The sequence below is a fragment of the Xyrauchen texanus genome, chromosome 4, assembly GCF_025860055.1.
Source record: "Xyrauchen texanus isolate HMW12.3.18 chromosome 4, RBS_HiC_50CHRs, whole genome shotgun sequence".
Lineage (NCBI taxonomy): Eukaryota > Metazoa > Chordata > Actinopteri > Cypriniformes > Catostomidae > Xyrauchen > Xyrauchen texanus.
The window spans coordinates 15,498,871-15,614,437 of NC_068279.1; the positions used below are offsets into that span (position 1 = coordinate 15,498,871).

The 115,567-nt window shown below is 38.2% G+C and overlaps 8 protein-coding genes across 13 annotated transcripts; 2 read left to right on the plus strand and 6 right to left on the minus strand.

Moving 5' to 3' along the window:
* The first annotated feature begins 3,327 nt into the window (after window positions 1-3,327).
* LOC127636823 (serine/arginine repetitive matrix protein 1-like) lies at window positions 3,328-13,890 on the plus strand. 4 transcript variants are annotated; one of them, XM_052117588.1, is made up of 10 exons: window positions 3,328-4,249; window positions 4,669-4,730; window positions 5,244-5,909; window positions 6,284-6,922; window positions 9,029-9,159; window positions 9,291-9,384; window positions 9,462-9,510; window positions 11,176-11,247; window positions 11,608-11,760; window positions 13,375-13,890. In XM_052117588.1, the coding sequence occupies exons 1-9, from the start codon at window positions 4,217-4,219 to the stop codon at window positions 11,749-11,751; spliced, it is 1,890 nt and encodes a 629-aa protein (XP_051973548.1). In that variant the 5' UTR covers window positions 3,328-4,216; the 3' UTR covers window positions 11,752-11,760; window positions 13,375-13,890. The 4 variants fall into 4 exon arrangements, with proteins under 4 accessions (XP_051973548.1, XP_051973557.1, XP_051973567.1 ...); XM_052117597.1 differs by having other exon boundaries at window positions 3,328-3,690; XM_052117607.1 differs by having other exon boundaries at window positions 3,328-3,690; window positions 4,673-4,730.
* A 125-nt stretch (window positions 13,891-14,015) lies between these two features.
* LOC127636845 (28S ribosomal protein S31, mitochondrial-like) lies at window positions 14,016-20,063 on the minus strand. Its single transcript, XM_052117619.1, has 7 exons — window positions 19,872-20,063; window positions 18,967-19,377; window positions 16,933-17,085; window positions 15,519-15,665; window positions 15,346-15,419; window positions 15,087-15,224; window positions 14,016-15,009 (listed from the first exon to the last, which is right to left on the minus strand). Exons 1-7 carry the CDS (start codon window positions 19,988-19,990, stop codon window positions 14,783-14,785), a joined length of 1,269 nt encoding a protein of 422 aa, XP_051973579.1. The 5' UTR covers window positions 19,991-20,063; the 3' UTR covers window positions 14,016-14,782.
* Window positions 20,064-20,161: 98 nt separating this feature from the next.
* On the plus strand, window positions 20,162-32,998 carry LOC127636854 (mitochondrial ornithine transporter 1-like). The gene is made up of 7 exons (XM_052117630.1): window positions 20,162-20,427; window positions 20,821-20,938; window positions 22,527-22,785; window positions 24,199-24,336; window positions 29,762-29,937; window positions 30,470-30,628; window positions 30,801-32,998. Exons 2-7 carry the CDS (start codon window positions 20,884-20,886, stop codon window positions 30,914-30,916), a joined length of 903 nt encoding a protein of 300 aa, XP_051973590.1. The 5' UTR covers window positions 20,162-20,427; window positions 20,821-20,883; the 3' UTR covers window positions 30,917-32,998.
* Window positions 32,999-33,151: 153 nt separating this feature from the next.
* LOC127636863 (transmembrane 4 L6 family member 4-like) lies at window positions 33,152-40,912 on the minus strand. The gene is made up of 5 exons (XM_052117643.1): window positions 40,616-40,912; window positions 40,132-40,197; window positions 39,142-39,278; window positions 38,861-39,047; window positions 33,152-33,842 (listed from the first exon to the last, which is right to left on the minus strand). Exons 1-5 carry the CDS (start codon window positions 40,790-40,792, stop codon window positions 33,834-33,836), a joined length of 576 nt encoding a protein of 191 aa, XP_051973603.1. The 5' UTR covers window positions 40,793-40,912; the 3' UTR covers window positions 33,152-33,833.
* A 15,132-nt stretch (window positions 40,913-56,044) lies between these two features.
* Window positions 56,045-58,379, minus strand: LOC127640227 (transcription factor Sox-19a). The gene is made up of 2 exons (XM_052122682.1): window positions 57,447-58,379; window positions 56,045-57,304 (listed from the first exon to the last, which is right to left on the minus strand). Exons 1-2 carry the CDS (start codon window positions 58,100-58,102, stop codon window positions 57,058-57,060), a joined length of 903 nt encoding a protein of 300 aa, XP_051978642.1. The 5' UTR covers window positions 58,103-58,379; the 3' UTR covers window positions 56,045-57,057.
* Window positions 58,380-64,993: 6,614 nt separating this feature from the next.
* LOC127643144 (eukaryotic initiation factor 4A-I-like) lies at window positions 64,994-79,472 on the minus strand. Of its 2 annotated transcripts, XR_007970460.1 has the most exons (13): window positions 79,380-79,472; window positions 78,547-78,595; window positions 78,126-78,258; window positions 75,874-76,013; window positions 72,971-73,139; window positions 72,184-72,293; window positions 71,721-71,864; window positions 70,657-70,794; window positions 68,793-68,882; window positions 66,786-66,841; window positions 66,372-66,478; window positions 66,184-66,263; window positions 65,852-65,908 (listed from the first exon to the last, which is right to left on the minus strand). XR_007970460.1 is itself a non-coding variant. In XM_052125734.1 (11 exons), exons 1-11 carry the CDS (start codon window positions 79,421-79,423, stop codon window positions 65,764-65,766), a joined length of 1,242 nt encoding a protein of 413 aa, XP_051981694.1. In that variant the 5' UTR covers window positions 79,424-79,472; the 3' UTR covers window positions 64,994-65,763. The 2 variants fall into 2 exon arrangements, 1 of the variants encoding a protein (XP_051981694.1); XM_052125734.1 differs by lacking the exons at window positions 66,372-66,478; window positions 66,786-66,841 and having other exon boundaries at window positions 64,994-65,908.
* A 448-nt stretch (window positions 79,473-79,920) lies between these two features.
* LOC127642887 (sentrin-specific protease 3-like) lies at window positions 79,921-87,608 on the minus strand. Of its 2 annotated transcripts, none has more exons than XM_052125321.1 (11): window positions 87,455-87,608; window positions 84,405-85,115; window positions 83,620-83,757; window positions 83,389-83,500; window positions 83,120-83,267; window positions 82,835-82,882; window positions 82,530-82,607; window positions 81,472-81,609; window positions 81,267-81,350; window positions 81,086-81,136; window positions 79,921-80,569 (listed from the first exon to the last, which is right to left on the minus strand). In XM_052125321.1, the coding sequence occupies exons 2-11, from the start codon at window positions 85,075-85,077 to the stop codon at window positions 80,459-80,461; spliced, it is 1,581 nt and encodes a 526-aa protein (XP_051981281.1). In that variant the 5' UTR covers window positions 85,078-85,115; window positions 87,455-87,608; the 3' UTR covers window positions 79,921-80,458. The 2 variants fall into 2 exon arrangements, with proteins under 2 accessions (XP_051981281.1, XP_051981280.1); XM_052125320.1 differs by having other exon boundaries at window positions 84,405-85,119.
* A 5,237-nt stretch (window positions 87,609-92,845) lies between these two features.
* Window positions 92,846-99,972, minus strand: LOC127642313 (PHD finger protein 23A-like). The gene is made up of 5 exons (XM_052124920.1): window positions 99,365-99,972; window positions 98,736-98,767; window positions 95,592-95,684; window positions 94,841-95,402; window positions 92,846-94,328 (listed from the first exon to the last, which is right to left on the minus strand). The coding sequence occupies exons 1-5, from the start codon at window positions 99,390-99,392 to the stop codon at window positions 94,147-94,149; spliced, it is 897 nt and encodes a 298-aa protein (XP_051980880.1). The 5' UTR covers window positions 99,393-99,972; the 3' UTR covers window positions 92,846-94,146.
* Between the last annotated feature and the right edge of the window lie 15,595 nt (window positions 99,973-115,567).

Here is a 115,567-nt window from a genome sequence, read left to right on the forward strand (position 1 = left end):
CAATGAACCAGGAAGTTTCAGAATGGTTATTTGATAAATGTTTTTATTTGTTGTAGAGTTTTTTCAGCAGTTTTGCAACGAATGAGCAACACACACACTCAAATACTGTTACAAAGTTTGCTATGCGCTATAACGAAACACACACAAACATGTCCGTCGGCAGTGTCGTCAACAGTGTAGTGATGTGTCGTTCATGAACGATTCGTTCATTTTGAACGAATCTTTAATATGACTCGGGACTACCGAGTTGTCTCAGAGAGTGATTCGTTCATTTTGTGTTGACCGCGCATGCGCGCAACATCGCATAAGGTACATGAAGTCATAAATGATTAGTTCATCTTTCGCGAGTCTTCGGGTTCGGCCGGGTCCGAGTCTTTCGTTCTTCCTGTCAGTCCCATAGAGACTATGCTGTCAGTACCGGAAAGAGAAATGATTAGTTCGTCTGGTTCGGTTTCGGCCGGGTGCGAGTCTTTCGTTCTTCCTGTCAGTCCCATAGAGACTATGCTGTCAGTACCGGAAGAGAAATGATTAGTTCGTCTCTTCGGTTTCGAGTCGTTCGTTCTTCAAGTCAGACTCACAAACCCATAGCACTATGCATTTTGCATATTGTGATTTAAGTTATATGGTTATGCTCTGTGGCTTTATAGTGTCCTTTTCATTCTTATTTATTTTTTTATTTATTTTTATTTAATTCCTTTTTGGATAGTTATCCAATTTTTTTTAAAGCATTGTTGGCAAAAAATAAACAAACAATAAACATTCAGTCAATATAGTGTGTACAGTGTTGTAATAAGCTATGTTACAAAGGTGTAGGTTTCATAGGTTTATTAAATAACTGCATATTTAAGTTATATACTGTGACTTTTCACAAAACAACTCGTAGACTTTTTAGGTGATTTTTTGTGGACTAAAAAACATAGTGAATGGAAAAATGCATGAATACTACATTCTACATTACTACATTCAATGTTATAGAAAAGAATCTTCATGACAGAAATTCACAAATACATATGAAAAAAGATACAATTTGAGACCAGAAACGTAACATGTAACTGTAAAAGTAAAAATCAAATAAAAAACTAACTACAACATGTTTGTAAGAATGATGTGAATTATGAACTAGGTTAAGTATTTAATAGGGCTGTCACGTGACAAAAGAACGAAGGACTCAGACTCGAAAGATGAACTAATCATTTCTGTCTCTGCATAGTGCTGTGCTATGGGTTTGTGAGTCTGACTTGAAGAACGAACGACTCGAACCGAAGAGACGAACTAATCATTTCTCTTTCCGGTACTGACAGCATAGTCTCTATGGGACTGACAGGAAGAACGAAAGACTCGGACCCGGCCGAACCCAAACCCGAAGACTCGAGAGTCGAGACTTGAACTAATCATTTATCTTTCCGGATCCGGACCGGTATGCTGCATGTGCATGCAGTCAGTGAGTGCATTGGCTGCTGTGTCACACCACACGGCCCACACACAGACACTGACGAGTCGACATCGACAACTAAGTATTTTTAACGTTTTGAAGTTCGAACCCGATGACACAAGAGGCGGAGAAAAAGGAGGTGAGGTGAACTAACTGCAATAGCTTAAACTTAAGACCCAATTAATAAATTAACATTTCGGTTTCTTATAAATTGGCTTTGGCTGCATTACCCTATAGTTTATTTTTATTTATTTATTTCAAATTGAATCAACATTTTCGTAAGTAGACTACTTGATGTTTTGGGCTATTTAACATGACATTTAATTATATTCTGCTGAAATGAACGAAATGACTCGAAAAAAGATTCGTTCATTTTGCTGAACGAGACTCAAAGATCCGAGTCAGTAAAATGATCCGAACTTCCCATCTCTACAGTCGTGGACAGGGCCTGTACAAAGTGATGTCACTTTGCACAGAATCTGCGAACGCTTGTTCTGAGACAGTGCTTATTATTAATGGGGATTAAAAAAAGGACTAGGTGGATTTTTATCATTATAGGGTGGTTGTGTATACACACTGCCAACACACATTTATGTTCAAACACCATGTAAAAAGTGATTTTTGAATAATAGCTTTTAAGCTTTAAGAGTAGCCTATATAAAGAGTAAATATATAGGAATTGAAGGAGGGTTAAAGGGAGTGTTTTATTTATTTAAAAATTTATTTTCTTCATTTTTTCCCCTCCTTCTCTGGACTGGGCAGTGCCGGGAGCGGAGATCAGAGAGGCTGAACACGCAGCGACTATGGCGAGCCGATTTAACTTTTATTCATTTCCAGGATATGAATTCTTGATATCAACAATTCAATTTTCACTAGTTAAAATGATAGTTATTGATATCAGGAATGCGATATCTACTAGTAACAATGGAAATTTTTGATATCAGAAATTAAATTTCCACTAGTAACAATGCTTATTCTAGATATCAAGAATTGATTTCTTACTAGTTATAATTCCGAATACACATATCAGCTTTGTATTTATATCGTTTTTGATATCAATAATTACATTGCTACTAGTAAAAATGTGAATTCTTGATATCAAGAATTACGTGGTTACTAGTAAAAATGTATATTCTAGATATCAACAATTGAATTGCTACTAGTAAAAATGTTAATTTTTGATATCTGAAAATGTATTTCTGATATCAATATAATTTCATATATCTAAAATGGCTTTCTTACTAGTAACAATCACATTCATGATATCAGAAATGAACATTGTTACTAGTGAAAATGGAATTATTGAGATCAAAAATGAACATTGTTACTAGTGAAAATGGAATTATTGAGATCAAAAATGAACATTGTTACTAGTAGCAATTCAATTGTTGATATCAAGAATAGACATTTCAACTAGTGACAATTTAATTCTTGATATCAAAAATAAAGGTTTTTACTAGTACGAATTGTATTTCTGATATGTGAAATTGGAATTTCAACAAGAAATCAATTCTTGATATCAACAATTGATTTTGAATGGCAGCCTATGGTGACATTTCACTAGTGAAAATCCAGTTACAGATATCAAGAATTATAGTTTTTACTAGTTGAAATACAATTCTTGATATCTAGAATGAGCATTTAACTAGTAAAAATGTAATAGTTGATATCAAGAATTAGCATTGTTACTAGTGGAAATTTAATTTCTGATGTCAAAAACTGCCATTGTTACTAGTAGATATCGAATTCCTGATATCAATAATTATCATTTTAACTAGTGAAAATTGAATTGTTGATATCAAGAATTCATATCCTGGAAATGAATAAAAGTTAAAACGGCTTGCCATACAGCGACTGATCTTTCGGGTCTGATATGGTCGGGGGAGGGGTGGAGTTGAGGACTTTCGAGTTTCGGATCCAAGCTATCAGCAGATGGCGGTAACGCACTATTTAAATGCAATTCGCCAATAAAACAGAAGAAGAAGACGCCGATAACGTGGTCGAGTTGAAGTGCTTGCACACTTGACGTCACGGCTGCTGTGAATGTGATTTCACAGAGGGCGACTCTGTATTTTCGACGAAGCGACTTCAATACGACGACGGAAGCACGGAGTTTCTGCTAGTTAAAAGTTACATTCTGTTATTTTTCGGTCAGATGCGGGACGACGCCCACCCGAAGCCGTTTGTTAGCTTTCAGAGCTAAGCCTTCGCCGATTAACTAGACTTGGTTTGCTGTTTTACTTGCCTTAAAACACTGGGTATGTCAAAACAACTCAGTTTTTCTGTATTAAACGATTAGATGATACTGTTACATGCCATTTAATTAAACTGAAATAGAACCAGTGTCGTTTTGTCGTAGGTTGGCATTATCAGAAAAACGAAAGACGCTGTTTGGCCTACGTTTGAAATGATTTGCTCTTCAATTTAACCTTGATAGTTGATTTAAGATGTGTTTTTTTTTGTGTTATTTATGAAAGGTGTAATAAGTAATTTTGTTTTGTTATCCTTCTGAATGTGAATCCCGTGCCCTTGTTTGTCCTGGGACACGCCATCACGATAGGCCAGGAATGCGGCGAGTCCATTTTACTCTTTAGTTTGAATTCGCCTAATATTTTATTTGTCCTCACTTAATTGACAGGATAGTCTTTTATTTATTATTTTTTTTTATTTTCCCGTCGATGTGCTTCATTTAACCATTTACATTTACGGCTGCATTTTGTGGCGTTAATTTATTTGACTTGTCGTGGATGTAATTCGTTCGGTCTTTGGCTACGGCCCTGCAACATGACCGACAGAACAAGCACTCAAGGCACACTGGTATTCAAAAACATTCAGTGCTTTTTATTTTTTGAAAAAGTAGTTTTAAGTGTATGTGTCAGGAAATTTAAATCGACAACAATAGCAAACAAACGATTTTTATGTGGACGTTTGTTTTTGTTGTGCATATGTTACTGGTTTAGGTGTGTTGTCTGCAACCTTTAATATTTAATTTACAATGATTGAACGGCATATTTCAAACATGATGATTTTAAGTGCTCATCCTTTTCACATCTGGAGGCCCTTGGAAATTATTATTATTATTTTTTTTATAATAAGGTTGGAACCTTTAGGCATTGCACTGCCACCGAGTGTTAGATTTACATTTTAGTTTATTGAACCTTTAGTTACAAAGCTGAAAAGGCAACTATATGTTTTTTAATTTGCAGTGTTTATTTGTAATTTCTTTCCCACGGAAGACAGGTGGGAGAAAGCTCAAAATGGTGAGACCAAATTCAGGATCTCCTCATTCCAAACACAGGTAAAATATTGCTGTACCTGTTAGCTATGTTTTTGTGATGTTTATTGTTCGTATAATGCATTATAATTGGGCTGAAAAAAATGGAATTGCAATTTATTTTGAAAAATATTGTGATTTTCAATTTGAACTCCTATGGTTATTATCTTCAAAACAAATTGGCAACAATTTTTTACTTTTGGCCAAAATGTTGTCATTGGCAAGCTTTCTCTACTGCCAATAGAAATATTGTTCAAGAAAGGGTGTTCACGCTTGAGCCCTCTTAAAAAGGACTAGACGAAATAAATAAAAAAAATACAGGGAAACATAGAGAGGGAAAAAGGTTTGCATCATCTGTACACCGTATTTAATTGAGTCACAGCCTTTGTGGTTTGATAATTGCACTATATTAAATTGCCATTTCGATTTTGTTTTGATTAATCGTTCATCCCTATATTAGAAAGTATCTACATTATGTACACCATAATCAATGTGATGTTGTGGTGACTTAGTTTTTCTCACTTGTTTCTCATACAGATCTTTCTCAGACAGCTACAGCAGCATGAATCATGAAGGGCGATTTGGCCCCCCTTCAAGAAGCCAGAGAGGTTTTAGAGGACCTCATGGAAAAGCCCCACCAAGTTGGAGAGACAACAGTGGTGGACCCCAGCCATACCCCAAGAGGCCCCCACTCATGGGTGAACGTAGAGAGCGCCAACATGGACAATGGATGCCACAGAGCCAGGATAATTTCCGTTCGTATCAAGGCTCGCAGGATTCACAGCGGGGCCGCAGGAGGCCTTCTCCACCCCGTTCAAGCCGCCCTCACCCAGTCCAGCACAGGCAGTCCCCACGTGGTCCAATACATGGACAACCTAGCCACAGAGCACCATTCTTTCATGGAAATCACAGTAGCCATGCATCTCCATCACGACATTTTCGTGGACCTCCATCAGAAAGGAGGGTTCCATCTCCCCACGGTTCCTTTAGGGGTCCCCAGCGACATCCAAGCCCTTCTCAGGAGCATGGTAGAAGCTGGTGCCCTGCACCTCGGGAAAGGCCCTTTGGGCGACCAGCACTTGGGAGGCAGCACTGGAATGGCCCTGGAGGTTACCCTCACCCCCCCAGTGGGGAGTCTAGGTTCACTGGCCCGCCCCAGAGAAAACCCAGAGAGTTTCAAGGACGGAGTTCATATCCAGAGAGGTACAAGAAAGAAGTTGTGCAGGCTGGGTAAAGTTACACAGAATTGAGGCTTATAACGAAATATACAGTTAAGTGTTAGATTGCAAAATCCAGTACACTACAGTGTGATGAGAGTAAGTCCCAGCTACCTTCAGCTTTCTGTGTAAAGTACCACAGGATCTAATGATAAAGCCTATAAAGTGAAAGTGTCTGAAGAAAATGTAAAACCATTTGAGCCCCTTTCCCCTAAAGTTATTCTGGCACAGAAGTGATGTGGCATTCAACAGCCTGGGGCTGGATCTAAATTAATAGAAGTTAAGAGCATCCTCTCAGCTCAACCAGCAGAAACTGGCATTATAACCCACATGTTTGTATTGTTTGTAATGGATATGTAGGTGGTCTGCAGAGAGAGATCCACGCACACAGCATGGAGAAGTTAGAAGGGAGTTTCGACGCCCCAGCCTGGATTGGGCACATGGAGGAATGAGCAGTCCACATTCTCGACCCCCTTACAGATCACCTGCACGGAAACCAGGCCTGCCCTCATCAGTCAGAGGGTATCCACCTCTGCGACCCCAGGAAAGGCTCACTGGACCCCCAATGAAGAGGAAACGTCAAGAGTTCAGACGGCCTCTGTTATCTGGTGGTTTTGAGCATGGACCACCAAAGAGCTTCCGCAGGGAGTTGTCAGTGAGACCTATGCCTCTAAGGGGCTTCAGAGGTCGTGGTTTGTCCCTCGGTGATAAGAGTCGACTGCTAAAGGCACGGAAGTTCAGGGCAGAGTCAGTGGCCAGGTTCAAACTGCCCCCACCAAGGCCAAGAATCTCAGACAGAGTTCAGAAGCCTAATCCTCTGATGGCACCAAAGAATAGCAAAGATTCTACAGGAGTTCAGCCACGCAAGGTACCCCTAAAAAAAGGTGCGACGATGCCATCACCCAGAAAGTCGTCCCCCAACATGACCTCCAAGACCGCTGAACCTGAGAGGGACAACCAAACAAAGGTGGAATCTCGACGCTCTGTGAGCGCACACAGGTATGGTATCCCCCCTCACACTGTGGCAATGGCAACGTGATGTTTAGAAGGTCAAGCTTCCTGTTTTTCAATGGCACAACTTTCAACAAATGGGTTTCACCTTGTCAGATGAGATGGATGAGGAGAGAAAAAGAAAACGTGCCCGTTTTCCTCATTGTCACCAATAAGATGTTAAACCATCTCTTATTGTCCAGAATATCTCTGTCCTTGTCAAGAGAATGTGATAAGAGAAATGTCTTGAGCAAGTGTTTTATTTCCAAAAGTTTCAGAATCACAGTTCTGCCTCTGTATCAAACAATCTGCAAAAGTGAAAGGACATTTGTCTTGCAATGATGTGCCCAGATCAGATCTGCTTTGATCCAGGAGAGGTCAAATATCTTTATTTATTTTTATTTTTTATTTTTTTTAATACCATCAATGGCTGTACTTTGAGGTTCATGTAAGAAATGCCATGCCTCAATGTGGAACTTAAAGCAAGCATAATTATATTATGGACACATCTCTCCGACTATGTACAGGATGTCTTTGAGAAAGGAAACTTGAAGGATATAAGAAAATGTTGCTAAGGTCATTAAAGAGATTTGAGAAGAACCAAGTATTTTGGATTATCATTCATGGCCAAGACACTGTCTACATCTTCTAAAGATCATTTCAATGATTGGCTGGATGAAGAAACGTGTGGCTATGGGGCTGTATTATGGCACACTTTATCAGTTTTGAAAAACAAATAAACACAGATTGTTTATCATTGATCCAATTCTAAGGACCTTCTATGAATCTTGCAAGAAGGAAAGGAACTCTGTGAAATGAGCCCCCCACATACCATATCTAATATTTGCCACAGGTTTTTACTGGAAACCAGATCTATCGTTGGGGACCTTGTATGTTGGGAAAAGAGAAGGAACACCCTGAAATGAGCCACCACACACCATACCTAATAATTTAATGTTTGATTCAAAGTCAATATTAGTTGGCCATGATCAAGAAACTAAACTCTTATCCTCAGGAATTAAGAAAATGGATGCCTTTAATCTACAATCAACAAGAGGTCGTATGATGTGAAAACTACAATGATTAATGAAGACTCCAATGGAAACAAAATGGACCTCTCCTCAACAGACCTGTGGAATCTCAGTGGTGTACTTTAATAAAGCTTTATGCTCAAGCTGGGAATGTTTTACGCTACAACTAACACATTGACTGAAAGGGCAATATATTGAAGTTCTGCTAAAGCTAAGGCCTGCTCCCATTCTGCAGAATGCGACATGCATGGCAAAATGTCAACTGTTCATTTGTAGTCATCAATAGAAGTTCTACAACTGAAGGACTGTCCAAGCAATTTTAGTTGCAAATATCTTCTGCTGGTTCAAGATGGACTAATTAACATCAATTTGTGTATCCACAAATAATTTCATCTGAAGTTCAGTGATGGAGGATTTTTCGACAAAGCTGCAGATTTTATCCAGTATCCAACTCCTTTACCTCTGCCATTGCAGAAAGCACAGCTGCAAACCAGTTTTTATTCTACAAGATGAATGTCCTGCAGGAAAATGTCTGCACTGTGAACTCCCCAAAGTACACCAATATTAACACGTCACAAGGAATGTGTCTGTCTCGGCAAGTCTAAATGGAGGTGCTGATCTGTTAACCTTTTGGAGCATGCAATGGTTCCTACATGGCATTCGTCAGCTCACTCATTCAGTCTGCCAATATCGGTTATTCACATTAGCGAAAAAGGCCAAGGTGAATCAGTGAAAATTAATCTACCAATTCAAACTGAAGCATGGAGATGATGGGCTTACTTTGCTGTAAGTACCCATGTAGTAGTCCATCATTGGTCCTTTCCTGCATTTCCAACAATACTGTAGGGTTCTTTTGAATGTTGTTTGAATGGACTGTGGATATTTTGAGTAATGTTTTCTCTCCTCAATTCACAAGCCACAAGTATAATCCACTTTGAAAACAAAATTGCATGCATGCCTTTTTTTTTTTTTTTCTCTGTATTTTGAAATACTGTTATTTATACTGTTAAATAAGATTTGTATCCATGCTTTTTTAAGTGTCCATACACAACTTGTTCATATTCTTCATTGGCTTTCTTTCCAGCTCTTCAGCAATAGATAGGCGACTTTCACGTGATCTTGTTGTGGTTTCCCGTTGGGAGTCAGGTCACAAACTCAGTACTATCCCCAAGAAAAGCACAACCTGGAGGAACAGGGCACCCAAGAACAAGACTGGTAAAAGTCTGGCACTTGTGTCAAAGTATTGAGTTATTAGCTGTAGCTAGAATCCCTTATGAGCATTTAAGGTTGTCACTTTTTTTTTTGTTTTTTTTTTTGTTCTTGTGTAAATATCCTCCCTCTCACAGAAAGCTCTGAATCTCATGGAAATTTAACACTAAATGAGCGCTTCACCAAGCTACAAAGTCCTACTTGCTCTACACCGGAGCAGAAAGAAAGACGGTAAATGAGGCACCTTATTCTTGTTCCATTGGTGTTTTTATTTTATCAAATTCTGAGTTCTTGCACTTTTTTTGTAGGCCTTCTGGAAGTCCAGAAAAAAACTTGAACAAACCTGGACCATTTCAGGTAATTGAATTACTGAAATATATCTTGTCTAGTTTATATACTCGTCAAAGGGTTTTTTAAAAGGCAAACTATGTTTAATTTTTACTCCTATTTACAGTGCATCCGGAAAATATTCACAGCATTTCACTTTTTCCACATTTTGTTGTTACAGCCTCATTCCAAAATTGATTAAATTCATTATTTTCCTCAATTCTACAAACAATACCCCATAATGACAAAGTGAAAGACCTTTGTTTGAAATCTTTGAACATTTATAAAAAAAAGTTTTCACAGCCTTTGCTCAAACTGTTGTTGAAGCACCTTTGGCACCAATTACAGCCTCAAGTCTGTGTGTATGATGTTACAAGCTTGGCACACCTATTTTTGGGCAGTTTCTCCAATTCTTCTTTACAGGACCTCTCAAGCTCCATTAGGTTGGATGGGGAGCATTGAAAATTGCTGTGCACCAGATCTCTTGAGATCTTCAAGTCTGAGCTCTGGCTGGAGTTGTCCTGTAACCACTCCTTTTGTTATCTTGTCTGTGTGCTTGGGGTCGTTGTCCTGTCTGAGGTCCAGAGCACTCTGGAGCAGGTTTTTGACAGATGTCTCTGTACATTGCTGCATTTATCTTTCCCTTGATCCTGACTAGTCTCCCAGTTCCTGCTGCTGAAAAACATCCCCACAGCATGATGCTTCCACCACCATGCTTCGCCGTAGGAATGTAGTGGCCAGGTGATGAGCGGTGCCTGGTTTGCTGCAGACAATATGCTTGCCATTCAGGCCAAAGAGTTCAATCTTTGTTTCATCAGACCAGGGGATTTCGTTTCTCATGGTCCGAGTCATTTAGGTGCCTTTTTGGCAAACTCCAGGCGGGCTGTCATGTGCCTTTTTACTGAGTGGCTTCTGTCTGGCCACTCTACCATACAGGCCTGATTGGTGGAGTGCTGCAGAGATGGTTGTTCTTCTAGAAGGTTCTCCTCTCTCCACAGAGAAAGCTGGAGCTCTGTCAGTGACCACCGGGATCTTGGTCACCTCCTCGACTAAGGCCCTTCTCCCCCGATTGCTCAGTTTGTCCGGGCGGCCAGCTCTAGGAAGAGTCCTGGTGGTTCCAAACTTTCCATTTACGGATGATGGAGGCCACTGTGCTCATTGGGACCTTCAATGCTGCAGAAGTTTTTCTGTACCCTTCCCCAGATCTGTACATCGATACAATCTTGTCTCGGAGGTCTATAGACAATTCCTTGGACTTCATGGCTTGGTTTGTGCTCTGACATGCACCGTTAACTGTGTGTGTGTGTGTGTGTGTGTGTGTGTGTGTGTGTCTTTTTCCAAATCATGTCCAATCAACTGAATTTACCACAGGTGGTCTCCAATCAAGGATCAGCGGAAACCGGATGCACCTAAGCTCAATTTTGAGTGTCATGGCAAAGGCTGTGAATACTTATGTAAATGTTTTTTTTTTTATATATAAATTTGCAACGATTTCATACATATTCTTCAATGTTGTCATTATAGGGTATTGTTTGTAGAATTGAGAGAAATGAATTTAATCCATTTTGGAATAAGGCTGTAAATGTGGAAAAAGTGCAGCACTGTGAATACTTTCCGGATGCACTGTATATCAAACATTTCCATGTGTTAGCATTGAGCGATTTATTGTGAAAATTCCTATTTTTCTGTACATAGATGCCTAATTTCTGCCCTACTGTTGGATTGAAGAGATCTGCCCCCGATGGAATTTCGAGGAAACCCTTGATGGTAAGTGATACTTGTGGAATTATTGCCAATAATTGGGATGTGATAAATTGCAAATGATGTTGGCTTAAATGGAACATTGAGAGTGATAAATTGGTGTGTTATTTGCACATTAAGTACTTCTGACAAAGACTGGCCTACAATTGGTGTGTGTTGGAAAAAAAAAAATCATTCTAAAAGGTTGTCAATGAAATTTCTAAGGATTAGGATTGAAATGAGATATATTGTTAATGTAGTTATTCTCAAGTCCAGTATTTGAAACAAATGTTATGTAGGCTTTATTGTAGGTGTGACATGGTTGATTTAGGTGTTGTTTTCTTGCACTGTTCAAATAAATCTAAATATGTCTAATTAAATCTTAAGGCCTCTATAATGCCAAGACCACCATTCAATCAGAAGCCTGTCTTCAAAAAGAGTCAAAGTATCATGTCCAAGTACAAGAACTTGCAGACGCTGCGGCATAAAGCACCCCATCAACGCCAAGCAACTAGCTATCGCCGATGGTGAACCAAAATAGTAAGTACCAAATATCACACATTTAAAGGTATAGTTCACCCAAAAATTTAAATTCAGTAATTGTTTACTCCTGTGTTATAACCCCATATGACTTTCTTCCTCTTTACACAAAGATAGAAAAGATTTTGTGCTCTGAGATCATACAATAGCAGTTTATGGTGACCACTGCTTCAAAAGGACACAAGTATAATTCAGAAGTCATTAGACTCATGATTGTTATTAAAGCATACAGTAAGGTTTGATGAGAAACAAACCGAAATCCTATGTATTTAGTGAAACTGTTGACCGACCTTTGATCTCCTGTGTGAGTTCATGAATCCGTTCACACAGCCTCCTTGTGACATGGGGCATTCAAGCGAAATTTTGTATTTTTTTTTTTTATTATCTAAAAACCAGTCTGACACAACATAGCTGCACACAAAAAAGGGAACACAAGAGTTGGTTGTTGAAGAATGTTTTAAACGTGTACTCTGAAATCAAACCGAGATTACTGCAAGGCTGCAGTTCTATGATTAAGAAGTTAATATCAGTTTATGATGGCTAAGAGATCTGTTTAGTTCAGAACTAAATTCTGTAAAATGTTGTACACTTATTTTATTTTTTTTAAACTGAGAATGAAACGCACACAGAGGCTTCAGGTAGCCAGTCACACCATGTCCTAACCTGATGGCAAACAACGTGTGTGTGGGGGAGGTATCTTTTCTGTGTTAATCAAAGTTTTTGTTTTATGTAGCCATGACAAGCGATAGGACATGCTGTCGATCACTTGTTTTCTATTTTCTGCATCATGCTGGGAAACACTCTGCTGTGAACTGGCACCGGTCCAAATACATTCTCGTAACAGTATTTTAAAGTCAGCAATGCATTAGCCGGTTAAAAACTTCTTGGAATTTGTCTGAGCTTAGCTGAGGTCTGAATGCTTAGCTGAGGTCTTCCTACTTCAGGTGAATTTTTGTCATGCACAGTTTCAGAATGGAGAAGAGGTGAGAGACATTCCTACCTCTATCACTGAGTATTCCAGTCAAACAAATAAAGCTGGGCATAGAAATACATGTATTCTTCAACAAATCTTCAGACATTTTTTTTCTGGTTTGTGTGCAGCTGTGTTGGACCTGTTTTAAATGAACAAAAATAATTTTTGATTGAACGGCCCATGTTGCAAGGGGGCTGCATTAACGGTTGATCTTGTGCGGTCTCATGAACGCACACAGGAGATCCACGGTTGGTAAACAGTTTCACTAAATAATATATTCGATTTAATCTTGTTTCTCACCAAACCTCCATCGTATGCTTTCATAATCACAAGTCTCATGGAATAATTTGTAAGCCTTTTTTTGTCATTTTGTTTTAAACTTGAGGTAGTCCCCATAAACTGCCATTGTATGACATCACTGAGCACAATGTTTTCACAATTTCTCCCTTTGTGTTAAAAGTCGTATGGGGTGAGTAAATGGTTTTTTTGGGGTGAACCAACTCTTTAATAATAATTCATATTTATCTCTCTAGAATGAATCGGAATGTTTGTATTCTGTTATGATCTTGCTCTCATTCACCTTCTGTTATCGGTTCTAAAGAGAATTCCATAAGCTAACAAATTTTAAATTTTTTTGGTAGGTCACCTGTGCTGTGGCAAGTTGTCCAATGTATGGCTCTGTAAGGAGCTTCACACCCCATTCCATTCTGCTGTAAGATGGTTGTGAACTAATCTCTGTAAAAACTGCAAAGACCCAAGTCTTTTTTTTTTTTTTTTTTTTTTTGTGAGCCCTAGAGAGAAATTCTTTGGAGTAAAATAAAAAGGGTTAGGATTACTTTTTTTTTTTTTTTTTAAATACCATGTATTAAGCTCTTGCATTGTTATGATATTTAGCTCTGGTTAAACTTCCACATCTCTTTGTTATACATTTAGTGTCTGTTTTCTAAGAGTGACTTAAAAAAAAAAAAAAAAATCATGTTAAATGATGCCATTATAATGCTTTGTATGATTAGTTAATTTGAATAGTGTTGATTAGCTCAGTTTCATGTGTTTAAATATTGAAAGGTTACCTGAAATATTTGTTTGTTGCGCTCCTAAAACAATGTACATTCTTTAAAGTTAGACACCTTGAATAAAACGAAGTATCAGATGTGAAATCATAGTATTTCTTAAATTAAGAATTTCTTTTACGGTTCACTAAATTAATATTCTAATAATATTCAATGAGAACTCCCAAGATCTTTTTATAATGAGGTGTTGCCAATTGCTGTGTGCTTTCACATGTGACTGCAAATCTGTATACCATTGCTTTGAAAGTTAATGATTAGATGAGCAAAAGATTCTTGACTTTCAAATCTTAAAAGCTGTGTATTTTCCTGGTAAGTGCTTGTTGAATATACTCCTCCCAACTGTTCATTTTGAAAAAGCACTTTTGCAACAAATATACATTTTAGAATTGAGATATCACTTGAGTAAGAGTTGTGCCAAATATCGACAAACTGGCTGTACACACAAGGCTGCAGTTCTATGATTAAGTTTATCAATTTACTTACATGTATAAGAGGGATCAGAACTAAATGCTGTACACTTATGCTTCACTCGCCAGTGATGCTGTGGTAAACATTTTTCTATTTAATTTTACAGTAGAATCACATTCTCACAACTCTTCTAGAAGTATCCATTTCTCTAACTTGACTAACCACCTTGGCTGAATCAAGGTGGGTTTGTAAGTTACTATTCTTTCTAAAGCTGCCTTGGAACAAAGTGGTATACAAATATATTACAACACTGTGCATACACCATAACCAAGCAAGTTGTTGGAAAACGGGTTTAATATATATTTTTAAATGACAATAATTAGACAATTTGCAATTGGTTGTAAACTACAACACAAACCCATTAAGAAGCAATCACAATCCAATCTTATAAACTGGATGTATTATTACTGCCAGTTATTTATTTTTCTTGACACTGTTTCATGATCCCAATTATGGTTTTTAACTAGACAATTCAATAAAGCATCACTTTCATGCATTTTACAATCCAAAGTTATGCCTCTGCCTCTTTGAGAACATTGTCTTTCTGCTGGAAGTAGTCTCTGAACCAGGCAATGTGTTCCCGTTTCTGTTGAACTGTGAGTTGATGATTCTTTGCAAGGCCAGTAATTACAAGCTCCATAAAGTGTCTGACTGGGCCGTGCCTGGAGAATGACTCATCAAGGTACTTCTCCAGAAAGACATGTTCATGGAAGGGCACACTTGCCTCTTCCTCCAGGCCTAAAAATAGAATGAAACGTGTATTGATGCAGGTAAAGATTAACAAAAAAGTTTTGTGACTCAAAAGTGGAACTCACCAGCCTCGTTGTTGATTGGATATTGCCAAAGCTTGCCCTCTTTGGTCCACTGGATCATCTCCTCAAAGCCATTCCGAGGCATTTGATTTGTCGACTGAACAATCTGACTGGTTAGATCAATGTCCCAAAGTGTAGGGCCTGATGTTCAAAGCAAAAGCAGCACAGTAACATGTAGGTAAATTATGACGTCATTTCAACTGGTGACACTTCTCAAATATTATTCAGGTGTGTCACCACCATAAAACATACACCTCCATACCTAGATCGGATACTGCATCTTGCTCAGCACCTGCAGTGAAGATGTTCAGCCTCTTACCAGTGAAAGGACTCTTCCTTTTAGACAAGATAGGGCGCTCGATTAGATGGAAAAGATCACATGTATTTAAGAAAATCAGGGAGTACTTTTTTTTTTTTTTTTTTTTTATTCTTTACCTTCTGCGGACTGCATCAAGTTCACTGGTAATTCCTCTGTCTTGAGTATATCCCCTACCATCATCGTCAAATCGAATTTGACTGTTAGGCCTGGCAACAGTTCTGTCATTCTGCCTTTTTCCAACTTTCATATCAGCAATTATGTTTCTGAAACAGAAAACAATCTTGCCTCAAAATGTATGTTTTATTAGTACTAAAACAGTTATATAATCAAAAATAGGGATGCACCAATGTATCGGCAGCCTATATTTATTGACCAATTATTGGCTAAATTAAAACCATCAGCATATCGTTTATAAGTGTAATGGGAGTCAGCTGGTTCAAGAGGCCCAACAATGACTGACATTAGAGGCTGTAGCCTTTAGCCTCCTTGTTAGTGCGGCCGCCTCCCATGCTGGCTCACACCGGTTCGAATCCCACTTTGAGCTGGTCGACCATGCCCAAATGGGCATGAGGCTTAGGGGGGTGAGTGTAACATGTGCCAGCTGGTATCTGATGGCTGTGCTGTATGAGTAAACCTCACTACCCTGGCCACAAGAGGTAGACTTTGACTTCTGAGACATCAGTATATGCATTATTACTGCATGATTGATTTAATTAAGATTCAAATTTCAATATGGCCTTGCATGATTACTGAATCTTAAAAGGGTGTGTTTTAAAAGATAGTCTGCATTCAGCTATTCAGTCAGCGCTGTGTGAGCAAGCAGCACCATCTAGTGCCCTCTAAAAGGAGTTTGGAATTGCCAAACATATGCATGGTGTGAATTTTTATTGTTCTAACTTAAACAGCACATAGATCCAAAATGTGAATTGTTGTGTTGAATTTACTTTTATGCATTTGGCAGACACTTTTATCCAAAGCGACTTACAGTGCATTATTACAGGGACAATCCCCCCGGAACAACCTGGAGTTAAGTGCCTTGCTCAAGGGCACAATGATGGTGGCCGTGGGGTTCGAATCAGTGACTTTCTAAACAACAGCTCTGTGCTTTAGCCTCTACGCCACCACCACTCCATGCCATGAATTGCAAAAACAGAAGAGCAAAACTGTTTTAGAACAACAAAATAACCTTTTTTCATATCAATCCTCATGTAATATTTATTTTTCAATTTTTTTAAATGTTTATCTCCTACTTAATTTTCATTGTTAGCTCTCTTTAAAATGTTTTCATGTGTTTAACAGATCTAACCCATAAATAATTTGTTATCTGAGACTGCACATATTTAAAGCAAAATTCCTAAATAAAACATTGATCTGAAATATCGGTATAGGCCTATAGTTTTTCTGTTAAAATCAGTATCAATTAATTTTTCTTTTCAGTGCATCCCTAATCACAAATCATTGCTTTCACAAGATCGTGTTTGTCTTACTGAATTTTTCCCCACAATTTTAAAACATGCAAATGAGTCCTACCCTATGTTCTGTCCCTCTGTTCTCCTCTGGGTGTCAGGTATGGCTTCGTGTTTTCTCAACTGCTGAAGGAGCTCTGACTCAGCCTGATGACTGTTGGGCAATGTGGATGCAGCTGCAGAAGCTGCAGCAACCAGTGCCGGACTCAACGACTCTCTAAAACTCATGCAAAGAGATAAATGTTCAAAAGTTATTTCTTCAGTCATGCACTAATCATAACATATAAATCGTAACCACATGATTTGGTGCTTAGAACTGCAGTGTTGATCCTTAAATACAGTTGAAGCCTGAAGTTTACATATACCTTAGCCAAATACATTTAAACTCAGTTTTTCACAATTCCTGACATTTAATTGTAGAAAACACTGTCACAGGTCAGTTTGGATCACTATTTTAAGAATGTGAAATGTCATAATAGTAGAGAGAATTATTTATTTCAGCTTTTAATTCTTTCATCACATTCCCAGTGGGTCAGAAGTTTACATATACTTTGTTAGTATTTGGTAGCATTGACTTTAAACTGTTTAACTTGGGTCAAATGTTTTGGGTAGCCTTACACAAGCTTCTCATGGGTAGCCTTACACAAGCTTCTCACAATAAGTTGCTGGAATTTTGGCTCATTCCTCCAGACAGATCAGGTGTAACTGAGTCAGGTTTGTGGGACTCCTTGCTCGCACACGCTTTTTCAGTTCTGCCCACAGATCAGATTGAGGTCAGGGCTTTGTGATGGCCATTCCAATACCTTGACTTTGTTGTCCTTAAACCATTTTTCCACAAATTTGGAGATATACTTGAGGTCATTGTCCATTTGGAAGACCCATTTGTGACTGAGCTTTAACTTCATGGCTGAGGTCTTGCTTCAAATTACACATAATTTTCCTTCCTTATGATGCCATCTATTTTGTGAAGTGCACCAGTCCATCCTGCAGCAAAGCAACCCACAACATGATGCTGCCACTCCCATGCTTCACGATTGGGATGGTGTTCTTCAGCTTGCAAGCCTCACCCTTTCTCCAAACATAATGATGGTCATTATGGCCAAAAAGTTACATTTTTGTTTAATCAGACCAGAGTTAATTTCTCCAGAAAGTAAGGTCTTTGTTCCCATGTTCACATGCAAACTGTAGTCTTGCTTTTTTATGGCGGTTTTGGAGTATTGGCACCTTCCTTGTTGAGCAGATTTTCAGGTAATGTCGATATAGGACTAATTTTACTGTGGAAATAGATACTTGTCTACCCGTTTCCCCCAGCATCTTCACAAGATCCTTTGCTGTTGTTCTAGGAATGATTTGCACTTTTCGCACCAAACTACGCTCATCTTTATGAGACAGAATGCGTCTCCTTCCTGAGCAGTATGACGGCTGCATGGTCCCATGGTGTTTATACTTGCGAACTATTGTTTGTACAGATGAATGTGGTACGTTCAGCCATTTGGAAATTGTCCTAACAATGAACCAGACTTGTGGAGGTCCACAATTTTATTTCTGAGGTCTTGGCTGATTTCTTTTGATTTTCCCATGATGTCAAGCACAGAGGCACAGAGTTTGAAGGTAGGCCTTAAAATACATGAACAGGTACACCAATTCTGTACACCTCCTATCAGAAGATAAATGTCTATATGTATAAAGGCTTGACATCATTTTCTGGAATTTTCCAAGCTGCTTAAAGGCACAGTTAACTTAATGTATGTAAAAATGTGACCCACTGGAATCGTGATGTAGTCAATTAAATGTTAAACAATCTGTCAGTAAACAATTGTTGTAAAAATTACTTGTTGTGTCATGCACAAAGTTGATGTCCTAAATGACTTGCCAAAACTATTGTTTGCAAATATTAAATCTGTGTAGTGGTTAAAAAATTTGTTTGAATTACTTTAACCTGAGTGTATGTAAACATCAAACTTCAACTGTACGTACATGGGACATGTTGATTGTTCATTGGGGACATATGTATTGTGCCACAATTCCCCACCTAATTGTGGGTAATATGCTAAAGTAAACAATAACCAGAGATGGCAGTTATGTATTTATAACTCACCGCTGGTGTGAACCCTCATTTGTGGCATGCTGAAACATGCGGTGCACACTTTCCATGGACCTCGGCTCTGGCCTCTCTGTATTTCTGGGAATCTTTGGGGAACTTAATTTACGTTTGGTTGTGACCTCCACCTTCATGGCGCCTAGCAGGTCCAGAAGACTCTCCTTTCCTGTTTTTGTCTTCTCAGACACTTTACTGTCCTCGGGTTTAGCCACTGATTCAGTCTCTGACTGAGATGTCAATGCCACTTTTGAAATGTCTGTGTCCCCGTCATTGTTAACCTCTGCTTTAGCCTCATTCTCCTCTAGTCTCTTACCTTTCTCTTCAGACAGAGACGTGAAACCCTCTTTATTTTCATTAAAAGAGATGCTACTGGTAGATAATGGCCTCTGGCTTGCTTTACCTGTGACCCTAAAATTAAGGATTCAGGTCAAATGGGTGTTCATACCAAAGCCAACTAATTTCAACATCTAAATATAGATAAATGTCATATTTAAACCAATCAAATGTGATGTCATCATTAATATTTGAGCATAGTCATATAATATAGGCTACGCTACAAGCATATAATACAACATACATGTCAAGTAAATTTTATTTGTATAGCGCCTTTCACAACGCACATCGTTTCAAAGCAGCTTTACAGAATATCAGCATTAACAGACGATAAAACTGTAATGTCTATAAAGTCGATTAATCATCATTGTGTAATTTAGATAAAATACGATTTTTAATAGTTAAATGATAATTGTATTAATAAACCCAGTGAGCAAGCTGTAGTCGCCTACAGCTTGCTCACATTTGTTTAATTAATGTTAATCAAGTATTATATTGTTTTGGTATACGAGACATTTAAACTACTATTAACTAACATACATTAGAGTTAATCTCATCTGAATACTCACCAGAAAAAAGGAGCAAAAATCTCTCTCACTATATATTTCGTGGAAGGTAACCGTGGATACGTTGTATGAATTAATCCATTTCGGACTTGATGAATATTTAATAATAATCGTCTATACATAATTACTCCTCTCAGAAGACCTCAATGTCGTCCGTGCAAGCTTCCTCGTGCAGCGCAATAAACAGTCCGTCGCCGTCAGACGACTGAGATGTATAATAAACGTTCCGGCCCCCTTTACACATTTTTACCCAACACTAGCGGATTTACTGCTCCTTTACCACTTTTTCCAGGCTTATGGACAAGTCCGTGATTTTATGTGTTTAAATCCGTCTATATCAGGACATGGACACGCCACAGCTCATTACTATCTCAGCGGTGAGGAGGCTCCCGCTGTTCCTGTACCGCCACTATCAACCAACCTACCTCCATCCTTCCTTGCATTCTGATCATTGACGAGAGAGGTATATGCATCTGTTCGCAAATGTACCGTTTCAATATAGAGGCAGCATGACCATCTCGCTACTCATTCTCAAGACAATCGCGTGTGTGAATTAAAGGTAAGCGTGTGTGTTTCTTTAGCTTGTTATGTGATAAACCAGACAGACAGACACATAATTTGAAAAACAATTACATCAAACATTAGACCAGTATGGTTTGGTGAGAGTATCTCATCGCCACATGGTTGGCCATTGTAGTTCTTGACTTTCGTCATTCGCTGCTGTGAACTTTGAACTCTTCCGTGAAACTCGAGATGCAGATCAGTGCTGCCTGCTGATGTAACTCTACTGTGTTGTGCAATGCACTAGTTATATACTTCACATAATTATATAAGTAAGATATGTATGAGTTTACAAACTCCTACTACAAATGTAGCTAGGTGAACTGAAAATGATGATCCAACATTTTAAAACATGATCACTTTCTTTTCTTTTCTCTTACTTATTGCACAGGTGTTGTGTCTTTAAATCAAGTCCAGATCAAGATCTTTGAAATCAAGATTTGGTTCATTCACCATGGCACCACATCCAGTAGTTCAGGCAATAATAGACCTCTCTGCTGGCGCTATAGGTAACTTCACTTCACATTAGGCCTGTTGGGTACTTGCACTATAATAATTTTTGCATATGAGGTTCTTCTGTCAGATAAGCAGTTTGATAAAGTATAAGCACAACCCATTTTGGATTGTTTTTGGCCCTTTGCCAAATGAGCTTGATTTTACATTCGGAATCAGTATTTTGTAAAACATACTCAATAGAGTTTTAATGTAGTGCAGGGTGCCACGAGTATCCTTATTCAGCACAATTTGGATTGTAAAAAAATCTTTTGTCAGTCCTTATCTGACCTTTGAGCTGTGTGTTTTTGCTTACCCTTGTGGTTTCACAGGCTGGACCATTGTCTGTAGTAGTTCCTACACACACAGGGCTGGAATAGGACAAAATAACCAGTCATGGAAATATTCAACCCGCATTCCCCCATGATTGTTTCACTGTACCAAAGGGGGATTATTGAATTGCAAATGCCGTTAACTATACTAACAACAATAAAATAAACACCTAATTTACTGTATGCAGGGCTTTGTTCAAACATTCTGACAGTGGGACTTGATATATAGTGGGAACTGCTATATGTTTTTCAACAGGCTGTAAGTTACTGAATTAAATGTTTCCATTAAACTTCATTAGAACAGAACCTATTTACACAGGTGAAAAACTCAACTTCGTCTTTAATTCATGTGGGTCTTGTTAAATTCTCCTTTGTTGCCCTTATGAAAATGTACCACATTTCTTGCATAGCATCCAGAGTTTAACTGAGATTTTAATAAGATATTGGTAATCACATGTAAAACCATGCTTCTCTTTACCAGATGTAATTATTCACAATTATACATATACAATAATTATGCATATTCCATAAACTATGGAATTTGTAATGACAAACAATATCCATGTTGAAACTATAAAAACAACTGCAATAAAAGTGACTTGTATTTCCCTAATATACAATATTCCATAGAATTATTATAACTGTAGTAACATTTAAAAAGAATATTCTTGGCAAAACACCATAGTTTCTACAGTTAGTTTTACTAACTGCAATGTAATGGTGATTTGTGGATTGAAAAGCCTGCAAGTGCAGTCGTGAATGACACAGTGCCTCTTGCTGTTTAGAAAGTCGGGTAGTTTAATGCAGCGCTTAATAAATAAAAGTGGGCCGATTTTGTAGTTGCACAGGTTGGAAAAATATGGGAGCAAAATGCGACCATTTAGTCACATCAGCCAGCTCGACTGGCCAACCGAGAAAAGTCCCCATGCTCCCAAAGGCCAGTCCATCACTGCACACCCACACATATTTCTCAATGACATTTGAAACCTATTGTCTCCAGCTTGGATCTGATATTAATAAGTGGAGTAGTAGGTTTGTAGTGCATGAAACTGTCTGTAGTTTGAGGATCACACTGCTTTGTAACTACATTACCAATTGCAACCAATTTAAGTTTGTAACTACAAGAACAATACACAAACAAAACAATCAATGTTAGGATTATTGAAGGTAATGAAATAATTCCTGCAATCCTTTATGTGTGTTTCATAAACAAGAGAAAAAAATAATTGTGATAACTTTCTGTTCTCCCACTCCCTTCTTCTTTTGCCTTTAGGGGGCACTGCTTGTGTGTTCAGTGGTCAACCCTTGGATACGGCAAAAGTGAAAATGCAGACCTTCCCCACTTTGTACAGAGGCTTTGTGCACTGCTTTGTCTCGACATACAAACAGGTGGGACTTCGGGGGCTGTATCAAGGTACCACACCTGCCCTCATGGCTAACATCGCTGAGAACTCTGTGCTCTTCATGTGCTACGGTTTTTGCCAGGATGTGGTACGCGTCGTCTCTGGACAGGAGAAAGGGACTGTGCTTAGGTGAGGGGGGTTGTGAAATGGTGGAGGTCAAATCAGCTGAAATTAAAGGATGTATTCAGATTTCTAAAAACCAGGGCTGTCATTATGTTACTATATTAATTAAAGGGATAGTTCACCCAAAAATTTAAATGTGTATGACTTTCTTTTTTGAGCAGAACACAAACAAAAATTTTAGAAGAAAATCTCAGCTCTGTAGGTCCTCACAATGCAAGTGAATGGTGATCAGACATTTGTAGCTCCAAAAATCACATAAAGGAAACAGAGAAATAATCCATACTACTCCAGTAGTTAAATCCATATCTTCGGAAGCAATATGATAGGTGTGGTTGAGAAACAGATCCTTTTTTTACTCTAAATCTCCTCTTTTACATTCACATCAGGAAAAATGCCTTAAATATTGTTTCTTAAATAATATTGAACATAAAACCTATTGGCCTACTTCTATTCTGATATTTTCTTAATGGTTGGCCTATGTACTCATGTGTCAGACAAACGTTTTTTGAGCGTCTCACTTTGGTTGCATTGTATTTCACTGGTTTTCAGCATCTCTAGTCATAACCACTGTGTTATTAGGATGCTGTGTCAAGATAAATGTTGTTTGAAGGGGGGGGCCTGGGTAGCTCACGTGGTAAGTTGTGTGCGGATCGCGGAGAGTAGTATGAGCCGCCACATGTGGAATCTCTGCGTTGTCATGCACAACAAGCCACATGATAAGATGTGTGGATTGACTGTCAAAAGCGGAGGCAACTGAGACTCGTCCACCCGGATTGAGGTGAGGACCCACTAGGTAGTGGGAATTGGGCATTCCAAACTGGGATAAAAACAAAAATTAATTTGAAGGATTGAAAAATTGTATTGTGTTTTGCTTGGTCAAAGTCCCTTTCAAGGTAAGTCAGGTCACTCAGCGGCCATCTTTGGAACACTCCAGGGCAGGCTGGGCAGCTATTTTCTATGTAAACAAGCAGTATAAAAGTACAGCTCCTATCTACTTGAAGGGGGAAAGACTGAAATCTCCAAAATAGTTGGTCAACATTATGATCAAAGAACATATTTTAAATCGGCAGTAAAATCTAACAACATTGGTATCGCTAATTGTGCTTCTTTAGCTCAGATCATGCCAAAAATTATGGCCATGTTCTTGAGTTGACAGGTGATGTCTGTATCTAAATATGATTGGCTCTTTTACCTGTAAGGGTGGAGTGGGACTTCCTTTTCTTCATCTGTTAACAATTGGGCATTACAAATCTCCCATTCATTTTAATACCAGTGGTCTGTTTAGGGCTAAATAGTCTCTGGATCGGTCCAGCTGTCTTGAGTGCAAAAGCACGTCTGTGGAATGCTGTGCTGCCTGTTGCTCTCGTTTGTTTGTTATTAATGGTTTTTTTTTTCATACATTTGTTTCTTTTTGTACAGTGACATGCAGAAAGCATGTGCAGGCTCCGTGGCTTCTATTTTCTCCTCTCTGGTGCTTTGTCCCACTGAACTGGTGAAGTGCCGACTGCAGGCTATGCATGAGATGACCATCTCGGGCAAGATCGCCAAAAGTCAAAAGTAAGGAGCACATCAGTGATGCTTTCCACTTATCCAGTGAGCATATCTTTTTAAAAATGTATATTTTATAGGCTTTTGCCTTTAATTGGATAAGACCATTTAGAAGTGGCTGGAAACAATAGGGAGTAGAGTGGTTTGTGGGATTGCGAAATGGCGCGCCAGGCCATGCAACTTTTACCACTCTGAGATATGTAGGCTGCCTCTACCTAAATTGATTTTAAAATGGGTTAGGTGTCATAAATAAAATTTTCTTTTTCGCCATTATCCAACAGTTAAATGCACACAATTTTTCCATCGTTAAATATGTTTTACACAAGAAAATGAACAGCTTTTTTGAAAAATATGTTTGAAGTTATGTACAGTGCATCCGGAAAGTATCCACAGCGCTTCACTTTTTCCACATTTTGTTATGTTACACCCTTATTTCAAAATGGTTTAAATTCATTATTTTCCTAAAAATTCTACAAACAATACCCCATAATTGCAACGTGAAAGATGTTTGTTTGAAATCTTTGCAAATTTATTAAAATAAAAAACAGGGGGGAAAAAAATCACATTTACATAATATTCTGATATTTTGCTCAATACTTTGTTAAAGCACCTTTGGCACCAATTATAGCCTCAGGTTTTTTTTTAGTATGATGCTACATGCTTGGCACACCTATTTTTGGGCAGTTTATCCCATTCTTCATTGCAGGACCTCTCAAGCTCCATCAGGTTGGATGGCGAGCGTCGGTGCACAGCCATTTTCAGATCTCTCCAGAGGTGTTCAATCGGGTTCAAGTCTGGGCTCTGGCTGGGCCACTCAAGGACATTCACAGAGTTGTCCAGTAGCCACTCCTTTGTTATCTTTGCTGTGTGCTTAGGGTTGTTGTCCTGTTGGAAGATGAACTTTTGCCCCAGTCTGAGGTCCAGAGCGCTCTGGAGCAGGTTTTCATCAAGGATATCTCTGTACATTGCTGCATTCATCATTCCCTCGTGGCCAGGCTTCTGTCTGGTCACTCTACCATACAGGCCTGATTGGTGGAGTGCTGCAGAGATGGTTGTTCTTCTGGAAGGTTCTCCTCTCTCCACAGAAAAATGCTGGAGCTCTGTTAGAGTGATCATTGGGTTCTTGGTCACCTCCCTGACTAAGGCCCTTCTCCCCGATCTCTCAGTTTGGCCAGGCGACCAGCTCTAGGAAGAGTCCTGGTGGTTCCAAACTTCCTCCATTTACGGATGATGGAGGCCACTGTGCTCATTGGGAACTTCAATGCTGCAGAAATTTTCCTCAAGTCAAGTTGTTTTTATTGTCATTCAACCATATACAGTTAGTAGAGTAGAGAGACAACGTTCCTCCAGGACCATGGTGCTACATAAAACAACATAGGGCAAACACAGAACCACATGAGACTACACTAAATAACATGCCTATATAAAGTGCACGTGCAAACGTGTGCAAAAACGTATGGGACAGTACAATAAATTACAAAAAATTAACAGAACAATAGGCACAGTGAGAGACAGTGCAGTGCCGACCAGTACACAGTAGTGCAAAAAGATGACAGTTTCTAAAAATGCCAATTGTAAACATAACATACTATGTGATGATAGTGTTCTATGCACATAGCAGTTATAGAGGTAGCAGCCAGGTATAAAGTGACAATAATTAAAGTGCAACTCAGGACTTGTGTGTGTGTCAGTGTCAGTCCAGTCTCTTGAGTATTGAGGAGTCTGATGGCTTGGGGGAAGAAGCTGTTACACAGTCTGGCAGTGAGGGCCCGTCTTGCCAGACGGCAGGAGGGTGAAGAGTTTGTGTGAGGGGTGTGTGGGGTCATCCACAATGCTGGTTGCTTTGCGGATGCAGTGTTTTTTGTAAATGTCTTTGATGGAGGGAAGAGAGACCCCGATGATCTTCTCAGCTGTCCTCACTATCCTCTGCAGGGCTTTGTGGTCCGAAACGGTGCAAGTCCCAAACCAGGCAGTGATGCAGCTGCTCCTTCTATAGAATGTAGTGAGGACGGGGGGTGGGAGATATGCTTTCCTCAGTCTTCGAAGAAAGTAGAGATGCTGCTGGGCTTTCTTGGTAATAGAGCTGGTGTTGAGGGACTAGCTGAGGTTCTCCGCCAGGTAAACACCAAGGAATTTGGTGCTCTTGACGATCTCCACAGAGGAGCCGTCGAAGTTCAGTGGAGAGCGGTCACTCCGTGTTCTCCTGAAGTCAACAACCATCTCTTTTGTTTTGTCCACATTCAGAGACAGGTTGTGAGCTCTACACCAGTCCGTTAGCCGCTGCACCTCCTCTCTGTATGCTGACTCATCGTTCTTGCTGATGAGACCCACCACGGTCGTGTCATCGACAAACTTGATGATGTGGTTCGAGCTGTGCATTGCTGTACAGTTGTGAGTCAGCAGAGTGAACAGCAGTGGACTGAGTACACAGCCCTGGGGGGGCCCAGTGCTCAGTGTGGTGGTGGTGGTGGAGATGCTGTTCCCTACCCGGACTGACTGAGGTCTCCCAGTCAGGAAGTCCAGGATCCGGTTGGAGAGGGAGGTGTCCAGGTTCAGCTTTCCAATCAGGTGCTGAGGAATTATTGTGTTGAATGCTGAGCTGAAGTCTATGAACAGCATTCAAACTTATGAGTCCTTTTTATCTAGGTGGGTTAGGGCCAGATGGAGGGTGGTGGCAATGGTGTCGTATGTTGAACGGTTGGGACGATACGCAAACTGCAGTGGGTCAAGTGAGGGGGGCAGCTGGGTCTAAATGTGCCTCATGACGAGCCTCTCGAAGCACTTCATGATGGTGAGTGTGACGGGACTATAGTCGTTGAGGCAGGACACTGAAGACGTCTTTGGCATGGGGACGATGGTGGTGGCCTTGAAGCACATTGGAACGACGGCGCTGCTCAAAGAGATGTTGAAGATGTCGGTAAGAACATCTGCCAGCTGGTCTGCACATCCTCTGAGCACTGTGCCAGGAATGTTGTCTGGTCCAGCAGCCTTCCGTGGGTTGACTCTATGTAGTGTTTTCCTCACATCAGCCGTGGTAAAACAGAGCACCTGGTCGTTGGGAGGAGGGGTGGTCTTCCTCGCCACCACGTCGTTCTGTGCTTCAAACATAGCGTAGAAGTCATTCAGCACATCTGGAAAGGAGGCATCTTTGTCACAGGCAACTGATGTTGTCCTGTAGTTGGTGATGGCCTGGATGCCCTGCCATATGCGCCGCATGTCTCCGCTGTCCAGGAAGTGACTGGATTCTCTGGGCGTGTGTGTGCTTTGCCTCTGATGTCCTGGGACAGTTTGGCCCTCGCTGTTCTTAGAGTCTCGGGTCCTCAGCAGTGCACGCACCTCCGCTGTCATCCACTGCTTCTGGTTGGAGCGTGTGGTGATGGTCTTGGAGAAGGTGACATCATCAATGCACTTGTTGATGTAGCTGGTCACTGATGCTGTGTATTCCTCTAAGTTGGTAGAGTCGCCATATGTTGCAGCCTCCCTGAACCTGTGCCAGTCAGTACACTCCTGCTTCTGGAGCGGTTTTGTGCATCTGACGAGCAGTCTTAATGCTGGAATTAGCATAACAGAGATGTGGTCTGAGTAGCCGAGGTGGGGGCGGGGCTCCACCCGGTACGTGCCTGGGATGTTGTGTAAACAAGATCAAGTGTGTTCTCCTGTCTCGTTGCAAAGTCCACATACTGATGGAATTTAGGGAGCATGGTTGAAATCTCCGGCGACAATAAACAGTCCGTCAGGGTGAGCATTCTGCAGTTCACTAATAGCCCCATACAGTTCACCGAGCGCTTCCTTAGCATTAGCGCTGGGAGGAATGTAAACTCCAGTTATAATAACAGTGGTGAATTCCTGTGGTAAATAAAAAGGTCTGCATCTAACAGTCACAAGCTCCAACAGCGATGAACAGTAACTAGAGACTAGCGTAGAGTTATTGCATCATTCCGTGTTGATGTAAACACACAAGCCACCGCGAGTCTTACCGCACAGAGCTGCATTTCTGTCGGCACGAAATGAGGCAAGCCCGTCTTGCTGAATGGCGGCGTCCGGAACTCTGTCGCTGAGCCACGTCTCCATGTAAACAAAGACGCAGCAGTCTCTAAGCTCACGCTGCGTAGTCTGCTGGAGTCGGATGTAGTCCAGTTAATTGTCCAGGGAGCAAACATTTGAGAGCAGGATAGATGGGAGAGCCGGCCAGCTAGGGTTTGTTTTTAGCCTAGCATGGACCCCTGCCCTCTTGCCGCGCTTTCGCTTCCTCACACACCGCTTACGACGTTCCCTCCACCGGCCATGGACTGGAGGCCTGGTCTCTGCAGCAAGCCGAGTTTGCGTAGCTTCTCCTGCAGATCATCATGCAGCTTGGTTGTTGCATGAATCTTATATTTTAGCAGTGTCTGGCGATGGTAGACACGAACACCGGTTTCTCCGATGTCCTTGTGCCATAAAAGTCAGGCTAAGTGACAAAAATAGCACCATTTTGGATCCGGAGTGGCCGCTGCATGCTACTGTGCCACCATCTTGGATCAAAAGTTCTGTACCCTTCCCCAGATCTGTGCCTCGATACAATCCTGTCTCAGAGGTCTAAAGACAATTCCTTGGACTTCATGGCTTGGTTTGTGCTCTGACATGCAATGTTAACTGTGGGACCTTATAAAGACAGGTGTGTGCCTTTCCTAATCATGTCCAATCAACTTAATTTACCACAGGTGGACTCCAATCAAGTTGTAGAAACATCTTAAGGATGATAATTGGAAACAGGATGCACCTGAGCTCAATTTTGAGTGTCATGGCAAAGGCTGTGAATACTTATGTACATGTACATGTGATTTTTATTTCGTTTTTTATTTTTAATAAATTTACAAAGATTTCAAACAAACTTATTTCACGTTGACATTATGGGGTATTCTTTGTAGAATTTTGAGGAAAATAATGAATTTAGTCAATTATGGAATAAGGCTGTAACACAACAAAATGTGGAAAAAGTGAAGCGCTGTGAATACTTTCTGGATGCACTTGAGACGATGACTCCAGTCTTATCATTAGTCTAATAAAAGCTGTTTACATGGAGATGGTCGCTTCATGGGGATGACAAGTTGAGATCATATGACCAGCCAAATGCAACTCACTTTATCTCAGTAACCCCTCTATTATTGGACACTTTTGTTCTATTATTGAATATATTAATCATGACTGACTGTGAATTGAGCATTTCTTCAATTTCAATGGCAACAGTAACTGAACAATTTTGCTTCTGCGTGATACTGCATCCATGCCAATAGGTGCCAGCACAAGTCCAGGACCACAGCAACATACAAAATAATAAATACTTAGTGCACCTTTAAATATTGCAGCTTTTCCGCACAGTTTAATGAACGTGTTGTTGGAGCTATTATATGTCAGGCTGTTGTCTAATTACATTGTGTCTGTCTGTATTTTTCAGCACAGTTTGGTCAGTTATGAAGTCCATCATGCACAATGATGGTCCTGCAGGGTTCTTCCTGGGTTTAACTACCACCATTGCCCGTGAGGTGCCTGGATATTTCTGTTTCTTTGGAGCGTATGAGCTGTGTCGATCTCTCTTCGCTCAGTACATGCACTGCGACAAGGATGACTTAGGTATGAAAGCACCGTCATACTACAGTTTCTAAATTCTATCTTTAAAAGGACTATTACCATATTTGGTTTCTCATTTATTGATTGGTCTGGTGTTTTTCTGGTGTACTTAAGGAGTTGGTGCCCTTATGTAATGAGTCAGTTATAAGGATGAAGTCAAACATTTGATACCTGTAAAATCATTCAGCACAGCAAACAATGAGCTCTTTGTTTTAATTGTAGGAAGACAGCTGGTTGTTTTTGTTTGCTCAGTGGAAAGCGCTAACAGATTTTACCACAGAAGAATTAAAGCATAGTGGGTGGAGATGGAAAGCCATCTCTTTATCTGCTTTTGGACATTACTGAGCTAATAGGATCTGTTTACAAAACTTTAGATTGAAATGTAAAAAAAAACAACAAAAAAAAACATGATGACGTTTCCTGCATGTTTGAGTCTGCTTATATACTGTGTATATATAATGTGCTCTGCACATATTCTCAGATTTCCAGGTTCATTAGTTGCAACTTTGATTTAGTTCTTTTGTCTGTTTTTTAGGTGTAGCCCCCATTGTGTTCAGTGGGGGTTTTGGGGGAGCTTGTCTCTGGCTTGTCGTGTACCCCATGGATTGTGTTAAATCCAGAATACAGGTCATGTCAATGACAGGCAGGCAGGCTGGCTTCTTCAAGACCTTTATGCACATCTTCAGAACAGAAGGTGAGGTTTTACTGTGTTAAATATTAACATAATCAGTTAGAATTATTTGTTTAAGTATTTAGACTGTTGAAACTAAATAACAAAAATAGCTGTTTGCAAAAGGATACTCCTCTAACTCACTAATGTGCCATTTTTCTTTCTTTTCATCTTATTTTTTCTTTTTGCCTTGCAGGTATAAGGGCTTTATATTCTGGTCTCACTCCCACAATGATTCGAACGTTTCCAGCCAACGGTGCCCTCTTCTTAGGTTATGAAGCCAGCCGTAAATTCATGCTGGCACAGTTTTGACAGCTGACACCTTGCACAATATTTTCTCTTGTTTGGTCCTTAATATTTTAATTTTTACTAACTCAACATGGTTAGCCCTTACTTACTCAAACATGCAATAATAATAATAAATAATCATATGCAATACCTAACACAGATTGTTATAATGATGCTTTTTTATTTTTAGATCATTTCTGAGTGTACTTTTTTCTCTCTTTCTTTTTATCCCCTTTTCTCCTCAATTTTAAATGCCCAAGTCCCACTACTTAGTTGGTCCTCATGGTGGTGCGGTTACTCACCTCAATCTGGGTGACGGAGGACAAGTCTCAGTTGCCTTCACTTCTGAGACCGTCACTCCACGCATCTTATTGCCTGGCTCGTTGTGCATGACACCGCGTAGACTCCCAGCATGTGGAGGCTCATGCTACCCATGCACAACTTGCCACATGCCCCATTGAGAGCAAGAACCACTAATCGTGACAACAAGGAGGATACCCTGTGTGACTCTACCCTCCCTAGCAACCGGGCCAATTTGGTTGCTTAGGAGACCTGGCTGGGTCACTCAGCACACCCTGGAATCCAACTCACAACTCCAGTGGTGATAGTCAGCGTCAATACTCGCTGAGCTACCCAGGCCCCCCTTTTCTGGGTGTTCTTAAAACATCTTGGTCAGAGAGTCTAGTGACTTGATATTATTTGAACTATTCTCAGTATTAACAGAACTTAATGGGCTAATTCACACATTATCTCCATTGTCCTGGTTTTGTCATTCTTTCATCATGACGATTTGAATTTAGAATGGCATAATCTACTTGTGCTCAGTTTTTAGTCTACCTCAGTATAATGACCAGTTTCCCAAATTTCAAAAGTACAGTGGTGTAAACAACTATGCAGCTAAATGCTATGCTGCTCCCTAAAACACTAACAGACAAAAGGAACAAAAAACACAGTTCAGTGGTTTTGAAAATACAGTTTTTAATGTTTTACTCATATTGTGCTGTCAGTATATTATCAGGATAAGCATTATATGTGTGTATTTGATCATACAGTATTTCAGAAAGGTGGGAATGCCTTATTTTTTTCAAATGTATTTCTTTAACTTTGTTTTAAATATGTTCATAAATGGATGTGTGAGCAGGATTGGGGAGTAACGGAATACATGTAGTGGGAATACGTATTTAAATTACAAAATATAAGTAACTATATTCCACTACAGTTACAATTAAAACCATTGGTAATTAGAATAGTTACATTCAAAAAAGTATTTAGATTACTGAAGAGATTACTTTGCATTTTATTGTAATTTGATTAATTTAATATTTAGTCCTTTCAGATGGAAAACATTTATACATATAAGTGTTGTGATCCAAAGTGCATTTGAACAGCGGTGAAACTCTTTCTTATGATGCGTTACATTCATACGAGCAGACAGAGAATTAAGTTTGAAGTAATTTTGGAGCAGAAGAAATAGAACTAAACCTTGTGTAAATTGTCAGCTTTACGCTAATCTAAAATGCTATTTCTAGCCATTTTAAAAGAACATGTTACCAGGCACGATCATATTTTTTTATCAAGAAAATTCACGTTGGATCATAGTTGATTTTATTCTAGTAAAACTGTAACGGGGTTATAAGGGAAAGGAGAAGGTGAGAACCGGTTTGACAATATAAATAAAGTTTAATGATAAACTTAAACATAAACACATACAGGGCAGCTGCCATAGTTCTCTCTCTGCCTCAAACTGTAGCCTCCGGTCACCTTTATCCCTCATCCCCTCGCTCACCTCATCAGGCTGATCGGGGTCCGGGCGTGCATTATTCCGGCCCCGCCCTCCTCCGCTCTACCAAGACCTTTGATATTTGGGCAAAAATCTTATTCTTGATCATTTGTGTTTTGTTTTCCTGTAAAAAATCCTTAAAACAAGATCAAACACTGCATAAGATATTTAGGTTTTTCAGTGAATGTATTTTTAACGTGTATTTTGTCTTTTATTGGCAGTTATTATAGTCAAAACAAGTTACAAAAATCTAAAACTAATCCAAAGTATTTAAAATACGTTACTGACCTTGAGTAACCTAACATAATACTTTACTAATTAAATTTTACATCATGTTTTCTGTAACCTGTAGTGGAATACATTTCAAAAGTAACCCTCCCAACCCTGTGTGTGAGCATGTGCTTGTTACATTCAATCTTTCTGCCAACTGTAGACAGACCCTACAACTGTAATATACTGAGGACATAAGCAGTATGAAATTTTAAGGCAAATCATCATATACAATATTTTATTGGCTGTAAATGTTCTGCCATTTCATTCAGCAATGGAATGGAATCTTGTATCATGCTTTTTTCTCAATTGAAAAGAATCCCCACCGTAAAAAGAAAAAAAAGAATAACTTTGTAAAACCATTATTTTTATTTTTTACGTTTGCATATTTGACTTATCTTACTTTTTAAAAATGTATTTTGAATTAACATGACACAACAGTGGAGAATCAATTTGTGAATTAAAATCTGACGAAAACTACACATCTTTGTTTTTGCTATGTTTTTACTTCATTTCTGAACCATAAAAAATATGTTTTGAGAACAACACTCAGAGATGAATATAAAAAGAATGGCTACATTTATATAATTAATTGAAGCTATTTTCTTACACAATATTATTCACTCTGTGAGCCACTATACATGGGTATTAAAAACTGCAGTATTAAGCTTAAACATTAGCAGTACACAGCAATAGGTGAGACTAAATATGTAGGCAGTACCAAAAACTTTTATCAAAATGTTCAAAGTTGAAAGATTTGGAGCATGAAAACAGTTGGCTGATTGCAATATTCATTTACTACTTCATCTCTCCTCAAGAGCACACGGGTTAGCTGATAGTGAGGCAGGATGATAGAATTATGATATCCTGGACACTAGGAGTAGTGACTGTTTACAGAGTCTGAAAGATAAAACATGGAATAAAATGTAAGACAATGCTAAATAGTAAAAAATACAATCTCAGTTAATATAGATAACTAATAATAAAATCTCAGTTAATATAGATAGCTAATAGTACAATCACATTTAATATAAACAATCACATTTAATATAGATAGCTAATAGTACAATCACATTTAATATAAACAATCACATTTAATATAGATGGCTTATAGTACAATCACAGTTAATTTATATTGTATTGTATATGTATTGTATATTTGGGACAGTTATCTGGATGAATCTACACGTTCTTTGTTTTTATCCTGCCAATTGGCTGGAATTTGTTTTATAGATTTTCTTTTATGTAATTCTGTCTCACAAAATTTGTATAGAAACACTGGACTTGAGCAATCCGACAGCAAAGTTGTCACGGGGCTCTCGTAGGCATACATGGACTATTTGAGTTTAGAGGGATGGTCGGCGCTGTCGTGCAATGTGGTCTTTATAATTTTGTTTTTGACACACAATCTATTTTTCTAATATGTAAAATTTTTTAAATGTTAGTATGAGTGAATTGTCTCTCTCCACGTGGAATGTGAATGGGTTGGGACATCCCATGAAAAGAAGGAAGGTTTTTTTCTTTTCTTAAACGTAAGAAATATGATATAGTGTTTCTTCAAGAAACGTATCTTTCCCCGCAGGAAGCTGAAAAATTTGGGAAGATATGGGGTGGACATGTTTTTATTAGTGCTGGCTCAAGTAAGAGCAGGGGAGTCATTACATTGATAAGTAAACATCTACAATTCAAATGTCTCAAACATAGTAAAGATAAATTAAGAAGAGTAATTATTGTTTTAGCAGAAATTCATGGGCAAAGGTTGATTTTGGCTAATATTTACATGCCTAATGCTGATGATCATGGCTTTTTTATAGATCTTGGGATGTTGCAAGCCGCTGTCACCCCTCATGATATAATATTGTGAGGAGACTTTAATGTATTGATGGTTCAGTCATTGATCAGAGTGAAGCAAAAGTGTGCAAGCCATCTAGAGCAAAATTGACGCTTCACAGGATGTGTAAAAATCTTGGTCTAACAGATATCTGGAGACTTTTGAACCCATCTGGTAGGGACTAGACATGCTTTTCATCAGTCCGTAAGATTTATTCTAGAATAGATATTTTTATATCCAAGTCCCTCATTTCATCTGTTGTTGACTGCTCAGTTGGAAATATCTTGGTCTCAGATCACGCCCTGCTGAGTTTAGAGATGTTGCCACATACGGAGAAAAATAAATCATGTAGTTGGCACTAGGGTTGCAGCGGTATACCGATTTCAAGGTATACCACAGTATGAAAATTGACGGTTATTTTACCATGTACATTTGCTTATCTACAGTATTGAGAAAATAATGCAACCAGAGAGAGTATCTCACCTGCACGTGTGCCTCTCCTTTCCTCCTTGTCTGCCTGTCAGACTCATCAACTTGTGCCACACACACACATGCAGTGGAGAAAATGTCAGAGAGAAACGAGGCGAGGGGGACTGACATAAGTGAGCGTGTGTATGAGTTAAAGCAATGCTTCTCAACTGGTGGGTCGCAGGTTTATTCGGACTGGGTCATGGACAGCAGGGAAAGACTAATGCCATGGTTCTCCCATTGAAGATACAGTGCATCCGGAAAGTATTCACAGCGCTTCACTTTTTCCACATTTTGTTATGTTACAGCCTTATTCCAAAATGGATTAAATTAATTATTTTCCTCAAAATTCTACAAACAATACCCCATAATGACAACGTGAAAGTAGTTTGTTTGAAATCTTTGCACATTTATTAAAAATTAAAAACTGAAAAATCACATGTACGCAAGTATTCACAGCCTTTGCAATGACACTCAAAATTGAGCTCAGGTGCATCCTGTTCCCACTGATCATCCTTGAGATGTTTCTAAACTTGATTGGTGTCCACCTGTGGTAAATTCAGCTGATTGGACATGATTTGGAAAGGCACACACCTGTCTATATAAGGTCAGACAGTTAACAGTGCATGTCAGAGCACAAACCAAGCCATGAAGTAAAAGGAATTTTCTGTAGACCTCTGAGACAGGATCTCTGTATCGGGGTACAGACATTTTTTACAGCATTGAAGGTCCAGTGAGCACAGTGGCCTCCATCCGTAAATGGAGGAAGTTTGGAACCACCAGGATTCTTCCTAGAGCTGGCCACCTGGCCAAACTGAGCGATCGGGGAGAAGGGCCTTACTCAGGGAAGTGACCAAGAACCCGATGGTCACACTGACAGAGCTCCAGCATTTCTCTGTGGAGAGAGAAGAACCTTCCAGAAGAACTGGTGCTCTGCAGCACTCCACCAATCAGGCCTGTATGGTAGATTGGCCAGACAGAAGCCACTCCTCAGTAAAAGGCACATGACAGCCCGCCTGCAGTTTGCCAAAAGGCACCTGAAGGACTCTCGGACATTAGAAACAAAATTCTCTGGTCTGATGAAACAAAGATTGAACTCTTTGGCCTGAATGGCAAGCGTCATGTCTGGAGGAAACCATGCACGGCTCATCACCTGGCCATTACCATCCCTACAGTGAAGCATGGTGGTGGCAGCATCATGCTGTGGGGATGTTTTTAAGCAGCAGGAACTGGGAGACTAGTCAGGATCGAGGGAAAGATGAATGCAGCAATGTACAGAGACATCCTTTATGAAAACCTGCTCCAGAGCGCTCTGGACCTCAGACTGGGGCGAAGTTTCATCTTCCAGCAGGACAACAACCCTAAGCACACAGCCAAGGTAACAAAGGAGTGGCTACTGGACAACTCTGTGAATGTCCTTGAGTGGCCCAGCCAGAGCCCAGACTTGAACCTGATTGGACATCTCTGGAGAGATCTGAAAATGGTTGTGCACCGACGCACCCCATCCAACCTGATGGAGCTTGAGAGATCCTGCAAAGAAGAATGGGAGAAACTGCCCAAAAATAGGTGTGCCAATGTCATTATGGGGTATTGTTTGTAGAATTTTGAGGACAATTATGAATTTTATCCATTTTGGAATAAGGCTGTAACATAACAAAATGTGAAAAAATTGAAGCGCTGTGGATACTTTCCGGATGCACTGTATTTTGGCAGCCGCCCAAGTGATTAGTCTATTTAGGACTACCAAGGCAGATTTAATTATAATCTTGCAATCAGCTAAAGGCTTCTCATCTGCACTTTCGCACGGAACCAGCTCGCGCTAATGATCAGCTCTGCTGCTCTCTGGCACGCGTGTTCAACAACCGGGCTTCCCTCGATATTGAGGAGTGTAGACCTAAAAACTGATGTGACCCATTTCAATTCTAGTGAAACTTTTCATTATGCATAATCACCTTAACAAAATTGTTTCACGATTTTACATGAGTAAAATTATACTCCTATATATCTCGTATACTCAAGTATATTTTGACACAATTTTATTTTTTTCAAATGATATAATCTAAAAGTAGAATCTATTAGACCTCATTTTATATTTTATATGTTCTCGCCTCCTCCTTTCCATTGAATACCTTTACAATAACATGTTATAGTTACATGCTATTCTTCATATTTTTAATTCAGTTTATTATTATTATTCTGTTAGCTTTCTTATTTCTTCTATTTATTTTATTTATTTTCAAAAGAGAAATTTTTTACACATACTTCAATTAAAATAAATGGTTTGAAGTTTCAATTAATGAACCCTTCTGTGTTCACTCCTTTAAGGGCCAGACGGTTATCGTACCTAGTTGGCACTTTAATGTATCCCTTTTGCAAAATACTGAATTCCAACAAATATTAAAGGTTGAAATGAATGTTTATAGGGAGACCAACTGGTCCTCAGTATCCTCTGTGGGCGTGGCTTGGGAGGCACTTAAGGTGATTCTTAGGGGTCGGATCATACAGTATGCCTCATTCACCAAAAAATCCAAAGCACGAGAACTCATGGAGCATGAAGGGAATATTAAAAGTGCCAAGGCAGAGCTGAAGCACTGAATGACACCTGATGGCCTCAGAGAATTGACCTGATTGAAATAAAGATATAATACTATTTTGTTGCAGAAGGTGGAGTTTTGGCTATTCAGGTCAAGACCGTCATACTTTTGAGTTGGGGGACAAAGCAGGGAAGCTTTTGGCTAGATACTGTATATAAAGCAATCTGAAATCTGCTGGTGGTGAAATTTTTACCTCAGCCATTGATATTAATAATGCATTTAAAGTATTCTATCTTGATCTCTATAGTTCCACGTCTTCATCTACTGAAGATATTAGAAACTTTGTGGAACCATTAGAACTCCCTAAACTGATGAATGAGCAAAACAATTCTCTTGATTCTGAGATAACCTTGGAGGAGCTTGGCGAGGTAATTAAAGCCTTGCCTACATGCAAGGCTCAGGGGCCCAGATGGCTTTGCAGCGGAGTTTTTAGGCCTTATACTACAGTTTATATGGAATCATTAAAGAATGGAAAGCTTCCGCCAACCATGACACAAACCTGGATCAGTCTGATTCTTAAAAAGCACAAATAGCCAAGTGAGTGTAAGAGTTTCCATCCAATTTCCCTGATCCAGCTAGATGTAAAAATATTGTCAAACATTTTGGCTAACCGATTAAGTAAAGTTATGACATCTCTTATACATATAGATCAGGTGGGATATATTCGGGGCCATAGCTCTTATGATCAATATCATGTGGTCAGTGGTGAATGATCGGACTCTGGTCGCTGCCAACTCACTTGATGCCAAAAAGGCGTTTGATATGATAGAATGGGATTATCTTTTTAAGATTTTGGAAATGTACGGGTTTGGGAGTACTTTTATTGGATTATAAATTACTTTATAGACACCTGGTAGTGGCGGTACAAACAAATGGATTAATTTCAGATTACTTTACTCTGGATAGGGGCACATGGCAGGGTTGCCCTCTTTCCCCATTATTGTTCTTCTTGCCATGGCGCCCCTATGCTTTGCATATCTTGCATATATGGTTTTTGCACCTCCGTCTCTATCAGTGTTTCTTACCCCCTTTTCCTTGCAGGTTCCACAGAGGCACCCGAAGAGGCCATTGATCATCTGTACAGCACAGAGGATGAGCTGCAGGCCACTGGCCACCAACAATGTTGAGAACAGGCCCACATTAAACTCCACCACATTTTCTGGCTCAGTGCATATTTTCCACCATTCACGGTGCTTAAGGTAGCTGTCGTCTCTGACAGATATAGAGAAAAGACACAAAAGTAGAGATTTAATGCAAATAAAAAAGTGTCAGTATATTATGTAAATTGCAGAGGTATCTCTTTTACCTGTCTTTAAATGGAGTTCCCCATAAAATATAGCCTTGTTTACAGTACGGCCCATTGATAAGGCCCAGCAGTGCCACTATGAAACTATAAAGAGCACCAGCAACACCCACTGCTGCAAATAAAATGGACAGGAGCATCTGAAAAAGAAAATGCATTGTGGGAAAAGGAAATACCAAGAGAGGCAAAAATATGTGGAGATTTTATTTCAAAGATGTCTCAAGAATGATTCTGAAATCACACTTTTCCATATTTGTCTTATGCGAGTGTGTCTTTTTGTGGAGTCAGTCTAATGAACACGGCTGAAAAATAAATCCCTTTTTCTGTTACAATTTTTCGTTACTTACAGTCCCAAGTAATTATGTTTTTCAATTTTTTTCAGTTGTAATTCCTGTAAGAGTGTTAAGGTTACTGGAAAAAGCAAAAGCTAATTTTTCTAACCACATGTCAGATATGAGTCAAATATGTCCTTTTTCCACAACAGATAAGTGCTTGTGTAAGCTCAAGGAGCTGCATTCTCAGTCCATTCATAACCATTTAAAGTACACTACAGATATACATGGCACATAAATGGTTACATTCTAAATATGTTTATGTTTTTGTTCTGTAAAAAGTTTCTGCTCATAGCAACATAACTTCCAACTTTCTGAATCAGAAACAAAACAATGAATTAGACACAAGAAAGCACTGGTCAGCAAACAGTGGTGAAGTGCCTTTATGTCTCTCTGTACACCAATATTACAAATAATACAATTGATTTGACCACTCTGAATATCAAACTTTATATTTGTATCTCTCAGCAGATATTTCCATATATCTTAAACTATTTAGAAGATGGAGAAGAAGAAAAAATCAGTACTCATGCACAAGCCAATCTGCCCTCTAAAAACACACTAAACAAGGCCTTTCAAAACTGAATTTCTAAAGAATCATGGATATTTTTATACTGCAAACCAAATATATATATATTTTTGCGACAGGGTTGGAACTCACTCCACAGCGATTACCACAGCAACCTTGCTTTCCAGTTAGGTGGATATGAAATGCTGGAATCAACACCTGGAGAGAAAGACTTATGAGAAATATTTTTTTATCATGTTGCAATTAGATACATTTTAACTCAAATACATCATGAAATTATTGAACATTTTTTGTTTAAAGGTCACTAATCACGTTTGATTCATGTCACAGCTTTAAAATGTGTTTGACTCCCTTATTATAGATTATTAGGAAATCCCATTCTGTGATTCCTTAAGACTAGCGCTGCCTAAAAACTCTATTTTGGCTATTGGGATTCTTATAAAAAAATATATATTCCACCGCCCACACCATATTCGCTGTAAAAAAAACAGGAAACTGAGTAAACTTTAGGCCTGTCTAAAGATAAATAGGCTATGGGATCTTTATATATCATTTTTAAATAGAATATTTGTCATTTTTAAATTTACATTACAATTAAAAACATATTTCAACTCACCATTATCCCCCCTCCAATCAGTCCTCCCATGTATTTGACCTCCTCAGTAAGTTGCCCATTCTGAGAGTACTTAACATCCCAGCCAGGAAAGAATAGAATAATATTGCAGATTATGGAGATGAGCGCTAACGGGTACAGACTTCCCCCGACGCACAGGGCACATTTTCCAGTACACATGCTTTGAGATGTGTGTTACTCCTGAAGGTAAATGTAACAAGTGTAACTTCTCTAATCACTACAGCAATGGATACAATTCACCCCGAATAAAACCTTTCCCAAGTGCTTGTCGAAAAGATTTTTGGTCTTTATAAACACTGGCTGGACAGTTTTTTTATTGAGTTAAGATAAGATTAGCAAACACAATGATGTTCCTCTAACCGCACCCTTCCTGGAAAATGAACAACTCAATATATTTCCAACATAATATTCATTTACCTTCTTTCCTCTTTTTTTTTTCTTTGAGTTGTTCATGATGCCTTTTAAAATATGGATAACTTTTGAACAACCTTTGTTTGACTTTTCAAACAACCATCACCGATCTTTTCAAAATTAAAACCACAGTCTAAACCCATACTTGAGAGTTCATATGCTTTTATGCATTTCATTTGTTGCAAGCACAGAAATCTGGCTATGGCTTATATAACAAGTGGAAACGGTACATTTTCAATTATTCAGTTGCAGTTAGAGCTTACAACTGCATACAAACAAGGAAGAATGGCCCATATGTGTGTGATATATTGTATTCACTTGTCTAAATCAAGTGCTGTGTGGGACTTTGGACTGTTTCTGTATTGAAGGAAAAACACCATGACACCAACACTGTATACAGCATTATCCGAAAGACCATCAATATGACATTTTCTATGCCATTCTTTCAGGAGAATTATAAAATGACTGTTTCTCACATACAGTTTAGATTTACTTTACATAAAACAGCAATAAGTATAGGCTATACTTTATTGTATCTCATATTGAACAATTTGTGTTCATATAAACATCAAAGAAGTTTAAGGAGTTTACAAAATTGCATTTACTGATATTAAGCACACATTGTTCATCACACAGCATTAGTCAGAGCTTTGATGTTTATGTTTGAGCGGTACAACCATGGTTTCTGGAAAACTGCAAGAACACAACTTTCCTTTAAAGGCTTTTCCTGTTTGCCTAACCCCAAACCTCTGAAACACACCCTTTACAGCTTCATTAAAAAGTTAATACTAGAACACTAGCCAAACAGGAACATGTCATATACAGTACATATGCAATTCAACAATGATTCATACAAAGTACATTGTAAAAATCTTTCAAAAAAGGTAATAAAAAGGGGAAAATGAATTTTGTTGAATATAAACAAAACAGCTTCATAGTAGTATAGTATGCATTTTATATTGATGAAATGCTTCACAAAATTAACATTTTAACATTTCAAGTCCACTTGACATGAACATTTTATTCTACCTTACACACACACACACACACACACACACACACACATGTTGGTCTACCTATCATTATGAGGACTTTCCATAGACATAATGACTTTTATACTGTATAAACTATAGATTCTATCCTCTAAACCTAACACAACCCCTAAACCTAACCCTCACAGAAAACCTTCTGCATTTTTACATTTTCAATAAAACATTGTTTAGTATGATTTTTAAGCGATTTGAATTATGGGGACACTAGAAATGTCCTCATAAATCACATTTATAGCATAATAACCTTGTAATTACCAGTTTGTAACTTACAAAATTGTCCTCGTAAATCACAAACACACACACACACACACACACACACACACACACACACACACACACACACACACACACAAAAACACAAAATGCACAAAATAAGTATCCGTTAATGCAAATCTCCTTTCCAGTGATCAGTTGATTACAGAGATGCCGTTTATTATCAAATAGCCTAAACAGACAATTAAAACATGTGACACAAAATATTTAGTTATATTCCGTTCAGTTTGTTTTATTATTGTAAGTCAATGAGTGAGGGTAGATGTGAATGGAACTGCATTGTTTGTGTATTGATTGACAGCTGTCTGATTCAGATATAAATTTACTTTCCACAGGAGGGCGCTGGAAAATGAGAGCACAAATGACGTTCTTCAGCCCTCAAAGACTTTTATATTTTACATACCAAACTATTAAAGAGATAGTTCATCCAAAAATGAATATTCAATAATCATTTACTCACCCTTATGCCATAGATGTGTATGATTTTCTTTCTCCTGCAGAACACAAATGAAGATATTAAGAAAATATTTCATCTCGGTAGGTCCTCACAATGCAAGTGAATGGGTTCCAACATTTTGAAGCTCCAAAAGCACAAAGGCAGCATGACAGTAATCCATAAGTCTCCAGTGGTTAAATCCATATCTTCAGAAGCGATTTGATAAGTCTGAGTGAGAAACAGATCAATATTTAAGTCCTTTGCACTATTAATCTCCACATTCACTTACACATTTTTCTTGTTTTGTTTTCGACAATTCACATTCTTCGTGCATATCGCCACCTGGCAAGGAGGAGAATTTATAGTAAAAAAGGACTTAAATATTGATCTGTTTCTCACCCATTTCAATCATATCTCTTCTGAAGATATATATTATACAAGCATGTGTGAGCTAGGAATTAAATTAAACGGTCCTTTTTCTACATTTGTAAGGAAATTTATAATGGAATCAGTCGCGTTTGACAACTGTAATAATTTAGATAAATGACAAATAACTCGATTTTTTGTCTGAATAAAATTCTCCACCATTACAAACGTTATACCCCAGATAGCAAAAAATGTCCGCATGGCTTCGTTTTGCCGCCGTCCCCAAGCTGTCGGCTATAGGTGCGTCTCACTGGCGGGGATGAAGCGTTTGCCGCCGAATTCGTCACGCCCATTTACAACGTCTCGTTGTATCAGCTCACGGACAACCTAAACAAGGTTGTCCGTGTTTCTAAATTTAATTTGGGTGCATAGGATGGCCTGGATGGGTGTAGGATTTCCCGGCCTGAAATTATGTCCCAGTCCGGCCCTGATAAGACCTGCTAAAGAGTTATAATGTTTGAAATAGATACAATATTTGGAGTTAATTAACAGAGGTTCAGGAGGAGCATGTTAATTGTAATCTGACAAATCACAGCCCATGAGTAGGGGAACATTATGACTCAGTCCACTTGACATTGCATTTATTAACGCATATGGGGAACAGAATCCCAACCCCGCACAAAACACGACATAACTTCCCAGAGAGGAAACATGGTGGCGCAGTCTAATGAGACGTCTAATGAGCATGCCACAGTGAGTAATCCTTGTATGGCCAGGAGGAGAGATCTCATAACAAATATAAACTACAGTCATATAGTATGAATTAACTCCCTATGAACCCAGTCGGGAAGGGAGTTTATTTACAATAAAGTGTTAGTGACTTTATGGAATTATAACGGCCTGAATGCAGGCAGTTGTGTAAATGATGGGGAGCCTGTACTTAAAGGGAAGGGCATAAGTGCATTTTATATATATATATATATATATATATATATATATATATATATATATATATATATATATATATATATATATATATATATTTATATTTATATATATATATATAAAAATATGGGTATGTGAGTGTGACACCAGGCTGAAGCGATGACCATCGATGGTCAAACGCATGTTTGAGGGACTCGTCACGTGACTGCTTTAGATGGACATCCCCCTCAGGGAACTCCCTTAGATGCAGGGGAGAGAGATAGAGAAGGAATAGTCTCTGGATTGCTGCCTCCCAGAAACGCTGTCATGTAGTCCTTGGCCAGCTGGATGGCCTCATCGAGCAACACCGGGCAGTGACACTGGACCCACTCTGCCATCCCCTGAGGAAGCTGGGAGATTTTTGGACAAAAAAATTTTAATAATTTATGGATAATTGCTCCAGTGTCACCAGGTCAACGATATCCACGGTGCCGCGGGTTCCCTCAGCCAGCAACCATTTCCGACTTTTCCGCATCCCGGAGCTGTTGTGCAAAAGCAAACGCGTGGCCGTGTTTCCCGAACTTCAGGGACCTGAAATGCTGGTGGTTCTGTTCAGGACTGTTGCATGATGGCCTTCATCAGATCTCAAAAATATAGCAGGCTGGAGGCAGGAATTTGTTGGGCCGATAGTTGTGCTTCCCCAGAGAGGAGTGGTAACAGGCGGACCGCCCACATTGATGAGGGTCACCGGGGATGAGAGCTCCGGGGTCGCAGCGGCAGCCCCCTCTCTGTCGATCAGGCTCCGGAATACCTGTCGGTCCTCTGCTTGAGCCTGGAGCAGGAGTTGGAAACGCTGTGCCTGCTCCAGGTGTAACTCCATGAGGGCCTGATGTTGACTTTGCTGGATGCCAGCAAGGGACTTGATCACTTCGCCCAGTGGTGAAAATTCCATGACTACGTTTCCCCTGATTGCTCCTGGGTTTCGGCATCATTGTAACAAGTTCGTAAATTGAGCAATAGAGGAGTCAGGAGGCAGCGAACTGTCAATGTGAGTTTTATTACTCTTCAGCATCACTCACAAAAAATAAAAGGGCTCTTAGTAGCCACGTAAAGACAAACGAGTCGTAACTTTCACTGATGCAGGAACAATCTCTCTGCATACTGCCATGTCTGTCTGCCTATTTAGGTCTCCCTCCACCATCACTATTACAAGACACAGGTGTTAGAGATTATGACAGCCCAGGTGACGAGTCTTACCGCTTATCGATGGAAAGAGCGAGGTAGAGCAACAGAAGGAGAGAGAGAGAAAACTGTCTCGCTTCCCCAGACACAATGTTGCCTGGTCCTTGGCCACTCCTCCGACCTCTGGTGGACGACAGCTCGCTCCTCCCCTGGCGGACGGCAGCAAGTCCTCTGACCCCTGGCAGATGGATCGGCTCTTCCCCTTTCTCAGCTGATGAAAGCAGTTCTCCCAACTCTCGGCGGCCGGCTGCGACCCCTCCGTCCCCAGGCAGATGGCCTGCTCCCTTGTCGGATGCCAGCGGCGAGAACTCCGTGACAGCGCATCCCTCCTCCTTCCCGGATTTCGCCACCAATATAACGTGGTAAGGATGGTTAAGGAGGAGGCGGTAACCGGCAGAGCAGTGAATGTAAGTTTTAATGTAATAAATGAACTTAAATCAGCGCGCGCACGCACACACACACACACACACACACACACACACACACACACACACACACACACACACACACACACACACAGTGGCCGCATGTATCTGTGTCTCTCTCGAACTGGCGCCTCTGGCTCATCATAGAAATGTTTTATTTTAAGCAAATCTAATCTAAACTGCTGAGTTGATAAGTGGCCAAGCATGGCACTGTGGTGCCCTCATAATTGCTATTGCGCAACTCCTGTTGGGTGTGAACTAGCATCTTTTTTTGATTTGCTAAACAAAATCTAGTCAGTGCAGGTCCTCCATATACGCAAGTTGCATAGAGCCCCCGTGCTGTCAAAGATGTTATAAGAAGCCTTACTTTTATTACTTGTCATGTAAACATGTAAAAAACATGCTAATATAGCCTAAATGTAATGTCAACCATAAAGAAGTCGTATGTTTCCTAATAAATTGTTACAATTCTTACAATTTATTATATTTATTAATAATGAATTATTTTATTTCCATTTTTTTATATCATAAAGTTTACTTTTATCATATTATGTTTAAAATTCTTATTTAATCTTATCATTATCATACTCATACACCAGGGGTCGATCTTCGATACCACTGTTTTACGTTAGAAATGCCACATTTAATTTGTGTCACAATATCCATTTGATCTTCTTGTCCATAGTATTAGAAAAATATGAAAGAAAAAAATATATTTGAATGTTTTTCAGTAAAATATGCGGTCAGAAAAAATATGCGTTCAACTGGTGAACTCTCATATACAGTATGTGTGCTATTACTTATTTAGAAAACTAGATGGTGCTAGAGCGTTATTTTATGTGAGCTGTCAATCAAAATTTGATATCTATTTTTTCACTGATTAGTTGTCTTAATGACATTTTTATGTTATCAGTCTTTAAATCTTCTTCTTTTTAATTTTATTTTTTTTTTTAATTCTTGTCCATGGTTAATTGTTTGATATTTTATATAGTTTACACACTCAAATAATACTTTTAGCCTATTTATAACATTTGCGCACTTCAGTTTCATAACAAATTTCCATCAAATTGGAATGTGTAATCTTTTTGGCGGATACGAACACACTGCTGGAGGCCCCCGCATGAATTCATGCTGGGGGCCCCAAAAGGCTGGGACCAGCACTGCATGTAGTACTTACTGCAGAAATGTTTCCTCTTCTAATGTACAGCATTTCCTGATCCTGACATTACAGAGACATTTTATTGATGTGTTTATTTGAAGTACATTATTTATCAAACAGAAGATTTAGATTGATTGGGAGCTAGTGGTTTAGGTTTGAGCCAAACTGCTGCTCTGTGTCAGCACTGACTAGTTTACCCAGTGAGAACATAAGAGAAAGATCAAAACAAGCACAATAATACCTCTATACATCTACCAATAATCTGATCCTTTATAGTTACATTCAGACATACCATTCAGTTTTTCCCCTGTAACCTGAGTAGAACCTCACTGTTTATTAGTTAATACAGTACACTTTCTTTACTATAGTCATGCATATGTCATGACACCTACATACTGAAGTGCATAATGATGTTGAGTTGAGTTTCTGTTAGCAAAAAGATCAAATGAAAGAAAAAGAAAAAAGACAATTCTGAAAAACTACTTTTCACTTTTCAGTAGAAGTTACGATTACCTGTAAATGCGTTTGCATTGGCAGAAATAGACCACTAGGTGGCAGAAAAGTCTTTTTTTTTTTTTTTTTTTACATGTGAATATTGCAAGTGTAAATTTCTGTACATGTATACGGTTGATCTATTCTTATACTATGTTTGTAATTGCATGTAGTGTAATATTTGTATGTCTTTCACTTCAACTATGTTGAATTGAATGCATTTATACTTCTGAATGTGAATTTGCATCTCTTAAGTAAAAACGTTTTTTGATTCAGTAATGTTTTCTGAGTTTTTTAATTCTCCTCTTGGCTCAGTTTTAAGATATGAATCAGTTTTATTTTAACATTGTTAAAATTTACACGGCAGGTTAGACATTATTTGAAATAAAATGTTCCCTTACCAATAAAAGATCCTCATTACATTTATTTGTAAATCTTTTTTTAAATAATGATGTCGTTTTATCCTTTTATATAACCTTTTTTTTAGTCATGTGAGTGAAAGTGTCTTGGGGATTAGTTGTGAAGTCAACAAGACATTTAAAGGTATTGAAATGGCAGACAGCATGTCCCCCTGTTCTGTATGGGTTGTTTGTTTGTTGGGTCTGCTTGTGTAGTCTTGGCTCTGTCTGCTTTGTGGGAGGTCTTCTCCGTGTGGGATGTGTGTGTTTCCGAAGAAATGAAAACTCGCTGAAACATGAGTCATAAAGCGTGTGTATATGCGTGTGGTTCTCTCCTTATTTACCTGTTCGACAGATCTCAATCTACGATAATAATGATCTAATCTGCTCAGCTGTGTGGAAACACTATGCCATGCGTGTGTTTGTGTGCCCAGCCCTTGAGGGTCTGAAAGAATTATGTGTGTTTGTGTGCACACTGCAGATGAAGACTTGAAAAATTATACAGCATGACAATTATACAGTCTGTTAAAATTAAAGTGATTTGCATGCATATTCCATGTTTATAACTTTTACATGTACATTTTTTATAAATGTGTGAGTTTTATATCTGTATATCTCTGCACTTTGTTCTGTGTTGTTCGGTTGTTTCTGATAAGCAGTCCATTGATGCAGTTTTTACGTATATCTGAAGAATGCGGTCTTGATGTTTGGTGAGTATTTCTATCTGTGTGGGCTTCACAAGAGTGGCTTTTGGTGGATGATACAGATCTGACTGTATACTTCCATTCATGTTTTACATTTTTGAAAAAACACATGCCGTTAAAACTTTTGAATCAATGCAGAAGTGTTTTTGGCCCTATGGACTCAATTACATTTCTCTTACTTACTCTTACTCACACTGTAAATTGTAGTAACCTGGAATAGTTCATTAAGTATCTTTTTTTACTTTATCTAATGCTTAAAATTACTTCTATTCTTGTAAGCTTATGTAGTCAGGTTGGTAGCCATGTAACATGAAGCACATTTTTTAGGTTACCTGACAATTTTATTGTACAGGTTATTTAATTTGTGTAACAATGTTCAACAATGGACATACATGCATCACATAATTAATATATTATTCTTGTCATTTTATTCCCTGAAAGTTATGAATATGTTGAAATTTCAATAAAGTTCAAGACCTGTGTTTCTCACTAAAACAGTTTGGTAAAACCAAATACTTTTGGTTAGTTTACCAAGAAACAAATACAAAATAGAATAGAAAAATAACATTTCTTCTGTGGCAGGTATTTAGGCAAGTGTTTGTGTGTGTGTGTGTGTGTGTGTGTTTGAGGGAGGGAGGGAAAAGGTGAAAGGATAGGCCCCCTAAATAATAAGGTTGAATTTCTGATGAAGGGTGAAAAGAGTAGGCCACTAAAAATCTACTCTGTATGAAGTACAGTTACGTCAGTGTGAATCTACTTGAACAACGAAAGAAGTCACTTGTGTTTGTGACAACAGCCTTTTCCATAGATTTCTAGAAAGTGCAGCAAACATGTTCCTCCAACAGCATGATCACATGAAATTGACATGCTGCTCCCAAATGTTCATGGATCCTGAAATCGACCGCATTCTGCCGAGCTAGTGACAAGCGCCATCCCCATCAGACATTTTTGCATAAATTAAAATGTGTTCACCACTGTGCTTCTGGTAGTGTTGTGTGTGCCCCATCTCAGAAACATGGGTTCTGGGCCTGTGGAAACCAGAAAGTAAACATGTTCACACAAACAAATGTGAGCGTGATTCAGAGCTTTCATTTTTGCTCATTATTTTCAACATAATTTCTCCACTGATGGTTAGGTTTAGGGTTGGGGTTTTGGTTAGAGAGTAGGATTAATAAAATGTGCTTTCCAGTTGACTGTATTAGGTAATATACAACTAAAAAACAACTCGCTTTTGCCACCACCCTAAGGACATGTAACCTCAACAACACTTCCAGCTTCGGCCACTGGGGGCAGCACTTTTGAATTTGGTATGCACAGACCATTTTCAGCAGAACTTTCAACCTCCTGTCGCTGAATTCTCAACAGAAGGTGTTTTATTAATCTCATTATCCACCTTTGTCCTGCATGCAGAAGTGTTCCACGATTCACTGCTTTGATGTATGCCAATGTGTAGCGTATTCATTTTGGACAAAAACAAACATTTGCCCCCCAAAAAATACATATGGCTCCATAGTGCCGATACTTTAGAGTTGCGATCGATCATTGTCTTTGACAGTGCCTCACCCAAGTGGGTAGATGACATTAAGCGATGGTCAGAGGTATCGATAGCATTCACTACTTCGAGTTGGCTGCTGGCACGCTGCACAAGTCTGTTTACTGAATAATTTTAAATTATCCAAAACAAATTGGAATTATGCAATCGTCTGTCACAGTATCACAGAAAACAGTATCTCATAATTTTTCTCATGAGCAATAGGTCAATATGTCATAGGTCATGAAGAGCTAACAAAACATATATGTTAGATCCAATACCAACTAAGTTCTTAAAAGAGATATTCCCTGTAATCTCAGAACCTCTTCTTAATATTATTAACTCCTCGCTATCCTTAGGACATTTCGCAAGAAACTATAAAATGGCAGTTATCAAACTGCTTATTAAGAAGCCAAAGCTTGATCCTGGAATATTGGCTAATTATAGACCGATTTCAAATCTCCTGTTTATGTTGAAAATACTAGAAAAGGTTGTGCCCTCCCAACTATATTAAATTCTACAGAAAAATAGTATATATGAACAATTTCAGTCAGGATTTAGACTCCATGACAGTACAGAGACTGCACTTATCAGAGTTACAAATGGCTTGCTCTTATCATCTGATCGCGGCTGCATTTCACTTCTAGTACTTTTGATCATAGTGCTTCTTTCAACACCATAGAGTACAAAATTCTCTTGAATAGGCTGGAGAATTATGTTGGCATTTGTGTACTTGCATTAGCATGGTTTCTGTCATATTAAGCAGACCATAACTATAATTTGACTCTCGATGGATGTACTGTTACATCGTCTACAGCGAAGAACTTAGGTGTTATATTAGATACAATCTGTCCTTTGAAAATAAAATTTCCAATGTTTGTAGAACAGCATTCTTCCACCTCAGAAATATTGCTCAATTACAACACATGCACTCTGTCTCTGATGCGTTCATGACCTCAAGACTAGATTATTGTAGTGCATTACTGGGAGGATGTCCAGCAAGTTCAATAAATAAACTTCAATTGGTTCAAAATGTAGCAGCCAGAGTGCTGATGAGAACTAAGAAATATGATCATATTAACCCCATTTTATCATCGTTACATTGGCTACCTGTTACATTTCGTATTAATAAAAACATTTTGTTAACTACTTTAAAGCTTTGAATGGTCTAGCTTCACAGTACTTAAGTGACCTTCTATCACGCTAGATTCCATCACGTTCATTACGATCGCAAAATTTTGGCCTGTTGTAGTGATATGATAGTGTGCCTATGATAGTTCCTAGAATATCAAAATCCACAAAAGGAGGTAGATCCTTTTCCTATTTGGCTCCTAAGGAATAGTCTACTTAACAATGTTTGGGACGCAGACACACTCACTCAGTTTCCGTCTAGACTAAAGACTCATCTATTTAGCCAGGCATACACCTAATTTATCCTTCAACTAACAATTAGGCTGCTTTGGTTAGGTCTGCCGGAACCAGAAACAGTGATCATGCTCTATAACTCTGCAAAAAAATGTATGGCATCTACGCTAAGATTATTCTATTTGTTTCCATCTCAACATCGGACTCTTATCTTGAGGTTATCAGCGCTGACCAGATTCACCTCCATTCCTGCTTGGTGTTGGAATCCATTGCTACGTGTCTCTGAGTGATGACGACTAAATGCAGCTGGTTCCATCCAGACATCACTTCAGTCTATTACGATGGACTTCAGAGGATGAACTGACGCCAACTCTAACCATAAGACATGGGATACTTCATATGCCACTCCCTGAACCTTGGACTGACCTCACCGAAATCGCTGTCTGCATCACCTTGGTCTAATGATGTTCTACACTCTTAAAATGGAATACATAGACTTCAAGTCAATCAATTATCTGCCAACAAAAGCCTTCATCTGCCAATTAACAAATGACAATGCATCGATGTAAACTTCTGCAGTTAATCCAGGCTGAACTTCAAAGACATTAGTCATTTATTTTACAAATCATACAAAATCTTTGTATAAACACTGGCCCTTAACACTTACTTATCACCTGCACTGCACATAAATAACTAATATTGGTATTATATTCATGCTGTTTAGCCAGAGGGGAACTGGCCCCCACAGTGAGTCTGGTTTCTCCCAAGGTTGTTTTTCCTCCATTAACCAACATATTATGGAGTTTAGTGTTCCTTGCCACAGTTGCCTTTGGCTTGCTCACTGGGGTTCTAAATACAATTATTATTATTTAATTATTTAATTTTATACACAATTTACAATCATATTTAATCAAACTACACAATGATCACTCTAAGACATTATAGATATTACAGTTTTAATTTTCTATTAAGGCATGATTTTCTGTAAAGCTGCTTTGATGTGTGTTGTGAAAAGTGCTAAACAAATAAAAATGACTTGAATTATGATAGCCAACATCTGTGTAAGATAAGACTGGAGTATTTTTGACACCAAGTAACATATAAAATGGTTGTTGTTCTCCATCTGGTTCACTCTTTCTGTAGTTTTTACTTTGCTTCTAACGAAGACCGGAACCAAAAACAGTCCAGTTCGAATTCTGGCCTGTATGACCTCTTATGGCATTCATTGTAAACATGCCCCTCTTTGCAAATTTTGAATTGAGTGAAATATTACTATTTCAAGTTTTTCTTTATATAATATCTGAGGATTTCAGTAATTCTGTAATTTAATGTCTAAATTTGAGCTAATTCTAGAGCAACACGTACAGTCTCTTATGTTCTGTGATGATTCATGCTCAAGGGAAACGTTGAAATAATTAACATGCCACCGAAACTGACTCCCTAATAGTAGGGTTGATTTGTGACGTTAGTTACAAAGATTGTGACGACATTCTGCTCATTGGTTGAAGTTTTTTTGGTCTGTATTGGGGTTAATTTCTTGCACAAGCCTTTGTTGGTAAGGGTTTGTTTTATCACTCTCCCACATACAAACACACACCCCTCACCACACCTTCAATCTGACACATGCACAGCTTTGCTCTGTCTCTCTTTTTGTTTTGTTTGAGTGCGCAAGTCAACCATAATTGTGTTGTAGGTGGCAATCAAGCAGACAGCAGTGCAGAAGTATGCTGTTTGTCCTGCTTTTGCTTGTAGCTCTGAACTGGAGCATATCTACAAACACACGCATGTAGAGCCAAACTTCAACCCACTCTGGTTAGATATACATTCTCTATTCCAAGCAGGATATGAATTATAGACATCTACAACTCATATCCGCAATAAAATTACTACTAGTGAAAATGCTTTTTTATATCAGTAATTGGGTTTTAACGAGTAAAAACATAATAATCTGTATTGAAAATAATGTCATTATTCACAGGATACCAATTCTTGATATCAAACGTGGAATTTAAACTAGTAAAAAAGCAATTATTGATATCTGTAAAGTAATTTTGACTCATATAATTTCTCAATGATCTGTTATTCGCTCCTATACAAAACATAATTTGTACAGTTATCTATAATTATCTTTTACTAGTTGAAATTCCAAACACATATCAGCTCTGTACTTCTAACTAGTAAAAATAATACATTTTTGTACCAATAATGACATTTTTGCCAGTGCAAATGCCCATTTCGATATCACAACTGGAATTACAACAAAAAATGCTAATATTTTATATTTTTACTAGTCCAGACCTACTGATTACTGATAACTTTATCATTCTCTTACACACAAATAAACCATTTGAAGGTCACCCTAAACATACTTTGTTTGTTTTGCCTAAATCCTAAATCAAGGCAAAATGAAGGTGGGCTATCTTCAAGCTGTTTTAATTGTTTTTTGGTTTTATGGTAAATCTGCACACACACACATATTTATTTTGGCACATTTATCTAAGATAAGATGTATTTCCCAAATTGTCTGAGTGAGTGCTGAAACTTTAAATTTGTCCAACTGGAAACTTTCTCTCTCTGTTGGCTGTGGGGTGAGTTTTGGGGTAGTTTGGGGGATTGCTGTTGCTTTGGGAACAACCTGTAGAAGCCTGTTTGTTGCTAGGAGATTTTATGCTTTCAGCAAGAAAATCTTGCTCCCCCTTCAACTGAACCCCCACACATACAAACCAACACTTCAGGCACACACACACATGCTGGTCACTCAATTTTGGAGTTTGCCAACTGATTAATGCAGAAAATAAGATGTTAATACCAAAACAAATATTTGTTAATCAAAGCTAAATCTGATGATATTCTTTATGGTTTCATGCATCTCCCAGCCTCATCCACTTGCCACTTCTGGATGATCACTTTAAGGAACACACAGCACATTTATTTATAATGGTATTATTTATAATAATGCTTTTTTTTTTTTTATTCATTTAATGGCTTTATATATATATATAAAATCTTTATAACAAAGTTCAAATATCATATTGCCTTTCACGGTCGTTTTCATTATATATTCTGCCTCTAAATTTTTTTTTTAAAACAGCACAGAAGTTACTGACATTGGACTCATCCTACACCATACAGCTTCCTGCAATAGAATGTATGGGTCTAGCGCACTGAGCGCAGCATATTTGTCGTAATATGCGTGCGTGAGTAATGTATGTTTATAACTCCCATCCCCCTATTAAAACTCTTCCGTGCCATCTCCCCCATTGCTCCCCTCCCCTCCACCCCCGATTAGCCGGTCGTGACTGCACCATTACCATGAGAATAGCGGGGAGCAGCGAGCGGGTTAAGCTTGGGACTGCTGAGAGAGGGAGACGAGGCACTCAATGCAATGCTAATTTTCTGCACGGTGGGAGAGCGAGAGAAAGGAGAACAAAGGCGAGCATAAGAGGCGCTGAGAACTGCGCGCTTTTACTGCGCGCACCTGCGTGCTCAAAAGCGCAGGACAATGAGACTCCGAAACGGCCAATTACGGCCCGGACAGCCACTCGCTTTCTCTCCTAGAAAAAAAGCGAGCAAAGTATTTAAAAGAGAGAGAGAGAGAGAGAAAAAAGGGAGGGATATTCTTCCGACCTCTGTGTTTTAGTCCTCCTAACTTATCAGTTTTCGATGTCCACTTTCTTCTAGGGGTTAGGTGACGGAGGTCAGATGTCCCCTCAGCACTCACCAAGACCCTGTCCCTCTCAAATCAACGTTCTTCTAAATGCATTGTTCCCTTTACTTGCTTAATTTGGTGCGTTTTAGCTAATTATAATATCATAGTCATATCGACTTAAACGCGTTAATGTCGCGACCATAAGCCCGCTGTCGTATTAACGATGAATTAAATGAGTCTGGTCGCTTTTAAATGTGCTGGCATGTAAGGTAAATCTATATGTGATTTAATTAATCATTTATTTCGCAATGATTAATCGCCTTGGAGCACTAGTACTTTATCACATTATTGTCTAATGCGTGAAAATGTGTGGCGCCATAGTAGGCCTACAGCAACACCTGTCGTCTTATCATTAAACAAACGTGGGCCTTTCCCCCTGCATTTACTACATATGAACGACACAATCTAAGTGCTCAACTTAGTTTATATGATTTTTAAAAATATTTAGCAAATGTTTCTGGGAAGGAACAGATCTGCAGCTGACGCGTTTATAATAAAAATCATTATAAGGCGTTAAGGACATACTTATTAATATTATGCCCTTACCCAAACCCCTTATCTAATCTTTTAACCAATCAGTAGTGTGTAAACATGATAGGAAGCTGTGTGACAGAAGCAAAGATTAGATGCATGATTAGAAACGCGACGTCATTGGCTGTAGTGAAAGTCGTAGGAATACATACGAATTAGCCAAATTTAGAAAAGTCATACGAATCCTAACGATTTCACCAAGTGTATGATGACATTTTGATTAACTCCTCTTATGGCTGAAAGGAGATGGTCTTCAGGATGAAAAACAGCTTTTCTGTAAAGTGCCAAAGCATGTGCGATTAAAATGAGAACTGTTTTTTGACATAAGGAGAACAATGAAAGACAAGTGTACAAAAATAATAAAATACTTTATTAAATTTTTTTTCTATCAAGGTTGTCAAGTCACATACAAGATTATTAACCCTTACTGTAAGGGCTTTAAAGTAAAAAGAAACATTTCACAACAATACATTCTTAGTCAAACAGTCTTATAACAAGCTCATAAAGGTTTTTCTCTCTCTTGGATGAACATTATTCAAAAAAAATTTGACTTTTCCTCTTTTTACAGAAACTGTTTTATTCACAATGTTCTATTTCTCAAAGGAGATGAGAATTAATGGTTCTTTTTAATAGAAAATACAGTCAAATCCCTCTAAGCAGGATCTCTATGTTCATGTTCACTTTTTAATGCAACAAAAATGTGTTGACGCTCCAGGCATAAATGTATCTATACTAACATTGGAAATCAAACAAAAATGTCTAAACCATTGTGCGTTGTAAATTTTTTCATTACCTAATCAATGAATAGCAGCACAATCTTTGTGAAAGCTAAAAAGTCAAAATTGGGAGATTAATTTTTTAGGTGTTTTGATAATCAGGACAAGCAGCGACTCAGGGAATGTGTGCTTGGTTTGTTCCCTTCTTTCATTATTTAGTGTTTTCAGTTATGCCTTTGAAGTCAGTAATCAGTGAGATATTAAACTAGCTGGCAAAAGGTCTCGACTATGCAAATAAGCAGACATCAACCAGTCAGCTGGTTGGCTTAAACCCACAGACCAATCAATTACAGAAAAAAGTGTGGCATGTTGCACTCAACTATAAGCAATTCCAAGACCAGTGCACCAGGCATGTGGTATCTGTGACATAATTATCTAAAAATGCAGAAAACAATGACAAGGACAGTAGAAAATATATGACATAAGAGTGACACACATTCCACACAATATTCTGAGGCACTTCAACAAGGCCGAATGTCCAGCTGCCTTGGGTTTTCAGTTTAGCAATGTGACCACACACCCTCGTTCTTTTTACATATCAAGTTCATGCATCTACATTGGCACATCAAATCATGTTAGCCCACTACAAGCCTCCAGACTTGATACGGGAAGGTAATGACACTTCCCTCATCAGATGTGAGTGAGAGGTGCTGTACCAGTGAGGTAATGCTGTTGGATGTTAGAGTAGCCTCTCTGTGCTCCACTGTCTGAGGTGTCTCCACCAGGGATATACATGCTAATCATGTCCCTCAAGTCTCCTTGTAAAGGACCTCGCGGGTGGCTGTGGGCTCCAGTGGGAGAGTGGGAAACTTGGTCTGGTTTTACCATGGATATGACTGGGCTGGGCTGCTGTGGAGTGCTGCTGTAGGACATAGGGCTGGAGAGAAAAAATAAGAAAGATGTTGTCACACACTGACTCCGGACTTTTCTCATATGTGCAATATACTGTACAAATAAATATATTGAGGCAGACAGTGCAGGTGCATACACTTTTAATGCGAAATAGATTCTGAACTTACTTGTAGGAGTTTGCGCCATTCATATAAGTTTGCGCCGTGGCCATGGCAGATGGATACTGCAAGGCAGACAGATCATAGCGGGCCAGCTGCTGACTGTAGCCCAGAGCATCAGTCTGCATGCCAGCATAGCCACCTGCGTGACCCCAGCCGTAGCTGTCCATCCTCGGGCTTCCCCCCGAGCCTTGAGCAGCGGCTGCCGCTAGCAAGTTGCCGGCTGATAGAGGATACTTGGCAGCAGGGTTGTCCTTCTTCATCGCCGGTTTCGTCTTACGACGGGGCTTGTATTTGTAATCGGGGTACTCCTTCATGTGCAGGGCACGAAGTCTCTTGGCCTCGTCAATAAACGGCCGTTTCTCCGCGTCAGTCAACAGCTTCCATTCCGCGCCCAGGCGCTTACTGATCTCTGAGTTGTGCATTTTGGGGTTCTCCTGCGCCATCTTGCGCCTCTGACCCCGAGACCAGACCATAAAGGCGTTCATGGGCCTCTTAACTTTGTCCATAGGATCGCTACTCTGTTGCTGGTTGTTGACAGCCGGTTTGGTGGCTCCGTGCGTCACGCCGTGAGTTACTCCGCCGTTCAGATGGGTTATTCCCTGCGCGCTCTGGTGCGTCTGTGGCACCGAAGCCTTCATGTCGTGTTCCAGCATGCTGTACATAGCTGCCCACAGAGCAAATGGGTGACACTAAAGTATCACCGTAAACTATTGAGTGACTTAAAATCAAATCCACTCACTTTTCAGTGTGCGCCGAACGAATTATTTTCTTCTTTACGCGCCTGTTACATGGACACAAAAGAAGATAGAGAAACTTACACTAACTATAACCAAGACTGTTTGTAGATCTAAGGTTCTGTCTGATACGACGTTAGTTTGCTTGAAAATGAAAACAGGTCCGAGCTAGAAATATGCGTCTTGCCTGCAACTCTTTCAGTGCTTCAGTGATAATAGAATTTCATCACTGTCCGCCTCCAGCTGCTTTCTTTCTCTCCACATTAGCATCACTAAAGAAGGGGTGCGGTGAAGAGAGCAGGAGGAGGATTCCGTTTTGGGGAGAAGAGTTTCTGTCTTCACCTACAACTTTCTACAATAACACAATACACGGTGTCATATTTATTACAATGTATTGCAGTACTATATTACATACTAATTAACTATTCTTGTGTTAATGCTTACAAAGAAAATGATTCAATGCAATAAGTCGATCCACATAATAATGGCCCCATAACTAGACTAGACATAATTTGAACAAAGTCTGGAAACCACACTGGAGAAAAAAAATGACTTCATTTTATTTTTTATGTTTTTGCACACAGTTTGTCTATGTAAATGATAATGGTGACTTTATAATAATTAAAGTGAGTTAGTTACTTTAACTTAAATATTTCAGTAAACACAGTAACTTTTACTTACTGCATGGTACTTACACTTATTAAAGTGTAAATTAACATATTAGAACATGCCATGACTTAAACTTTCCTTACAAACAAATGTTTAATCATGCACCACATAACATTTGGAAGTCTCTCACAGAGAAGCTTAATGCATGCTAAGCATTCGAAGAGACAACATCACCATGCATTACAGGCATTGTGTTCAAGACATAGATCTGCGAGACCTCAACACTTGGTGCACAAAACACAATGACGTGACAATCAACAGAATGTTTTTTGAGCATGAACTGGCAATTTTGAGCAGAAAATGAACTTCAGAATGCACAAAACAAGAAGTTACTAAACATAACATTATTTATTCAATCCCGGTGCATGCTGGGAGCAGCAGCTTATAAAAGTTGAGTAAAATGTACTTATTTTATTTACTAGTGAAATTTACTCAAATTACCAAATAATTATGACAATGTTTTCTATTTTAAGGATTGACGCATGATGACACAATGTAAAGATAACAAATAATCATAAATAACGTTGACATATAAGCAGTGTTGTGTGTAATGCATTACTGAGTAATTAATTACTGCACTAATTAATGACTAATTAAATAACTTTTTCATTGAAAAAATTAGCGTAAGGGATTACTCTAAATTCATCAGTAATTTAATTACAGTTACTTCTGATGTAATTGCGTTAAATACAGTAAAACTATAGCACAATTCTCTATAAAACAATAGTACATTAGTTAATGTCTAATGATAAAATATATGTTTTCTAATTGAATGCAGCCCCTTAAATTCTTTGGCCATTTAATTGATAATTTATTTGATTTTATATGATTTATTTGAAAGAATTAAAAGAACAGTTTCAAGTCTCTCCTTGAATTTTTCATCTGGTCGAGGTTGATAAGGGTTTTAGAAAGTAATTAGTAATAAGTAATGCAATTACTTTTCAGACTGAGTAATTAGTACAGTAATCTAATTACACTGTAGATGTAATTAGTAGTTAGTAATTAATTACCTTTTACACAAACTTACACAATACTGTCTATAAGATAATGTTTTTCTACATGTTGAATGTAAAATTGACTTAATGTTTTCAAGTTCATACTTCAACTTATTCAATGTAGAAAGTACTTAATCTTTTATGCTGTATTTACTTCACCTCAAAATAATTTTGCAGTGCACTACAGGGGCATAAACCCAAAGATATGCATTTGCTGTTTTCCTAAATGTATAATTTGTGTTGTTAAATATAATGCATATTTGAATTTTGTTGATCAAACTATAAGGGTACATGTTCACAAGTCAGAATACCACAGCATGCATTTTATAAATACAATTGCACTTTCTCAAATGCTACATAGTCTCTTTTTAAATGTCTGATCAACACAACACCAGCTTTTTTACACAGGCTATTGGTACCTGATGAAAAGAAGCTTTTGGACAGTCATTAATATGGATTAAAAATATGTTTTCTATTCATGTTTAAGCAGACACTTTGTTACTATACATAAAGTGAAACTGTTCAGTAGTTGCAAAGTATTTCTACCTTTCCCTTAAAAAGAGCATTTGCCGCTTGGTTGATTCAGTCAAAATAAGTAGTATTTTTGACTTGAATAAAACCATTTCATTTAGATGATACCACACAAAGGTCATTGTCTAGGTAGCCTGACAAAGCATGTTATAGTACACAAATGTGACTTACATTAATGAGCACAAACTATAGTAACAGAAATTTCCCGGTCAGGTTTAAAAAAGCTGTCACAGTAGAGGCATTTCTTTTCTTAATACTTCTAAAAAAGTAGACACCTGACTAGAACAACTTACTTTTATTGTCTCAGTCTATTGTTATTGTTTGAAGTTTAATTGATGTATTGGAAAAGTGATTTTATAGACTATTGATGCTTAAGCATCTAAATTCATAGAATGTGTTATCTTAATCATTTTTAAAACACAAATTACCATGTAACCTATATTTTCATTTACTATTTCTTGAGGGGGTTGGTTATAATTCACAATTTTTTTGTCATCTACCATGCCATGATGGTGGAAATGTGTTCCACCCCAGTTGGTCATCTTCTCTAATGACATCAGGTGTGAGTTGTTACTCCTTATCACCCAGTCAAGCCATACACATTAGTTTCTATGGGCATCACTTCACACTTCTATTGTGTGCCCTGTATACCGAAACACAGCCACTACGACTGACCATCAATATGAAGTGTGACAATGACCTCCCCCCTCTGAGATTAGCTGAATGTTCCTATAAGGGCTACATAAAGCTGTTATAAGAGTGACTTCATTCTGACATTATTAAACTGGTGTGTATATTAATGTTATGTTCACTATTATTGTGCAATAGGTTGCTTTACATTTTAATCAATTTTAATCTATTGACAGTTTCTGTCTTTGTACACAACTAAATCAAACATATAATTCACCACAAAATACAAATGCACTCACCTTTATGTTGTCCAAACCCATATGACTTTCTTTCGTGGAACTCAAGGAGATGTCAAGCAGAATGTTAGGCTCAGTCACCATTCACTTTCATTGCACCTTCTTTCCATACAAAGAAAGTGAATGGTGAATGAGACTAACATTCTGCCTAACATCTCCTTGTGTTCCACAGAGAAAAAGAAAGTCATACAGGTTTAGATCAATGTGAGGGTGAGTAAATGACGACAGAATTTGTATATTTGGGTGAACCATTCCATATGCCGGGGTAAGGGTTGGAAGGGAGACTGGACAATTCCATTGATTCATTCTCTTCTTTTTTGTTCTTGTGATTAATGATTAACAAAATGTTTTGTTACAAGGACTGAAAAGGGTTTCTGCTAATGGAGACTGAAACACTTAGAGAATACTGCAAGAATCAGTTGGTGCAAAGAGTGCTCGGACTTAGATGCTGTAGTTTTGATATGAACACTAGTTCTATCTACAAGCAGTCATAAGCTGTGAAACCAAAGCTGCAGTGCATTGTCTTTGTGTTGGACTGTGGGATGTAAAACCTGTTGTGTCTGGCCTTGTGACATGCTGAATGAGTTAAACCTATGGCTCATTAAACACGACAAAATCTCATAGATGAGCAACAGGCGGTTTTACCTCAAACCAGAGCAAAAATGCTATAAATCTTGCGTGTGACACTTGAGGTCCTGTTTTCTGCAGGCTCACAGCCTGGCTCTACAAACTTCACTGTACGGCATCAATATTGACTCGAGCCATTGTCGCAGGTCATTGTCACACACTTATTATACAATTAACCTTACTTTATGTGGAGGCTGAATATGGAGTGTGCCAGGGCTATTGTGCATGAGTCATTCTCATGTATGGGATCAGTCTCATTATAAGCAAGGGCTGGAGAATAAAGAGAGGAAACACATTGATGTCTCCTGGTGTTGTGTTGACAATCAAATCAAAATTTAAGTGGGGGTCTCGTGAGACAGCCAGAGAGTCCACAGAAAGCCTGAAAGAAGCCAAACATTTACGTGCAAGAGACGCAGAGATCCAGAATGACAGATTGGATGGTCTGAGATAAAAGCAAGAGGAAAATGAAGGGGGGGATTTGAGAGAAAAGAAAAAACGATGGACAGAGGGAGGGGAGGAGGACAGTGGAGGAAGAAAAGCAAGAGAGACAGCAAGAGGGGAAAGGGGGTTAAGAAGAAAGAAGAAAGTAAGAGGGAGAGAGGCAGAGGAGGAGGAGGGGGTTGGTTAGTCGCTGGAGAAAGTTCTTAAGCTTTTTCAATGACAAGCAGATTGAAAGCCCCTCTATTCAGCCGCTCTCCAGCTTCTGTTCTCATGTAAATGGAGTCTGCGGCCTTCCCTCCATCCATCACACTGCCCGGTAGCACAGCCAGTCCTTTATGAGCCTCCCACTTGCAAAATCACCATGCCCCACAAACACTACCCATGGAAGGGGGGTTGGGGAGGAGAGTCAGGAGGCAGCGACGGGAAGCGGTGAGGCCACCTACACTGTGCAATAAAAAGTGTTCAAACTGTAAAAGTATGGTAAGGTGCCTTGAAGTAGTGATGAGGTGGTGAAGAAGAAATGTGATTGAAACTGTGTTTGGTAATAAGTTCATGGCTGATTTGAATGTTTCTTAAAGTAGTAATCCCTCATTACTGCCAAACTTCTTCCACATGATATCTGCCACATATGGCAAACTAATTTCTGAAGTTAATTTTTGACAAAACATGTTTGCCTACATTCTAAAAATGTGTCTATTTCAAGGTGCAAAACAAGAAAATGCATTTTTATTTTAAAACTTGAAAGTAAACTAAAAATTTCAAGCAGAAGTTTGCAGCAATTCCATTTGTTTGCAAGTATGATTTCCCCCCCAAACAGAATCATATTTTTTGTATATTCTTTGAGCTGACAAAGTCTATGGTAACTCAGATAAGCGCTCTGTACAATTGTGGTGAGAAGAAGATGTAGGTTGGTCTGAGATGCAGGTTGGACCTACACAATATTAGGCAGATGGTTTTAATGTTGTGGCTGATCGGTGTATTCTGCATGTTGGTTGTCAACTGAACGAGTTGTGCAGACCCACCCTCTAGTGCTCAATACTGGTATTACAGCTTCTCAGATTTGACAAGCTTTGTTGTACGTCTTTATGTACATTTATTGGTTGGATAAATTATGAGAGCAACATATGTGAGTCCATGTTCAAGCAGGCTTCCAAAAATATGGATTTGTCTGAATCAATCTTTATCAAATGTAACTTTTGTTCCAAAGTGCATTTAAACACATTTGGAATTACATGAAGCACGAGAACAAATGAGTAAATAGTTTATATATCCATTTGTACACAAATTATTCCATTGGAATGAAGGCAACAATTTACTTAAAAGTGGCTTTACAGGCCCGTAGACAGGGTGGGTTCGGGTAGTTCCAACGAAGAACAGAAGAGAAAGCAGACAGCAGAGTCATTGTCGCAGAATATTGAACATATGTTCAAAAAGACTGCCAAAATTTGAGTATTTTAGAAAAAATTTCAGTGCATCAAATAGCGTGCTCGTTAAGATACCAGCAGATAAACTAATCTAGCACAAATTAGTGCTTAAAAATTATTTGTATTTGAACCTCATAATTAAATACAAAATGAGGGGAAAAACTGCTAAAAGGTCCACTTAAAAAAAAAAAAAAAAAAGACCGAAATTCATTATGCACATTTTTTATGAATTAGACCTCTTAAAGGAATAGTTCACCCAAAAATTATTTACTCATCCTCATGCCATCCAATATGTGTGTGACTTACTTTCTTCTGCTGAAAACAAACACATATTTTTAGAAGAATACCTCAGCTCTTATGGCCCGTTTAATGCAAGTGAATGGTGGCCAGAACTTTGAAGCACAAAAAAGTATATAAAGGCAGCATATAAGTAATCCATGCGATTCCAGTGTTTAAATCCATGTCTTCTGAAGCAATATTATAGGTTTTGGTGAGAAACAGATTCATATTGAAGTCATTTTTTGTATAATAAATGCAATAAATGCTTCTTTCACTTCCATATTCTTTGGTTTTTGTGGATTCACATTCTTCATGCATATTCACTACTGGGCAGGGACGAGAACTTATAGTGAACTTAAATGCTGCTCTGTTTTTCACCCACACCTATAATAACTCTTCTGAAGACATAGTAATATGGATTACAATTATGCTGCCCCTTTATGTGCTTTTTGAAGCTTCAAAATTCTGCCCACCGTTCACTTGCACTGAACAGATCAACAGAACTGAGATATTTTTCTACAAATATTCGAAACATCTGAGATGGCATGCGGGTGTGTAAATGATGAGAGAACTGTCATTTTTCGGTGAACTATTCCTTTAAATTATTGTACATAAGCAGAATAGTTTTAACTGAGATTAAACATTTATTTGAGGATTGGTTTAAACAGATGTTTTCAAAATGATCAACAACTTTATAATGGACATCTTCAAATTAAGGGAGTTTAATTTGAAGGTTTGCTGTACACCTTCCAATGAGACTTTGCAGTTTGAGCTAGACAAATTCAATAAGAAATTCAATCATTTGTTGGATCCAAACAACATTTGTTCATATTAAAAACTGTCTGGGAAGGAAAAGGTAACCTCCGGCCTTAATGCATTGCAATCATTCTTGATCATAACATTTAATAATTAGGAAAAGAAACAGTCTGACAATTTAGGCTGCTGCTTTATTGGAGTCCCCCCTCACCAAAACAAATAACTTAATGTAGAAAAAAAAAAATAACCCAAGATTGCTGAAATATGTAAGGTTTACTTTTTGTCCATCTCACTTTTTTTTTTTTTCATCACTTGAGTCAAGTTCATCAAACCAAGGACTTCCATATATCTACTGTATATCCAGGCTGTACTGTATATGACTAGCTCTTGTACATAGTTTTACAGCAAACAGTGTAGCAAATAACTACTACTAATAGCTACTTGGATTTTCCAGTAGTTGGCTCTGAAAAAATAAAAATCTAAATAAAAATATTTTTTTAATAAAAACTCTTACCACTGCTTTTCATGTCAATTTAAAAGTCAACACACTTTTACCAAGTACATCAATATTGGAAGCTGTTAAAAAAAAAAAAAAAAAAAACCTGCAGTCCAGCTACTCACCAAAAAACCCTTAGGACTCCCAGCTATAAAAGCAGCCCAAGATGACTAATTGAGCGCCAGCACATGACTGTGTCTAGCTCATACTTCACAATGTTTATTATGAGAAATGGATGGAGACAAAAAGATGCACATTCAGCATCTGGGGTTTATAAAATGTATCTTATAGATATATATATTTTGGAAGATTAAATCAATAGTATCCGATTGTGGAAGAGAGGGGAAATGCATGTCCCCTACTTCATTCCGAAGTGCTTAAATATGAATATAGAGAGATTGTGGGGCTGGAGAGAGGGGCACTCTAGACCATGTCTAATAAATCTCTAGATCAGGTCAGCCACATTCATGGGCATCTCCTCTACGGTAGTGTTGTAGAAGGTCTCGATGTCCCGCAGCGTACGCTTGTCATCTTCTGTCACCATGTTGATAGCCACACCTTTCCTGCCAAAACGGCCCCCTCTCCCAATCCTGAGAAAGATATCACAGAGGATCACTGAAGTTGAGCCAATCTAGTCTGGTCATAGGACAAATCTTAGTCTAAGACACCCTATTTAAGTCAAATTCAAATGTGTAGTTACGGCGTTTTTGAAATATGACTGCATTGCTTCATAAAGACAGACTACTGAGAATCAAGTTTATAGTTTTTTTGTTTGTCTTTAATGCCATGACAACTTCTATGGCAATTTTTTTGAGGAAGATCAAGGTTATACAATGATGTGGATAGTAATGTGCCAAACACAGACCTATGAATGTAATTCTCCCGGTTGGTTGGCAAGTCGTAGTTGATCACCAAAGACACCTGCTGGACATCAATACCTCTGGCCTATGAATGAAATGGAAGACATGCAAAAAAAAACAAAAAAAATGAGAACCAACACACTTGAGGCCAAAGTATACGTTGGTTGTCCGTGTTGCTGATCGTAACACGTACAGTATGCATGACGCAAATTTCGTCATCAGCACAGTCTGCATGGACGGTCCGTGTGCGGTCCAGATTTTCTTGCCCGTGCGCACCGTTGGTGCATGTTTGTGTGTTCCCTAGGCAGTGATGGGTAGTAACAGAGTACATGTAATCGGGATTACATAATCAAATTATGAAAATCAAGTATTATATATTATAAAGGATCAAATTGCATTTTAAAATGCTCGTAATCGGACTAAAGTTACTTTCTTATGGATTACATAATGTTAATTAGGCAATGGCTGTAAATTATTATTTACATGGAATTATTTCTCTTATTTTAAATCCTTTACATTTTTAACTCAGCCTAACTACGATAAATGTTCAGTAACTCTACAAGTGTTTTTGGAAGAGAGGGAGAGGGTTATGAAATAGCACACAGACCTGATACTCATCATAAGCCAGGTGAAGATGAACCGGTCTAAATCAGCATTTGGCACCTGGATGTATTGTGAGAATTTCACTTTTAAGGTGACACAGGGGAAAAAAAACATCACTGTGCAATGTAAACTCTGCCTTGTAATGGTTCATATCCTGCCAAATGCAAAGGATTCTACATCAAATCTAAAGAAGCATTTCAATGCATTTATGTTTGCATGTTTTTTTAACTTTCTTTACTCCTGACAAACACATTTTAAATTTTATGTAAATAATCAGTCTGTGTGAAATATAACCATGTTTTGGAAGGGTTTTGTCCATCAAATGCATCAAAATGCCCAAATACACATCATTTCATATTCACAATATAATCCAAATGCATTAGCAGCATACATTTTTTTAGTTTCATTAATTGCTTTTGTACTCGGCTTCAAAATGCACTTTTGCTTTAGCGATAACTTTGAGGCCATTTTTGAGATGTTGATTCCCAAATATAACTGGTCTGATCTCTTACCACACAAGGACGCCGTTTATAAAATGGCGAAATTGCATGACCACGTTTGTGTCAAGTGCCCCTGGGAACCCATCCATATTTCTAGAAACTGCCATAAGTAATGTAAGTGACATAAAACAGTTATGCTGGAAGTAATGTAAATGTAATCGTTTTAGACTACCCTAAAAATAGTTACTAATTGTAATTTTGGCACTGGGCTGGGCAGTTTTTCCGATTAATTAGGATTTGAATGTTGACACAATTTTTTTTTAAATCGAAAAATCGCGATTTTGCAAACAATACTGCACACGCTAAAGTTAGATATGTTGTAAATCCACCAAAGGCTGAATAAGGAAAATAAAAATAATTCACCATGCTTGTCTTAATGCCGCTCCCTATCTGATCAGCTGCACGTGTGTGGTGTGCTCCATCGATCAAATAACCAACGATCCAGTGTTATTGATACAACACGTAAATATCGATATAGAATTTTTTTTTTTTACAGTTTTCATTTCAACCATCATGTGAAATTTCTTGACTACGCAGACATTCTGAACAGCTCTAATGAGGGAAAGAGAAATCACCTGCTGCCCAGCACTAGCATCAGTTATAAGACTTTGACACATCTTCACACCAACAGCTTTACTAACATTTATCCCAGTTAACTGTAACAGAAATGTTCATTAAAACTGTGGAAGTTGTAGCCAAGAAAACCGTGGATGGCACGGACAGTTGGAAATAAGTCATGGATATGACTTTGAATTGGATTAAACTGAAAAAAAAAATCTGTAATCAAATGATTGATGATCACTTATGTGTGACGTTATTGTTTATATTATTATCTGTATATAATAATTTATTTCAACATCTAAAGTACCTTATTTTGTTGTGGATGTCCCAATGTGGATACACAATTTGCACTTTTCAGAGAGCTCATTCAAATATTAAAATTAAATTTGTTTCATTTGAGGGCAAACATTTTTTTAATTGATTGTGTAAAATATGCACATTAAATCGGAATATCAATAGCAGGCATTGAATCGAATCAAATTGAAATCGGATCACGGCAGACTTTGAAGTATTGGCAAATATCGGATCACAGGCCAAGAAAATCTATAGAAGATTGTATCGTAATGAAACATCCAATTTACAGCCCTATTACCTTGGTTCTGCTAGTGCCATGCTGTACAAAATGAGTTACAGGAAAACCAAGTCTAGCATCCTGAAGTGTTCTCTGTTCCACTTCCAAATAATATCACTGGCAATTGCATTGACAATTAATCTATATTTGTATCTTGTGTGGACTGTATTAAAGTGTGCTGGGATGGAATGACCCAGGCATAGCACAAAACATTCACACTTTCTATAACAGATACTATTACTACTCCAAAGGACTAGAGAGTGCCAAGGAGTCAGAGAAGTCAGGTAACCTCAAGATTTGAACCAGATTTGAGTGGAATTCATTCAGGACAAGAAGACAACTACTGAAGCAAGAGGGATCCTGTGATGTATGTGCTCACCAGCAGATCTGTGGTAATAAGGACACGGCTAGAACCGGAGCGGAATTCCCTCATGATCAGGTCACGATCCTTCTGGTCCATATCTCCATGCTTGAAGAGTAAGACACCACAATGAATAAAACACACTGAAACACACCAAACCTATATTCAAAAACTAAAATGTCCAATTAGTTTCTGTTCATGCATTTCTTACGTTTGCAAAGACATAAAAAGCACTATTATATAAGCACTTGTCAGACCGTCAGAAAGCCCAAAAAATGCAAAAAAAAAAAAAAGTAAGAAATTCCCCACACTTCTATTGTGGCTTTAGTCCATGATGACACATGTAAAGACTGTTCATGGACCATTAGATGTACACAGCAAACAAAATGGTAAGAGCTTCAACTACTCTTCAACTTCTATGAAATGTTATGTTTTATTGGCACGCTGGTCAATTATAATATAAATTTCAGACATGTGAATAATTAATCTCTTTTAAATGAACAGTGAATTGAAATCACATTCTAATAAGGTCCATTCCTAATGCGAGCATATATTATTGCTGAAATTTATACATGAAGGATAGGAAAATACTTTTGCTGAAAAGTAAACTTCCGCATGGAATGTGCCTGGAATTATTTGCACTAATTAGTATCCAGGTGACAACACTCACATTTGAGCCATTGTTGTCACGAAGAAGTGCAAGATTATTTAATTGCCACTAAACATCAAGAGACAAAGGTAAAAACAACAGTGGATGTGCATGTCAAGAGCACGTTTGTGAGGGGGTCAGGAGATCCATGCAATTGTATAACTCAAGTCTGAAGGAATTGTCCGGTGTCTCGTGAAGTTGTAGCGCAGATGCGCCAACCGCCTGTGTATGCATGCATCGTCAAATGGAGTAAGTATACTTTGGCTCGCGATCGACTGACTGTACGCAGACAATGAGCATTCGTGTCAAAATCGAAGTATACTTTGGGCTTGTGCTGGAATCAATGTGGGACAGAATATAAAATGATATAGAAGTGTCTCACACACAGACATTGACTTCAGTGATGGTGACCAAAATACTGACAAACATTGAAGTGTGAGATCTTAAAGGAATAGTTCACCCAAAAATGATCATTCTCTCTATCACTTACTCACCCTAATGCCATCTCAAGCTTGTATGTTTCTTCTGCAGAACACAGACAAAGATATTGTATTGGAGATAGGATGTTCGTTTGTCCATTCAATGCAAATGAATGTTGACCAAACTTTGACCAGAACATGGCGATCATGATTTAAACCTTGATTACACTTCCTAATGCTTGAAGCATATGTAGAGCACTTGATGGCACTAGGAAGTGTAATTGAGCTTGAAATCATGATCGCCAAGGTGACTGCTGATGTCAACATTTACAGTAAATAAGGAGTTATGTTTTGCTCTGTTCTCACCCATAACCGATCGAATCGCTTCAGAAGACATATTAAACCACTGTGTTATTGATTACCTATATTCTGCCTTTTTGGAGCTTGAAAGTTTGGTCACCGTTCACTTTCATTGCATGTATAAACAGACATCATATAGCCATTAAAATATTTTTGTTTGTGTTCCGTGGAAGAAAGAAAGTTATATGTGTTTGAGACGACATAAGGTTGAGTAAATGATGAAATAATTATCATTTCTGAATGTGTGGTACATTATAACCCATTCACATGCAGTCATTCAGACTGCAAAAAACATGAAATTCTACTCTGCTGACATAAAAAACCCAAAATGTTTTATCAGTACTGACCTACATTGAAAATGTTACATTTATTTTGCTTTCCTCAAGTGCTTATGTAACAGTTTGAACAACTCTTGTGTGTAAAACTCTTTTAACTGATAAATTTGAGCCTTTACCAGAGCTGACACAGTGAAATCCCTAGCATGCATCTTCTCTGTGAGCCAGTCCACTTTCCGGCGTGTGTTGATGAAGATCACAGCCTGAGTAATGGTCAAAGTCTCGTAGAGATCACACAGCGTGTCCAGCTTCCATTCCTGAACGAACACATACAAAGACACGCACACTTCAGGTTAGAAACACCATACTAATAACCAGCAGAAATTATCAATAGACTAATGTATTGGCCAGGCTGATTGTTGTCCATTTTAAGAGGCTCAGCATTGGATGATTACTTTAGCTGATTGTCCAATTAATGAAAGTGATGTTTCCAAAATTAACAGACAGTCTTGGCAATGGATAGAGTTGTCTTGATATAATAAGTTGTAAGAAAAAAGTGTTCCATGTATCTTATTTTATGTAATACAATTTAATTATAGCAAATGCCATTGTATTGACCATTAGCCACTCTAGAATTAAGACATTACAAGGCAAAACATCAAACTCACCCTATTAAGAGTCATTCAAAATCAATACACATTTCTGAACACACAAAACTTTCCATTTTAACACCTGGAAAATCTGGTGTTTTCTACAGTCCACGGTTCATATACAAGATCAGTCACAACATTAAAACCACCTGCCTAATATTGTGTAGGTCCCCCTCATGCTACCAAAAAAGCACCAACCCGCATCTCAGAATAGCATTGTGAGATGATATTCTTCTCACCACAATTATGCAGAGCAGTTATCTGCATTACCGTAGATTTTTTTCTGTTCAAACCATGAACTCCCAAAAGATCCCAAATCCAAGGAGTTCAGCAGTTAAAGAAATATTCTGAAATGTTCCTTAACCCATATCTGTATGATTCTATGCACTGCAGCTACAAGATTGGCTGAATAGATAATCGCATGGATGATTGTAGGTGTCAGCTCGGCTGGTTTGAGTATTTCTGTAACTGCTGATCTCCTGGTAACTATATATGCCATATTATATATATATATTAGAGCAAGGTATTTATGCTGCTTAGCATAAAATAATCACAATGGTAGACAGATAAATATCAAGTTCACAGCATTGTACCTCTTTTTCAACATTGATGTAAAACTGCCGAATACCCTCAAGGGTGAGCTCCTCTTTCTTTACCAGAATTCGTACTGGCTCTCGCATAAACTTAGTAGTGACATCCAGCACCTCTGCAGGCATTGTAGCTGACAACAGCACAACCTGGAGGTCAAATGGCAGAATGAGTTAAGGAATCGGTGATCTCACAGAGTTGGGTGTCCTAAAATGCTAAATAATATTACAGCACCCTCTCCCAGTCTAAATGAAATAATAGGAGGTGGTGGAAATGAGCTTTAACTCAAAGAAGCAACAGCATGCCATGTTTACATAAATGAATATTTTTTCTCAGTCCGTTGACTCATTCTGACTGCCTTATGTTGTCAAAAGCAGATTCTCATCTACACAAATCCAGTTATGCAAAAAGCAGCTTTCTACCCAGTAACAGCACAAACGGCAAACATGGCCTGTTTCGTAATCTAACCTGTGTGCTTGTACCAAGTTTCTGGAAGATCTCATAGATCTGATCCTTAAAACCACGACTCAGCATCTCATCGGCTTCATCCAGCACAAACATTTTAATGTACTTTGAAGCTGGAAGAGAAATTGATACAATTAATCAATCATCGATCACTGAAGATACATGCATCACATGCAAATAAGTTCATGGGAGTTGAAAGGAATAGTTCACCCACAAAATGAAAACTGTCATGTACTTACCGGTATAATTGTTTTCTTCCACTGAACACATAAGGAGAAATATTCACGCTGCTCTTTTCCATTCAATGCAAGTTGACAGTGGCTGTCAAGCTCCATCAAAGTACTGTAAAAGTGCCAAGCACCATAAATGTGTATATATATATGACTTAATTTCAAGTCTTAATCCATTCAATAGCTTAGTGAGGAATTACAACGCACACAAAGCTATCAGCTATATCTCAAATATGCACAAAGCTATACTTTATGGCTTAAGACTTCAAATAAAGTGCACAATTTATATATAGTATACCCTTTACTTTAAGAAATTTTTTTGTCCTTTATGGAGCATGACAGCCCGTATTTTCTGCTAAAATTTTGTAAGCTCCTGTACTTTTTGGAGGGACATGAGGGCGAGTAAACAACTTTTAATAATTTTTGGGTGAATCATCCCTTTAAATACAAAACAGAAAATGTAAGTGAAATCAATAATCTCCATATACATTAAATAATCTCCACATACATTCAGAAGCAAAGACATACTGAATCAGTACTAAATCCCAATCAGCACTCACAGAGGAACTTGCGACTAAGCATGTCGTAGACGCGGCCCGGGGTTCCTACTACAATATGTGGTGCCTCCGCTTGCAGCTTTTGGACCTCATTGCGCACATTGGTCCCACCAATACAGGCATGGCATGTTGCACCCATGTAGTCTCCAAGAGCCAGGATCACTTTCTGGATCTGTATGAATTGAGAACAATTTAACAATCAATTTACATAAGTGCATAATGAATGACTGGCTATTGAGCTCGATACTCAATTTAGCCCAACTATACATAACTAAACACTTTTTTGGCAAATCCAAATTGTCTGGGATGCACTGAGTGTATGGATGGCAAATACGTTCACAAGCCACTAGATATTACAGTCAGTGTTGTACACCAGCACCAGCGGTAATGTGTTAAGATGCCACATAAAAGCCATACTAAAATAAAGATGGCTCTAGAGAAATAGCCTACCCACCACACTTGCATTTATGCATTTGGCAGACGCTTTCATCCAAAGTGACTTACAGTGCATTATTACAGGGACAATCCCCCCGGAACAACCTGGATTTAAGTGCCTTGCTCAAGGACACAATGATGGTGGCCGTAAGTCACTTATTTTATACAAAAGTAATGCAAAAATATCTAATATAACAACTTAATATAACATACTCATTTAATTTTAATTTTGAGTAATGTAATAGTAATGAAGCAATGCAATGTATGAAAAATAATGTTTTCACTGACAACTTTCTATCTTGACAAGTAACATAGGTTAAGGTGCACAACATTTACATTAAAAACCTGACCATAAAATTAGAAATTCTTCAAAACATTGTGCCTATTTGTGACAGTAAAGAGATCATGAGAACTCTGCGGTAAAGCTGAACTGGTGACAGTATTGTTCTGTTGCAAGCGTAGGGTTTGACATTTATGCTTGTCCGGGACAAATGGATTTTTGAAGGGCCAAGTGCATTTTTTTTTTTACTTGCCTGACCAGATAAGTAGCCAAGTAACATCGTGACAAAAATTAACCTACTATATTTGTGATATAGCCTAGGCTTATGTCACTTATTACAAAGTTCATATTCTTAATCTGTTATTGAAAATCCAGAGCTCATCATTTTATAATTAGCTAATAATCCAGTCTAATGTGAATGTAAACAGTGGGAAAAGAATGCATTTTCTATCAAAATGTCAGACTTGAAAATGTAAATTTGCCCTAATAGACCTGCTGCTGCATTTCTACTTCTCTGAAGGAAGAACAATACAATTATGCATTTCTTTTGGGATTTTATGCTATTTTGATTTTATTTACATGTAAATTCCAAAATGTTACCATTAATTTGCATATACAAATAAGCATATAATCACTTCTGAAGATATGGATTGAACCACTGGAGTTATTTTTATGCTGCCTTTAAATGCTTTTTGGAGCATAAAATGGTCTGGACACCATTCACTTGCTTAATAAGGTTTACAGAGCAGAGCGAAAAAATCTTGGTTTGTGTTCTGTAGAAGAAAGAAAGTCATACACAGGATGGCATGAGGGTGAGTAAATTATGAGAAAATGTTCAGTTTTGGGTGAACTATCCCTTCAAGATACTGCAGGGCCCTGGGGCTCAATGTTACATGAGGCCTCCCTTGCAGTTGTCCGATTGATGTCGGACTGTTATTGTATGAACCAGGGTTTGGCACCCTGGTTCATACAAAATATATATATATTTTTTTTTTTATTTGGACAATTTTCCTTGTTAATTTTTACTGGCCATTTCACTGTTAATGCCATTTTTAATTCTCCTTGTTAATCACTGTACCAACCACATCCCCCAAATCAGAGTCCTCTCGTGAACATTATTATTATTTGTATTATTATACATTTTATTTATAGGTGCCTTACATGACACTCAAGGACACCTTACAAATACAATAAAAGAACAAAAAACAATAACATTAAACACCAATTAATCATTATTTCAGCCTGAACAGACATAATACAAACACAAAAGCAATCACATAAAAGCCTGCCTAAAATGATGGGTCTTCAAGCGAGATTTAAAAACCAGAAGACTTTCACGGTTTCACACATCCTGTGACAATGAGTTCCATAAACAAGGAGATGCATGTCTTAAGCTCTAGACCCCATAGATGTTGAGAAAATGCTTATTTTTATTTTTCATTTTTCTAATTTAATTCAGTATATTTTTCCATTCCAAATGATATTATTATGAAGGCCAGTGATTACCCCTCTGGATGCCAATGGTGGCATGTATGCCACATAGGTTGCTGACCCCTGCGCTAGATGGACAGTTTTTGCTGTTGTGCAACGTCTCTGCATTTACACAGATCAGCCACAAAATTAAAAGCACCTGCCTAATATTGTGTAGGTCCCCCTTGTGCCTCAAAAACAACCTGCCATTTTTCTCACCACAATTGTACAGAGCGGTTATCTTAGTTACCGTAGACTTTGTCAATTCAGACCAGTCTGGCCATTCTCTGTTGACGTCTCTCATCAACGAGGCGTTTCCATCCGCAGAACTGCTGCTACTGGTTGTTTTTGGCACCATTCGGAGTAAATTCTAGAGACTGTTGTGTGTGACAGCAGTTACAGAAATACTCAAACGGCCTGTCTGGCACCAACAATCCATGCGATTATTTTATCAGCCAATCATGTGGCAGCAGTGCATAAAATCAAACAGATATGGGTCAGGAGCTTCAGTTAATGTTCACATCAACCATCAGAATTGGGAAAAATGTTTTGATCTCAGTGATTTGTACTGTGGCATGATTGTTGGTGCCAGACGGGCTGGTTTGAGTATTTCTGTAACTGCTGATCTCCTGGGATTTTCACACACAACCACTTTACTTCACAATGCTTAAATGTTGGGCCCTGATGTGAACCAACAAGTGAACAGTGAGACACTACTAACCTGCTGAGCCAGTTCACGGGTGGGTGCCAGGACCAAGGCCTGAGTTCCTTTCAGTTCCATGTCAATCTGCTGCAGGATGGAGATGGCAAAGGTGGCAGTCTTGCCAGTGCCCGACTGGGCCTGTGCAATGACATCATATCCTGGTGTGGAGAGACAGACAACAGTGAAAGAAGTGGACACATGTATAGATGGATAGGATAGAATATTCAAGAATTTGGGTGACATTAGACTAATGGTTATGGTTCTGGGTAGCTACCACCCAAGGTGCAGTTTCATCCATGAGTTACTGAGATACCAATCACAATTGTGCCCATGAGCAAGCCAACTAAGCATGTCCTTGCATGAATCATTTCGCATATGATTTAGTATTTTTTTGCAGTATTTAGTAAAAGCTAATCATTTTGCAGTTTGCAAGCCACAAAGCTTAAATCACAAATGAAATTAGGATAGGACAACCAATTATGCACTAAAATTGAGCAACTTAAGGAATCAGAGACATTATACTAACGCTGCTGTAATTGCTTAAAAACATGCTTAACATTGAACAACTAAATTTAAACTTAATGAGAACTGATTGTAAAGAAAATTTCAACATAAAAGGAATGGTTCACCCAGAAATTTTAATTCTCTCATAATTTACTCACCCTCATACATCACAGATGTGTATGACTTTTTTTTTAACTTCAGAACACAAAATAAGATTTATAGAAGAATAGTTTCAGCTCTGCAGGTCCATGAAATGCACATGAACGGGTGCCACATTTTTTAAGCTTCAAAAGGCACATATTGCCTTTTTAAAAATAAATAAGTAATAGATCAATATTTAAATTGATAACGAGGGTCGAGGTGAAGCACGTTGGCAAGTTCAACCTCGAACAGATACGTGGAATACGAAAAAATACGGAAGCGCAGTGTTGTTTACAACAGAGGAGCATAGAGAATCATACATGGATGCCTCATTCGGCTAGGTTGAATACCTCAGTTGCAGCGCCATCTTGGAACGGTGAAAAAGAAGGGCAGTTTGAATGCAAGTGAATAGAGGAGATGCCTCAGACCGAGCTCCTTGCTCAGACCACTGCATAAACTGCTTTTGTGTGGAAACAGTATTGCAGTCCATTGAAACGGCTGCCAATAAGGGATCTATGTATGAATATCTATGCAGATGAGGCTAACACGCTTACATCATGCGAGAGGCAGTTTGAACTACACCCTCGTCAACGTACAATCCTCAAGCTGGCTGTAAGCAAACTAATTTTGTAAAATAAAAATATTTAAATATTGATCTATTTCTTACACACATTTAGTGTTTCGCTTCAGAAGACATTAATTAGACCACTGGAGTCGTATGGATTATTTTTATGATGGCTACATGTACTTTTTGGGATTCCAAAGGTTGGTATTTATTCACTTGCATTTTATGGACCAACAGAGCTGAAATATTCTTCTAAAGATCTTCATTTGTGTTCTGCAGAAGACAGTCATACACACCTTGGATAGCATGAAGGCGAGTAAATTATGGGAGAATTTTTTTGGATAAACTATTCCTTTAACATGCATCAAATGCCCTTTATAAACATATTTCATTATTTCTGTTTGGGGTCTTATGAGACCCCAGATGTAAAACATGACTAAATTCAATACATTTTACCCGCTAAAATCTTATAGTACACACTGTAGCAGAACAAACTGCTCATTGTTGTTTTGTTATTTGGAAATATTTAAAAAGTGCAAGCCTAATTTGTGATAAAACGGAGTTAAAGTATCAATATTATCAGCCAACTGGATTTTCAGGTCAGAGGAACAAATTAAAAGATTTTTACTTTATATGTACAGTATATTATTACACATTAGGGAAAAAATTATAAGTCCACTCTCAAAATAGGGAAAAAAACTCAAATGTACTTATACAGAAGCCCCAACAGAGCAAAAGATGTGCAAAAAGCGAAGTGCAGCAGCAAATGTTTTCGGGATCACCCCTTCATTAGTGCTAAACATCTTTTGCTCTGTTGGGGCCTCTGTATAAATATATTGAAGAGGGTATTTTTTTTTTCTTCCTATTTTGAGTGCATACTCATTTCTTTTCTTTTGTATATTTTTGGGTCTTCGTACTTGGACAACTGGATTATAATTTTTTGAAACTTGGACTGGTGTTTGGTGCAGCGTTGTATGTTACATTGGCTCTGTTTTTATGTTTGAATTACAATTATCAATCTCAACAGGACATGAGTGTTAATAACGTGATATCATCTTACCCTTGATACAAGGAAGAATAGCCCTTTGCTGGATGGCAGAGGGCTTCTCAAAACCATAAGCATAGATTCCCCTGAGTAGAGTCTCACGCAGGTTCATGTCATCAAAGCTGTCCACGATCTCATGCCAGTTGCTCTACAGTTACAGCGAACAAACATTATTAGAGGATGATCAAGACGAGCTTCATTACATCTCACTCTGAAATTAAATTATACTAGCTAGTTGTCACTGAATGCATAATAAGGATATAACAAGTTGGCAGTTCTTCAAATAAAGATCAGCTGACCCCTACTGTGAGGACAAGACAATCAAAACAACTGAAAGTACATTTAGTGCCAACGGTTCTCACAGCTGGCCTGTGCCAAGATAGACATGCAGGGCAAATCAAAATGTAACAAACAGTTCATTGTGAAAAATGCTCACTTCAATGATTCCATCTGGCTCCATGCCCTCAGGGCCATTGTCTCTAGGTCTGCAAAGAAATGTCCAACAATTAGCCTCATACTGTTTACATGCATGCATGACAGCTGTGTCCACCACTTCAGAAATCTGTCAGAGTTATAAGAACAAGCAGATCAAACAAGGCAACACGACATTATGCGTGCACGTTAATCATAGCTACATTTCTATAATAGAAAAGATAAATAAGCAGCCTGCTTGGTAACAGAAAGCTCGCCGATCCAATTTGAATCATGTGCTAATGAATGAGCAGGCTTTACTCGGGGCCATACTGTAAGAGGTTTTGTGTCGAGCGGTCAGTGGTCTTGGAGCACTAAATCAACTGGACAATTTGTAGGTACAGAGTTCCAAACGAAAATGTTTAGGTTCCTAGAACGTTAGCTTATGTTTATAGTAAATAAAACCTAAAATAACGTTCATGGAACGTTATAAATTGGTACATTCCCCAAAAATAATCAAACGGGAGCCACATGCTAACGTTAGCGGTTCTGTTTGCTGGGTTGACCAGTGGAGGCATTCAATCCATATTCGGCACAAAAATAGCGATGAACCTTCATGAACCTCGAACTGGAGAGTCTGAAAATGCAATAGCCTATTCTCGAGCAGGCCCAGCAGCTAAGAGCTCACAGGCTAACGCCGGTACATTTATTTTACAACTCATGTACAACGTCAAAGAATACAATCGACAAAAACATTTCAAACCACATTTCTAAGCCGAATGTCAACGGAGACTGACAACGAGAATGCATATTAGATCGAATATACAAATAAAGATCGTAAAATCCCAGTTGCCTTACCTCTCTTCATAATCTGCCGACATTATCTCAAAGGGCGAGGACATCGCGAAAATGTTTTATGTACTTTAATTTTTGTGCTAAAATGTTTGATTGCATCGTTTGACCGTCAGTCAGAATATGCACAGCCCCTCCTATCTTCTTATTGGGTAAAGTAAACGTCATTCAACAACTTGTCACCCCCTTCTGACGGAAAATAGAACTGAAAGGGCGGTCCCTCACGCGTTAGTCTTGCCCCCGCTTAAATCTAAGTGGACTAAATCTAACCCTCAAAATTCTATTGGCTTGCTCTGCCGTCACGTAAATAATGTGATTGTAGCCTCAGCAGAAGAGAATCCCCCCCTGCCTGCTAGTGTCCATTATGTTTTCTGAAAAATGTCATGTAAGAGAACGAACAAAGCTCTTTTAATAGCTATTTTTCCTTTCCCCATTTTTGCAGTTAATATATCGTTGCAGTTCCCAACATATATCTGTTGTTCCACCAACTTGCAGTAACTCTTATAGTTATATTACATTGTGACCAATATAAATCTATCACGTTCAAACAAATTTTCTTCTGTTTTTATTAGTACATTTTACCAACAACATATGCATCTCAAAAGATATAAAACAGTTTAATTTACAGCTGCTCTTTTTTTTTTTTATTTTATTTTTTTTTACTCTCCATAGTTTTGCATCACACAGATACATAACAACCGACAAACAATATTGAAAAAAAAAAATCCTTTGATAGTGTTGTGGTCCATATTTAATATCGCATTACATTTTAAAATGTCTGCAAGACTCCTTCCCCACTCAATGGCATTACCTTTTAGCATACAAGTAACTGACATCAAGAACATGAAAAATAAAAAAATATAATTGCCAATAAAAATGGCAGCACCTAATAAACAGTTCTCAGAGTTCCTTTCCCCCTCCTGTTTCGAACAAATGAACAACCGGGCTGAACAAAGTGTGGCATTCACTAAGCCAAAATACAAATTCATTGAAAAAAAGAGGGTTAAAAACGTTTGCACGTCTCCCGTCTAAATGCTGTCTGGAGCTTATTTAGAAGTGTAAGAGGACACGGTTCTTGCACGGTCTCACAGAGACAGTTTACAGCGACACAGTTCTTTGTACATTTGTCTCCGTAGCTTGGGCATATCCTGCTGACCAAAGCTGAAAGTCTGCTCCAGGGCCAGGCACTTACAGTACTGGAGTGAAACAATACAAAGATACATGAGAAATATGTAAGTAAAAGAGACCAACAAAGATAATGATATACTCCCTAAACAAGAGTTAGAAGTGGATTCACACAGTCTCTATTGCTTCTGTCTCTTCATGTAATCTCAAATAGACTCAATGTTCAATGGGGTGGGGGGGTCCTCTGTGGTGGCAATGCCATCTGTTGTAGGGCTTCTTGTTCTTCTAGTCTATTCTATTTGCAAAAGCAATGTTTTGGAGTCTAGAATGTCTATTTCCTATGACACACTAAAGCTGAAGATATAAATAATCTTAAGACAAATGTTTTTGTGAAACATCTTGTGCCTAAGACTTTTGCACAGTACTGTATGTATTTGCATGTATATATATTTCTGCTCAGGTGGCCCAAGGATCTGCCCAATAAAAATAGGATCTAACAAAAGTTAGAAGGAACATTGGTCAGAACTATCCATTTCATAAAGCAGAAATAGAACTGACAATTGATCAGTTTAGAAAAGAAAGCTTACCTGAAGGACAAAAGCTCCACAATCACTGTCATTGTTCTGCCTCGCCACATTCTAGAACATTCCAGAAACAGAAAAGTCAAAAACACACATTATTAAAGTGTTCCTGTTCTCTCTTCTTTATCTCTTGCGCGCACGCACGCACGCACGCACGCACGCACGCACGCACGCACACACACCATACCATTTTGAAAAAGCCTTTCCACCCAGTGTAAAATTCTTTCTGTTCTCTCTTGATTGCCTCCGCTTGTAGGTATTTGGCAATGTGCTGTGAAAGACAAACGGTCAGTTCCAACAACATGTGACATGCTGAGCATTGAAACAAGGAACATATCCTTAAAAAATAAAATGACAATGAAATTAATTTCAAATAAAGTTTCTCCACCTACTTTGGGGCAACGACGGTTGAGGGTCCTCTGGGAATCAAAGTATGTGATGCTTCGCTGAGGAACATTCACACACACTAATGACCAGTGCACCTCCAGATGAATAGGGATCAACAAGAAGTTCTTCTTGAAAATATCAACCTGAGGAAATTTAACATTCATGCAGTTATACAATAATTACATGCTAATAACACATTGATTAATTGAGCACTTATAACAGCAAAGGCAACAGTATAAAAAGTATATATAGGATTTGAATATTATATTAGACAGATTTGCCAAACTTCACAGTCCTAGAAAATGTGCAAGTGTATATGATTTTCTTTCTTCACCAGAACACATTTGAAGAAATCTCAGCTCAGTATGGTCCTTAAAATGCAAGTGGATGGTGACTTGACATTTATAGCTCCAAAAACCACAGACAGTCAGCATTAACCACTCCAGGGGTTAAATGTCTTCTAAAGCAACACAATAACTTTTGGTGTGAAAAAGTTCAATATTTGAGTACTACTTAACTACAAGCCATTGCTTCTGGTAAGCTTCACTAGAGGGCTGAGTTTACTTGGTCTCTCATGTAACATATTCGCGTTAGCATTTTACTGACATAATCTGAGGCATCCAGGATAAGCACACAAACGCACCATTGTGAGTAAAGAAACCGGTAAAAATATAGATCTAAACCAAAACCAAGTAGAGCTTCTATTCAGCATTCCTCCTACTCAGTTGAAACAGCGCTGCTCTTCCGGGTCTCATACGCATTCACACCAAAAGCAATCTTGTCGTTTTAGTAGACATTCATTTAACCGCTCGAGTTGTATGGATGACGTTTATACTAACTATCTGTTCTTTTTTGAGCTTCAAATGTCAGATATCCATCCACTTGTATTTTAAGGACCTACTGAGCTGAGATATTTTTCTATTTTTCTTCAAATATGTTCTAGTGAAGATAGAAAGTCATACACATCCGAGATATCATGATGGTGAGTAAATAATTTTTGGGTGAAATAATCTTTTAGTACCAAGACACAAATATTCCCCCACACCACTCCCCAAGTACTGACATTTTTTGTCCAACGTTTGACCCCGTCGTAACCTTTCGTCCGAAGTTTGTCATAAAAGAAGCTGTTGAAAAAGTGGACCTGAAAGTTAAAGAACAATGAGAATGTGAAACCGAGAGAGAGAGCAAATAGTAACCTTTATACAACCACCTTCTACATAACGGTAATTTGGTAATTATTTGGTCAATTATTTGGTAATTATTTGGTCATTTAGTCATATAGTCATCTAAACAAGTTCAAACAATGGCTGTGTCATGAGTCATCCATTGTTGTGCTTGTATATTATGGTATGTGTATGTATTGCTTACCTTTTCAGGGGCTGCGTCCATGACCAAATCCCCATACATGTTCATGACCTGAGTGATTGAGTTACAGACATAAGAAAGAGCCAACTCAGAAAATGCCAGAACAATGGCCACCCATTCAGCCAAGAACTTTGTATACACCCATACAACTCTGTCAAACTAATATAAAAGATTTTGGCACAGTTGTGAAAATTCTTAATACAGTTATATGTTTTGGACCATGATGAAAGAGACATGTTGGACAAAAACAATGACCGCATTCCTAATGTTCTTAGCCTAGGGTCCCACCTGATCATTGAGCCAGTTCTGGCCATAGAGTGTGCTCAGATCATCCATGGTGAGAACATGACGTTTGTAATTTACACGGAAGCCCCGCATCACAGCACTTCCAGACATGCGCTGGTAGGACTGCATTAAATGTTGCACCATTACTTTCCTGCAAATTAAGAAGATACAAAAACACTGATACTTCACAGCAAAACAAGCCCTGTATGTGTTTGGCATTCTAAATATCAAAATTCAATAAACCCTTGTGACTGATCTGAGTGACCTCTGACCTGTGAGGACTTGAGAAGCTCTCATTGAAGATGTCCTGAAGCTGCTCCACTACCTCATCCACATGAATGGGAATCAAACTGCCGTACTGCTGGAGAAACTCATCCAGAATACCTGTGGAAGGGGAGTTACCAATGTGACAACCATCAGACATTATATTACACATTATATAAAGTACCATTACATACTATATGTCATGACATATAAGACATTTCCCATAAATTATACTGTACCTTGTACACAAGAGATGTGTTCACTGCCAAGCTGATTCTGTAGGGATGGTTTGACATTGGCAGTGGAGGTCTGTCCCTCCTTGTCTGCTCCATGGACACCATCATTTGATTTTGGAACACCATTTGTGCTACAGGAGTCTAAAAAAAAAATCAAGGGGTGATTAATGGTAAAGAACGATACATGGTACACTTCGGTTGACCATGTTCTGGATCGCTCTGTGCACAGAATGCATGATACAAATTTCATCTTCAGCAAAGTCTACACAATTGCCTGCATGTGGCCATGTTTTCCTCGAAACGCGGACAGTTCTTGTCTGTGTGCATCATTGCCGCATGTGCCTGCCATAGACTGCACTAATAGAGTATGACAAAGGAGTTGTAGTGCGTATGTGGCCCCCACAAGCCAATAAGAATGCAGGATCTCTTCCTGTTTCAAAATTAAATGTCTCAAGCAGACACTGATTGTACAGAACACAGAGTCTCCACAACCTAAAATTCAGCATGAAAGCAGTTGTTTGTGAAATTTCTATGTAGTTGCACAAGGCTAAACTACTCCTTATTTGATGATTACAAAAGCTTTAGACACCAAAAATAATATAGAAGTGCATTATAGCTACACTTTATACATATTAAAGATCAAAATTAAAAAAAAACTTTAAAAACTGTCTGGATAAGTATTGTATGCTAATTATTCAAACCAGAATGACTATAAAAACAATACAAACTGCAGAGACTTACTAGTCAGGGAAAAAACAATAATTCCTGGAACTGACACAAATACTCACCATCTAAATCAGCTCCCCTGGCTTCTGCTGTCCCCAAACGTCGTTCTCGATCTCTATTTAACAACAAACTGCCAGACTGTCTCTGGTAAGGCTGATTAACAAAATGGCGGCGTCTTTGACATCTGAGTAACCTCCTGTATCCCATAGTTCCTGCCCATTTTGCTCGCTGGCGCCAAGTCCTCCACTGTTGGGCCAGACGGTTGCGAATGCTCACATACCTCTGGCCACGATAACACAACTGGGCTAGCCTCCTCTCTTTGAGTGGACCGAGCCTAGTCTGGGCTAAGCAGTGGGTAAAGTCACCTGTAATGCTTACATCCGTCTCTAGTGGCAGTGAGTGTTCTGGTGTGCCCCAGTCCTCATCACCTGTATCATTCCACTGGAAACCACGCTCATCTTTCTTTTCCATCAGATCCTCTTCACTCTCAATCTCCACATTTTCATGTTCCTCTTCCTCCTCCTGCTCAGAAATAGCACACTCTGCCCCCCACATGCTGATGTCTTCCTCTCTGCAGCCCAGTTTGAAGTGGGCAGGGCTGGGGGCATGTTGGGCCATGGCCGGGTTCATTAGATGGCTGCCTCCAATGGCACCCCCACCGCCCTCCTGCCCAGTTGTCAGTGTCAACTCATTGGACCAGTGTGTTTGAGCCAGGCTGCTGCCACTGTCTCTCATGATCCAAGGGCACCCTACTACCTGTGCCAGCCTGCCTCCTTGCTAATGCACGAGGAAGACAAGTGTCAGAATGGAGAACAACCAACAGAATAATAAATGCACAAGGCAATCACAACAAGTGGCATAATATGTGAATGTTCATCAAGCCTCATTTGTTTATTTCACTCTGCAAGATGAAACTACACTTTTTTTTTTTTTTATACATAATCTGTGATTTTAACAGACCATTAACACACCTGATAATTTAGCAACAGCCCAGGGGCCGGTTGCACCAGCAATACACAAGTTAGAACTTAACCTATGTGGCATAAATGGACACTAACTCACAATTTACACACTAATGAGTGTTGCACCATGAAACTAAGGCAAACGTAACCCTAGGTATAAACTAAATATTTATGGATGCCTCCGACCAGGAATTACATCAATGAGCTTGTTTTGGTTGACAGGCTTCAGTCCTTTGAACATATCCTAAATGATTATGTTGCATTAAGTTTAAATTTATGGAAGAAAACATTATGTAAAACAACTTCAGCATGAAACCAATCTAACAGCGCACTTCCCTGTGTACTCCGCATGGTGTCAAGTTTCAACATATATGAAATATATAAGATATTAAAATGAATAAATGTATGTTTTTCAATATATGTATTTTATGTTATTAACATAAATATAGGCTAAATATACCATTAATTAAATCTTGTTTTATTACATATCTTATGTCATTGGGGATATAATTTATTACAGCTGACTGTTACATGAGCAAACAAGGCTTGAACATCAACCATAACAAGATCAAACTGAAATTGTCAGCTTTTTAACACTTTTGTGCAAAAGTTGTTTTTAACACTTTTGTGTACAAATTTGAATGCTGCTTATTGGATAATATTAGTAAACATCATATTATGCAACTACACATTACTTTACAGAGAGCTTACGACCTACTACTTAAGTCTTGCCTTAAGAATAGACTTTGTTACAAACTAACTAGTAGGTACTAAACCTGAAGTGTGAACTTTACATCTCAACTTAAGTGAGACCTTACGAACAGATGGTGCAACCTGCCCAGATGACCACAGAAGCAAAAGTGTAAAAATGGCAAACAACTTGAGAACAGACTTATAAATGGAAAGCGCTCAGTCTAAATATGTTAAGTTTGTGTCAATATGTACAATCAAGTGCCATTTGACCAAGTAATATCGTTAAATAACAATGGTTCTAATTGTCCAATAAAACATTTTTTTAATTTAGCATGTCTAAAAGATTTCAAAAAATGTACTATAACGTGTCCACCATTCTATAGGTACCACACCATATGTATATATTCTACAAAGTTTATTAAGCTTAGGCTTGTCTAAAATCTGTGTGAGGCTTCAGAACACATGACTAAATTATCATCGTTGTTGTATCATTATGACGTAGTTATTATAAAAGGGAAATTTAGATACATGACCACTGTGGCCTTGAACAAGACGCTGAAGTTTCTTCATTGGCACTGTAGAATTTTACATGTTAAATTTACATTATTATTGTTAGGATTCAAAATTAAATTGCATTGCTTTCCCTTCACATTATGTAATGAAAATGTTCTAATACAGCAGTAATACTTTTCATAGCTAGTTAGTTTCCTACACCGAAAACAATGCTTCCTGAAGCGTCATGTGTTTTGATGAACAGTCCTTTACTGTAAATGGATTGACTAACACGGACATACAACGACTTTTAAATTAATAAATAAAACAAATACATCCCGAATTACTATTTTACTAAAATGTTTACAAGTCATGTTAATTATCATGAAAATATAATTACATTATTATCTGAAAACGGAATGGATAATATGATTTTGAACTCACTCGGGTATTATTTATAAAGGCTCCTTGAACTTAATGTTTTTTCTTTCGTTCTTGAATTCACCCTAAATAACAAGGTGACATATTGGGGCTGCAGCACGTGTCTCTCGTGAAAATCAGACAAAAAAAAATACGTATACGAGCATTGATTTCATTACAGCATTCACACATGAATTTGCTGTATTTTGTCCAAGAAGCCGTTAACCCATGAAAAAAATAGGCACAGGCCCGCCAGGTGCTTGAGCTGCAGAGATAAACTCGTGTGCATGATGCGCTTTGTTCTACTCTTTTGCCCTTAATTTAAGTACGAATAGAAACAGCTCTGTAACTTCAAAAATACTCCCGTCTAATATTTGGCTATGATTTTAGTCTCACGTTTGCATGCAATTGAGCAAAGGGACACTCGTTTTGGTCACGCAGCGCAGTCCAGCGGGCAAACCAAGCACCGAACACACATAAACACTGTTCGCCCTCCGTGGATGCTATGTAGAAATTGTGGGGTGTCGGTGCCATCGATAACTTACCGTTAAATCGTATCCTCAAGCCAAATGTTTAGGCGTTGTCCGCCAACGCACTACGCAGATAACTAAGTTTCGCGAGGAAAGAAAAATAAAAGGCCAAATAAAGGCTGATTTAGATTTTGGCTCATTCAATGAGAGCTGGCGCTTCTTTAGAGCGTAAACACTCTGCTTCCGCCGCGTCTCTGTGACGTCATGGATGTGTTTGCCTGAGACTGGTTTCGGGGTTGTCCTATAAAGCTCATTATATTAAAAAAGCGGACATCATTAAATCTTATGAACAAGGTGGTTTGAATGTGATTGAATTTGAAAACATTAATATTTTGTTAAAACTCAAATGGCTAAAAATGTTTGTATGTAATGAAGATAGTTTTTGGTTTACAGTCCCTTCAGCTTTATTTGAAGAATTTGGTAGAATTCAATGTCTTCTCAAATGTGATTTTGATTTATCCAAACTCCCGGTGAAACTATCAACATTCCATCAACAAGTTCTCTTATTTTGGAAATTGGCACATACACACAATTTTACACCTCATAGTGTTTCTATTTGGAACAACAAATATATATTGCACGAACAAATCTTTATGCTTTATGAATTGGCTAAGCAGAAGTATATGGTCGGTGAGGGATCTAATGGATGAAAAGGGTAACCTTTTAAACTATAATGCTTTTACATTAAAGCATGGATTTACTTGTCACCCCAAAGAGTTCTTCACTGTCATTAATGCAATACCTTCTGGCATAAAAATGCTGATGAGATGCGCTCTTTCTTATGCTAATGTTAATCCAGCTCGTCCCACTTTATTCATTGGAGATATTAATTTTAAAAGTGCTCATTGTACTAACAAGTATATAAGACAGGTTATCTTAAAAACATATCATCCTTGTCAAATTAAAAGAAATAAATTAGATCACATGTTTAATAAGACTGCTGTAAAATATCTTAGAACAGCTTATTTAAGTTTTCCCATTCCGCTAAAGCAAAAGAAACACACTTCAAAATCTTAAATGAAATCTATCCTTCTAACAAATTCTTAAATCAAAAATTTAATATAGATATTGTCCCCTGTTCTTTCTGTAATAACCATTCTGAAGACACTGACCATATCTTCTTTACATGCAATTTGTCCAAAATCTTCTGGATATTAGTTCAGGACTGGTTGATAGAAAAGGAGGTGGTTGTTGATGGGTTTGCTTTTACTTTACAACATATTTTATTTGGAATTCCCAAAGACTGCTGTGTTAATTTTTGTTTGATTAATAACATTGTAATGATGGCAAAATATTTCATTCATAAATGTAGATTTTTTAAATCCCCCCACTACTTGTTGTGTTCAAAAAGGATTTAAAGTGTTTTTCTAGAGCCCTTGAGGGAATGAGAGGTGGGACTGCGATGAAGCTGCTTGATCTTTTGATTTCATATGATTTGGTGTGATATTGCCCTTTAAATTATTAATATATATATATATATATATATATATATATATATATATATATATATATATATATATATATATATATATATATATATATATATTTTTTATTTTTTTATTTCAAATTTATTTATTTTTATTTTAGTTATTCTTATTTTTAAACCTAAGTTAATATAAGATATGATTTCAAATTTGTATTTCTGTTTTGTTAAACTGTGTTGAGCCTTTCACTCGATATTCTTACGCACTGTAAAAAGAAAACATTTGCCTTGGTTGTATGTATAATTTTGTATTCAATAAAAAAATTAAAAAAAAAGTTTCGGGGTTGTCCTTACACTCACTTTATTTGTTTATTTATTTTCCTCAAACTTCTTATTTGTTAAAGATCATATTAAGTCCAGTTTTCAACTGTACTTTGTTTGGTTTCTTTCTCACTGTGAATAATTTTAATCTGATACTCCTCTGAGGTAAATTCATGGTATATGCTGCCGAATGTTCGGCAGATCGTCCCTGATAACTGATTGGCAAAAGATTACAATAAATTATAAAAATATTAGAATAGGAGCGCTCCACACCGAGGCGGCCATCCGCGACGCAATCATTGTGTAATGGACTTGAAAAAAACGTCAAATTCAAATAATACCAGTTTTCGTTTTTTTCCTCAAGCAATATTATAACAATTAAAATACAAGTTAAGCTCAGTAAACAGCATTTGTTATATAATGTTGATTACCACAAAAATAAATTTCGACATATCTATCCTCTTTGAAAAAGCAAAAATCTGGGTTAGAGTGAGAATCTTACAATGGAAGTGAATGGGGCCAATCTGTAAACTTTCAAATACTCACCGTTTTAACAGTAGGATATAGCCACAAGATGTAAACAACATGCATGTTAAGATTATTTTTTTAGTGTGATAAAATCGCTCACCAACCTTTTCTGCTAAACCTTAAACTAAAATAAAACTACCTTAAAATGCCAATTAAAAGAACTTTACAGTTGAAATAATACACAAGATAACAGAAAAATGAATGCAAGGGATTTTATAAATTATAAGCTTCACATTTCTGTTTAAACCTTCCAAATATTGGCCAAATTAATTTCCATTGTACCTCACTGTAACCTTGATTTTTGCTGCTTCTTTTTTTAAGAAAAGGAGAGATGAGTCAAAATAAAGTTTTGTGGTAATCAGTGTTTTGCCACAGATGCTATTGATTGAGCTTAATTTGTATTGAACCCTGAACATTCCTTTAATGTCCACTGCACCGGCTGCATTTGTAATAGACTAGATATAATGTAAATTTGGACAATGTTAGGCCCATATGTCTACCCCATAAGGATAAGTTATCAATCAATTCTCCATTGGTAGATAAAGCATAACTGCTTAGAATTGTATCCAATCTTTAAATGTACTACAGCAGGATAGATGCTTTTTTTGACACATTGACAACATGTAGAAAACGTGTTACTCAAGCATTGTGGTTGTTTAAACAATGGTCAAAAACTATTTAATAAAATAAAAAAATCATAAATTCAAAACAGGAAAACTCTAAATGTTTTAAAATTACAGGATTTTACACCTGCAAATAACACAAAAATAATAGTCCACAAGACTTTTATGGAATAGGTATGTTTAAAAAACTGTCGTGCAGTCACACTTAGAATGATGATATACAAAAGCACTGCATATTATTGTGGCAAGGAGGAGGGCAGGGCCGGGCCGCGATGACGCATGCCGGCACCTAATCAGGCTAATCAAGCCAACAAGAAGGATAAAGGCAGCTGGAGGCAGCAGAGAGAGAGAGAGTGCTACAGGCAGCTGCCCTGTATGCCTTTTGCTTTAAGTTAATAATTAAATCATTATTTATTTTGTCAAGCCAGTTCTCGCCTCCTTTCCCTTTTACAATTATATACTTCAAAATCCACATCCCCACAGCAGCTGATGTTACACACAGGACATCAATGGACATCACCTTTTGTTTTAGACATGTCAAAGATAGAGAACCTGGGCTTAAACATTTGCCAGTCTTGATTGATGCAGCTTATTGTATTCCCTGGTGGAGCCAGCACCTCCATCTTCAGTCAGGGTCACATCCAGACAGGAAGAAAGAAAGAAGGGGTTAGATTACACTTTTGTAATTTACAGTATGTATAACTTTGTTTTTTCTTATGCAGTACTATACTTGTGGTTTTAGGTGAATTTTTGTAAGTAATCAGATGTAGTTAATTATGTTAGTACATAGCGAAAATTGTACTTGTCTGTGGAACACTTTTAGTCATAATCTGTCCAATTAAAGTGTGTACTGAACTTCTGTTCCATTCGAAATACTACCTCTTGAGGACAGCAGGGGAAATAGCAGGAAGTATAGCAATAAGGCCTGATTATGTGAATCATTTTCTTGTGTATTTATCCCCTATACTAATGATCGCCCCTTCGCCTAAAATAGAGTCTGGGGCAAAATTACATTTGAGTGCCCAATACATCACGCATAAAACTCTGAACCCTCAACCAGAATTTTTGGATCTTAACACACCACCCAAAAACTTTTTGTGTTGTGTTCTTATCTTCTAATAGACTTCGCCAGCAGGTGGGTGTGTCTTTAAGACCAAGCAATCTAGGGGGGTTCAATACAATCTATTTAAAATCTTGAATCGCTTGCTGTAGGCATGTGAATGTTTTACGGGCATGTGATTCCTTAGCTATTCTCAATTTGGCCAGGAACATCAGTGCAAAAGCAAACTTCCATTGATGTAAACATTTCTTGCATCCATTGAATCGATGACATTTCTCTCATCAAGTTCGCAAAGTCTGAGAACAAGAAAATGCTGTGGTTCTTCCAAGAAAGCCTTCCTTTACTCCTCGCCTCACGTACCACAAGATCTTTATCAGATGATCTTAGAAATTTGGCCAGAATTGATCAGGGCCTTTCTCCTTCTGTGGATTGCCAAACCGGAACCCTGTGAGTTTTCGCGATTTACAGCTTATGGCCTTCAATGTATAGTAGACTTGGAAAGAACTCATATAGGAAATTCACCATATCCTGTTCTTCTTCGCCCGGAATTCCGACGATACGGATGTTATTCTCCTGGCTACAGTTTTCCATGTCCTCCAACTTTTCCCAGACACGCTCCAAATACACCTTGGTTGCTAGTGGATTAGCAGATAATTCCTTCTCCGATGACTCCAGATAATCGAACCATTTCTCGACATCCCCCATTCTTGTAACCATATCAGTGAATTTAGCCTCCATGGCAGTGATCGATCGACGTATCACAGCAAGATCCTCCAAGTCAGCAATGCCTTCGTCAGCATTGCCGACATGTTTAATATCTCTCACTGCTTTTCTCACATCTCTTCAACCAAATAGACTCCTGGGCCCATGGCTTGCTCAGTGTTATGCTCATGAGCTATGGTTCTCTTTAATCATATTGGAAGACAAAACTCAAATGTATAGGATCAATTCCGTTTTGTTTGTCTACATCAGTCCCAAACCAACACATTCACTTTATCTACCACATCTTACAGACATCAAGAATAACTTGATGATTCTTTAAGGTAAATATTACAAGGCCATTTATATCAAATTATTTCATTACCTTAGATTGCAGACAATTTCCATCAATTTATGTTGAACTTCATTTACATTTGATGGGGTATATCCACCTGACTACAGAAGAATAGAAACAAGCATTTTCCTGAGGTTTTTCCTCTTTGTTAAAATTTGCATTAACTCACCAGAGGTTACAAGAGAAGTTTAAAAACCAGATACGCTGTGCTTGTATTGGTTAACCCAAATAATAACAAAAAAATCATATATGCCATGTCACACCTGCCCCCTCCTTTGGACATTGCGCTTCACTTAAGGAGCAGCAACATTAGCATACAAAATACGTAAATTTAACACTCGCTTGACATCACTTTAAAAGAACATTTATTTTCAGATTTTACTAGTGTAAATGGTCAGAAAAATATAGCATCTCCTCATCCTTCAATACCCCTTTACATCTATTTACATAGGGATGAGCAGGACAGAACACATATACAAAGCATGAGGAATTACAAATGGTTACAACAAATAATTTATCCATTTTAAGAAAAAAATTATAATCTACCCTGGTTTTTGATGTACAAAGTCAGAAACTGTATCTAAATTAAAAAGTGAAAGATTTACTAAACCAAGGCAAGTTACTTTTAAAAGTGAACCTCAACTTGACACATAACAAAAATCTAACAATAAAAATGTATCTGATATCTGCTTTACAATGGTCAAAGGTACATTTTTAGAACTACCAGTAACAATGGAAGTGAGAAAATTCAACACATTATAGAAAAAAACCTGACATTACTCTCAAACTAAACAAATCTATTTCCAAGTCCTGCTAGTGGGGAACCCCAGCACTGCACATATTGGAAGTTTCTCTTATCTATCACACCTGATTCCACTCATCAGATCATTAGTACAGTCCTCTATGACCTAAATTGTGTGTGTAAGAAAGCAAGACACATCAAATATACAGTGGAAAGGGGCCCCCATGAACAGGACAGAGAAACACTGGCTTAGATAACACTTTAGAGGCCCTTATTTGAGAGTTCTTCTTCACTTGAAGTAGAGTTGATATAACAGATGAATGTACCTGGGAATCGGTTATATAACATAGTAATATCATGTGTATAGCAATATATAATGTGTATATATATATATATATGTGTATATATATATATATATATATATATATATTATACACATACAAACTGTCAACCATCTCAGCCATTGAATAAAGATATTAAAATGCAACTATTGTAGTAACACATTTATCTGAAGCAATGCATAAAAGCAAATCTATTTCATAGAGCTAGTTTGCTTTATCACACAGGGTCAAGAGATGTTCAGTCATTCATCCACATATATATATATATATATATATGGCATAGTGCACATTTTTTTTACACCAATATTATTTTTGAGTTCATTTGTGTGCAGTAGTAAAAATAAGTGCACAAGTTTTAGAACACCTTGAATGGCATGTGAAGCCATTTTTGGTATAATGTAATAAACCACACCAGATGTCCGTCAACCAAGAACAAAGGGGAGTTTTATAATCAGAATATTTGTTTTTAATTTAACAGCAAACATAATTCATAGTGATCAGAAAAAAAACATGAAAATAAAATAGAGAACAGGTATGAGAACATCTTGCATCCATCCATCCATCCATTCACACACACACACACACACACACACACACACACACACACAGGTCTCTTTAGACTGTGGAGCTCCGAGAGTCCCTGCATCGATGGCAGTAGAAAATATCAGGTACGTTGGACTTCTTAATTTTAGCACAGGAGAGATGGACCCATATGGAGCACTCGTCACACTCAATCATGGGTCGACCAGCAAAAGGCTTTCCGCAATAACAAGTAATCAAATCCCACGAATCATCACCTATATTGGGCAGAGCAAAATAAGACAGTTGAAAGATAGATCAAGGACAAGTAATCTGATGCAGTTCATAAATTCAAATGACAAAAATGGAGTTTAATGACTCTTTGTTTATGATGTCATAAGTGAGGAAAAACATGTTTTATTGTGGATGAAAAATTAAATATAACTGCACTTATTGCATCTTTCATGAAACACAAAAGGAGGCCTTGGTCCCAATTCACTTTCATAACATCTTTTTTCCATACAATAAAGGGAATGGTGACTGAGGTTGTCAGGTCCTAAAATTCTGCCAAAGATCTCCTTTTGTGTACCACAGATGAATGAAAGGCAAACAGGTGTGAACTACATGACGGTGAGTATATGACAGCAGAATTTTAATTTTTGGATGGACAAACTAAGACTTAATTTACCACACTTGCACAAGAATGACAATGGTAAAAGTTAAAAGATAATTGTTTACTTAAATTGCACTAAACAGAACTCTAGTATAGTTAGTCTAGTCAGACACTTACCAGACTCCACCATAATATCCTCATCGGTCACCAATGTGTCAGTTTCACAGGAACTCACGTCTGTTTCTGGATTGGACTCCAGTTTAAGAGCTGACCCTTGCATGTCAACAACCTGTTCCATCAGCCCCTCCTCAATTCTAAGCCCCTCATTCACAGGACTTGTGCATGTAAAATGTCTCTCAGCCTTTACTGATCTCTTAATTTTCTTCAGCCCCACTTTGGATTGTTTATGCGCTCTTGCCTCTGAAACACCACAAATGCTTTTTCTCACTCCTCCTAAAGACAACCGGCTGAGTTTCTTCACCTTCTTCCTCTCAGTTTTGCTGTGAAGATGGATCTGGTTCATAGAGTCTTTCAGTCTCATCTTGTCAAAGGAGCTGTCTGATTGAGCATTGCAGAACTCTGTACAACTGCTGTCAGTGTGAGCTTTGTAGACAAAGTTGTGAGAGTTGTTGTTGAGGTTGGAGTGGCTGCCTGTCCAGCTGTCCTTCCCTGACTCTTCACCAGACAGCTCGGACAAACCATGTGCACATGGCGAAGACGATGGAGACCATGAACTCTCCTAGAAATAACCAAAATTGATATAATCAATTTACAAATTGCGTTCTGACTGCAACAAGCATTCCAGTCATTTTTAAAAAGGCAGATAAAATAATAAGCATGTCATTGTCACTAAAATAATAAGTTACCACTTGATTTCTGTGGAAACTGGCAGATGTTTTACAACATCTAATAAATAATTAGAACTCACTTCTTTTTGAGGTGGAATATATCCAGCATAGGCCAGGACAAAGCTGCAAAACTTATTGAAATCCTCCACAGTCCTCTTCCTACCCTCCGGAGGCTGGAACAAAGAACAAAACTACATTAAAGGGAAAGTTCACCCAAAAATTAACACTCTCATCATTTACACACACCCTCATGCTATCCCAGAAGTGTATGAATTTCTTCTGCTGAACACAAACAGAAGTTTTTTTTTATATATATATTTTAGCTCTGTAGGTCTTCACAATGCAAGTGAACAGGGTCCAAAATTTGAAGCTCAAAGAAGCTTGAAAGTAATCCATGCAACTCCAGTAGTTAAACCCATTAGGGATATGCCCAAAGCCAAACACCTTATTTGGAAAGGCACAAATAATGACTTATGAATAACGGATTCAAGTGAACTATATAAAAATACTCACGAATAAAGCAACATTTTAAATAAACATACAAACTTACAAAGAATTTATGAATCTGTGCAGCCAATATTTCTTAAGTGTAAACTTTATAAATGAAAATACACACGTTGTGATTTCAAATCAGATGGGCGTGGTCTTAACTGTTTGCAGTTTCTGTTAATTGTCCACGTCTGGAGCTTATCAAGTGTAACATTAAGATACAACATCATATACACTTTCCACTTATTGCAATGTCCATGTTAATGTATCACAAGATGCACACATAATGATTCCCATGAAATTATTTATAGCCTAAACAAGGTTAAATCCCTGACCTGAAGTGATGATATCACTTAATCGTAAATGGAGCCCGTTTATCTGTCTCTTAAAGTTTACCACTTTTGTCCACATCGGTGATTAAGGAAATGATCAGGTTAAGACTTTACTCCAAGAAAAAAAAAATTAAGTAAAAATGCTCCATAAAGATTTAAATGCTCCATATAGTATTCATCTATTAGGAATATTCCTCCTTATGTAAAACAAAGAAACTGAAACATGCTCCATCTCCCCCCACTTCTTTAAACTGTGCTACCTCTGGTAAGGTGCTATATAAATTTAACATTATAATTACAATTATTTAACTAAATAATGCAGTCTTATTGTAAAAATTCTAGATAGATTTACAGGGCCTTTCATCTGTTTGTATGCTATATTGATTTTATTTTCATTTCTTTAACGTTTGAATTTATATTTATTATTCACTGCAAAATGTCTGCTTGACATTTCACATTTTGCTTGACACCTCCTGCCTTCAGAATAATGTTGTAACACATGCACAGACAGATGAAAAGTTTCATGCAGATAATAAAATCAGAAATACCAATATAAACCACAGTTAACTACATATTCTACAGTTAATGTAGCCTACAAATTCAGCTTTATCTAGTATGAAAAATAAATTAATATTTAAGTAATAGTTGTATAACAATAATCATTATTATTAGGCTTTATTATGAAAAGGGATATTTTATTAAAAGAAAGTAACATAAAACAATGGGCATTACATTTATTTATGACACATTTCTGGTTTAAGCCCCGCCCACAGCAGGATCTATCTGAATACAGATCATTGTGTCATATGAACAGATACAGAAAGTAGTTGAAGAGCCCTGCTATAAATCTACTTTCACACAGCCCTACTACGCAAATTCATGGGAGGTATTTTATTTTGGCCGATTCGCATTCTTCATGCAAATCGCCACCTACTGGGATGTTGCGCAGATATGATTTATTTATTATTTTACTATGCTTTATCCCTCCATTTTTTTCTTTCTCCCAGCCCAGTAGGTGGCGATATTCACAAAAAAGGCATATTGGCAGAAAACAAAAGACCTCAAGAACGTGCGGTGTGAAAGTATATTTATAGTATAAATATTATAATTTCTTTTTGAAAAGGAATTAAATATTGGTCTGTTTCTCAACCACACCATTCATATCGCTTCAGAACAATTGAACCACTGTAGTCGAATAGAACTGTTATGTAAGGAATAATTGACTCCGCGTTGAATTATTAGAAAAATAATGCACACCCGGGGTGGTAATGCGGTCACGACGCGAAGCGGAGCCCGGAGTCAATTATTCCGCTTATACTACAGTTACCACACCTCGAAACATTGTTCAGATGATGTGATTCTAGACGTTTGTCAAGTTTTTGTCATTAAAACGCTCTTGTATGTAGGATTAATTTCTTACGCATCTAATCCCATGCCTCCGTTGCTAATTCCAAAACGTCATTTTAGAGTTAGTAACGGAGGTTTGAGCCACTGACAGCAGACTAATGCAGTTATTAGTGTACTTATTAGAGAGACAGAGGTTGCAATAATGAGACAGAAAATCATGTGCGTCATATTATTTAATTTATTTATTAATTCATACGTTATAATTCATTCGTTAATTCGAACGAATATATTTATAAAAATTAAACTGCACGTTTCCATTGATGGTGAAGTCAGACATCGAAAATGGCAGATCAAGCGCATTGGGCTGACAGAATTCAAATCATCCAACGACGTATTGGGCTGCTGTGTCTGGTGACAAATCCTCTTGAAGTGGATTTGTCGCTGTCACTTCTTGTTATGAATTGTATCCTATTTTCCGTTATTACAGTTGACTACGCGAAGTGATATGGAACTGTAATGCGGTCAAGACCTGCCTGGAACTACTTTAGCTGTGCGTTTCCCTGAAAATAATTGCACACCTTAGAACGTTCTCAACCAATCAGAATCAAGCATTCAACAGCCCTGTAGTATAAGTTGCCTTTATATGTTTTTGGAACCTACAAAAGTTCTGGCTATCATTCACTTGCCTACAGGACCTACAGGGCTGAGATTTACTTCTAAAAATCTTCTTTTGTGTTCAGCAGAAGAAAGTCATACACATCTGGGATGGCATGATGGTGAATAAATTATGAGAATTTTTATTTTTGGAGGAACTATTTCTTTTATGACAACAGACATACATGTATATATAAGGATTTGACACCAGTCTCAATATGAAATAATTGTATTAAAAATATATACTTGCAATTATTGTTAGCGATTAAAGACAAACAGTGTCCTTATCCACATCCATCCCATCCCCCAAAGTTCAGCCACATGTGGCCTAAGCTTTAAATAAGTAACCATGTTGTGACAACATCTAAAACCAATACAGAACATAAAAGCCACAGCACTTACCAAAGCCTCCGTTTTACAGTTTCTGACCGTGTCTGCAAAATAAACGAGAAGGATTGTTAAATTTCTTGCGAAATCATGTCAACGTTATGCACAAGCATCGCACTAGCAATGAACTGTCAAGTTAGCTTTAGCCTGTGCTGTCTTGATACTGTTAAAGTAAATTAAGAGTAATTTCATTACGTGATTTCAGCGAGTTTGAATCAATGAAAACATAATAAATAATATTCGAATCATTAAATATTCTTTTAAACGATTTACGGTCTAATTAGCTTGAGTAATAATCAGCTTAATGTCCTAACACTACCTGTTTATGCTAACGGCTACAGACGAGCAAAGAAACCTTGACTAGTCAGCAAAACAAGGGAGCATAATGGCGTCAGACATTTTCATACATGTATTACACGTTTAGAAAATAAATTTTTTTTATTTAATTGTAGACAGTAAAGAGACCATTTCAAGTTTAGTTAATGAGATATATCTCACTGCTAACCGTACAGCCTCTCGGTGGCCAATCCATTCAGCAGCTCTTTGTTGAATGGGAGTGTGTTGCACGAGGTTCGTGCAAGAAGTCGAATATTTGTACGATTGCTTTGATTAGATATACATTTAAGACAAAAGCACATATTTACCTGGGTGATTATCCATAATGCCTAACATGGTGGAGTAGCGCCACAAAGTTGGGTTCTTCTTACTGTTGCCTAATTAGTTAGCCTTCCAGCAAATTACTTGACAATGATAAGAGGCGAAACGTCCTCAACAAGTCGAAATGTCAAGTCCAACTGTTTTTGATTGAAATCTAACAAACGAATAATAAGCTACTAAACACCCGAGGGGTGCAGTGCCATCAAATTATGCACAAATCAATCTAGAGGCCAAACCTCTAATATTAACCAAAGCACCGATTTTTTTTACCCCGACGATCAGATCATCGCGATTCAAGCCTAAAAATGAAACCGCGATATCCTGTGCGAAACATATGTGACTTTTCTTCGGGTAGATCTCAGCTATCGATGATGATGAGTTCTCTTCGCTAAGCTCGTTGATCTCGAGCGAATCTAAGCTGATGCTTTCAGATTTACAAAATAATAACGACTTGATGACATCCACTAGCACAGTGCGTCAAAACAAACACGAAGTCAAGTTCAGTAAACTAATCGTTTTCGAATAACGCAAAGTCAGAAAAGAAGCTGCAACCGTTTTCGACAAACGTGACTTATTTCGCGCGGTCTCAACAGGAATCACCATGCGACGTAACTTATGACGCAATCACGCAACGAACGTTATGAATCAATGAATATTGATTAGAATTCATGAATATACATGAGAAGAATTTGTCAACTTTAAGTAAATGCGACAAAATAGTCTACGCAGTGTTTTATTAGTGTGTACTTATATTTAGGGGTGAAATATAAGGTGCCCGTGTGGTGTAAATATCAACATGAGATATCCAGCTGTTTGGGTGGTGTGAATAATTCGCCCTCCTGCAGTAACGCCCCATGTTAATACGACGAACGCAGGAAATTGAGAAACTGTGGCTCTCTGCGCGCCATGTTGGAGCCGCTGTGCTTACCTTTAGGTGCACAAACACTTCCCCTAGAGGAGCCGTAATGACTATCTTGTTTTTATTTTATTTTTAATGTTTTTTATTGCTGAGAACATTCAACAAAAAAAATAAAATAAACGTACAGTACATAATATCAACAACAACAATAACAATTATAAAAAAAACAACAATAAAATTAAAACAAGACAAAAAAATAAACAATTGTAAAAATAAAAAATAAAAACAGTCCTTATAGCTTTCTTATTAACAGATACTGAGATCACATTTAAATAATTTTCAATTTCTTTTAAGAAGACAGAAAATTTGCATTTGTGAATGTAAAATTTGCTTAGGAAAACAATTAAATTAATAACATAACAGATATTTTCTTTTGTGGGGTCTGAGTCAAAATACCCAAATATATTGTTTCTCATATGTATTGAGAAGCCTGGCAAAATCTAACATTTTTGAAGTAACCATCTTTCCAAAGCTTCTGAGTGTAGTGACATGACCAAAATAGGTGTACCATTGTTTCATCAGAGTTCAGACAAAAAGAGCATGTTAAATTAATGTCAGCTCTAAACGTTTGTATACATTTTTTAACAGGGTAAAACCTGTGTATCAGCTTAAAGGAAGCTTCTTTCACTTTGTTTGTGAGAAATAATTTTTGCTGTAAAGACCAGGTTTCTTTCCAATTAAGGTTAAAAAACAAATTATTCCAAAAGGAAATTACAGGTGGAACAGAAATCAAATCCTTAAGAAATAAAGATCTTATTTTATATATATATATTTTTTCTTCACTTAGAAAAACAAATCTGACCAATAGGAGTATCACAAGGTACAGAGAAGGATCCATTATATACTGAGGAGTGACTACAGTTTTTAAAAAGCATACACAAACCAGAAGGAATCGCTCCCATATCTGTAGCAAATTATTTTGGGGTTATTGGTATTTAGAGAGAAGTACCTGGGGGCCCCAAAGCAGGGGGCCCCAAACTTCCCTATCCCGAGCCACATTAACCAGCTCTGACTGGTTAATGACCTCAACTGACTCCTTTCGACGCAAAGGAGCAGCGGCTCTACTCCGAGCTCCTCACGGATGACTGAGCTCCTCACCCTATCTCTAAGGGAGAAGCCCGCCACCCTCCTGAGGAAGCCCATTTCGGCCGCTTGTACTCGTGACCTAGTTCTTTCGGTCATGACCCATAGGTGAGGGTAGGAACAAAAATTGACCGGTAGATCGAGAGCTTTGCCTTTCGGCTCAGCTCTCTTTTCTTGACAACGGTGCGATAGAGCGAGTGCAATACCGCCCCCGCTGCCCCGATTCTCCGGCCAACCTCCTGCTCCATTGTCCCCTCACTCGTGAACAAGACCCCGAGGTACTTGAACTCCTTCACTTGGGGCAATACCTCCTTCCCTACCTGGAGTACGCACTCCATCGGTTTCCTGCTGAGAACCATGGCCTCAGATTTAGAGGTGCTAATCCTCATCCCAGCTGCTTCACACTCGACTGCCAAGCGATCCAGTGAGAGCTGAAGGTCAAGGACCGATGATGACATGAAGACAACATCATCTGCAAAAAGCAGCGATGAGATCCCCAGCCCACTGAACCGCACACCTTCCCCACCCCGACTACGCCTCAATATCCTGTCCATGAATATCACAAACAGGATTGGTGACAAAGCGCAGCCTTGGCGGAGACCAACCCCCACATGGAATGAACTCGACTTTGTGCCAAGGACCCAGACACAGCTCTCGCTTTGGACGTACAGGGATTGGATCACCCTAAGAAGGGACCCCCCCACCCCGTACTCCCGCAGCACCTCCCACAGTCTCTCCCGGGGGACCCAGTCATACGCCTTCTCCAGATCCACAAAACACATGTAGACCGGATGGACATACTCCCAGGCCCCCTCCAGGATCCTTGCGAGAGTAAAGATCTGGTCCGTCGTTCCACGGCCAGGATGAAAACCGCATTTTTCCTCTTCAAAATCGAGGTTCGACAATCGGCCGAACCCTCCTCTCCAGCACCTTGGAGTAAACTTAACCAGGGAGGCTGAGAAGTGTGATACCCCTCTAGTTGGCACACACTCTCTGATCCCCCTTTTTGAAGAGGGGAACCACCACCCATTCTGCCACTCCTTAGGCACTGTCCCAGATTTCCACGCAATGTTGAAGAGGCGTGTCATCCATGACACCCCCTCCACATACAAAGCTTTCAGCATTTCTGGTCAGATCTCATCAATTCCCGGGGCTTTGCCACTGCGGAGTTGTTTGACTACCTCAGTGACCTCCCCCAGGGAAATAGAATCTGATCCCCCATCAGCCTCTGGCTCTGCCTCTAGCATAGAGGGCGTGTTGGGATTTAGGAGTTCTTCAAAGTGTTCCTTCCACCACCCAATAACCTCCTCGGTTGAGGTCAACAGCGTCCCATCTTTGCTGTATACAGCTTGGATGGTTCCCCGTTTCCCCCTCCTAAGGTGGCGGACGGTTTTCCAGAAGCACTTTGGTGCGGACTGAAAGTCCTTCTCCATGGCTTCTCCGAACTTTTCCCACACCCACTGCTTTGCCTCCCTCACGGCCGAGGCCGCAGCCCTTCGGGCCTGTGGGTACCTTGCAACTGCCTCCGGAGACCTCCGGGACAACAAATCCCGGAAGGCCTCTTTCTTCAGTCAGACGGCTTCCCTGACCACCAGTGTCCACCACGGTGTTCGAGGGTTACCACCCCTTGCGGCACCTAAAACCTTGAGGCTGCAGCTCTCCACCGCGGCTTCGGCAATGGAAGCTTTGAACATTGCCCACTCCGGTTCAATGTCCCCAACCTCCGTAGGGATGCCTGAAAAGCTCCGCCGGAGGTGTGAGTTGAAGATCTTGCGGACAGGGACCTCCTCCAAACTTTCCCAGTTCACCCGCACTACTCGCTTGGGCTTCCCAAGTCTGTCCAGAGTCTTTCCCCGCCCCCTGACCCAACTCACCACCAGATGGTGATCAGTTGACAGCTCTGCCCCTCTCTTCACCCGAGTGTCCAAAACATATGGCCTCAGATCCGACGACACGATTACAAAATCAATCATCGACCTTCGGCCTAGGGTGCTCTGGTACCACGTACACTTATGAGCATCCTTATGTTCGAACATGGTGATTGTTATAGATAATCCATGACTAGCACAGAAGTCTAATAACAAACATCCACTTGAGTTTAGATCGGGGAGGCCGTTCCTCCCAATCACGCCTTTCCAGGTGTCCCTGTCATTTCCCACGTGTGCGTTGAAGTCACCCAGCATCACTATGGAGTCCCCTACTGGGGCCCTATTCAGGACTCCATTCAGGGTCTCCAAGAAGGCAGAATACTCTGAACTGCTGTTCGGTGCATATGCACAGACAACAGTCAGAGTTTTCCCCCCCACAACCCGTAGGCGTAGGGAGGCGACCCTCTCATCCACCGGGGTAAACTCCAACGTAGTGGTTCTCAGCCGGGGGCTCGTGAGTATCCCCACACCCACCCGTCGCCTCACACCCTGGGAAACTCCAGAGAAGAATAAAGTCCATCCCCTATCCAGGAGTGTGGATCCAGAGCCAAAACTGTGTGTCCAGATCCAAATGGTAACGCTCCACCTCCCTTACCAGTTCCGGCTCCTTCCCCCCCAGTGAGGTGACATTCCACGTCCCCAGAGCTAGCCTTTGCTGCCCGGGTCTGGTCCGTCGAGGCCCACGGCCTTCACTGCCACCCATATGGCAGCGCACCCGACTCCTGCGGTTTCTCCAATGGGTGGTGGGCCCAAAGGATGTAGAGGGGGGTTTCATGTTGCTTCTTCGGGCTGTGCCCGGCCGGACACCACCATTGTTATAAGAGTTTAATATGACTGACTTTCTCATATAATGAGTTTTATTTTTCCATAAGAATTTGATTAAAACCTCATTAATTAATTTACACGTGGGCTTATCCACAAAGAGAGCCTGAGCTGCGTACGCTAAACGAAACAAACCCTCTGCTTTAGTGAGTAGTGTTCTGCCTTTTAAGGACAGATCCCTTTGTAGGAATTGCATTTTTGGCACACTATCTTCTGAACTTTTTACACTCACTTCCTTAATCATGACAGGTCAGCTGACCTATGTCGTGACAATTCTTTGAGTTTCTTTGCTGGGTAGGATATTCTAAGGATTGTCGCATATTTCATGCTGATACAGTAAGATTAACCTTTCTATTTTATTAGATACATTATTTTATGAAGGTAAATTAATATACAGGAGATTAGGCCATATCTAATTTTGTACATAGGTGAAATAAGATAATTCGCTAAGCTGAGGCTTTACTAGCATGCAGCCTTCTGTCACCTGACTTTGAATGGTTCTTTTTGCAAGCCTGCAAGATCTTTGGTAGGGTCAAGGCGTTTATTTGAGCTTTGGCACGTTTAGGACAGCAGTCCAGTTAATAACATGTTCATTTGATAACTATCATAGTTCATAAAATTCACGTGTCCGCGATATTCTCTTGATACGTGCAAAAGCTGTCATTTTCATATGTGTGTGTGTGTCATCCTAAATATATAACTATAACATTTTTACCCTTACAACAAGAGAGGCTCCGTCACATTTAATCTCAAAAATGTTGCATAACACTGCTTGTACAACACCTTGTGGTCCTATTTCTCCAAAAAGAAAGAAAGAAACAATTTGTAATATTGTTGTCTAGGTTTGATTGTATGTACTCTTAATACTGCATTATGATTGAATCTCTCTCTCACAATTCCTCTCTCAGGCTTTCTCAAATACAGGATGGATTTTTCCAAGCTGCCTAAGATTCAAGATGAGGACCGTGAGGGTCAGTTCGGATATGTGCATGGAGTTTCAGGCCCAGGTAAAAATCAGCAGATATTACCCTTTTTAACATTGAAGCTTTGGGTTTGGCCCCAAATCAGTGTTAAAGGGATAGTTCACCCAAAAATGTATATTCTGTCATCATTTAATCGCCCTCATGCCATACCAGATGTGTATGGCTTTCTTTCTTCTGCTGAAATCAAGCAAAGATTTTTAGAAGAATATTTCATCTCTGTTGGTTCAAACTGCAGAACCGATATGATAAATGTGGTTGAGAAACAGATCAGTATTTAAGTCCGTTTTTGCTATAAATTCTCCTCCCTGCCCAGTAGGTGGCGATATGCATGAAGAAAGTGAATCACCAAAAACACAAGAAGAAGAAGAAGAATGTGAAAGTTAAAGTGGAGATTGACAGAGCAGGGAAGAGAATTCATATTAAAAAAGGACTTAAATATTGATCTGTTTCTCACCCACACCTATCATATACCACTTCTGAAGACATTGATTTAACCACTGGAGTCGTATGGACTACTTGAAAGTTAACTTCTGTGATTTTTGGAGCTTCAAAATTTTGGCACCCATTCACTTGCATTGTATGGACCAAAAGAGCTGAGAAATTCTTCTAAAAATCTTCTTTTGAGTTAAGCAGATGAAAGAACATCATACACATCTGGGATGGCATAAGGTTGAGTCAATTATAAAATAATTTATTTATTAATAAAACATTTTTGGGTCAACTATTCCTTTATAGTCCATTCGGCTTGCACGTCATGTTCTAAGTATTCCGAATGCATACAATAGGTTTTAGTGAAACAACCCAATATTAAAGTCAGATTTTCAGCTAAAATTTTGACGTATATTGTGTGTTCATGAGCGCTATGAGTGAAGCTCTTTCATACGAGAACTTGCATTGTTTAGCGCAAAAAAATATTTTAGTGTGAGTAAATTATGACATAAGTTTCATTTTTAGGTTAACTATTCCTTTAAGTCATGATTTGTTTTTTTAAGTAGAGGGTTGGTTAAAATGATTGTCTTTAATTTTGTCCAACAGATTACCATGGAAGTGGATGGGAAGGTGGAGAGCATTATGAAGAGAGCAGCACTCGTGGCCAACACCTCTAACAAGCCTGTGGCTGCCAGAGAAGCCTCCATCTACACCGGTAAACTCAAAAGCCATGTTCATGAAGTAATTCTGATGAATCAAATTTTATGAAACGGATTATCATCAGCAAAATGAGATCAAATAAAACCCTTTTACAGAAAGTCTGTATAGTTTGAATGTAAATGTATTTATTGAGATTCTTCATAGTATGTTATGTGTGAACAGGCATCACATTGTCGGAGTACTTCAGAGACATGGGCTATAACGTCAGTATGATGGCTGACTCCACCTCTCATTGGGCTGAGGCTCTTAGGGAGATCTCTGGTCGATTGGCCGAGATTCCTGCTGGTAAGTACAACTCACCGGTCACACAATGCTTTGTCTAATGCAAAGTATTATTCAAAACCAGCCTTTTCCTTCAATAGATAGGGGATATTCTGCATACCTTGGAGCCCTTCTGGCATCATTTTATGAGAGAGCAGGTCGTGTCAAATGCCTGGGAAACCCAGAGAGAGAGGGCAGCGTCAGCGTTGTGGGAGCGTAAGTACACCCAAATAACACTTGGCGAGCTGTATTAATAAAATATGTAGATTGGTGGCAAGCTTGTCTAGACATTGTGACACAAAAAGTAGTTAATGGAACTTGTTTATTTTGTCATATTATGTTTATAAAAATATATGGTTTATATTTTAGTTATTGTGTGTGGGATGTTTCAAGAACTTGACATGGAAATATCCCCCCTCATTTTGTGACACTTATGAAAGTGTCTCCCCCTGGTGGTGACTTCTCAGATCCTGTGACTTCTGCTACTCTTGGCATTGTGCAGGTCAATTTAATTTTGTGCTTATCTTTTTATTATATCTTTTTTTTTTTTTTTTTTATAATACTTGACCTCAATATTTTATGTAATATTAAAAAACAATAATAGAAAATTTGTGGACTTCTCTCTCTCTTTCTGTCTCCCTTTTTTTCCTCTAATTTCTGCTGTCTCTCAGGTGTTCTGGGGTCTTGATAAGAAGCTTGCCCAGAGGAAACACTTCCCCTCTGTTAATTGGCTTATCAGTTACAGTAAATATATGGGAGCACTGGACTAGTATTACGATAAACACTTCCCAGAGTTTGTGCCGCTCCGTATGAAAGCCAAAGAGATTCTACAGGAGGAGGAGGACCTGGCTGAGATTGTGCAACTCACTGGAAAGGTGTGGAGGAGTGAATTTGTGTCTTATACAGAAAATATGTGGATGCTTGGGGGCAGTGCATCATTTTAGATGTGTGGGTTAGCGTGACACATAGTTTGTGTAATTGTGTTATTAAAATGTAATGAATTTAGTAACAGTGGTTCCCAAACTGGGTGCCGCCAGGACTGACTAGGGGTGCTTTCAAACGTTAACATGCGTATGCATGCAAGTGCATGCTGATCAGACCTTGTAGCTCCAGAAATCACATAAAGGAAACATAAAAGGTAATTGATATGACTCCAGAGTTTAAATCCACATTTTCAGAAGTAATATAATAGGTGTGGGTGAGAAACATATCCAAATTTACATCCTTTTTTTACTCTAAATCCTTTCACTTTAACATCTGAAAGTCACATGTGGTGCCTGTTTAGTTTCACTTTCACATCTGAAGGTGAAAGTTAAAATGGAGATTATTATTAATATCAATAATACATTAATATCTTTTTAATAAAGGAGAGTTTTCAATTGCATATTTGTTTATTTATTTATTTTTCAGTGGATGGGGTGCTGTGGGAAAAAAGTTTGTGAACCACTATATTACTACATTATAATAATAGCATTGTGTGTTAACTCTGGTAAAACTTGTAATTGTACTCTTTAGACTTTTAAGTTGAATTTGTTCCCTTGTCCATAGGCACGCTGGCTGAGACAGATAAAATCACTCTAGAGGTTGCGAAACTCATTAACGATGACTTTCTTCAGCAGAACGGTTACACACCCTATGACAGATAAAGCCCATCTTAATGTTCCTATAAAACCATCATCTGTACAATAAAGAAGTTTGCCAGTCTGTTCTAATTCTTTGCTACAGTCTATTAACTGTACTGTCTCCTTCCTCTCTCTCTGTCTCTTTCAGGTTCTGTCCATTCTATAAAACAGTGGGGATCCTGTCCAACATGATAGCATTTTATGGCATGGCTCAACATGCTGTTGAGACCACAGCACAGAGTGATAATAAGATCACCCGGGCCCAGAACACCTGGGAGAAATGTTGTATAGAATTAGCTCCATGAATTTTAAGGTACCAGTCATGGAATTGCTGTTGTAATTTGTATTGATATAAAGATGGTAGATGACAGCTTTTATTTAGTGGTCAAATTAGATCAGTGATCGATGTTGAATTTGGTCAATTTATTAAGGATCTTGTTGAGTTGGAGGGTTGTAGATGTGGTTTAGTGATTAGTACATGTGCTCTAGACAAAACGCCCAAAACTCTGAAAATATATATTTTTTTTTGCGTGTGACAAAGTTCAGTTGGTGCAACAATGTCTTAGACTATTTAAATTAATCTCATTCCCAGCATTGACATCTTATGGATTGAGCAACTCATTTTACATCACTAAAAGTATTTGGGATTTTTGCAGGATCCTGTCAAAGAGGTTGAGGCAAAGATCAAAGCTGACTACGCTCAACTGCTGGAAGACATGCAAAATTCTTTCCGCACCCTTGAGGACTAAATGAGACCATTTGACCTCACATCTCTCCCACCTCTCCTCCCCTGTGCTGCGCTCCTTCCCTGTACTGTGCAGTGCATTTCCTAGTGCTCCTGTGAGCAAGTGAACCTCTAGTCTTCATATACACTAATGCTGTTCAGCTAATCAAAACTACACAAATGAAAGTCATCCAGTAGCCACTGATAATCTGAACCCACTTTATAAATTGGGTAAAATAAGAGTGTGTTCTCACTTTGCCTCTTAACTGTTTCGAAAAGGAAAAACTATTAATTTGTGTCTGAACTGTGAGATTGTATTTTAACATCTTAAGCAAATGCCTCTGTGAACTCTTTGTGCTGAAACTCTTTAAGCACAAAAACTCATCTTTTTCTCACCACCTGTTTCCCATGAGTCCTTTTTGCAAGTGTTTGGAGCACAGTGTTTATTCCCCACTGCCCCTTCTCTGTGACCAATAGAAATATTTTATAAAATAAATGGAACAATGGAAGTCAGAAAGGGATCATCGAGACTTCCCTTATTTATTTGACCCTTGTTTTGTCTCAATGTGATTTCTATCATATTCATGTGACAGAGTTTGTGTGAGTGTCTGTGAGTTGGAGTGTGCATGTGTGCGTGGTTAAATGATTGTGGTTTTTGTAGTTTTACATTTACTAGGGATGACTGATCCAATACTTGATTCGGTATCGGCTCCGATACTGATGTTTTTAGACGGCTCGGGTATTGGTCCGACGAGCCTGATCCGTGTTAATCAAGCTCCAAAAATTACATAAAAGAACCATAAAAACAACATTAAAGCTGTTCATATGACTCTTACATTTTATTCAAAGCCACTTGAAGATGTGCGATAGCTCTGTGAATCACAAAAGTCTGTTTAATATGTAAATATGTAGTATGCGCAGCTCCGGCTTGTCAGTAAATGGCGCTGATCTGTTTAAACACTCGCGACTATTTTTAGCCTTCATGTGGTGCCAACATTTTAGCGCTACTCACAAACAACATCTCAGATGTAGGCTCAATAGTTCGGTTCACTTATAATATGTATTTTAAATGGCTTCAAAGGTGCATTTTACCAGAATTTGAATAAGAAGCTAATTAAACAACTGTGAACTTGCCTACAGACAGACACATACAGGACTTCCTGGCGAGTTTAGAATGTCAAAATAAAAGCCAGAGGGTTTTAAAGTTAAATGTGCATGATTGAAATATATTACTGTTATATTTAATATTTTAAAAGTCAGCAGTAATAATAATGTATTATTATTATTTGTTTACAAATTATAAAAACTTTTACTTGAAAGGGTTCCAAAAAATAACTGAATGAAAAGTGAGCTGATATCTTACAACTAAACTGAAAAAAAGAGATCTGAATCCTTTAAAGATACAAGTTGAAAAAATTGTGCAAATAAATAAAATAAAAAAAGCTTCTTTTCTACTAAACACTTATACTGGAATTACTGTTAATTTTGCTGCTACATTATCCAGTATACTTGTTAACATATATATATTTTAAGCTATATATTTAAATAATGTGTAGTTAGAGGTTTGTGTTTCTTTACATATAAAGAGTACCACCTATTAGTTCCACACAATAATGTAAAGATATTCTAAACTGATTAATTATAGATATTACAGTTTCATCTTCTGTAAAGCTGCTAATTATAGATATTACCGTTTTATCTTCTGTAAAGCTGCTAATTATAGATATTACAGTTTTATCTTCTGTAAAGCTGCTTTGAAACAATGTGTGTTGTGAAAGGTACTGTGCAAATAAAAATGATGACGTGATTATGCAAAAAACTACAAGATTTGTATCGGATATGCATCAGCCAATCATGAGATTTCAGATAAAGAAAGAGATCGGAAGAGAAAAAGTGGTATGGTTGCATCCCTAACATTTAATGTGTTGTTGTTTTTTCAGTTCCAAAGAATTAAAAGAATGGAAACTCTAAGCAGTTCCCTTATCATTGATATTAATATACAAATGGTTTCTGGTTTCATGATTAGGTAGGAGCCTTCCACTCTGCGTTCCCACTTTAAAGGGATAGTTCACCCAAAAATGAAAATTCTCTCTTCATTTACTCACCCTTATGCCATTCCAGATGTCTTTCTTTCTTCTTCAGAACACAAATTAAGATTTGTCTCTCACCTAGTCCTTTGTGGATGCTGAGTTTGGTCCCGCCTCCCTGAAAAACAGTTGAGGTTTTGGTCACCATTCACTTGCATTGTATGGACCTACAGAGCTGAGATATTCTTATAAAAATCTTAATTTGTATTCTGAAGAAGAAAGAAAGTCATACACATCTGGGATGGCATAACAGTGATTAAATTATTTTTGGGTGAACTGTTCCTTTATTCAACCCTCCTTTCAGTCCCGATAGCACACGTACATCACCCAGACATCTATTTGCTGTGCGTGTTTGCATCTGGAAGACGTATTTTTTGTGGGGTATGCACTATCTGCAAAACGTCTGTAAGATGTTTTCTCTCGGATGTCAATAAGACATTCAGCAGATGGAAAATATTTGTAAATCAGGTCTTTTTAGGATGTTTAGCACATTTATTTAGAATGTGATGATTTCCAGAAAATGTTTTGTCTGTTATGCTGGATATATGGCAGTCGTCTTGGATGCATACTGACACCTAGGGGCATGGATGCAGCATCATTCAAACACAATCATTTTCAGTTACTGATGGCAATGTAGAAATTCTGATAACAAAGTGAAAGTGTCTAATTACAGGATGGTTTCTGCGATTAAGTAGAATCTGGCTGGTCATATGATCCTAAATCCCAAAGTATAATTAGTTTTACATGAATGTTGGCATATGTGTGCTGTTGAACCCTCAAACCTTTCTCAACATGAACGTGCACAACATACACAGACAGTTGACACATAATTAATAATTTGATCAATAATTTTTATTTGTATTACTATTTCACTACATTTTCCAGATACATAGGCCTATGTAGGGGCGTATATGTTATAAATACAGTGGCGTATGTGGCATTGTGTTCACAAAATCCCTCCACTAAATAATATAATATCAAAAGTCCTGCTAAGTATGAAGGAAATAGTCCAATCACTTCAGTCAACAACAGTAATAAGTTCAGAATGAATTCTTCAGATTTTCTTAATCAACAATGAATTACCAAGAGACATTATATCTCAACTCAAATATTTTAAACTAATATGCCTCTTATATTGTAAACATAATGTTTTTAATGCTAATTCGGCAGCAGTTATCAGTCTGTTTCTTCACTGTGAGATCTTAAAAATCACAACCTCATTGCCTTAGTGTATCATGTTTCTCTTTCATATTTAGCTTCTTCTCATTGAGTTAACGTCTCAGTAAGTGCTGCCTCCACAAGCACATGGAATTAGAAGTACATTTACTCTGTGAAAGGCAGACCAGTAAATGCTGCTTTAATGGCCAAACAGCATTTCAAGAGTTCAAGTTAAAATGTGAATTGAGAGTAGTATAGTGCCTTTTAATAGGTGATGACACAGTCTGTTTAGTAAACATTATTGATGACCAAAAATCTTCCCATCTATGTTGGGCACTTATTGACTGCTTTTCTTTATTATTTGGTCCAAGCCATCCATTTCAAAAACATTTATTTATTTTTTATTTTAGTTTTATATTGAAATATATTAATATGATGGCACAATTATATTTTTGTCTACAAAACTAATTTCAAAGATTTAAGCATACGCCTTCAAATCAAAAGATTTTTAATATCATGAGAAACATTTCAGTCAAGTGTTTCAAAACCTTTGACTGGAAGTGTATATCAACATGAGAATTTTCATTTTTGGGTGAACTATCCCTTTAAGACTGTAGTTGGGACTGTACATTGTTAAAAATGATGGCAGCATCCACTTAAACCAATAACAAAACCACTGCAGGCATTGTGCTGCTATCCTACTCTACAGAGCAGAACCCAAGATGATATTAAAACATTTTAAGACACGCTTATTGGGTGCTGAAATACTATATATTGGTAGCTCTTTGTTTGGCCGTTCACAAATACACTACATGTCTTTCAGGACAAGGACTCAAACCTTTTTCTGAAGGTCATTATGAACTTATGCATGAGGATCATCCTATTTTAATGTGCAGTGCAGCCTATTATAGTACTTGACCCAATAGCCCACATGCCATATGGTCACATGCCACACACAGCTCTGTTTGTCGATCTACAGTATGATTTCATTACAGTTGTGTCTCTCTTGCTGTCTCCTTTGCACATAAAATGCAGAACTGTGATGGATAAACTGAGTTTTTGGATCATTATAAGCCATTTCTCTCAGACAGAGAAAGACGACAGGCTATACACATACATGCATTACAAAGACTACATTAGACTAAGTGCATTAAGCCTAAATGTTGTCCACTGAGTCAGTGTGAGCTCTAATCATACACAGGCTTTTAACACACTTCTCCAGTTAGTTCCTGTTCACTTTTATTCTATGCCACCAAGAAGCTCAATACCAAGTGTAAGGCATTACAGTAAGAGCTGCACAAGACCTCAATTATCTGCTGTAAGATATTTTTGCAAGCAGAGTTTTTGATAAATGACTAAACTGACCATGTCTGATAGAGTGTATGTTTGTGGTTGTTTTTGTTGCTTCATTTTATCTTGTCAGTGATCTTGTTTCTGTTTCATTGTGTAATGAAACCTACTGTGTGATGATTCATTTTGTTCTCACATGAAATTCTCACAAGCACACGCAAAAGCACACCTGAGGTCCTGCTTACCAACTGGGTGAATGGAGCCCAAATCAGTAGATTATAAAGAAGGATACAATCTTTCATATTCCTTTGCTCTTGTGATTCAATGTAGAGTTAAAGTATATGCAATTCTGACTGGTACTGCTCGGCACAGAAATCATGTGGCATGTGGCCATGTATTTGTGTAAAATGATATCATAAATTATATGTTCAGAATCATTAAGATTCAAATTCTATTCTTCTTCTATTATTTATGTAGTAAGTTGCATATGTAAAAGAATGTTACTTTTTATCAGTGAAAATTTGTGTGTATTTTATATGCAGAAGTTTGCCATCCATTACATTTCTTTAAAAGCCATATTCCTTATGTTTATACCATTGAAGATACAAATAATTGAAGTGACCCTATTTTTGCATTGGAGACATCTCAAAAGCCCTGCACATACAGTTCATTTGTTTATTTGGGGAAAAAAACGTGTGTCACATAAAGCATTTTTGTGGAAGGCATGTTCTCATTAAACCAGTTGCTTGAGACATGTGGAGGGGATTTTTATACTGTAGTTGAAGACTGATGTTGACTTTGACAGGTGTCTGGTACATTATGAAGTAGCAGCATACTGAGGGAACACTGTGTCCTCCTGTTGGAAAGGCAGTGGGGGCAGGTCACCACTTGAGGAAACCTGATATCAGAAGGAGAGGTTGCTTTGAAAGGATTCACATCTGTTTGAACTGTCACACGAATAGGTCACATATCATCGGCACTGTGCCCATGGTTTGACCCTGAACTCTGAATGTCGCCAATAAATACGTGAAAGTTTGAGCATAGAAACAACCTAGTTAGGGGTGGATCCTAGTCATGCACTTTGTAAGTGATTTGATTATGTGCCTACTCTGTACTTGGGGTAGTCTTCTATTTAATTTCGGATAGGGACTCCAACAGGTCCCAGTATCACCCCCAAGAGAGGCCACTGGCTTTTCAATCATGTAGCACCTGCTGACCACAAGAAGGAAGCTTGAATGGTTGACTTGCAAGAATCATGCTGGATGAACAGTAGCACACCTGGTCTAGATTGAAGGATCAAATAAGCTCAAATAAAATGCATATACATATAAATATGCATTTCCTAACATCTCAGGTATTCCATAAACAAATTAGCCTCCATTGTGATTAAATCAGTTAATGGGCGTTCAATTTCTCTCTCTCTCTCTCTCTCTCTCTCTCTCTCTCTCACACACACACACTTAAGAAAAACTGTTTTATGGAATCCTTTAGCCCCTGCAACAGGAGGGCTTTTGTACCCCAAATACTTTTCTTTCATTTATTGGACAGTTATTTAAAAACTTTTGATTTAATCACCTTGAACCAAACTGAAAATGACAAAAATTTATTTTATCTTAAAATAAATGTGATAATTTTAGGGATTTTCATTAGTTTCATTCATTTTTAACATTTTAATAATGATTAAGTATTAGATAAAATTACCTCAAAATCAACTTTTAGACTTTACACACAATGATCTCATGGATCAGGACAGTTTTGCAGTGTATAGTGACAAACAATTGTTTAAGAAAGGCTGCTGTTTACTGTTATGGGAGAAAATACATTCAAAAGCTCCTTTTACACCAGGGTCATAGCCATGTACTCTACTAAAAGTGTAGGCTATATTTGGGCTGAATTTGAACCCCTCACACTCAAGCTATTCTACCACATTAACAAGTTCTTATACACATGCACTGTTACATTTCATAATGTATAATTTGTTCATTCTATAAGCCTATTATGCATTTGTTTTGTTTTTTGTTTTTGCTTTGGCCATTCATTTTCTTGCCAGTGAAAAGAAGTGAGCCAGGACACTGTGGCCCATCAAAAATAGGTACAATATACCCCTGGTCTGTAGTGTTGCTTATTTGTTTGTTTGTTTGTTTGTTTAATTATTGAATAGAAT

Coding starts and splice junctions, on each gene's coding strand:
- LOC127636854 (XM_052117630.1), top strand. CDS start 20,884: ATGGCACCACATCCAGTAGTTCAGGCAATAATAGACCTCTCTGCTGGC. Junction 20,939..22,526: donor CCTCTCTGCTGGCGCTATAG/GTAACTTCACTT, acceptor TTTTGCCTTTAG/GGGGCACTGCTTGTGTGTTC. Junction 29,938..30,469: donor CTGCGACAAGGATGACTTAG/GTATGAAAGCAC, acceptor TCTGTTTTTTAG/GTGTAGCCCCCATTGTGTTC.
- LOC127636863 (XM_052117643.1), bottom strand. CDS start 40,792: ATGTGTACTGGAAAATGTGCCCTGTGCGTCGGGGGAAGTCTGTACCCG. Junction 39,279..40,131: donor GCTGTGGTAATCGCTGTGGA/GTGAGTTCCAAC, acceptor TTTCTTTTTCAG/ATGCTCCTGTCCATTTTATT. Junction 39,048..39,141: donor GGAACTCCATTTAAAGACAG/GTAAAAGAGATA, acceptor TATATCTGTCAG/AGACGACAGCTACCTTAAGC.
- LOC127642887 (XM_052125321.1), bottom strand. CDS start 85,077: ATGAGAGACAGTGGCAGCAGCCTGGCTCAAACACACTGGTCCAATGAG. Junction 83,268..83,388: donor AGCTTCTCAAGTCCTCACAG/GTCAGAGGTCAC, acceptor CTTAATTTGCAG/GAAAGTAATGGTGCAACATT. Junction 82,883..83,119: donor AGAACTGGCTCAATGATCAG/GTGGGACCCTAG, acceptor TCAATCACTCAG/GTCATGAACATGTATGGGGA.
- LOC127643144 (XM_052125734.1), bottom strand. CDS start 79,423: ATGTCCTCGCCCTTTGAGATAATGTCGGCAGATTATGAAGAGAG. Junction 73,140..75,873: donor CCCGTGAACTGGCTCAGCAG/GTTAGTAGTGTC, acceptor CAATTCATACAG/ATCCAGAAAGTGATCCTGGC. Junction 66,264..68,792: donor TTATTACCACAGATCTGCTG/GTGAGCACATAC, acceptor TTTCATTCATAG/GCCAGAGGTATTGATGTCCA.
- LOC127636823 (XM_052117580.1), top strand. CDS start 4,621: ATGTTTTTTAATTTGCAGTGTTTATTTGTAATTTCTTTCCCACGGAAG. Junction 9,160..9,290: donor GGCACCCAAGAACAAGACTG/GTAAAAGTCTGG, acceptor TCCCTCTCACAG/AAAGCTCTGAATCTCATGGA. Junction 9,511..11,175: donor ACAAACCTGGACCATTTCAG/GTAATTGAATTA, acceptor TTCTGTACATAG/ATGCCTAATTTCTGCCCTAC.
- LOC127636845 (XM_052117619.1), bottom strand. CDS start 19,990: ATGTATAGACGATTATTATTAAATATTCATCAAGTCCGAAATGGATTA. Junction 17,086..18,966: donor AATGAGGGTTCACACCAGCG/GTGAGTTATAAA, acceptor CATGAGTTTTAG/AGAGTCGTTGAGTCCGGCAC. Junction 15,420..15,518: donor CTTGATGCAGTCCGCAGAAG/GTAAAGAATAAA, acceptor CTTGTCTAAAAG/GAAGAGTCCTTTCACTGGTA.
- LOC127642313 (XM_052124920.1), bottom strand. CDS start 99,392: ATGTTAGGCATTATGGATAATCACCCAG. Junction 95,685..98,735: donor ACTGTAAAACGGAGGCTTTG/GTAAGTGCTGTG, acceptor TCTTTGTTCCAG/CCTCCGGAGGGTAGGAAGAG. Junction 95,403..95,591: donor ATATTCCACCTCAAAAAGAA/GTGAGTTCTAAT, acceptor GGTTATTTCTAG/GAGAGTTCATGGTCTCCATC.
- LOC127640227 (XM_052122682.1), bottom strand. CDS start 58,102: ATGTACAGCATGCTGGAACACGACATGAAGGCTTCGGTGCCACAGACG. Junction 57,305..57,446: donor AATGGCGCAAACTCCTACAA/GTAAGTTCAGAA, acceptor TTTTCTCTCCAG/CCCTATGTCCTACAGCAGCA.